Raw genomic sequence first — 128,964 nt, 5'->3', positions numbered from 1 at the left:
GCCTGACCCCTCCCAGAGTGCCTGCCTCCTCGGATCATCACCACGTGCCGGGTGAAGTTTGAGGGCCCATAAACCGTCAGCCCATTGCAATCCCTAAATATACTCTGCATTATTTCAGTCCTTTGAAATAATTCAAGCTTTCCTAATGGCTCAATACATATTCTTTCTGTTATATGTTCCTTGGGCTCTTGAATATGTATCAGTGGGAATGCAATGTTCCATGTGTATCAGTCAGATCAGGCTTGTCACTCATGTAATTCAGATTCCGGTAGCCACGTTGAATAAAAGCAGAAGTAGGTGAAATTACCTGTAATATATTTTATTTTAACACACCCCAAATATTATCATTTCCGTGTGTCATCAACATGATAAAACCTAATGAAATAGTTCACGTTCTTTTTTTCACGCTAAGTCTTTAAAATCCAGTGTGTGTTTCATGCCTGCAGTGTATCTGATTGTAGAGCAGCCACATTTCAGGTACTTCATGGCTGCAGGTGACTACATACCAGGGGGCCCAGTTCCACGAGAGATGTGTCTTTAACGTCTCCCACTGGGATTATGAACTCGGCTGTTACTCCTTTTCTATTTCTGTTGGTTTTTATGTATTGATATTTTGAAGTTATGTTATTAGGTACATTCAAATTTAGAATCCTCATCTTCTTGCTAGACTGAACTTGTATCAGTATGAGATGCTTCTTTTTATCGCTAGAAATGCTTCTTTTTTAGAGACTATTTGACAGTGATATTGCCACATCGGTTTTCTGTCCTTGTTGGCCTGGGTATCTTTTAGGTTCACCTGTCTAAAAGATATTCCATCTTAACATGTAGCTCTGTGAATAGTGTGTAGTTTTCATTGGAATCAGTTTGACACTTTATCTTTTAATGAGAGTATTTGCTCTGTTTATAATGTTGATATTCAGTGTGTAGACACCATGTTGCTGTGTGTTTTCTGTTTGTCCCACCTAGTCTGTGTTCTTTGCTCTTGCCTTCTTTTAGAAGTTTGAAATGTTTCTCTAGTTCTGTGCTCCTCTGTCAGATTGTTGGGTGCACATTCAGAGACACAGCGTGTGTTTTACATTGAAGTCTAACTTAGTACTTTTACTGCCTCCCTGACACGACTGTTCCTCCTTGTCACTGTTACACTTTGAACTGTTAGATATATATTTGGCGTTAACATCATTGTTTTGTAAAGTTTGTATTTACCCTCACAGTTACCTCATTGTTGGTCTTTACTTGTTTTTTATATTTCCATCAGAGACTACTTTTTTTTTTCCCCAAAGCACTGCCTTAATATTTTTTTAGTGCATGTGTGTGGGTGATGAGTTGTCTCATTTCCATTTGCCCTAAAAGTCTTGATTTTGCTTTCATTTTCAAAGAGTGTTTTTCTTGGGTATAGAATTCCAGGTTGGTGGTTATTTGTTTTTCAGCATTTTACAGATGCCAGTCCATTATTTTCTGACTTCCTTGTTCTTGGAAAGTCAGCTCTCAGTGTTGCTGTGCCATTAAAAGCCACACCATTTTTCCTCTGAGCGCTTGAACATGTTCTTCTAGCCTTAGGCACCCACAGAGCTGCTGAAACCAATGGGTGATTTTCATTTTTGAGTCAGCGGTCTGAGTCTTGAACCAAATCTTGCCACTGTCCCTGTCAGCCAGTTCAGTCGCTCAGTATCTGCCCCGTTGCGACCCCATGGACTGCAGCACACCAGGCTTCTCTGTCCATCACCAACTCCGGAGTTTGCTCAGGCTCATGACCATCAAGTCGGTGATGCCATCCAACCATCTCATCCTCTGTTGTCCCCTTCTCCTCCTGCCCTCAGCCTTCCCCAGCATCAGGTTCTTTTCCAATGAGTCAGTTCTTCGCATCAGGTGGCCAAAGTATTGGAGCTTCGGCATCAGTCTTTGCAGTGAATATTCAGGTCTGATTTGCTTTAGGAGTGACTTGTTGGCTCTCCTGGCAGTCCAAGGGGCTCTCAAGAGTCTTCTCCAACTCCCCAGTTCAGAAGCATCGATTCTTCGGCATTCAGCCTTCTTCATGGGGCAACTCTTACGTCCATACATGACTACTGGAAAAACCATAGCTTTGACTCAGTGAACCTTTGTCGGCAAAGTAATGTCTCTGCTTTTTAATATGCTGTCTAGGTTTGTCATAGGTTTCCTTCCAAGAAGCAAGCATCTCTTAATTTCACCATCTGCAGTAATTTTGGAGCCCAAGAAAATAAAGTCTGTCACTGTTTCCATTGTTTCTCCATTTATTTGCCATGAAGTGATGGGGCCGGATGCCATGATTTTCATTTTTTGAATGTTGAGTTTTATGCCAGCTTTTTCACTCTCCTCTTTCACTTTCATTAAGAGGCTCTTTAGTTTCAACCCCTGGAGGCATTTCTTATTCCCCTTTCTGTCTTTTCTCCACCATGAGAGTCCCCATTTATACTTTTTAACAACATAGTTTAACAAGGGGCTCCTTCAATATATTCTATCCTTTTTTTCTCTCTCTCTTATATATATTTTTACCTGACCAATCCTTCAGTTCACTGATCCTCTCTTCAGCTACGTCCAATTTGATGTTAATCCCAGAGACTGAGTTCTTAATTTCAGTCACTGTTATTGTAAAGTTCTAGAGTTGGTTTTGATTCTCAGAAATTTTTCCTTTTGTCAAGTATATTTTTGAACAGGTGACATTTGCATCTGATACCTCTAGCACACCTCTGATATGCTGATATACATCTGATACCTCTGGATCTGGTTCAGCTCTTTTTCTCTTGGTCCTGTTTGTTGTTACACCCTTTTTTGCTTCTTTGGTTGCATGTTGGACATTATGTTTGGAAAACCCTAGAGGTTCTGAGTGATGCTGCCTTCTCCAGAGTTTCCTCTGACACACACGTCCAGTGGGAACAGAGCTGTCTGTTCACTTAGGGCCTGAGGGACCTGAGGCTGGGGAGGGGGCGGTGTCCTTGTAAGCTCAGTCTCAGCAGCCTTCACCCACCTTCCACCACCACCCCAGGGAGGAGCTTTCCAGCGTCTCGGTCTGGAAGCCTGGGTTGCCCCATAGGGCGCCCCCCTTCTCGGCAGGTCCTGAAGTGGGGGGCTGCCCCCATCCGCGAGGCTGTGTAACAGAAGGGCCCGCCTGTGGGCACTTTTTCAGTGTTGCAACCCCAAGGCAAAGACCAAGACCAGGAAGAACTTGGCCTCGGCCCAAGTCCTGGAAGCAGAGTGGCCTGAGGTGAGAGCAGCCGGGGGCTGGGCCCGTCAGATTGGGCCTCACCCAGTGAAGCGTTGGGGTTGTGTTTCATTTTGTTAGCATGGTTGTGGGCCCTGCCGGCCAGGGCGCTTTGGCCTTAGTGGGCAGGATGGACCCCAGCAGGATTACCTTGTAAGAGGTTGTGCAGGTGCCACGTGGAGGATGGGCGGGGGGCCCCACAAGAAGGGAAACACTGGCTGGAGGAGTCACTGGGGCACGTGGACTAAGCTGTAAAGTCAGTCCTTGAAGCAGAAAGGCTAAGCCCCTTAACGTCTCCCTTCTTCCAAAGAAAGGATACACTGGCTGGAGGAGTCTCTGGGCATGAGGATCGAGCTAGAGAGTCAGTCCTTGAAGCAGAAAGCCTAAGCCTGTTAATGTCTCCCATCTTACAAACCACAGACCAGTGTGTCCAGTATTTTAATGATGGGTACCTACTGCTTACATGTATGACATACACCCTCATAGCTACACATGTCTACTACATGCCTCTTACAAGTGCTGGGCACTGTTCTGGGTGCTGGACACTCAGTATGTAGTAGGGGATACGTAGCCCAGGATTTTTTTATTTCTGCAAAGAAAAATAGAACGAAAGATTCCATGTGGTTCAGTTTGAGAAAGTTCACCATGTGGAGGGCCCCATGTGCACGCAAATTGTGGTAAAATACATATAACATAAATTTAACATTTTAACCACTTGATTGAATGACTGGGTGGCTTCAGTGGAGTCAGGCTAACAGATGGCCCTGAGGTGCCATCCGCCTTTCTCCCAGAGGAACACTCCAAAGCTTGGTGGCCCTGTAGACCTTCCCTTTATTTTTCACTCTCCCCAGTGGCTCTAGGTCATTGGTCTGTGTGTCATTTAAGAATCTCTTTATCCACTTTGTTGTTAGGTTTATGTTTTGGAAAGCTTCTCAGACGTCCCTGGGTCTTGAGAAGGCAGGCTTGGATTCCAGGTTCTCCCTTGCCACGTGCCTGCCAGGTCGAGGTGGAGGCCGAAGGCTGGTCTGAGTTGTGGTGGTCTGTGTGGTCGTGGGGTCAGTGGACCGCCTCTTCTGTGGAGGGGCAAGGAGATCCTTTGTGTGGAGCCTGGAGAGACTTGACAGGGTCAGTCTTCACAGTCTCGCTCTCATTTTTAATTTATGTTTGCATTTAGTTTCTCATTTAACTGTTTTCTAGGAGTTTCCAACTGCTACTGAAGAACTAAAAATATGCAGGGAGCAGCTTCTTGAAAGATTAAGAAGAAATCACTGAGCTTAGAGTGGAAAGAAGCAATACCAGGGTCAGTAAGGGGATTCTCAAGTGTTGACATTTGCCCCACGGGGGGTCACCACTGGCCTCTGTTTTGGTGTCTTTAAACTCTGTCTGATTTTCAAGCCATTTTTCACACCTTCCCACTGAGCAGACCAGGGTGGATCAGTTCGGGATTCTCATACCTTGCTTCAAATTTATGATGAGAGCTAATGTAATTTTAGAACATTTGAGGGGGGAGTTCTCTTAACTTACATTTTTGTCCATGCTACACTTTGTGTGGGATCTTAGTTCCCTGATCAGGGATTAAACCCAATGACCCCTGCAGAAGTGTGGAGTCTTAACTACTGGGCCCCTGGGAAAGTCCACTCTAACTTTAGCTTGAACTGGCGGGATTCCGATGTACCTTAGCATGCTTTCCGCTATAGGGTGAGTCTGAGAGGAGTTATTGGCCCTGAATCAAGCATGAGGTTGATGGTGCTCCTTTGGCCCTGCCCTGCAGCTGCTGCTGGAGCACCTGGAGTGCCTGGTTTCCTGGTATGTGCCGTCCCTCCAGATGACGGTGGGCAAGCAGCAGGCGCAGCTGCTGCTGGAGCTCCTGGAGTGCCTGGTTTCCTGGTATGTGCCGTCCCTCCAGATGACGGTGGGCAAGCAGCAGGTGCAAGCAGCAGCAAGCTAGCCAGCATTACCAGCGACGTGGAGGTGCTCAGGGCACCAAAATTGCTGTTTGAGCACCACAAGACCCTGGACGAGAAGGTACCAGCCACCCAACCGTCCTGGATTTGTACACTTGCTGTCTTGTTAGGTGGATGATGCATGTATTTATGTAACTACTTGACTTTTGAGCTTCTTGAATTCTTGTATATATATTTTTTTCTGTAAGAAGTCAGTTTTATATAGTTAAAAAGCATAGCCTGTGTACATGCTCAGTCATGTCCAAATCTTTGTGACGCTGTGGACTGTAGCCCACCACGCTCCTCTCTTCATGGGGCTTCCCAGGCGTGAATACTGGAGTGGGTGTCCATCTTCCACTCCAGGCAATCTTCCCGACCCAGAGATCGAACCTGCCCTCTTGTATTGGCAAGCGGATTCTTTACCACTGAGCCACCTGGGAAACCCCCAGTTAAAAAGTATTCGTTGGCATGAATGTCTCAAGATTTATTATATTCTGTATATCAACTTGCAGTTAAAAACTGGGTAATAGAATTAATTTAGGATAACATTTTGTTCTCTCAAATTTAGAATTTAAAGCTGTTAACAAGCAGATTCTCTTGACGTTAAGATCAATGAGAGACATTAAAGGTATTCTGTGACAGTATCTATGTATTAGGGTGAGTATACACTAAGAAGTGTACTAACGTATATACACACATCAATACAAGGTGACTTGGCCCCTTTTATTTGAGTTGAGAGCGTGATTACAAGTAGCACTCGAAAGGTGTAGTTTGTTAGAAGAAGAATTAGGTGCCACACATAAAGAGGTAAGTTTGATCAGTCTTTGTGTAATTTCCGTGAAGGGTTTGTCATTTGAATCCTTTGATTTTAAAAAAGAATGAAAGCTGTAGTGGTGGGCATCAGATGTTTTTTATCGTTCTGATTGAGAACCTGCCCACCTGGGTTATTTTAATGACTAGTAAACTAGACTTGTGGCTCAGAGCTGCAGGATCTCTTAAGTACCCCCTTTGTCCAGCAGAAGACAAATTCTGACTCTAATCACCTGGTGGTATTCGGGATGGATAGCATCACCATGTATTTTCTTTATATGTTGCATTTTCAGTTTAGACTTGAATATTTCCAGGTGTTTTGCTGTCTTTACTTATTTCTTGACTCTAATTCAACTTTTTGGTTTTAGCAGATGATTCTTAAAGAGGAGAATAACCAGGAAAAGATACTAACGCACAGGGTGCTAGATGTAAATCATGAGCAAGAAAACATGCCAAGCGCCAATGGAAAGGCAAGTCCTTGGTCTCACCCTCTGTCTGGTTCTTGTCTTACCATCCAGTCTGTGTGGGGCTGTCGGGACCTCTCACCAACATACCATGTAGGTCTGAGTGGCTGTGAGGGTCTTGTGAGCTCCCAGAGCGCAGAAGGCAGTTTTGACCTCACCGATTGCCCAGAAGTGCTGTGGTCCCTCCCTCTCAAAACAAGGCTGTCTAAGGCTTCCTTTCCCCCTTAGAGACCCTCTAAGCCACGAGGAGGACCTGGCTAAGGTGATCAACCTCCAGGAAGTCATTGACAAGCAGGAGCAGAGCCAGATGGAGGAGCGCCTGGCAGCCCTCTTTGCCCATGTGACAGAGCTGAAGGAGGACCTGGACACGGCCAGGAAGGACCTCCTCAAGTCCGAGGACGTGAACAGGAAACTGCAGCAGGATGTTCACGAAGTAAGTGACGGCAGCTGTGTCTGTTGTCCTGAGGTGGACTGTGGGTCCCTTGTTCCCCGGTGATCTCAGCCTTGGCATGGCTGCGTGAGCAAGAGCAGAGCTCTGGCGAGACCGCAACTGGCTGCCTCCCCGCCTCTGCGTTGAGATCTCTGGGGTAGAAGAGGCCTGGTCCAGGCAGTCCGTTGGCAGTGAACCAACATTAGGGCAGCCCTAGCGCTGTGCTGCACCCTGGGTGTGGACTCCTCATTTCTACAAGTTCTAGGGTGCCCAGTGTGTTCCTTTTCTAAAAATTCATTCATCCATTCATTCATTTCTTGGCGTATAGTTGCTTTACACTGCTGTGTCAATTTCTGCTGTACAGCAAAGTGAATCAGTCATCTATCTATCTATCTATCTACGTATCTCCCTCTCTTTTAGATTTCCTGCCCATTTACTTCACCACAGAGCACTGAGTAGATTTCCCTGTGCTATGCACTAGGTCCTTACTCGTTGACTTTATGTGTAGTATCGGTGCTGTATATATGTCAACCTGAGTCTCCCGGTTCATCCTCCCCCACCCCCACCCCCACCCCTCTGCAACTCCCTGTCAAATGTGTTCCTGATGATGCTGAAATTTCCTTCTGATTCACTCAGGCGAGTCTGGTGACGTCTGTGGAGCCCGTTCTCTCGGAGAGATGGGAGCATGCTGTGTGGGCTCTGCTGAGGCAGCTTGCCTGGCCATCTTCTCGAGTTTTCTGAGGTTCCGCTCCTTGAAGGGATGTGTGACAGTGATACCGGCGGCCAGACAAGTCAAGTGGCATTTGCTCACCCTCAGATCCTCAGGCCCGAGCTGTGTGACCATGTGGAATCATGATGTTTCTGGCGGTCGTGTCTGCGGGTGTCATGATTTATGAGAAACTACCTAACGGTCACTGTGAAAACAGAAGAGTGCTGGGGGTTCAGGCCTCTTCCTGTGAGCCTCGCCTCTCCTCTGTGCACAGACAGACAGCGCCCACCCTGCCCACCCCTCCCCCGTGAGACCATCTCAGAGAGAACCCCTCCAACATGTGGTACAGCAAGTGTCCTTGTTTAGTAGCTTGGTGTGAGTAATTCTGTGTGAGAACTCAAAACAGAAATATTTGCACAGGTTTGTATAAGCTATTCACACTACTCTTTGGCAACAGGAGATTAGGTGGCAGAGTTTAATACATACAGAATTCTGGGAAAAGCGTTTTTAAGACCTTTCACTTTTAATGTTAGGACTTTGCCCACATTGGTTACTTAATGACCAGGGAGGGACCTGAAATGGATTTTGAACTGGCGCACAGGAGTTGTACCAGCAGCAAGTTCTGGTCCTGGTTTGAGCGTTTCATACATATGGTGTAACTCTGCTTTAGAAGAACTAGGCTTGAGAAATCTGCGCCCAGTTGTGTTACACTTTGATCTGCTTGCCTCATTCACAAGCCAGGTGATTCCTCCCACCGTAGTCAAGGACAAGTCATGTCTCAGTCTCCATTCACGTAAAAAAGACTACAGGTTATTAACCTTCTGCGACTCTTAAGAAATAGCACTGTCACAGTCTGTCAGGCCCCTCAAATGAATACGCTCAAATATCAACTGGTCGCCCCCCCCCCCCCCAGCTCCAAACCTCTGCCTGTGCTTTTGAGTGTTGTCAATCCTGTGACTACCACTCCGTGGTACCATGTTTGACCCTAAGGAACAATGTTTGTCTCTTCTGTCTCGCTGGCCACGAAGCTACAGGCTCCTTGAGGTGCGACCATGAGCAACACCCAGTCATACTGTCCACACACCAGACAGGCCCTTGTCACACTCGACAGCGCTGAGGGGAGCTGCTTGGGGGAGCGGCCTACCCATGGTGGAAGGGAGCCCCTCGTAGCCTCGTCTGGTCCAGTTCGGCTCTCAGGGTTTCCAGGCTGCTCCTATGAAACAGCAAATGACACAGCCTGCACTGCTTGCTTTCTGGATGTAAAATGACTTGCACCAAAATGTGCAGAACAGGTTACAGGAGTAGTTATCAACTCCGAATATTTTCATTGTGAGAAAATATTCTCTAAGTGTCCCATAGCAAATAGAAGCACTCAGAACAATAGTAAACCCTATAAACCATAATGAATAAGAAGTTCCATCTCAGGTGTAGAAAAGCTTCTGGAGGAAACACGGCAAGCCATTAACAATGATGAAGTCTGTAGAGAGAAGCTGGACTTGGGACGGGGGTTCGGGTAGGGGGGCAGGACTCACTCTATTGCCCTCACTCCTCTCATTGCTTTAAACTGTATCCATGGAGCTCACCTGCATTCCTGGGCATTCCTGACATTCATTCCTCTACACCCCCCTTCTTCACGGGGTAAAACAAGTCAAACGGGCCAAGTTTCTGAGTCACTTGACTCAACCTGGCAGCTCTGTGCTGTCGGCCACAGCAGTCACTCGCCTCGTGCAGCCCCTGAGCACGTGAGACAGGCTGGTGCAAACCTCGATGTGGAAATCACACAGGATTTCAAGACTCGCAGTGAAAAAAGGACGTCAAATAGCCTGTTGGTTTTTAAGAAAGTTTAGATTGCATATGTGGCTCATATTATCTTTCTAACGGACAGCACAGTCCACGTGAAAGGCTCACACTTTGTCTCAGCTTTCGGGTGAACCCAGAAAGGACTACTCAGAATTCTGAACCACACACAAACAGAATTTAGCCACACACTCTAAATCCATCTACAATGCAAACACATTCAGTGTTCAAAGCCAGAAATGCTATACGTGTTACAGCAGTGGATTAGCCATAAGGAAAATGTAACTCGACATCTGCTAAGCATCTTTAGTGACTGGAACAACGAACCCAGCTCAATTCAGCTCTTAGCAAATTTCTAAACGATTTAGAGATTTATGTAGCTTGTTGTTTTGCATTTCTTCTAATTGCTTTTTAGCATTTTCAGCTTCCCATAGGAGAGAATTCTGAAAAAGATACAAACAGCTTTAGTGTCCATTCTTAACGGACATTGCATGGACTGTGGGATGGCTACTCTTCTGTCTGAAAGCATAAAGCACCTCGGGATGAGTGGCGGACCTTGCGCCCAGAGTGAAGTGCCAGCACGAGGCTGGATGACAACTTTTAACATCAACTTGTACGCAGACAATCTCCTCCTTCCCCGACTGATCTTCTAGATACAAGGAGGCCAGGTCCCGGGAGAAGTGAAACTGCTTATAGCTTTTTGCAGTTCAGTGGTCACTCAGGAAACTGGCGCAGGTTTCACATGCCAAATTCAAACCTGAGACAAAACTATCCCACCTCAGGGCCAGCCCACAGGTCAGGGTGAAGTGAGGGGACCACACTGTGTGGTCTCTAGTGAGGTGTGTGTTTCATCTTGGGTTTTGTGGGGGGAAAACATGCCACAGAACTTGTAGTCACCATTGGTCTCTCTCAGACAATCGTTGCCCAAACGCCAACCTCAGGGAAGGTTCTGGGCCTTGTCTTTAGGGCACTGGTGCAGCTGGGACAGGTTTTCACCGAACCTGAACCAGAGTGTTGCCCACTGAGCTGCTCTGGTGGAGGTTCTCAGCCATTTTTCAAAGCAAATGAAAAGAGAGAAGGCTGGAGTTGGAATACGAGAATACTTGCTTTTAGTTGATTCAGTCTTTTCTATCACTTTATGTAAAAGATCCTGAACTAAACTTATTGATTTGACTGTGTCAGGCCTTAGCTTAGCTGCGTCATGCGGGATTCCTTTGTCGCGGTTGCCACGTGGTCTGTGGGATCTTAGCTCCCCAACCAGCCATTGAACCTGCGTCCCTGACCTTGCAAGGCAGACTCTCAGTCACTGGACTGCCAGCAAAGCCCCAGAAATAAACTTCTAAGAAAGAAACGAAAGGGTGAGGGTGGACCTAGAAGAAAGTTCTAGCATGGTGGCTGGTAACACTGGGGCCATCAGTGGATCCGGCTCTCTGATGCTTTCTGTAAAGGTTGCAGGCACACATCTATGTCTGTTCCTTTACACACTGCCTGTGGATGCTGTCACGCTTATTCACTAGCATGAAATGCTGCTACTCAATTATTCATACCAGTAAAGACATTCACTCCGGGGCCCTCTATGGAAAGAGTTTTCCAACTGCTATCCTGGAGATTTCCCACACACAGACCAGGCCAGACCAGGCCAGGCCAGGCCAGATGTGCCTCTTTCTAAAGAGGCCGTGGGGCTGGCTCACCTTATCCTCCAAAGCTGCCATTCTCTCCTTCAGATGAAGCTGAAGCTTCTCATCTGATTCGGATAGAAGCTTATCCACGGTATCTGATAAGTGTTTATTGTGCTCTTCATTTTTAATCTCTGCATCGCCCAAAACAGGAAAAACACAAACTCATAAGCTTCAAGAGCAAATATGGTCTTTCTTTTAAAACACCAGGGAGCCGTGACGTGAGCGGCCTATGTCCTGGTTCCCGAGGCGGTCCCCTCCCATGGCCACCTCTGGTGGGCTCTTAAGCATCACCAGAGCAGACAGGCAGGTGCAGAGGGAGGCAGGGACTTCACTTGTCAAAGGTCACTCCCAATGCTTCTCTTTGGCAGAGCACCTGGTGGACCTTACTGTCACCAGACATTACTCGTCGCAGGGGCTTGGGGAGCAAGCAGATTTACACTCAGAAACAAACAGAATTTAAAGGGGATCAGCTTACACACATGTTGGTGGAGGAATTTCCCAGTATACAAACAGAAGCTTGAGTCTGGATTAAGGGGGTAAAATGAATTCAATTTATAAAGCAAAAGGTGAGAAAATTCATTTTGGAAAAAAAGCCAGTGGAGATAGGCTTTCACATATTTTTCTTTACATGCAACATCACTTGAATTCTTTGAAATAATTGCTGTTGTTCAGTTGCTCAGTCATGTCTGACCCTTTGTGACCCCATGGACTGCAGCACGCCAGGCTTCCCTGTCCTTCACTATTTCCCAGAAGTTGCTCAAACTCATGTCCATCGAGTCAGTGATGCCATCCAACCATCTCGTCCTCTGTCGCACCTTCTCCTCCTGCCTTCGCTCTTTCCCAGCATCAGGATCTTTTCCAAGGAGTGTGTTCTTCACATCAGGTGCCCAAGTATTGAATCTGCAGCTTCAGCATCAGTCCTTCCAATGAATATTCAGGACTGATTTCCTTTAGGATTCATTGGTTTGATTGCCATACAGTCCAGGGGACTCTCAACAGTCTTTTCCAACACCTCAGTTGAAAAGCATCAATTCTTTGATGCTCAGCCTTCTTCACGGTCCAACTCTCACATCCATACATGACTACTGGAAAATCCGTTTCTTTAAGTAGGTGGACCTTTGATGGCAAAATAATGATCTTAGTTTCTTTTTTAATGTTCAGTTTAAAGCCATCTTTTTCACTCTTTTTCACCTTCATCAAGAGGCTCTTCATCAAGGTCCTCGTGGCTTTCTGCCATAAGGGTGGTGTTATCTGCATATCTGAGGTTAATGATATTTCTCCTGATCATCTTGATTCTAGCTTTTTCTTCATCCAGTCCAGCATTTCTCATGATGTACTCTGGATGTAAGTTAAATAAGGAGGACGATAATATACAGCCTTGACTTACTCCTTTCCTGATTTTGAACCCGTCTGTTGTTCCATATCCAGTTCTATCTGTTGCTTCTTGACCTGCATACAAATTTCTTAGGAGGCAGGTCAGGTGGTCTGGTATTCCCATCTCTTGATGAATTTTCCACAGTTTTTTTGTGATACACACAGTCAAAGGCTCTGGTGTAGTCAATTAAGCAGAAGTATGTGCTTTTCTGTAAGTCTCTTGCTTTTTCAATGACCCAACGTATGTTGGAAATTTGATCTCTGATTCCTCTGCCTTTTCTAAATCCAGCTTGAACATCTGGAAGTTCATAGTTCACATACTACTGAAACCTGCCTTGGAGAATTTTGAGCATTACTTTGCTACCGTGTGAGATGAATGCAATTGTGCAGTAGTTTGAGCATTCTTTGTCATTGCCTTTCTTTGGGATTGGAATGAAAACGGACCTTTTCCAGTCCGGTGGCCACTGCTGAGTTTTCCAAATTTGTTGGCATATTGAGTTCAGCACTTTCACAGCATCATCTTTCAGGATTTGAAATAGCTCAACTGGAATTCCATCACCTCCACTAGCTTTGTTTGTAGTGATGCTTCCTAAGGCCCACTTGACTTCACACTCCAGGATGTCTGGCTCTAGGTGAGTGATCACACCATCGTGAATATCTTGGTTGTGAAGATCTTTTTTGTACAGTTCTTCTGTGTATTCTTGCCACCTCTTCTTAATATCTTCTTCTTTTGTTAGGTCTATACCATGTCTGTCCTTTACTGTGCTATCTTTGCAGGAAAAGTTCCCTTGGTGTCTCTAATTTTCTTGGAGAGATCTCTAGTCTTTCCCATTCTATTGCTTTCCTCTATTTCTTTGGATTGATCACTGAGGAAGGCTTTCTTATCTCTCCTTGCTATTCTTTGGAACTCTGCATTCAAATGGGTATATCTTTCCTTTTCTCTTTGCCTTTCGCTTCTCTTCTTTTCACAGCTATTTGTGTGGCCTCCTCAGAAAACCATTTTGCCTTTTTTGCATTTCTTTTTTTGGGGGGATGGTCTTGATGATCGTTTCCTGTACAATGTCACCAACTTCCACCCATAATTCTTCAGGCATTCTATCAGATTTATTCCCTTGAATCTCTTTTATCACTTCCACTACATAACTGTAAGGGATTTGATTTAGGTCATACCTGAATTGTCTAGTGGTTTTCCCGACTTTCTTCAATAGAAGTCTGAATTTAGCAATAAAGAGTTCACGATCTGAGCCACAGTCAGCTTCCGGTCTTGTTTTTGCTGACTGTATAGAGCTTCTCTATCTTTGGCTGCAAAGAGTATAATCTGTCTGATTGTGGTGTTGACCATCTGGTGATGTCCATGTGTAGAGTCTTCTCCTGTGTTGTTGGAAGAGGGTGTTTGCTATGACCAGCGTGTTCTCCTGGCAAAACTCTATTAGTCTATGCCCTGCTTCATTCTGTACTCCAAGGCTAAATTTGCTGTTACTCCAGCTATTTCTTGACAAATTAAGGTGCGTGAGTGTAAAGTCACTTCATTCGTGTCCCACTCTGTGCGACCCTATGTGCTGTAGCCTGCCAGGCTCCTCTATCCATGGTATTCTCCAGGCAAGAACAATGGAGTGGATTGCCATGCCCTCCTCCAGGGGATCTTCCTGACCCTCATAGTGGCACCTGTGAAGCTGCACAAATTAGGGGGGGGGGTCATATGTATTTTCATTTTGTAATCTATGGCTTTGTACTATTAAAAGACTCTTAGTTCTTGGAGGATCTCTTCAGTATTGAAATGTTGCTGTGATGAGCTGTGACAGATGCCAGGATTCTTGGCCTCTGGAGGAAAGGAATTCGATCCAGGGCCAGTGATGAGGCTTGATTGCTCAGAGCTTTTTATATATAAAGTTTTATATATATAAAGTTTATATATATATATATAAAGCTTTTTATATATATAAAGTTATAAATAAAGTTTTATTAAAGTATAAAGGAGATAGAGAAAGCTTCTGATGTATGTTGGGAGCCACCATGAGAGATCCCAACCATGACAAACGTCATGTGGAGAGGACCTGACAGACAAAGGCGAAACAGGACTCAAGGGATTCCCTGGATCTGCTCCAGCATCTACCCCAAAACTAAAATCTGTCTGTCTACTGTTTATTATATTATGCTTTTCACCAACTTTTTTGACATTTACAGGGGGCTATCCCTGACCACCTTTTTCTGAAACAAATCAACTTAAGGCTCTAGTTACTAAGTCTCCTGGGCTTGAAAGGAACATTTTTACTTTAACCCCTCTGTTACTATTTTAGCTTGTTTGGCAGGTTTATCCACATTCTTACAACTAATGCACATGATTGTTCACAACACCCCAAGCATAACCTTCGAGGGATAAAAAAGCTTTATTAAAATAATACTGCATTGTTGAGCCAATGTTTGCTGCTGAGTTTCCTTGTCCTTTACCCAATGTGCGCCTGGGAGTACATTAACAAAAATAGTTGGTATGCAAGAAAAACAAGCAGTAGCCTTGGCATTAGCAACAGAAAACCCTTGAGTTGGTAAGTTCTTTCTTTGTTGTAACCCACTGTGCCTTTGTTCCATAAGAATGTATCTCTGTTTCTTGAGGGGGACTGCAGACTAAAAAGATAAAGGGAAAACAGGTTTTCTGGGCGACCAACCTTTATCACAAAAGAGTTACAAAATGTTAACAGGCCACAGGGCCAGAAGATGGTGTGCACAACATAAGACCCTTGTTTATAAAAAGCTATGCAAAAAATGTCCTGCTTTTGATAAGGGTGAAACTGATGTAATGTTGAGCTGACTCGATATAACTCTGTATCTTTCACTTCTGGAAATGTGTAACTTAGGGTATAAAAGCTCCTTTTGAAAATAAAGCTACAGACCCGGCTTCATCAGAGCTTGGTCTCCCTGTGTCATTTTTTTTTTTTTCCTTTTCACTCTTTTTTTCTCTCTGTTCTTTTTTTAGGATGACTACTTAAAACACAGGGGCTCTCTGTTCACTTTTTGCCTGGGCTTCTAAGACTCTATCGGGAAGGCGCCCTGCGTCTTCACCAGGGAGAGGGCGTCCTGCGTCCTAACCCCATCTGAGAGGGCGCCTGCAGACTCCGTGAACAGAACAAGTTCTGTGTTAAGAACTTTATTGGCTTTCTGTGTAAACCAAGGAAGATTAAGCCTATTTTTTTCCCCTTTTATCTCTCTTCTTTACTTTCTCCATTTGCCGACACCGTTCTCCTGAGAGAATCCCTGGATCCAACTGGGGCTGGACCCCGCAAAGTGGTACCCGAAACAGGGTCCCGAAGGTAAGTCTCCCCCATTGTACAGTTTTTCGGACGGCTAGGACCCCACTCAGGATGCCGCAGACCCCCCTGCATAAAATAGGTAGAGTAAAAAACAGTGGGAAGTAAAAATCTTTTTGACGAAGAGGTAAAAAAGATAATTTTCTGATACGGGTAACAGTGAGTCAAAAGAATGACAACTCTTTATAGGAGTAATCTTACAACTGTTAAACAAAAGAGGAATTAAGTTTAAGAAAGCTAATGTTCAATCGTTTTTACATTTGTACAAGAGCAATGTCCTTGGTTTCCAGAAGAGGGCACTGTTAACCTAGATATCTGGGAAAAGGTAGGGAAGCCCCTAAAAACTTACTACACTTTACATGGCCCAGAAAAGGTCCCCACTGACACCTTTTCTCTATGAAATATGATTAGAGACGCTTTAGATCCTGCTCATGAATCTGGTTAATCCACTACATTAATTGCCAACGTGATTTAGTAATAAAATATATAAATAATTTACATTAATTTATTAAAATGTATTGTTATTATTTTGTAATTAAATAATATAATTTTAATATTAATAAGTGTTTATGAATCTAATAATATATAAATGTATTACATTTATTAAATAATGCTATTATTACATTATTATATATATTCATTATACTTATGTATATACATATACATTATATATGATTAATATTTAATAATAGCTATGAATTACATTGTAATCATTTACATTACATACATCATATTACAAAAATTTATTGTAAATACTTATATTTACAGTATATTACTTTAATTAAAATGTACAATTATATAAATACATATATTTATTTATGACAATGCATAAATAATTATAAATTATTAATAAAAGCAATTCATTAATTGTTTATAATTAATATACTTCACCTCAAGATGAAAAAGATTTAAAAGAGGCAGCAGCCCGATACCATTCTAATAAAGATTGGTCTTTTTAAGCTAAAAATGCTCCTAAGAGCTTAAGAGACACATCCCCAATCAGACCATCCATAAGATTCAGTCACCAAACAGTTAAAAGATCTCCGGAACAGGGAAAGAGAAACATGGGCCAAAAAGGGTTCCTGTAGATGCTTTTGCTCTGTGGAATGTGATTAGAAATGTCCTGGACCCCCGTCATGAGGCTGTTAGAGAGCCTGTGGCGGAGGCTATGGCGGTGGATGGTGGTGGGTCTCCACTTTCTGCGCAGATCATATTTTTCTGCCATTGATGAAGAAAAGGAGGGAGACTGTGCTTTACCTCCTGAGAAAGGAGGGGGCTTACAGGGCACTGCAGCTGGGTGCCCTGGCGAGCCCCCTGCCCCTCTGCGCAAACCTTTAAAAACTTATCCACCACTTTCTGATTTAAGGCGATCGCCGCCGCCTCCGTTTGCACCTCCCAGGGCCCTCCCAATCTCTGAATCGGGAGGCACCTAACAAGTCAAGAGTCTTCGGAATAGTGTTTTATGTAGTGGTATCCGAGCCAATGACGAAACTTGTAACAGTAGTGGCCTGGATTCTTCAAAAAAAAAGATAATAATCCTGCCTTTAAAAATCTGTCTTATCTCCTGGTAGGCCTTATCACACCTCATCACTGGACCTGGCTTTTTCCCCTCAGGCTTTCCTAGGTATTCTTGCTCATTTTTCATGTGAAACTTAGAATCAGTTTATCCTGAAAATCAGTCTGAATGGCTGTTAATTAGGATTGCATTAGATGTTAGACTAACGAGAAGTGACATTTATATGACATTCAATCTGATCATTAAGAACACTGCGTGTCTTCACAATGACCCAAGTGCTTGCATGTGTGTAGTTTCCTCCAGATGGTGTTGAAGTTTCCTTTATGTTCCCTCTGGAAACACTGGGCATCTATACTGGAGATGCGGCATGAACGCAGCAGACACAAATTCCTGCCCTTGGACTTTTGGCTACCTGAGGTCATGAAGATATTCCCCTATGTCATCTACCGGTTTTTCTTTCCTTTCCACTTAGGTTCACTATTCACTGGGAACTGACTTTGGTTGGATCGATTTTATTCCATCTAGATGGGCAGTTAATTAAGCAGCATTTACTTTAAATCTACTTGCCTGCTCACTGGTACTGAGTCAGTGAGTGAATGAATGAAAGTCACTTAGTCGTGTCTGACTCTTTTCAACCACCTGGACTGTACACTCCATGGAATTCTCTAGGCCAGAATACTGGAGTGGGTAGCCTATCCCTTCTCTAGCGGATCTTCCCAAGCCAGGAATCGAACTGGGGTCTCCTACATGGCATGCAGATTCTTGACCATCTGAGCTATCAGGGAAGTCACTGGTACCAGTAGTGTAGTAAAGCAAGTACTCGTGTATGGGCAGAACTAGATATGTCTCAAAGACAGAATCAACTTTGTTTTCTTCAATTCATGTCTGGAGCTGGTGGAAGGAAGGAGCCAAGAATGGAACCGTTGTTTGGGCCGGAGAAACAGTAAGCAGTGACTACTAGGGGGGGAGGGGTGGGGGGGCACCTGCAGGAACAGAGTAGAGGCAGAAAGTCATGGCTGTGGCCCTGCTGATACTGAGGCAGATCTTAGACTTCAGAATGAAGATGGGAGGTAGGCAGGTGGAGATGAAAGTATCAAGTTATATCTCTGAGCACCATTCCCTTTACAAAATTAGTTCTCTGAAAGCAAAAAAGTATTAAGATCCTCCATGTAGTCAAAAATCTGTGTACACTTTACAGTCAGCCCTCTATAACCTCGGTTTAATGTCTGTGGATTCAAAAACCATGGGACATGCCATAGATATATTTATTGAAAAAAATACAGGTGTAAGTGGACCTGTGCAGTTCAAATCTGTGTTGTTTGAGGGGTAACTGTGTTTGTAAAGCATTTTGCTTATCCATTGCCCATGGATGAACGTTTGGGTTGCATCTCCCTTTTGTCTGTTGTGAATGGTGCTGGTATGAATATTCGTGTACAAGTGTCTGTTGGAGTCCCTACTGGCAATTCTTTGGGGTTTAGACCTAGAGTAGTTTTGTTTCAGGAAGGAGGACCCCTTCCGGGGCCCGAAACTGGGCTCTTGTCTAACACTCAGAAATGAATTGTCCAAGGAGACACATGTGCTGACAAAGCAAGAGATTTTATTGGGAAAGGGCACCCGGGTGGAGAGCAGTAGGGTAAGGGAACCCAGGAGAACTGCTCTGCCGCGTGGCTCGCAGTCTTGGGGTTTATGGTGATGGGATTAGTTTCTGGGTGGTCTTTGGCCAATCATTCTAATTCAGAGTCTTTCCTGGTGGCACACGCATCGCTCAGCCAAGATGGATGCTAGCGAGAGGGATTCTGGCAAGTGGACGGACACACGGTGTCTCCTTTTAACCCTTCCCGAACTCTTCCTGTTGGTGGTGGCTTATTAGTTTCGTATTCCTTATCAGGATCTCCTGTCATAAAACAACTCATGCAAATTGTTACTATGGTGCCTGGCCAGGGTGGGCAGTTTCAATTAGTGTGCTTCCCCTAACAGTTTTGCCAGCTCATAGGTCAATTTTAACTTTTTGAGGAATGTGTGAACTTTTTTCCACAGTGGCCACATCATCTTCCATTCTCCCCAGCAAGATACAGGGTTCCTGTGTCTCCACGTTCTCCCACCACTTGTTAATCCTGTGCACTCTTGTCATATTCTGTTGTTTCTGATCTTTACATTGAAGCTATCTTAGATGTGAGATAGTTTCTCATTGTGGTTTTAACTTGCATTTCTCTAGTGACAAATCATGTTAAGTATCATTTCATGACCTTAGTATAATCCACATGCAGTAAAATTTAAGGGTATAGTTTTATGATTTCTGACAGATAAATACACCCATGTACAGCCACCACAAGCAAGATACAGAATGTTTCCATCACCACAAATCTTCTCTTGTCCTTTTCCCAACCATTTTGATCAACACCAGGCAGCCAATGATTTGCTGGTTTTGAGAGATTAGATCTATTGTCTAGGATTTCATAAAAACCGGATCATGGGTTTGCATTTGTGTCAGACTTCTTTTGTTTGGCATAATAGGTTTTCTGTTGTTGCTTTTTGTTTGTTTTTAAATTTCCTTAATTTATTTCTAATAACCATCAGGACTTTTCCTGAAAAGGAAATGTCCCCATTTTTTACAACATTTATCAGAAATATATGGATACTATTTTATTTTTTATGCTGTCTGTGGCATTCGTAATTTTTCATTTTTTTTTTTTAAATTTGGCTATGCTGGGTCTCAGTTGCAGTTTGTGGGATACAGTTCCCTGACTATGAATCAAATCTGGGCTCCCTGCTTTGGGAGTGCAGAGTTGTAGCACCAGGACCACCTATTTGTTTTCTCTCTTTTTTAAATTGTGTTATAGTCATTTTACAATGTTACATTATTCTCTGCTGTACAATGAAGTAAATCATTTATATGTGCATATATATCTGCTCCCCTTTGAGCTTCCCACCCACCCCCTCATTCCTCTTCTTTAGGTCAATGGAGAGCACCAAGCTGAGCTCCGTATATTAGACAGCTGCTCTCCACTAGCTGTCTGGTTAAAGACCTGAGGATTATTAGAAATAAAGGAAATTTAAAAACAAACAAAAGCAACAACAGGAAACGTACATCCTAGCAGGGCATGCATGTCCCTGCTGGCCTCTCACTTTGCCCCTCCTCCCTCCCCTGCTGCGTCATCGAGGTCCTTCTCTGTGTCTGTGCCTCTATGTGGGCTCTGGAGATAAGAGCCTCAGCACCATTTTCCATATACGCTGTGCTTAGCTGCTCAATCCTGTTCATTCTGTTGCCTGCAAGGCTCCTCTGCCAAAGGGGATTCTCCACACAAGGATACTAGAGTGGGTTGCCATGCCCTTTTCCAGGGTGTCTTCCCAAACCAGGGATCAAACTCAGGTTTCCCACACTGCAGGCAGATTCTTTACTCTCTGAGCCACAAGGGAAGCCCAACAATAGTGGAACGGGTAGCTTATCCTTTCTTAGGGGATATTGCCAACCCAGGAATTGAACCAGGGTCTCTGGCATTACAGGAAGATTCTTTACCAGCTGAGCTACTATGGAAGCCTATAGATAGACAGATAAACGTATAAATTCATATATATGAATATATATATATGTGTGTGTGTATATATATATATATATATATATATATATATATATGAAGATACAATATATGTTTTTGTTTTTCTGTCTCATTTCACTTTATGACTGACCGTCCATCCACATTTCTTCAGAGGACCCACTTTCATTCCTTTAATGCCTACATAATATTACACTGTATATATGTAGCACTCTCCCTTACCCATTTCGCAGTTGCTGGACATTTAGGTTGATTCCATGTCCTGCTGCTGCTAAGTCACTTCAGTCGTGTCTGATTCTGTGCAACCCCATAGACGGCAGCCCACCAGGTTCCCCCGTCTCTGGGATTCTCCAGGCAAGAATACTGAAGTGGGTTCCCATTTCCTTCTCCAATGCATGAAAGTGAAAAGTGAAAGTGAACTCACTCAGTCCTGTCTGGCTCTTCCTGTCCCCATGGACTGTAATCTACCAGGCTCCTGCATCCATGGGATTTTCCAGGCAAGAGTACTGGAGTGGGCTGCCATTTCCTTCTCCAGATTTCATGTCCTAGTTATTGTAAATAGGGCTGCAATGAACATGAGCGTGCATATGTCTTTTTGAATTATGGCAGTCTCAGCAAACCCAGTGGGATTACTGGGTGGTATGGTAGTTCTCTTTTCAGTTTTTTAAGGAACCTACATACTGCCCCCCAAAGTGGCTATGTCAATTTACATTCCCACCAACAATTCATGGGGTCACAAAGAGTCGGACATGACTGAGCGACTGAACTGAACTGAACTGAATAGTGATAGAATAGTGAGTGATGTTGAGATGCTGTTGTGTTTGGTATTCCATCCTATGACTTATTTATACAATGAGTAAGTACATTTGAATAGATTCTGATTGACCCTTTGCACTACATAAAGTGACAGGCTTCGACAAATGCATATTGACAGGTATCCATCCTAAACGATCACTTCCAATTCCCCACTCCGTGATCTGCTTATCATCTATGTAGCTTTACCTTTCCAAGAATGTCACAATGGGGTCATACTGGGTGCAGCCTTTTCAACTGGATTCTTTCACTTAGCCATGTGCATCTAAGGTTTATCCCTTTCAAGGGTTGATGTTTCATTCCTTTCCACTGTTGAGTGTTATTCCTTTGCATGTATATAGGAGGAAAATAAATTTCCCTCTCCCCTTCCAGGTTCTTGGTTGAGCCCTCCTTCTCCATCATTAAACACAAATTATCAGGAGAAAGAACTTTAATGAACATGTATACCTTTTGCATAGAGAGGAGATGCCAAAGAAAACTGAGTCCTCCCTGAAATGACCAAAGACTTCACCATAAATAGCTCTTCAACCCCAAACAGAAGAAAGACCTTGAGGGGAAGGCAGAGGCCATTTATGGCAGGTTATCATGCAAAGCACAGTAAACAAACAGATGATTGTTTGCAGATTTAAGTCCTGACTTCTTCACTGGTAAGTGTTCCTTCCTTGAGATGTAATTATTCCTCTCCTAGGTTCAAAGGGGGACACCCTTACAAATGGAGATTTCTCTCATAAATGTAAATGTACCTCACAAAAGGGTAACCTCAGTCTTCCCTGGTGAGCTAGCTGCTAAAAATCTGCCTGCTAATGCGGTGGACACAGGTTCTATCCCTGATCCAGGAGTATCCCACATGCCTCAGAGCAGCTGAGCTCATGCACCACAACTACTGAGCCAGCGCTCTAGAGCTGGGGAGCCACAACTACTACATGCAGGCACCACAACTACTGAAGCCTGCACACCTAGAGCACATGCTCTGCAACAAGAGCAGAACTAGCTCTCCACAACCAGAGAAAGCCCTCTCAAAGCAACGAAGACACAGCATGGCCATAAAGAAATGAACACATTTAAAAAAAAAATAGGGGGCAACCTCTACTCAGATTCTTTTATTATTATTATTATTTTAAATTAAACTAAACTAACTCATGTCAGACATAATTCGGGGTGGTGTGTTCTGGTCCCCTTGATATCTGTGTACACCAATTTGCTTGCACATTCATCTACTGAAAGATATCCTGATTTCTTCAAGTTTGTAGCCATTGTGAATAGAACTGCTGTGCAAAACTGCATCCTCGTTTGCATTTGGATGTACAATTTCAGAGCAACTGCGTAAATACTGAAAGCATGATTGTTGGATCCCAAGGTGAAACCTGTTGAGCTTTGGGGAAAACTACCAGACTGTCTCTCATGGGGGCTGTACATGCATTCCACCAGCAATGAGGAATTGCTGTTGTTCCTCACCCTCCAGCAATTAGTATTATCTTATATTTGGAGTTTAGCAGTCCTAAGAGGTGTGGTGTGATAGATCACGATTTTAATTTGTAATTCCCCGATTGTACATGATGGTGAGCCTGTGTGCTGTTTATTTTTAACAACTAAGGAAATTCTGACATGTGTTGCAAATTGAGTAAAGTTTGAAGTCATATGCCAAGTGAAACAAGCTAAACAGTAATGGACAAATAATCTATGATTCCACTGTGAGATGTCCAGATAAGTCCACTGCAAACACAAAGTAGAATAAGGCTGCCAGGGGATAAGGGGAGTTGGACCTGTTGGACTTGAACAAGGGCCAGTGACCGTGCACGATGATGGTGGTGGTCAGTCAGTCAGTCAGTCAGTTCAGTCGCTCAGTCGAATCTGACTCTGCGACCCCATGAATCACAGCACACCAGGCCTCCCTGTCCATCACCGACTCCTGGAGTTTACCCAAAGCATGTCCATTGAGTCAGTGATGCCATCTAACCATCTCACCCTCTGTGGTCCCCTTTTCCTCCAGCCTTCAATCTTTCCCAACATCAGGGTCTTTTCAAATGAGTCAGCTCTTCGCATCAGGTGGCCAAAATGTTGGAGTTTCAGCTTCCACATCAGTCCTTCCAATGAACACCCAGGACTGATTTCCTTTAGGGTGGACTGGTTGGATCTCCTTGTAGTCCAAGGGACACTCAAGAGTCTTCTCCAACACCACAGTTCAAAAGCATCAGTTTTTCTGCGCTCAGCATGAGACACAGGACACAGCCAGCAGTAACACCTTCTCACACAGATTTCCAGTCAGTGCCTGTCAACCTTCTACACCCTTGGTTTCTCTCCTTTGGGTCTGAGAGCTCAAGGCCTCATGAAATTGAGGTGTTCTCCTTCTCAGAAAATGGAACCTAGCACACAGCCCCATGCCTCATTCTGCCAGCCAAGGCTATCAGCTCCTCTTACTGAAGCGCCATGTGTCACACGTGTCCTATAGAAATCCTCAAATTAACAACAATGCCAACAAGAAGACCTAGGGTGGGGGAGGGCTGAGCTTAATGAAATTATCACCAGATGCACCAGACTGCCAGCTGCTAAGGTATGTGGCATCAACTTCCCACTGGCCTGACATCTTGGAGGTCATGCCCTCAAACTGGTGACAAGACACCTATGAGGGACACTCTGGCAACATGATCAGCAGGTAGTGAGACCTGCAGGGAAAAGTGGAAGTGGACAGAAGGTGGATCCTGCAGCAAGAGCAGGTTCTCCGAGTTGCTGTGCTTGGCATGTGCTACGCTTAGTTGCTCAGTCATGTCTGACTCTTTGCGACCCCATGAACTGTAGCCCTCCATGCTCCTCTATCCATGGGGATTCTCCAGGCAAGAATACTGGAGTAGGGGATCTTCCCAACCCAGGGATCGAACCCACGTCTCCTGCATTGTAGGCAGATTCTTTTACCGTCCAAGCCTTCCCAGAAGAGAGATTGTAAATGGAACTGAGTAAAGGTCAGGTTATTTGACCAGAGACCAAGCCCTTGGCCTCTGAAGGCTCTTGAATTTTCATTTGCTTTGCTCTCACTACTGTTTCTTGACTTTCCAAGAACTTCAGAAGGTTAGGGGGTAGGGAGAGGAAAGCAGTGAATCATCAAGGAGAATTGTAGTCCTACAACTAAACTATGATCCTAAGATATTGTCTTATATCTTATATAAGACTTATATAAAAAGACTTCCACCTCCACGAACCCAACTCAGGAGATATTCAGAGTTTGAATGTTGCCAAAGAAATTTTCATTTCCTTCTTTCATATTGCATAATGCATCCTCCTTAATTTTCAGTCTCTAAAATCTAAATTAATGGGGACATCTGCTTCTAGCAAATGCATTCAGTGTTGTCTTGCCACCACCAGTATGCAATCATAAAACCAAAAGAAGAAAAAGAGGAGTAAAAAGGACAACACGGCACAGCTTCCAGAAACCAGACCCTTTCCCAAACCACCCCCTTTCCACACCCATCTTGCTTCTTCCCATGTGTCGCAATCTGCTGTCATAATTCAACTGCAAATACACGTGTGTGCTCAGTCATTTCAGGCATGCCCGACTCAGTGCATCCCTATGGACTGTAGCCCACCAGGATTCTCTGTCCATGGGATTCTCCATGCAACAATACTGGAGTGGGTTGTCTTGCCCTCCTCCAGGCGATCTTCCTGACCTAGGGATCAAACTTTTATCCCTAGTCTTCGGTGTGTCCTAAATTGGCAGATGGGTTCTATACCACCAGAGTCACCTGGGAAGCACCCTGCTACAAATATACTTAACAGGAAATGCACTCCAGGCCTGTTTGGTCTCTCGTCAATCAAAAACCACCAAGATTTGGTCAGAACTGAAAAATTCAAACAATAAAATCTTTGTAAAGACAAACTACACTCAAGGAATATGTATGCCCCCGACCAGTTCAGCCACAAACGACTCCAAAGGGGAGAGTCTAACTCTTTCTGGGGAGAGGGGTGCCCCACTCCCAGCCCGATGGTCGTTAGGTCCCCCAGCATGGCTTTTGCTCTAGGCCAAAGCTGTCCAGTGAAGTGTACTATGGACTACAAACTCAAGCTCCGTATAATACCTTAAATTTTCTAGTAGCCACATTTAAAAACATAAAGAAGCAGATGAAATTAATTTTCAAATTATATTTTAATCCAGTAAACAAAAAGTATTATCATTTCAACATGTGATCAATATGTCACAAGTCATGGCTGGCGTGCAGGTAAGTCTGACCTTATTTTGATGACTAAATACATTCCTTTCTAAGACAAAGCGCCACTCCTAGGATGGGAAGCTAAAATGGGAACCCCTTTACCTTGGGAGTAAGCCTGTCAGGTAAAACACAAGACATCTAGTTAAATTTGGTTCTCAGTGAATAATTTTTTAGTATAAGTACATCCCAAGTATTGCAGGAGATGGACTTCTACTAAAAAAAGAAAAAAAAAGTTTTCATTGTTTCCCAAAAATTCAAATTTAACTGGGATTCGTGTATTTCTGTTTGGTAAATCCAGCCACCTAAAAAGCATGATTAGAACGGATTCCTTCTTTAGCTAAAAGAGAGTACATCAGTGGTGAGTGAACACAGCTCTCTCCCATCAGGGCCAGAGTTAACGATCACGGGAGGATGACGTGTCATCAGGTGGCCAGTAGGGTTCAGAAGTGCAAACGTGCGTCTTCCTTGGCCCAGCACAGACCACAAGGTACTGGCAACCCCACAAAAGACGAGGCGATAAAGGCAGAGGAGATGAAGGCAGAGGGAGAAAACATGGCCAGTTCAGGAAGCAGCAGAAGGTGATGGTGCCCAGGAGGTCACAGGCCAGCCTGCTGGGGAGCCTCACAATTCAAGGTGTGAAGCGCTCTTCCCAGGGTTCAGTGGTGATCACACCTGCAGGAAGGTGCACAGCTAAGCAGTAGGGGGTCACTGAAGCCCAGTGGCTACTCTGCTCCACCCTTGTTTCTTTTCCATGAAGTTTACAAAATATCTGTACATCCTGTACTCCCATGAACCTTGTACAAGACCTTGATCTTAATGCAGCATCTGCACCTTTCCAACCTGCTGTAGGATTTTCTTTACCAATCAAATTGTTCTTTATTTTTACTTTATGTACTAAGAACTCTCACAATGGGTGACGAGAGAGAAGTATTGTGTCCGACTTATTAGATATTCCTTAGTATCTTCCAAGTGAGAGTGGTGAAACATGCCCCCCAAATTCCTAAAATTCCTCAGAATTGCAGAACAGTAGTGCCTGGTTAAAGCTAAGGGGCACGGTGGGCCCAGAACCTTGGGGGAGATGTGTTTCAGGTTAATTTAGGATTGAGCATGTGTATGGCTTGGAGGAATGATTCAGAGCATCTCATACAGTAGATCAGGGTGGACCTTAAGAAACTCCAGTTTTAACCACTTCCCAGGTGATGCTAACACGGCTGGTCCAGTGATGACACTTTGAGAACCACTGACTTACACAAGGAGACAGCTTCCACAGAAACTGAAACGGCACTTTTTGAGACACTTACTCTATTTTATTCTGAGAGCTTCCTCACATGGAAAACCCAGATGCCAACTTGAAAATTAGCAGAGTAGCTCTTCCACAACTAAGGTTGTAAAGAAAAAACAATATGGAGATGCATTGGAAGGGAGAGATAGAGTCTAGTCAGGACCCATACTCCTGATGGGTGACCCAGAATTAGGAGGGGACATTACCAACTTGGTATCTTCCCTGGGAGGACATGCTGAGCACCTGAGCCCTGGTGACCTGAATGAGGAAGACAAGCCCCCATATCTTGATTTGAAACCAGCAGAGCTATGTCTGGGAGAGAGCTGGGGGCTGTGGTAAGCCAAGACCCCATGCTTAGTAGGTTAGTGCCAAACTTACTGACGCTGAATGTTGTCGGTAATGATGCTCAATGTAGCCACAGGTCACATGGGAAAGAGAATTATATACTAATTTTAGGACACGTGCCAAAGGGGCAAGGATTTCTTGAAACTTTATCCAGGGATGAAATCACTTGACATTTAAAAAAATCCTCCCTGTACCCAGCTGTCCCAGTGCTAGAAGGAGACTTTTCTGACATTCCTCACTTACCTTGCTAGCACTGCTTGCCCTGCTATGTCTCTGTGTTCCCTGTGGAACAGACATATCCAGCCCAGCCACGTCCACAACGCTCCTCCAAAATGGCTTTGCCCTCAAGGGCCTGGATTCCCACACAATCGCCTCCTTTCCTACCATTCACGGTGGGTGGACTCAGCCGTGACTTGCATCCCCTCAAGGTGAGTCCCACTCCAGGTCAGCTCCAGCCAGAAGTACACCTGCAACTGTTGAGGTGGGGCTTACATTCAGCTGCACTGGGGGCCAGCCAGACCCACCAGCATGCCCAAAGCAAATGCAGGTCCATCTAACAGAACACCAAACTCAGCCTACACAGGAGACACCCTGGATTTCCTGTCTCTGGTGACCTGGGGGAGCTGTTCCTTTGGGCCGCCTAGGAGACACTCTACAAACATCCACTTATTCAACATGGAGACATAGTTCATCTACCTAATATTAATGCATAGAAACAAAAAGGCAAAATAAAGAGACAAAGAATCTATGCTAAATGAACAGCTAAGACATAAACTCAGAAAAAGAACTAAACAAGATGGAGATAAATAATCTACATCAAATGACTGCAAAGTAAGGGTCATAAAGATATTTACTGGGTCTTCCCTGCTGGTTCATTTGTTAAGATTTTCCGGACAATGTAGGCAACAAGGGTTCAACCCGTGGTCTGGGAACTAAGATCCCAGGCTGCGGGGCAAGTAAAGCTGCATGTCACAGCTGTTGAACTCATGTACCCTAGAGCCTGTGCTCCACAAGAGAAGACAGAACGATGGGAAGCCCACGCACCAAAACTGAGTGCAGCCCCCACTCTATGCAACTAGAGAAAGCCAATGACACAGCAAGCCCCAGTGGACCCATTAAATAAACGAATAAAAGATATTGACTTCTATCAGGGGAAGCATGAAAGAACAGAGTGAGAACTCCACAAAGAGGCAATAAGTATAAAAAAGAACTGATTATAATGGAAGAATACAATAACTGACACGAAAAATACAGCAGATGAGTCAAGAGATTGGATGACTCAGAGGACAGATCAGTAAGCTGACACACAGAGCAGTGCCGGTGCACTGGGCTGACCCAGAGGGAGGGGGCGGGGCCTCAGGACGGGGAGCACATGTGCACCCGTGGCGGATTCATGTCAATGTACGGCAGAACCACTACCGTACTGTAAAGTAATTAGCCTCCAATTAAAATAAATATTTATATTTTAAAAAAAGACAAAGAAATACAGAGTAGTGGAAATCACCCGATCTGAGCACCAAAAAGAAGAAAAGAAGCCAAAAAATTGAGGATAGTTTAAGGCCATTTGGTGGATATCAAACATACTAACATTCACATTATAGGAATTCAAGGAGAAGAGAGAAAGATAAACTCTCCCTTGAAGAAACAATGACTGAAAATTTCCCTATATTGTTGAAGGAAACACACCCAGGTCCAAGAAGCACAGAGAGTCCAACACAGGGTAAACCAAAGGAGAAACATGCCAAGACATATACTGATCAAACTAAGAAAAACTTAGCAAAAAGAGAAAATAGTAAAAGCAGAAAGGGAAAAGCAACAAATAACAAGGGAATCCCCATAAGTTTAACAGCTGATCTTTCTGAAGAAACGCTGCAGGCCAGAAGGGTGTGGCATGATATACTTAAAGTTATGAAAGGGAAAAACTTACCAGCAAGACTACTCCAACCAGCTACGACCTCACTCAGATTCAAAGAACTCAGTACCTTTACAAATAAGCAAAAGTTAAAAAATTCAGCACCACCAAAGTAGCTTTACAACAAATATTAAAGGATGCTCTCTAGGCAGGAAATAGAAGGGAGTGAATAGACATGGAAAAAAAACAGAATAATAAAGTAAATAATAGTATCATGCATAGCAATAATTACCTTACCTATAAATGGATAAAATGGTCCAACTGAAACACAGACTGGCTGAATGGAAACAAAAACAAGCCCCATATAAATGGTGTCCATAATACATCCACCTCAGACCTAGGGACACACACGGACTAAAACGGAGGGCCTGGAAAAAAGGTATTCCATGCAAATGGAAATCAAAAGAAAGCTGGAGTAGCAATTCTCATCTCAGATAAAATAGACTTTTAAATAAAGACTATTACAAGAGACAAGGAAAGACACTACATAATGATAAAGAGATCGATCCAGGAAGAGGATAGTGCAATAATAATACACACACATCCAACACAGGAGCACCTAAATACGTAAGACAAATACAAATAACCATAAAACAGGGAATCGACAGTAAGAAAATAATACTAGGGGACTTTACCACCCCACTTATACCAATGGACAGATCATCCACAAAGAAAATTAATATAGAAACATAAGCCTTAAATCACACATTAGACTAGATGGACCTTATTGATATCTTTAGCATATTCCATCACCAAACAGCAGAATACATTTTTTTTTTCTCAAGTGCACATGAAACACTCTCTGGAATGGATCACATCTTGGGTCACAAATCAAGCCTTGCAAAATTTAAGAAACTGAAATCACAGCAAGCATCTTTTCTGATCACACTGATACATGATTAGGGATCATTTATAGGAAAATTTGTAAAAAACACAAACACATGGAGAAATCAAACAGGTCACTGAAGAAATCAAAGAGGAAATTTAAAAATACCTAAAAACAAATGGCAATGAATAAATGACAACCCAAAACCTATGTGATGCAATAAATCAATGCTAAGAGGGAAGTTTATAGCAATACAAGAAGCCTACCTCAAGAAATGAAAAGAACATCAAATAAACAACCTAATCTAACACCTAAAGAACCTAGAAAAAGAGGAAAATGGCCACAAAACCTCCAAAGTTAGCAGAAGGAAAGAAATCATAAAGATCAGAGCAGAAATAAATGGAAATGAAGGAAACACGAGCAAAGATGAATAAAACAATAAGATACTTCTTGGAGAACATAAACAAACTTGACAAATCATTAGCCGGACTCATCAAGAAAAACAAGGAGAAGACTCAAAGCAACTTGAAATGAAAAAGGAGACGTTACAACAGACCACAAAGAAAGACAAAGGGTCATAAGAGACAATTAGAAATAACTGCATGACAAGAAAATGGATATCCTGGAACAAAAGGACAAATTCTTAGAAAAGTACAATCTTCTAAAGACTGAACCAGGAACAAATAGAAAATATGAATAAATCAAGCACAATAATTGAAATATTATTTAAATTAAAATAAATTAAATATTAATTTAAATAAATTAATTCAATAGTTAATTTAATCAATATAATAGATTACTTTATAATATTAATATAATACATAATTTAATATTTAATGATTAAATTAATTCAATAATTTAATTTAATAATTTCCATTATTAAATTAAAAAATATTCAATTATTCAAGGACAAAGGAATCGTCCCATTGGGACAATCTGGTATCCATGTGGGAAGGTAAGTTGGATCCCTACCTCACAAAACACCACCAAACCAATTAGACACATATTAAAAACCAACAATTGAAGGAAAAACTTTACAAAATTTGGAACAATTTTTGATGAGGGAATATCTTTTCTTTAAATTGAGGTATTGTTGATTTATAATAATTTGTTTGTTTAAGGTGTACAGCAAAGTGATTCAGTGATTCAGCCTCTCAGGTGCTTCCTTGGACAAAATGCATTCCCTTTGGGAGGTCCCTGGGCCATGCCCTCAGAACAGCTGCTGCTGCTAAGTTGCTTCAGTCATGTCGGACTCTGTGCGACCCCATAGACCCACCAGGCTCCCCTGTCACTGGGATTCTCCAGGCAAGAACACTGGAGTGGGTTGCCATTTCCTTCTCCAATGCATGAAAGAGAAAAGTGAAAGGGAAGTCGCTCAGTCCTGTCCGACTCTCTGCGACCCAATGGACTGCAGCCTACAAGGCTCCTCTGCCCATGGGACTTTCCAGGCAAGAGTACTGGAGTGGGTTGCCATTGCCTTCTCTGTCAGAACAGCTAAGAATCCTGAATAGGCAAAGCAGCAAGCATATGGTGGTGCTTGTGGGGGGTTTTTAGACTGAATAAATTATTCTAACAATATAAGAAACTGGAGAAGGCAATGGCACCCCACTCCAGTGTTCTTGCCTGGAGAATCCCAGGGACAGGGGAGCCTGGTGGGCTGCCGTCTATGGGGTCGCACAGAGTCAGACACGACTGAAGTGACTTGGCAGTAGAAGTGGTAGCAATACAAGAAACAAGTCCAGAGGTTAAGAGAGGATCTCCAAACCTACCTTCAAACAGGAGGTCTTGCTCCCTTGAATGTGGGTGTGTGAAACAGCGCTTGGGAAAGGAAGAGGTGTGTCATGAATATTTTGTCTGCAGAGGACAAAGCGGTGTGTAGAGAGGATGTGCAGGCACGTCCCAGGACACTGAGCACACGGACACATGGACTGGACTCTCAGTTCTGCTCTGGGGGCATCACACTCTCTCTACCCCGGACACAGGGTGAGCAGCTCGCACGTATCCTGGAGAGTATGGTCACATGACCTGGACCTGGCCAATCGGTGTGTTCCATCCTCCCTGGCCACCGTGAGTGGCTCAGGACTGGGGCGGTGACCAATCAGGGCCCAGGGCCAGGCCTCACACTGGAATCAAGGGAAGAGGAGGGCTGGTTTTGCCGGAAGGGGTGAGGCCGGGTGAGGTCAGGCTACAGCTGTGGGAGGGGAGTGAGTTCAGCCTGGGGCAGTTGGTGGCCTTCCTGCGCCCCGTTAGGGCAGAGCCGCCGGCCTGAGAAGGAGGGCGCTGCTGAGCCCGGGGGTTGAGAGCGCCGGTTCCTGCTGTGGTCCCGGAGCTCCCCTGAGACCGGAGGGAGGCCATCTGCCCGTGAGTCCTCTCCTGCTTGTCTGTCAGCTTGTTTGAACCACACTGGATTTTCTGTCCAGCTGGCTACGTGGAGACCCTGGAAATGCTCCTATGTGAATTTTGGCTGGCTTCAGGGAAGAAATGCCAGATGACACTGGGAGACTCCAGTTTAATCTGGGTTCAGGTCATGTCTCTTGAAAGTGAAGTGAAAGTCCCTCAGTCGTGTCTAACTCTTGGCAACCCCATGGGCTATACAGTCCATGGAATTCTGCAGGCCAGAATACTGGAGTGGGTAGCCTTTCCCTTCTCCAGGGGATCTTCCCAGTCCAGGGATTGAACCCAGGTTTCCTGCAATGCAGGAAGATTCTTTACCAGCTGAGCCCCAAGAGAAGTCCAAGAATACTGAAGTGGGTAGCCTGTCCCTTCTGTAGCGGCTCAGCGTTCCCAGCCCAGGAATCAAACCAGGGTCTCCTCATGGCAGGAGGATTCGTTACCAGCTGAGCTATCAGGGAAGCCCAGTATTTCTTAAGGCCAGCTATTCATTGATATCTCTTAAGGCCAGCTATTCATTGATATCTCTTAAGGCCAGCTATTCATTGATATCTCTTAAGGCCAGATATTAATTGTAGGATTAATTAATTGTAGACCCTAATTAGTCTTCATGGGATTAAGCTGGCAACCTGCTAAGGTAGCAATTGATGTCCTTTATCTAGAGGACAAAACGGGGGCTCACAGAAGTGGGTAACACAGCTACAGTAAGGAAGTGTGTACCTAGACAAACCCCCCAGATCTTCTGTTAGAACTCAGGGAAGCCATGTGGTGTGGCTTGTCCATGTGACGGGGGCTAAGGCACCCAGCCCACACTGGATACTGTGGGGACCTGACTTGGTAACTGCCTTCTGGCAGCTCTGAGACTCACAAAAGCAATTTGCACTGAAGAGAGGAGGGACACCTCTCTTCATCCCCCCCACCACACCCTCCGGGTACTCCCACACCCTGCCCCCTTTCTCTTTCTTTGTAAGGGAATAAGTGTCACGCTCATGTGACCACATTGGCTGTCCACTGTTCACGAGCTACCACCTGGAGCTGCTACCGGAGAGGCCAAGAGCCTTTGCCCCTGAGTACCTCTCTTTGCTTTGCACTGTGGGGGCCCTCCTCCACACCTGCACACCAGAGGCCGTTTCTGAGGCATGCAGGGACCCTCCTTCAGTTTGCAACAGGTTGCATCCATCGCTGTCCTTTCAGTGCTTCCCTTGACACTCAGCTCCTGAGCTCCTTTGTCTGCATTGCGGCCCACCTGGCTGCCACGGGAGGGACAGAGCTGACCATGAATCCAAAGCTCAGATCTGACAGGCAGGAATCTGTGTATAAAGGGCCTGATTAATCATGCTGTAGAGGCTGTAGTGGGCTCCAGGGATCCGTAACCAGGGCTTGGGCCAAAGTGACTCCACAGCTGTTTTAATGCCTGGGGAGGGTTCTGGCTACAGTGGGGGTGGGGTGAGTCTCCTGAGGTTCTGAAGGCCCACTGTGCAGGTTCATGGCACACAGAGAAGAGAAGGCGGAGTCCTTTCCTGGAGCTGGTGGGCTGCGGGCACAGCCATGGATGACCAGGAGTCTGCATCTCACTAGGGGCCGAGGCTGGCGCTGAGGGAATCCTCAGTGAGGATTTTTTTCCTTAAAAGCCATCCTAAGTGACTTCAGCTCCATTGCTTTTTTGCCAAAAACCTACAATGATCCCAAGAGCTTTGTACACTCCAAGGGTGGTGACTGGACGTGGAGCCCAGCACAGACCCAAGTCAGTCCTGCCCTGAGTCCCACGGGCCGGCCACACCCTCCCCCTTCCTTGGCCTGGCTTTCTTCTGCCAGGACCCCCAGAATGGTGGAAAGGCAAGTGTGGCCTCAAGCTGAGGGGCCCAGCCTGGGCTCCAAGCCCCTGGGGGTCCCCTTGGGAGGTCTGGTGGACCTAGTTCCCCCTGCCGTGGGGCAGCTCTCTCGCGGGGACTGTCGTGTTTCTTTGCTTTCTGTTGTGATGGGGCACCCCAGTTATCTCGGGGCGATGGGAAGTCTGTTGGTGTTACATGCTCCTGCCTTAGATGGGGAAACGTTATTGCTGCATTGACGCTGCTCACTCGATACTGGGTATCTGTTAAACACAAATGGCAAGGGGAACAGAGCAAAACAGAAAAAAAAAAATGGAGAGTTGCTGGGTTGCCTCAAGTCTCACCTGTGATTAAGAGTGTGTACAGCCTGCACGTGAACCCGGGTTCCCACACCTGCCAGCTACCAGGTGCCAGGCGCTGATTTTAGACCCCCAGCTTCACTAAGGAGTCATTGACAGATACAGTTTGTGTGTATTTCAAGTCTACATGGTGATGACTTGATGCCCATAGACGTCGTGGAATGATTGCCCCACATACGCATCGCCTCACATGATTAACTCTGTGTGTGTGTGTGCCTTTTATGTTATTCTTATTATCCATGAACACAATACAGATAGCTCTCCATTTTTTTAGATCTTATTTATCTTAGAAGTTTATAGTTTGCTGTATGTCTTGCACGTTTAATTAGATAACTTGATATTTTCAGTGCCATTATAAATTCCTAATAGAGATAGAATTGACTTTTCTATATTCCCTTGGTAAATCCACTTACTTCAAATCATTCTAATTGTATTTTTTTATGTATACACAATTATGTCTGCAAATAAGTTCTTTTTTTCCCCTTTGCAACTGTGATAACCCTTTCCTTTTTCTTGACTTATTGTATGGACTAGGATCTCCAGTACAGTGGTGAACAGAAGTAGTGAGAATAAGTATCCTTGTCTCTGTCCAATTATCAGAGGAAAAGCTTTCACTATTCCACCATCACACAGGATATTAGCTTCTTTGTAGATATTTTTATCAAAATATGTAAATTCTTCTCTGTTAGTTTACTAAGAGTTTTTTCTTAGTCATGAGCTAAAATTATTACATTAAAAATTCTTAAGTTTATCTTCTGCAGATTTTGAAACAGGTGATTTTTCTTTTATGTGGTGATTTAACTTTTAAAAATTTTGTGATTCTAAAACAACCCCAACCTGATCTCAATGTATTCTCCTTCAGTTGGACTTTATTTCTTAGTGTTTTATTTAGGATTATTTCATCTATACTCAGAGTCTGTAATTTTACTTTCTTGTACTTCTTCCTGGTTGGATTTAGTATCAAGGTTATGCTAGTCTTATAAAACAAGGTTGGAGAGTGTTCCTTGTTTACTGCAAGAATTCCTGTGAGATGACTGTTTTTCTTCCCTAGAATTTTGGAAGAGTTGATTGGCAAAACCGGTTGGTTTCATTGTGGGGAGGCTTTTAATTTCAGATGTAATTTTTTTATGCAAATAAAATTTTCTGATTTTGTATGTCTTCTTGGGTCTATTTCAGTAAAGCATTTCCCCCCTGCTAGGAATTTATTGAGATGAGCAGACTCTCCAATTAGTAAGTGAACTGTGGTTCATAATATCTTTCTTATCTGCAAGATGTGTTGTCTCCCCTTTCAAAAATCCTTGATGCTGGTGATTTGTGCTTTGTCTCTTTTTCTTAATAAGTCTTTCTAGGGGTTTATCAGTTTTATCATTCCTTTCAAAGTGCCAACTTTTGGCTTTCTTTTTAAAGAAACTTCATATTTGCTTTCTGTTTCCTTGTTTTCTGCTCTTTTTTTTTTTTTTTTCCCATCTGCCTTGTGTTTCATTCGCTATGGTGTTTTTTCTGGTTTCTTGGGAGAGAGGCTTAATTGATTTTTAGCCTTCCTTCTTTTCCAGTATACGTGTTTAAGGCTTTAAGTTACCCTCTAAACATAGTTCGCTGCATCCCACAAGTTTGAATAAGCCAGATTTTCATTATCTTTTAAGGAAAAGTATTTTCTAATTTTCATTGTGTTTTTAAAAATTATTAATCAGGAAATTCTTCAAGCAGTATGTCATTTAACTTCCGAATGTTTGGGGAGGTTTTTCTAGTGACCCTTTTTTGATTTCTAGCTTAATTCCATGAAGAGCCCTGTCTTCGTCTTTTTGGGCTACTGTTATAAATCCCGTAGACTAGCTGATAAACAACAGAAAGTTGTTTCTTGTAGGCCTGGAGGCTGGGGAGTCCCAAGCTCACCAGCAGGTGCCTCGTCTGGTGAGGCCTGTTTCCTGGTTCCTAGACTGCCTGCTTCTTCTCCCTGTTCTCGCAGCACAGGAGCCCATTCCCCCCTGGCCTGACCCCTCCCAGAGTGCCTGCCTCCTAGGATCATCACCACCTGCCGGGTGAAGTTTGAGGGCCCATAAACCGTCAGCCCGTTGCAGTCCCTAAGTATACCCTGCATTATTTCAGTCCTTTGAAATAATTTGAGCTTTCCTAATGGCCCAATATATATTCTTTTTGTTATATGTTCGTTGGGCTCTTGAAAATAATATGTATCAGTGGGATGCAATGTTCCATGTGTATCAGTCAGATCAGGCTTGTCACTCATGTAATTCAGATTCCAGTAGCCACATTGAGTAAAAGCAGAAGTAGGTGAAATTACCTGTATATATTTTATTTTAGCACACATAAAATATCATTTCAGTGTGTAATCAACATGATAAAACCTAATGAAATAGTTCACATTCTTTTTTTCATGCTAAGTCTTTAAAATCCAGTGTGTGTTTCAGGCTTGCAGCGCATCTCATTGTAGAGCCAGCTGCATTTCAGGTACTTCATGGCTGCAGGTGACTACATACCAGGGGGCCGTTCCACGAGAGATGTGTCTTTAACGTCTCCCACTGGGATTATGAACTCGGCTGTTACTCCTTTTCTATTTCTGTCAGTTTTTATGTATTGATATTTTGAGGTTATGTTAATTTAGAATCCTCATCTTCTTGCTAGACTGAACTTGTGTCAGTATGAGATGCCCCTTTTTATCACTAATAATGCTTCTTTCTTTAGAGACTATTTGACAGTGATATTGCCACATCAGTTTTCTGTCCTTGTTGGCCTAGGTATCTTTTAGGTTCACCTGTCTAAAAGATATTCCATCTTAACATGTAGCTCTGTGAATAGTGTACAGTTTTCATTGGAATCAGTTTGACACTTTATCTTTTAATGAGAGTATTTGCTCTGTTTATAATGTTGATATTCAGTGTGTAGACACCACGCTGCTGTGTGTTTTCTGTTTGTCCCACCTAGTCTGTGTTCTTTGCTCTTGCCTTCTTTTAAAGCTATGAAGTGTTTCTCTAGTTCTGTGCTCCTCTGTCAGGTTGTTAGGTGCGCATTTGCGGACACAGCGTGTGTTTTACACTCAAGACTAACTTAGTACTTTTACTGCCTCCCTGACTCGACTGTTTCCTCCTGTCACTGTTACACTTTGAACTGTTAGGTATATATTTGGCGTTAACATCATTGTTTTGTAGAGTTAATATTTACCCTCACAGTTACCTCGTTGTTGGTCTCTACTTGTTTTTTATATTTCCGTCAGAGACTACTTTTCTTTTTCCCAAAGCACTGCCTGAATTTTTTTTTTAGTGCATGTGTGTGGGTGATGAGTTGTCTCATTTCCATTTGCCCTAAAAGTCTCTATTTTGCTTTCACTTTCAAAGAGTATTTTTGTTGAGTATAGAATTCCAGGTTGGTGGTTATTTGTTTTTCAGCATTTTACAGATACCAGTCCATTATCTTCTGACTTCCTTGTTCTTGGAAAGTCAGCTCTCAGTGTTGCTGTGCCACTAAAGGCCACACCTTTTTTCCTCTGAGCGCTTGAACATGCTCTTCTTGCCTTAGGCACCTGCAGAGCTGCTGAAACCAATGTGTGGTTTCATCTTTGAGTCAGTGGTCTGATTCTTGAACCAACTCTTGCCACTGTCCCTGTCAGCCAGTTGAGTCGCTCAGTATCTGACCCATTGCGACCCCATGGACTGCAGCACACCAGGCTTCTCTGTCCATCACCAACTCCCCGAGCTTGCTCAGGCTCATGACCATCGAGTCATTGATGCCATCCAACCATCTCATCCTCTGTCGTCCCCTTCTCCTCCTGCCTTCAGTCTTCCCCAGCATCAGGTTCTTTTCCAATGAGTCAGTCCTTCACATCAGGTGGCCAAAGTATTGGAGCTTCGGCATCAGTCTTTGCAGTGAATATTCAGGTCTGATTTGCTTTAGGAGTGACTTGTTGGATCTCCTGGCAGTCCACGGGGCTCTCAAGAGTCTTCTCCAACTCCCCAGTTCAGAAGCATCGATTCTTTGGCGTTCAGCCTTCTTCATGGGCCAACTCTCACATCCATACATGACTACTGGAAAAACCATAGCTTTGACTAAATGACCTTTGTCGGCAAAATAATGTCTCTGCTTTTTAATATGCTGTCTAGGTTTGTCATAGCTTTCCTTCCAAGGAGCAAGCATCTTCTAATTTTACTGTCTACAGTAATTTTGGAGCCCCCAAAATAAAGTCTGTCACTGTTTCCATTGTTGCCCCATTTATTTGCCACGTAGTGATGGGGCCGGATGCCATGATCTTCATTTTTTTGAATGTTGAGTTTTGCCAGCTTTTTCACTCTCCTCTTTCACTTTCATCAAGAGGGTCTTTCGTTTCAACCCCTGGAGGCATTTCTTATTCCCCTTTCTCTTTTCTCCACCATGAGAGTCCCCATTTATACTTTTTAACAACGTAGTTTAACAAGGGGCTCCTTCACTATATTCTATCCTTTTTTTCTCTCTTATATATATTTTTTACCTGACCCATCTTTCAGTTCACTGATCATCTCTTCAGCTATGTCCAATGTGATGTTAAGGCCAGAGACTGAGTTCTTAAATTCAGTCACTGTTATTGTAAAGTTCGAGAGTCGGTTTTGATTCTCAGAAATTTTTCCTTTTGTCAAGTATATTTTTCAACAGGTGACATTTGCATCTGATACCTCTAGCATACCTCTGATATGCTGATATACATCTGATACCTCTGGATCTGGTTCAGTTTTTTTTTTCTCTTGGTCCTGTTTGTTGTTACACCCTCTTTTGGTTTTTTGATTGCATGTTGGACATTATGTTTGGAAAACCCTAGAGGTTCTGAGTGATGCTGTCTTCGCCAGAGTCTCCTCTGACACAGACCTCCAGTGGGGACAGAGCTGTCTGTTCACTCAGGGCCTGATGGACTTGAGGCTGGGGGTTCCTTGTAAGCTCAGTCTCAGCAGCCTTCACCCACCTTTCCCCCCGAGCCCAGGGAGGAGCTTTCCCGCGTCTCCATCTGGAAGCCTGGGCTGCCTCCCAGGGCCGCCCTCTTCTCAGCAGGTCCTAAAGCCCACCATCTGTCTCCTGAGCACCACGAGGTGACAGATAGTGCTCAACCAGTTTGGGCAGAGTGTTGGGTCCATTTTCTGACATCCGAACTGATTCACTAGGCCTGCACTCAAATTTTTGTCTTCCCAGCCCAAGGAACCGTCCAGAGCTGTGTTATCCAGTCCCCTCCGCTTGACTTTTTTCCTGCCTTTTCTTCGCAGAGTCAGCTTTGTTCAGATGGCCCGAGGGAAGGAGCGGGCCTCTCAGTCTTCAGCTCCCTCACTGGGCTTCCCTTTTGTTTGAAATCTTGGATTGTGGCTGCCTAAGGACCTCTTTTTAAACTGTGTTTAGCTTTTCTAGTTCTCGGTAGGCTGATCTACAAGCTGCTTGCATCTGTCACTGGAAGTGGGGACACCCTGGGTGTATTCTGTCATCTGAAGCCACATGTAACAGTCACAGTACTTGTATTGATCAACTTTGATACTGGGGAAAACAAGAACCAGGTGTCCTTGCTTAGTACCCACGGTTGTGTTTCTGGTCAGAATCCCCAGCTTGCCCGGGCTGTTTCAGTGCCACGTGAACTTGGGAAGGAGGTGGAGCAAGCAGCCCACACGGCCTGGACACAGAGGAGCCGGTCTCCCCTCTGCCCTTGCCCCTGCCGGCCCAGGGCAGGCCTTGCGATGACGGGCTGCTGGTGGTGGAGGCCAAGGCTGAGGAGGGAGGGGTTACGTGACCTGTATTCTGTGACATGGTCACATGTGGGTTTTCTATTTCAGTTTGGAAAAATGACTGCTTTTAGTCTTCCCTCCAGTTTCACTTTAAGGTGGAAAATGAAGATTTTATTCTTAAAGTTGAGCACAGTGATTTTACAGTCTTTTTGAAAGCAACAGTTGAGGTTTTAAAAACACAGCTCAGAGAACTCCAGTAGATAAAGCCAAAAAAAGAGAACGTGTTCAGGGTGAACTGCAGGCAGGACCCCAAACTGTACTCTGTCTCTCCCAGAGTGTGTAATTCGTGAGATGGGTGGATATAGGACCCCAAGCACCCTGGGGACCGAGGTCCTCAAATGACAGCAGAGGTCCAGGCTGAGCCAGGAGCAAGTGGCCTGTGCTCTGGCTAGTGGAGAGCCGCGAGGGTGGGAGTGGGGCCAGGGGAGGGGTGGGAGACTCGGGGGCGGAGGGTGGTGCAGCACCTGGTGGGCTCTGGGAGGCGCTGGCTGTCGCGGCTCGAGGCAGGGACACCCCTGAACCTCCACCTTGCAGCCCCCACGGGGCAGAGTCGTCTGACAGCCCAGGGTCGAAGTTAAAAGGGCGAGTTCACAGCAGGTTGAATGAACCCCTGTACCCACTGTGGGTTCATTTTAAGTGCCTGGAGCGAGGTTGGTCAAGCCCTTGCTGAGTTCGAGTGAGGGAGTCAGTCAGGGAGGACCAAGCTCAGGGTGAGAGTGAGGGGCAGCTAGCGTGGTGAGTCCTCCTCAGCCGGGTGGGTTCTGGGGATGCCCTTGAGTTCATGGGTGCCCTTTCAGTAGCCTCACTGGAGGCTTGTTTGGGGCTTAAAGGGGGGCAGAAGCCCACTTAGAAGATGTGCTCATTCCCAGGGGTGGTGGTTTCTGAAGGAGTTCATACTGGTCGGTTCGACTGTGACCCAGTACCTTGCAGGGTCATGTTTGACTGGGGGCCTGAGCCACGGGCACGGCCTTCCTTCTCCCGCACCCCACACTCACCTGTCGTCTTTTTGGCAGCCCGTCCCCCCTCTCTGCACCCTTGAAGGTGGGCCTGAGCCCAGCCCCCCTGTTACCACAGAGCCCCTTGTGACTGAGTGGGTTCCGGTTCCGGGCTCCTAGGAGACGTGCTGGAGGCAGAGCCTTCATGCCATTTCTCCTTGAGACAGTGGTGCTAGTGGTCATAGTGTGAGAGCAGCGGTCATAGTGTGGGAGCGGTGTGTGTGAGAGTGGTGTGTGAGAGCAGTGTGTGTGAGAGCGGTGGTCATAGTGTGAATAGCAGTGGTTGTAGTGTGAGATTGGTGGGTATCCTGCCGTGAAACAGCAGTTGCCCCCGAGTGGGGGGCTGCCCCCATCCGCGAGGATGGGTTGCAGCAGGGCCCACCTGTGGGCGCTTTTTCAGTGCTGCAACCCCAAGGCAAAGGCCAAGACAAGGAAGAACTTGGCCTCGGCCCAAGTCCTGTAAGGAGAATGGCCTGAGGGGATGTCAGGATGCATTTAACAGGAGGCTTCCTGTGTGCTGTTTTAGATCTGTCAGGAATTCTCTGCTCCTTATTAATTCCTGAATACTCAGGAATTAAGAGGAGAGGCAAGCCTCTCCCGCGGGCTGAAGAATCCAGGCATTTCCTTCATTAATTTTTCTATACAATGATAAGTACCCTCTTCCTTCTTGTGAACCATACGGTAAAAGTGACTGCTTACAACTCTCTCTCTCTTTAATATGGATCGCCTATGTTTTGTAAGTCTAGAATTTTAATTTTTATCTTTGCTGAGAATAACTACCTTGTAAGACAGTATATATTTCCACATCATGTTGATTAAAACACCTTTGTTCCATCAGAGCTCTGGTCCCCGTGTCTTTCTTTCTCTCTCTCTCTATCTCTTTTTCAGGCTGATCCCTTGGAGCTCTGCAAAGGCTCTCTGAGTTCACTTTCCTGCCCGGGCTTCTAAGACCCTCTCGAGAAGGCACTCTGTGTGTTCACTCCATTGAGAGGGCACCTGAGGCCTCCGTGAACAGAGCAAGTCCCGTGTCGGGGGCTTTATTGGCTTTCTGCATAAGCCAAGGACTATCAGCCTCTTTCTGTCCCTTACCTTCTTATCGTCAACTCCGGACCACCAAGTTCTGGTCCATTAAAGGACCTCAACAAGTGGCACCCAGAACAGGGACTTGGTACACGTAGGCAGATTCTTGGATGGAGTGACCGCAGGGCCTATTGAGGCCAGTAAGTACTAAGACATGGGTAAAAAGGCTGGAAAGCCCCATCACTTTTCTACTTTACTTCATCACTTATTTAAAGTTCAGGGATCTAAGGAAATGCATGCTGATTTTTTAGCTAGATTAGAAACTGCTATTTCCCGTAGTGTATTTGGAGAAGCCAAAAGGCAACTAGAGAAATTATTTGCTTTACAACTCTCTCTGTCTTTAATATGGATCGCCTATGTTTTGTAAGTCTGGAATTTTAATCTTTATCTTTGCTGAGAATAACTACCTTGTAAGACAGTATATATGCCCACACCATGTTGATTAAAACACCTTTAATTACTTGCAAATTACTTACATTATGTGATAATGCAAATCAGGGATGTCAAAAAGCTATAGCTCCAATTCGTGAGAAAGGGACTATTGATTATTTCAAGGCTTGTCGCAATCTAGGATTAGAAACTCAAAAGATGCAAATGGTAGCTGAAACAATAGCTGCTGCCTTAAGAAAGGGAAATAAAGGATGCTTTACATGTGGAAATAAGAACCATTTAAAAAGGGATGGCCCTAAGAAAGCTTAAAAAAAAAAGAAAAGAAAAATATATAAAGATAAAAGACCTCCAAAAATCTGCCCTCGCTACAGTAGAGGAATGCATTGGGCTAAAGATTGTAAGTCTAAATCTGGCATTGAAAGGAAACCTATTCCAGAAAACTGCAAGCAGGGACCCCCCACGTCCCCTTCAGCAAAAACCTGAGACAAATTCCATCTTTTACCTGAAACCCTCAACATCTGGCAGTGTTGCCATCGATATACCAGCTTTGGTTTTAGATACTATGAAGTTAACGAGCTCTACTTAAATTCAAATTCACGTGAACTGAAAAATATTAAATATATATAATTATTTAAATATGAATATAATTTAAATATAATTGTTTGCTAATCTAATTAAGACATGTCTTAAGTCATCAACATTATATAATACTTTTCTTATGCCTAGGTTTAAGGTAAACTAAATTTGTCAACAAAAAGGTAACTCTTTATATATATATATAGATAGATAGATAGATAGATAGATATATGTATGAGATAAAAACTTTTGGATAAACTGTTAAAAGTAATTATAGTTTTAATAGAATAATCTATTATTATAATCTGTTATTATAATCTAAAATAGTCTCTTAGGATTAGAATAACTTAAATTTCTAGAGTTGTACTAAAACTAAATAATAAAAGTTTATTAAACAGCTAGGTCATTTCCAAATAAAATAAGATTTTAAAACATTAATTACTAAACATTAAATTCCTCTTACAAAAAGTTTTTCTTACAGAAAAACTAAAGAGATTTTAAACTATTAATAAATATATTTTATAATGTATAATATATTGATATATATAAATATAAATATATTCACCAATCTATAAAATGCTAATATACAAGACACTTCATAGTTGCTAAGGAAAAGTGAGATATATGCTTTTAATAAAAAGATATAAGATATGACATACTGAGATATACATCCCACATTTTCCCTGGGGGCCACTTCTCATTTAACAAACAATACAATTATTAAAATAACTTGGAAGAATGACGAGCCTATTTGGACAGAGCAGTGGCCCCTCACGAAAGAGAAATTACAGGCAGCTAAGGAACTTATAGATGCACAACTAGAATTAAAACATATTGAAGAATCTTGTTCTCCTTGGAACTCTCCTATTTTTGTCATAAAAAAAAAAAAAAAATCTAACAAATGGCGTCTCCTAACAGACCTTAGAAAAGTTAGTGCATCTGTGAAACCTATGGGTGCATTGCAACCAGGACAAGATTGCTTTTTTAATATACCTTTACACCCTTTAGACCAATAGAGATTCGCTTTCTCTCTCTCTTCTCCTAATCATATTAGACCTCATGAACGGTACCAATAGACTGTACTGCCACAAGAGATGATGAATTCTCCCACCATGTGTCAGTACTACGTAGCCAAAACCCTTGAGCCTGTGAGAAAGCAATTTCCTAACTTTCTTGTTATTCACTATATGGATGATATATTGTTTTCGGCTCCATCTATCTTAAACACTGAACACATGTTTGATGTAGCTCAACTATGCTTTAAAAACTCTAGATTAATCATTGCCCCTGAAAAAATTCAAACCTCTACACCTTACTATTACTTGGGGTTTGTTGTTAATAGGCAACACATTACTCCCGAACTAACTCAGATCCGTGCTGATAAATTATCAACCTTAAATGATTTTCAAAAGCTCTTAGGTGATATTAATTGGATTAGACCTTCTTTAGGCATTGCTAATTATCAACTGAATAGTCTATTTAGTACTTTAAAAGGAGATCCTGATTTAAATAGTCCTCATTCACTTTCTCAAGAGGCACGAGAAGAACTCTGTTTGGTGCAAAATAAATTACAAAAACAATTTCTTACTCGCATCAAAATAGATTTACCTCTAGAATTGTTTATACTCCCCTCTAATTCTCCCACAGGACTTATTGCCCAACAAGAACACCCAGTAAAATGGATCTATACCCGTTTTATGGAAATAAAGTCACTTACACCCGACCTTGATTTAATTGCTCTAATCGTTATCAGTGGAAGAATTAGGACTAAAACTCTAATTGGCTCCGATCCTCATAAAATTGTAATACCTATCAATAAATACATATTACAGGTATTCCTTATAATCCACAGACACAAGACATAGTCAAAACAAACACATCACACACTAAAGTTACAAATAAAAAAAAATTTAAAAGGGGAATACACAGGTACACTACTGTCTTCCTTATCTAAAGCAGACTTTACTAGGTTCTAACATTTTCTAAACCTATAACTATTGTTACTACAGCTTTATTTGTTTTAAATTTTTTAACCTCTTCTTAAGATTCAACCCAAGGGGGCCCCCGGCATTCAAAATGGAGATGAAATAAGAACCCCAGGAAGAAGAAATTCCAATACGGGCCATGTCTGCTCCAAAAATCTCCAGAAAGCACCACCCTCGGCGGCATCACCCCGATGATCTCCTCACTTGGAGACAAATAAAAGCCCTACTAATCAAGCTGAAAATTTGGTCTCTCAACAAGGGTTGCCTCCGAGTCCTGAATACATTCTCCTGGCAATGCTCAGTCTTTTGGCCTGTGCCTCCCCCTGCTCAAGCTCAGACTAACACCCAACCCCCCTCTATTACAGGTGGTCGAATGGACAGAGAGAGGACCAATCATTTCAACTAATGACTCTATACATATGCTTTCTCCCCTAGTACATGAAAGGGCCTTCACACCCTGGGCAGGAAAGAAAACTAATTAATATTTCTTTAGGCTATGAAGTCCTTCCCTTGTGCATGGGCCCAGCAAAATTGTGCATAAACGTCAGCCGACAAATTTGGGCTGACAAACTTGGGCTTTCGTCCTGCCTCCAAAAGAAGACTTTCAGACACTGCTTGGATTATTTACTGCCCTTTCTTCGTCTGTAAACCATGTTTATACTACTGAAACTTTAGGGAAAGAGTTAGGGAAAGAACAAAGAACTTTATGCAAAGGGTTTACGTATAAAAACTTTACTTATACTCCCATTCCTTGGGACAAATGTCAAACCAAATCAAGAAAATCAATGTTTGTGGCTAATCATACAATTGTTGATTGGGGACCCCATGGTATGTGGTTATCTGACTGCTCAGATGATATTAACAACACTGTGTGTGATATGGAAGGTCACTGACACTATGATGGAACATTACTATGACAAACGACTTCTTGAGTGGCTTGACCATGGATTAGCCCCACCTCCTCCTAAGATCGTCCTCGATAAACAGAGTGGGTCTGAACAATGGGCCATTTGGAAACTTGCTGCGAGCATCAGAGCACCGAAGAACTTGGAACTTGGACCGGACATTTCATAGGGACCAGTCGTCATAGTAACTATTTCTTTTGCTACAGTCAGTCATATTTTATACAGGCCTGTGTCCCACTTCCTTTTGTTATAGCCGTAGAAAATTTACAATTTAATAAGACTTTTACGTTCTGTAACTTGTATTAATTGCAAACTGTATACTTGTATTAACTCCTCTATTTCTTTAAGCTTTTTGTGTTATTCCTGTTCACGTCAATCATAGTGCCTACAACTGGGAACAAATCAAATTTCATTTACAAAATATACGTGATAATGCCTCTCTGAATGTACAATTACTATAAAAGAAAATCTTTAAAACCTTTTCTAAAAATCTGCCCTCTTCCCCTAATTTGGAAACCTTAGCTGAACAAATTACCTGGGCTAGACCCACGAGGATGGTTTCAAAGTATTACCCACAGTATCGGGTCTGGAACTGTAGCTTTGGTGATTGTCTTGATAATTATATTTGTTGTTTACCATCGCCTTTCTATAAGGTTGGTTAATACTAACCAAACTCATTTGGTCAAGACCTTTTTTTTACAAATTTAATAAAATAGAGGGAATTGTCAGGAAGCATTTAACAAGAGGCTTCCTGTGTGCTGTTTTGGATCTGTCAGGAATTCTCTGCTCCTTATTAATTCCTGAAGAGGAGAGGCAAGCCTCTCCCGCGGGCTGAAGAATCCAGGCATTTCCTTCATTAGTTTTTCTATACAGTGATAAGTACCCTCTTCCTTCCTGTGAACCATATGGTAAAAGTGATTGTATACAACTCTCTCTCCCTTTAATATGGATCACCTATGTTTTGTAAGTCTGGAATTTTAATCTTTATCTTTGCTGAGAACAACTACCTTGTAAGACAGTCTATATGCCCACACCATGTTTGATTAAAACACCTTTGCTCCATCAGAGCTCTGGTCCCCGTGTATTTCTCTCTCTCTCTCTCTCTCTCTCTCTCTCTCTTTCAGGCTGATCCCTTGGAGAGCAGAGGCTCTCTTAGTTCACTTTCCTACCCGGGCTTCTAAGACCCTCTCGAGAAGGCGCTCTCCATCTTCACTCCATCGAGAGGGCACCTGAGGCCTCCGTGAACAGAGCAAGTCCCGTCTCAGGGGCTTTATTGGCTTTCTGCATAAATCAAGGAATATCAGCCTTTTTCTCTCCTTTACCTTCTTATCGTCGACTCTAGACCACCAGGTTCCAGTCCATTAAAGGACTTCAACAAGGTGAGAGCAGCCAGGGACTACGCCCATCGGATTGGCCCTCACCCAGTGAAGCATTGGGGTTGAGTTTCATTTTGTTAGCATAGTTGTGGGCCCTGCTGGCCAGGGCATTTTGGCCTTAGTGGGCAGGATCGACCCCAGCAGTTTACCTTGTAAGAGGTTGTGCAGGTGCCACGTAGAGGATGGGCGGGGGCCCCACAAGAAGGGAAACACTGGCTGGAGGAGTCACGGGGGCATGTGGACTGAGCTATCAAGTCAGTCCTTGAAGCAGAAAGGCTAAGCCCCTTAACGTCTCCCTTCTTCCAAGGAAAGAATACACTGGCTGGAGGAGTCTCTGGGGCATGAGGATCGAGCTAGAGAGTCAGTCCTTGAAGCAGAAAGGCTAAGCCCGTTAATGTCTCCCATCTTACAAACCACAGAGCAATGTGTCCAGTGTTTTAATGACGGGTACCTACTGCTTACGTGTATGACATACACCCTCATAGCTTCACATGTCTACTACATGCCTCTTACAAGTGCTGGGCACTGTTCTGGGTGCTGGACACCCAGTATGTAGTAGGGGATACGTAGCCCAGGATCTTTCTGTTTCTGCAAAGAAAAACAGAAGAACGAAAGACTCCTTGTGGTTCAGCTTGAGCAAGTTCACCACGTGGAGGGCCCTGCGTGCATGTAAATTGTGGTAAAATACATATAACATAAATTTTACATTTTAACCAGTTGACTGAATGACTGGGTGGCTTCAGTGGAGTCAGGCTAACAGATGGCCTTGGGGTGCCATCTGCCTTTGTCCCAGAGGAACACTCCAAAGCTTGGTGGCCTTGTAGACCTTCCCTTTATTCTTCACTCTCCCCAGTGGCTCTAGGTCATTGGTCTGTGTGTCATTTAAGAATCTCTTTATCCACTTTGTTGCTAGGTTTATGTTTTGGAAAGCTTCTCAGGCGTCCCTGGGTCTTGAGAAGGCAGGCTTGGATTCCGGGTTCTCCCCTGCTGCGTGCCTGCCAGGTCGAGGTGGAGGCCAAAGGCCAGTCTGAGTTGTGGTGGTCTGTGTGGTCTTGGGGTCAGTGGACCCCCTCTTCTCTGGAGGGGCAAGGAGATCCTCTGTGTGAAGCCTGGAGAGACTTGACAGGGTCAGTCTTCACAGTCTTGCTCTCTTTTTAATTTATGTTTGCATTTAGTTTCTCATTTAAGTGTTTTCTAGGAGTTTCCAACTCCTAGTGTAGAACTCAAAACATGCAGGGAGCAGCTTCTTAAAAGAGAAGGAGAAATTGCTGAACTGAAAGCAGAAAGAAGCAACACCAGGGTCAGCAGGGGGATTCTCACGTGTTGACATTTGCCCCACGTGGGTCACCGCTAGCCTCCGTGTTGCTGTCTTTAAACTCTTGTCTGATTTTCAAGTCATTTTTCACATCTTCCCACTGAGAAGACCAGGGTGGATCAGTTTGTGGTTCTCATACCTTACTTCAAATTTATGATGAGAGCTAATGTAATTTTAGTGCCTTTGAGAGGGGAGTTCTCAGCTTACATTTTTGTCCATGCTACACTTTGTGTGGGATCTTAGTTCCCCAATCAGGGATTAAAACCCATGACCCCTGCAGAAGGGTGGAGTCGTAACTACTGGGCCCCTGGGGAAGTCCACTCTTAACTTTAGACTGAACTGGCAGGATTCCAACGTGCCTTAGCATGTTTCCAGCTGTAGCGTGAGGCTGAAAGGAGCTGTCGGGCCTGAAGTCAAGCATGAGGTTGAAAGTGCCCCTTTGGCCCTGCCCTGCAGCTGCTGTTGGAGCACCTGGGGTTACTGGTTGCCCGGTACATTCCATCCTTCCGGATTACAGTGGGCAAGCGGCAGGCACAGTCCCCAGCTAACGTGACCAGCGAGGTGGAGGTGCTCAGGGCACTGAAACTGCTGTTTGAGCACCACAAGGCCCTGGACGAGAAGGTACCAGCCACCCATCCATCCTGGATTTGTACACTTAGTGCCTTGTTTTGACCTCACCGAGTGCCTGGAAGTGCTGTGTTCCTTCCCTCTCAAAACAGGGCTAAGGCTTCCTTTCCCCCTTAGGGACTCTCCTACGGCTCTCTAAGCCATGAGGAAGACCTGACTAAGGTGATTGCACTCAGGAAGTCATAGAAAAGCAGTCACAGGAGGAGAGCCAGTTGAAGGAGCGCCTGGCAGCCCTCTCTTTCCACGTTACAGATCTGGAGGAAGACCTGGACACGGCCAGGAAGGACCTCCTCAAGTCTAAGGACAGGAACACGAAACTGCAGTGGGACATCCGCGAAGTGAGTGACGGCGGTCGTGTCTGCCTGAGGTGGACTGTGGGTCCCTTCTTCTCCCGGTGATCTCAGCCTTGGGATGGCTGCGTGAGTAAGAGCAGAGCACTGCAGAGACCACAACTGGCTGCCTCCCCACCTCTGCGTCGAGCTCTCTGGGGTAGAAGAGGCCTGGTCCAGGCAGTCCGTTGGCAGTGGACCAACACGAGGGCAGCCCTGGCACTGTGCTGCACCCTGGGTGTGGACTCCTCCTTTCCACAAGTTCTAGGGGGCCCAGTGTGCTCCTTTTGTAAAAAGTCATTCATCCATTCATTCATTTCTTGGCGTATAGTGGCTTTACACTGCTATGCCAATTTCTGCTGTACAGCAAAGTGAATCAATCATCTATCTATCTATCTATCTATCTATCTATCTGCCTCTCTTTTAGATTTCCTGCCCATTTACTTCACCACAGAGCACTGAGTAGACTTCCCTGTGCTGTACACTAGGTCCTTACTCATGGACTTTATGTGTAGTATCAGTACTGTATATATGTCAACCCCAGTCTCCCAGTTCATCCCCGCCTCCACCTGCCTGTTGAATGCTGAAATTTCCTTCTGATTCCCTCAGACGAGTCTGGTGACATCTGTGGAGCCCGTTCTCTCAGAGAGATGGGAGCATGCTGTGTGGGCTCTGCTGAGGCAGCTTGCCTGGCCATCTTCTCTAGTTTTCTGAGGTTCCGCTCCTTGAAGGGATGTGTGCCAGTGATACCGGCGGTCAGACAAGTCGTGGCGTCTGCTCACCCTGGGATCCTCAGGCCCGAGCTGTGTGACCGTGTGGAATCATAATGTTTCTGGCGGTCGTGTCTGCGGGGGTCATGATTTATGAGAAACATCCCGGGGATGTGGCGCTGCTGGGGGAATCGTCCCCACTGCCAGCCAGCCAGCCAGCCAGCCACCCTGTCCTTCTGGTGGGGAAGTGTTGCCCCGCGCTGCCAGGGGGCAGTGGCTGGGGATGGAGAGTCAGGCGGGGTTGTGCTGGCGCGGCTGTTGGGAGCGTTGCCCGGAGCCCCGTGAGCAGCTGTGGGGCCGTCCGTTGGTGGGCGGCCTGCGGTGTCAGGCGCGCTCGCAAACCCTCCCAGAGCAGGGTCACTAACAGCATGTAAATTGTGGTAAAATACATATAACATAAATTTTACATTTTACCCAGTTGACTGAATGACTGGGTGGCTTCAGTGGAGTCAGGCTAACAGATGGCCTTGGGGTGCCATCTGCCTTTGTCCCAGAGGAACACTCCAAAGCTTGGTGGCCTTGTAGACCTTCCCTTTATTCTTCACTCTCCCCAGTGGCTCTAGGTCATTGGTCTGTGTGTCATTTAAGAATCTCTTTATCCACTTTGTTGCTAGGTTTATGTTTTGGAAAGCTTCTCAGGCGTCCCTGGGTCTTGAGAAGGCAGGCTTGGATTCCGGGTTCTCCCCTGCTGCGTGCCTGCCAGGTCGAGGTGGAGGCCAAAGGCCAGTCTGAGTTGTGGTGGTCTGTGTGGTCTTGGGGTCAGTGGACCCCCTCTTCTCTGGAGCGGCAAGGAGATCCTCTGTGTGAAGCCTGGAGAGACTTGACAGGGTCAGTCTTCACAGTCTTGCTCTCTTTTTAATTTATGTTTGCATTTAGTTTCTCATTTAAGTGTTTTCTAGGAGTTTCCAACTCCTAGTGTAGAACTCAAAACATGCAGGGAGCAGCTTCTTAAAAGAGAAGGAGAAATTGCTGAACTGAAAGCAGAAAGAAGCAACACCAGGGTCAGCAGGGGGATTCTCACGTGTTGACATTTGCCCCACGTGGGTCACCGCTAGCCTCCGTGTTGCTGTCTTTAAACTCTTGTCTGATTTTCAAGTCATTTTTCACATCTTCCCACTGAGAAGACCAGGGTGGATCAGTTTGTGGTTCTCATACCTTACTTCAAATTTATGATGAGAGCTAATGTAATTTTAGTGCCTTTGAGAGGGGAGTTCTCAGCTTACATTTTTGTCCATGCTACACTTTGTGTGGGATCTTAGTTCCCCAATCAGGGATTAAAACCCATGACCCCTGCAGAAGGGTGGAGTCGTAACTACTGGGCCCCTGGGGAAGTCCACTCTTAACTTTAGACTGAACTGGCAGGATTCCAACGTGCCTTAGCATGTTTCCAGCTGTAGCGTGAGGCTGAAAGGAGCTGTCGGGCCTGAAGTCAAGCATGAGGTTGAAAGTGCCCCTTTGGCCCTGCCCTGCAGCTGCTGTTGGAGCACCTGGGGTTACTGGTTGCCCGGTACATTCCATCCTTCCGGATTACAGTGGGCAAGCGGCAGGCACAGTCCCCAGCTAACGTGACCAGCGAGGTGGAGGTGCTCAGGGCACTGAAACTGCTGTTTGAGCACCACAAGGCCCTGGACGAGAAGGTACCAGCCACCCATCCATCCTGGATTTGTACACTTAGTGCCTTGTTTTGACCTCACCGAGTGCCTGGAAGTGCTGTGTTCCTTCCCTCTCAAAACAGGGCTAAGGCTTCCTTTCCCCCTTAGGGACTCTCCTACGGCTCTCTAAGCCATGAGGAAGACCTGACTAAGGTGATTGCACTCAGGAAGTCATAGAAAAGCAGTCACAGGAGGAGAGCCAGTTGAAGGAGCGCCTGGCAGCCCTCTCTTTCCACGTTACAGATCTGGAGGAAGACCTGGACACGGCCAGGAAGGACCTCCTCAAGTCTAAGGACAGGAACACGAAACTGCAGTGGGACATCCGCGAAGTGAGTGACGGCGGTCGTGTCTGCCTGAGGTGGACTGTGGGTCCCTTCTTCTCCCGGTGATCTCAGCCTTGGGATGGCTGCGTGAGTAAGAGCAGAGCACTGCAGAGACCACAACTGGCTGCCTCCCCACCTCTGCGTCGAGCTCTCTGGGGTAGAAGAGGCCTGGTCCAGGCAGTCCGTTGGCAGTGGACCAACACGAGGGCAGCCCTGGCACTGTGCTGCACCCTGGGTGTGGACTCCTCCTTTCCACAAGTTCTAGGGGGCCCAGTGTGCTCCTTTTGTAAAAAGTCATTCATCCATTCATTCATTTCTTGGCGTATAGTGGCTTTACACTGCTATGCCAATTTCTGCTGTACAGCAAAGTGAATCAATCATCTATCTATCTATCTATCTATCTATCTGCCTCTCTTTTAGATTTCCTGCCCATTTACTTCACCACAGAGCACTGAGTAGACTTCCCTGTGCTGTACACTAGGTCCTTACTCATGGACTTTATGTGTAGTATCAGTACTGTATATATGTCAACCCCAGTCTCCCAGTTCATCCCCGCCTCCACCTGCCTGTTGAATGCTGAAATTTCCTTCTGATTCCCTCAGACGAGTCTGGTGACATCTGTGGAGCCCGTTCTCTCAGAGAGATGGGAGCATGCTGTGTGGGCTCTGCTGAGGCAGCTTGCCTGGCCATCTTCTCTAGTTTTCTGAGGTTCCGCTCCTTGAAGGGATGTGTGCCAGTGATACCGGCGGTCAGACAAGTCGTGGCGTCTGCTCACCCTGGGATCCTCAGGCCCGAGCTGTGTGACCGTGTGGAATCATAATGTTTCTGGCGGTCGTGTCTGCGGGGGTCATGATTTATGAGAAACATCCCGGGGATGTGGCGCTGCTGGGGGAATCGTCCCCACTGCCAGCCAGCCAGCCAGCCAGCCACCCTGTCCTTCTGGTGGGGAAGTGTTGCCCCGCGCTGCCAGGGGGCAGTGGCTGGGGATGGAGAGTCAGGCGGGGTTGTGCTGGCGCGGCTGTTGGGAGCGTTGCCCGGAGCCCCGTGAGCAGCTGTGGGGCCGTCCGTTGGTGGGCGGCCTGCGGTGTCAGGCGCGCTCGCAAACCCTCCCAGAGCAGGGTCACTAACAGCATGTAAATTGTGGTAAAATACATATAACATAAATTTTACATTTTACCCAGTTGACTGAATGACTGGGTGGCTTCAGTGGAGTCAGGCTAACAGATGGCCTTGGGGTGCCATCTGCCTTTGTCCCAGAGGAACACTCCAAAGCTTGGTGGCCTTGTAGACCTTCCCTTTATTCTTCACTCTCCCCAGTGGCTCTAGGTCATTGGTCTGTGTGTCATTTAAGAATCTCTTTATCCACTTTGTTGCTAGGTTTATGTTTTGGAAAGCTTCTCAGGCGTCCCTGGGTCTTGAGAAGGCAGGCTTGGATTCCGGGTTCTCCCCTGCTGCGTGCCTGCCAGGTCGAGGTGGAGGCCAAAGGCCAGTCTGAGTTGTGGTGGTCTGTGTGGTCTTGGGGTCAGTGGACCCCCTCTTCTCTGGAGCGGCAAGGAGATCCTCTGTGTGAAGCCTGGAGAGACTTGACAGGGTCAGTCTTCACAGTCTTGCTCTCTTTTTAATTTATGTTTGCATTTAGTTTCTCATTTAAGTGTTTTCTAGGAGTTTCCAACTCCTAGTGTAGAACTCAAAACATGCAGGGAGCAGCTTCTTAAAAGAGAAGGAGAAATTGCTGAACTGAAAGCAGAAAGAAGCAACACCAGGGTCAGCAGGGGGATTCTCACGTGTTGACATTTGCCCCACGTGGGTCACCGCTAGCCTCCGTGTTGCTGTCTTTAAACTCTTGTCTGATTTTCAAGTCATTTTTCACATCTTCCCACTGAGAAGACCAGGGTGGATCAGTTTGTGGTTCTCATACCTTACTTCAAATTTATGATGAGAGCTAATGTAATTTTAGTGCCTTTGAGAGGGGAGTTCTCAGCTTACATTTTTGTCCATGCTACACTTTGTGTGGGATCTTAGTTCCCCAATCAGGGATTAAAACCCATGACCCCTGCAGAAGGGTGGAGTCGTAACTACTGGGCCCCTGGGGAAGTCCACTCTTAACTTTAGACTGAACTGGCAGGATTCCAACGTGCCTTAGCATGTTTCCAGCTGTAGCGTGAGGCTGAAAGGAGCTGTCGGGCCTGAAGTCAAGCATGAGGTTGAAAGTGCCCCTTTGGCCCTGCCCTGCAGCTGCTGTTGGAGCACCTGGGGTTACTGGTTGCCCGGTACATTCCATCCTTCCGGATTACAGTGGGCAAGCGGCAGGCACAGTCCCCAGCTAACGTGACCAGCGAGGTGGAGGTGCTCAGGGCACTGAAACTGCTGTTTGAGCACCACAAGGCCCTGGACGAGAAGGTACCAGCCACCCATCCATCCTGGATTTGTACACTTAGTGCCTTGTTTTGACCTCACCGAGTGCCTGGAAGTGCTGTGTTCCTTCCCTCTCAAAACAGGGCTAAGGCTTCCTTTCCCCCTTAGGGACTCTCCTACGGCTCTCTAAGCCATGAGGAAGACCTGACTAAGGTGATTGCACTCAGGAAGTCATAGAAAAGCAGTCACAGGAGGAGAGCCAGTTGAAGGAGCGCCTGGCAGCCCTCTCTTTCCACGTTACAGATCTGGAGGAAGACCTGGACACGGCCAGGAAGGACCTCCTCAAGTCTAAGGACAGGAACACGAAACTGCAGTGGGACATCCGCGAAGTGAGTGACGGCGGTCGTGTCTGCCTGAGGTGGACTGTGGGTCCCTTCTTCTCCCGGTGATCTCAGCCTTGGGATGGCTGCGTGAGTAAGAGCAGAGCACTGCAGAGACCACAACTGGCTGCCTCCCCACCTCTGCGTCGAGCTCTCTGGGGTAGAAGAGGCCTGGTCCAGGCAGTCCGTTGGCAGTGGACCAACACGAGGGCAGCCCTGGCACTGTGCTGCACCCTGGGTGTGGACTCCTCCTTTCCACAAGTTCTAGGGGGCCCAGTGTGCTCCTTTTGTAAAAAGTCATTCATCCATTCATTCATTTCTTGGCGTATAGTGGCTTTACACTGCTATGCCAATTTCTGCTGTACAGCAAAGTGAATCAATCATCTATCTATCTATCTATCTATCTATCTGCCTCTCTTTTAGATTTCCTGCCCATTTACTTCACCACAGAGCACTGAGTAGACTTCCCTGTGCTGTACACTAGGTCCTTACTCATGGACTTTATGTGTAGTATCAGTACTGTATATATGTCAACCCCAGTCTCCCAGTTCATCCCCGCCTCCACCTGCCTGTTGAATGCTGAAATTTCCTTCTGATTCCCTCAGACGAGTCTGGTGACATCTGTGGAGCCCGTTCTCTCAGAGAGATGGGAGCATGCTGTGTGGGCTCTGCTGAGGCAGCTTGCCTGGCCATCTTCTCTAGTTTTCTGAGGTTCCGCTCCTTGAAGGGATGTGTGCCAGTGATACCGGCGGTCAGACAAGTCGTGGCGTCTGCTCACCCTGGGATCCTCAGGCCCGAGCTGTGTGACCGTGTGGAATCATAATGTTTCTGGCGGTCGTGTCTGCGGGGGTCATGATTTATGAGAAACATCCCGGGGATGTGGCGCTGCTGGGGGAATCGTCCCCACTGCCAGCCAGCCAGCCAGCCAGCCACCCTGTCCTTCTGGTGGGGAAGTGTTGCCCCGCGCTGCCAGGGGGCAGTGGCTGGGGATGGAGAGTCAGGCGGGGTTGTGCTGGCGCGGCTGTTGGGAGCGTTGCCCGGAGCCCCGTGAGCAGCTGTGGGGCCGTCCGTTGGTGGGCGGCCTGCGGTGTCAGGCGCGCTCGCAAACCCTCCCAGAGCAGGGTCACTAACAGCATGTAAATTGTGGTAAAATACATATAACATAAATTTTACATTTTACCCAGTTGACTGAATGACTGGGTGGCTTCAGTGGAGTCAGGCTAACAGATGGCCTTGGGGTGCCATCTGCCTTTGTCCCAGAGGAACACTCCAAAGCTTGGTGGCCTTGTAGACCTTCCCTTTATTCTTCACTCTCCCCAGTGGCTCTAGGTCATTGGTCTGTGTGTCATTTAAGAATCTCTTTATCCACTTTGTTGCTAGGTTTATGTTTTGGAAAGCTTCTCAGGCGTCCCTGGGTCTTGAGAAGGCAGGCTTGGATTCCGGGTTCTCCCCTGCTGCGTGCCTGCCAGGTCGAGGTGGAGGCCAAAGGCCAGTCTGAGTTGTGGTGGTCTGTGTGGTCTTGGGGTCAGTGGACCCCCTCTTCTCTGGAGCGGCAAGGAGATCCTCTGTGTGAAGCCTGGAGAGACTTGACAGGGTCAGTCTTCACAGTCTTGCTCTCTTTTTAATTTATGTTTGCATTTAGTTTCTCATTTAAGTGTTTTCTAGGAGTTTCCAACTCCTAGTGTAGAACTCAAAACATGCAGGGAGCAGCTTCTTAAAAGAGAAGGAGAAATTGCTGAACTGAAAGCAGAAAGAAGCAACACCAGGGTCAGCAGGGGGATTCTCACGTGTTGACATTTGCCCCACGTGGGTCACCGCTAGCCTCCGTGTTGCTGTCTTTAAACTCTTGTCTGATTTTCAAGTCATTTTTCACATCTTCCCACTGAGAAGACCAGGGTGGATCAGTTTGTGGTTCTCATACCTTACTTCAAATTTATGATGAGAGCTAATGTAATTTTAGTGCCTTTGAGAGGGGAGTTCTCAGCTTACATTTTTGTCCATGCTACACTTTGTGTGGGATCTTAGTTCCCCAATCAGGGATTAAAACCCATGACCCCTGCAGAAGGGTGGAGTCGTAACTACTGGGCCCCTGGGGAAGTCCACTCTTAACTTTAGACTGAACTGGCAGGATTCCAACGTGCCTTAGCATGTTTCCAGCTGTAGCGTGAGGCTGAAAGGAGCTGTCGGGCCTGAAGTCAAGCATGAGGTTGAAAGTGCCCCTTTGGCCCTGCCCTGCAGCTGCTGTTGGAGCACCTGGGGTTACTGGTTGCCCGGTACATTCCATCCTTCCGGATTACAGTGGGCAAGCGGCAGGCACAGTCCCCAGCTAACGTGACCAGCGAGGTGGAGGTGCTCAGGGCACTGAAACTGCTGTTTGAGCACCACAAGGCCCTGGACGAGAAGGTACCAGCCACCCATCCATCCTGGATTTGTACACTTAGTGCCTTGTTTTGACCTCACCGAGTGCCTGGAAGTGCTGTGTTCCTTCCCTCTCAAAACAGGGCTAAGGCTTCCTTTCCCCCTTAGGGACTCTCCTACGGCTCTCTAAGCCATGAGGAAGACCTGACTAAGGTGATTGCACTCAGGAAGTCATAGAAAAGCAGTCACAGGAGGAGAGCCAGTTGAAGGAGCGCCTGGCAGCCCTCTCTTTCCACGTTACAGATCTGGAGGAAGACCTGGACACGGCCAGGAAGGACCTCCTCAAGTCTAAGGACAGGAACACGAAACTGCAGTGGGACATCCGCGAAGTGAGTGACGGCGGTCGTGTCTGCCTGAGGTGGACTGTGGGTCCCTTCTTCTCCCGGTGATCTCAGCCTTGGGATGGCTGCGTGAGTAAGAGCAGAGCACTGCAGAGACCACAACTGGCTGCCTCCCCACCTCTGCGTCGAGCTCTCTGGGGTAGAAGAGGCCTGGTCCAGGCAGTCCGTTGGCAGTGGACCAACACGAGGGCAGCCCTGGCACTGTGCTGCACCCTGGGTGTGGACTCCTCCTTTCCACAAGTTCTAGGGGGCCCAGTGTGCTCCTTTTGTAAAAAGTCATTCATCCATTCATTCATTTCTTGGCGTATAGTGGCTTTACACTGCTATGCCAATTTCTGCTGTACAGCAAAGTGAATCAATCATCTATCTATCTATCTATCTATCTATCTGCCTCTCTTTTAGATTTCCTGCCCATTTACTTCACCACAGAGCACTGAGTAGACTTCCCTGTGCTGTACACTAGGTCCTTACTCATGGACTTTATGTGTAGTATCAGTACTGTATATATGTCAACCCCAGTCTCCCAGTTCATCCCCGCCTCCACCTGCCTGTTGAATGCTGAAATTTCCTTCTGATTCCCTCAGACGAGTCTGGTGACATCTGTGGAGCCCGTTCTCTCAGAGAGATGGGAGCATGCTGTGTGGGCTCTGCTGAGGCAGCTTGCCTGGCCATCTTCTCTAGTTTTCTGAGGTTCCGCTCCTTGAAGGGATGTGTGCCAGTGATACCGGCGGTCAGACAAGTCGTGGCGTCTGCTCACCCTGGGATCCTCAGGCCCGAGCTGTGTGACCGTGTGGAATCATAATGTTTCTGGCGGTCGTGTCTGCGGGGGTCATGATTTATGAGAAACATCCCGGGGATGTGGCGCTGCTGGGGGAATCGTCCCCACTGCCAGCCAGCCAGCCAGCCAGCCACCCTGTCCTTCTGGTGGGGAAGTGTTGCCCCGCGCTGCCAGGGGGCAGTGGCTGGGGATGGAGAGTCAGGCGAGGTTGTGCTGGCGCGGCTGTTGGGAGCGTTGCCCGGAGCCCCGTGAGCAGCTGTGGGGCCGTCCGTTGGTGGGCGGCCTGCGGTGTCAGGCGCGCTCGCAAACCCTCCCAGAGCAGGGTCACTAACAGCATGTAAATTGTGGTAAAATACATATAACATAAATTTTACATTTTACCCAGTTGACTGAATGACTGGGTGGCTTCAGTGGAGTCAGGCTAACAGATGGCCTTGGGGTGCCATCTGCCTTTGTCCCAGAGGAACACTCCAAAGCTTGGTGGCCTTGTAGACCTTCCCTTTATTCTTCACTCTCCCCAGTGGCTCTAGGTCATTGGTCTGTGTGTCATTTAAGAATCTCTTTATCCACTTTGTTGCTAGGTTTATGTTTTGGAAAGCTTCTCAGGCGTCCCTGGGTCTTGAGAAGGCAGGCTTGGATTCCGGGTTCTCCCCTGCTGCGTGCCTGCCAGGTCGAGGTGGAGGCCAAAGGCCAGTCTGAGTTGTGGTGGTCTGTGTGGTCTTGGGGTCAGTGGACCCCCTCTTCTCTGGAGCGGCAAGGAGATCCTCTGTGTGAAGCCTGGAGAGACTTGACAGGGTCAGTCTTCACAGTCTTGCTCTCTTTTTAATTTATGTTTGCATTTAGTTTCTCATTTAAGTGTTTTCTAGGAGTTTCCAACTCCTAGTGTAGAACTCAAAACATGCAGGGAGCAGCTTCTTAAAAGAGAAGGAGAAATTGCTGAACTGAAAGCAGAAAGAAGCAACACCAGGGTCAGCAGGGGGATTCTCACGTGTTGACATTTGCCCCACGTGGGTCACCGCTAGCCTCCGTGTTGCTGTCTTTAAACTCTTGTCTGATTTTCAAGTCATTTTTCACATCTTCCCACTGAGAAGACCAGGGTGGATCAGTTTGTGGTTCTCATACCTTACTTCAAATTTATGATGAGAGCTAATGTAATTTTAGTGCCTTTGAGAGGGGAGTTCTCAGCTTACATTTTTGTCCATGCTACACTTTGTGTGGGATCTTAGTTCCCCAATCAGGGATTAAAACCCATGACCCCTGCAGAAGGGTGGAGTCGTAACTACTGGGCCCCTGGGGAAGTCCACTCTTAACTTTAGACTGAACTGGCAGGATTCCAACGTGCCTTAGCATGTTTCCAGCTGTAGCGTGAGGCTGAAAGGAGCTGTCGGGCCTGAAGTCAAGCATGAGGTTGAAAGTGCCCCTTTGGCCCTGCCCTGCAGCTGCTGTTGGAGCACCTGGGGTTACTGGTTGCCCGGTACATTCCATCCTTCCGGATTACAGTGGGCAAGCGGCAGGCACAGTCCCCAGCTAACGTGACCAGCGAGGTGGAGGTGCTCAGGGCACTGAAACTGCTGTTTGAGCACCACAAGGCCCTGGACGAGAAGGTACCAGCCACCCATCCATCCTGGATTTGTACACTTAGTGCCTTGTTTTGACCTCACCGAGTGCCTGGAAGTGCTGTGTTCCTTCCCTCTCAAAACAGGGCTAAGGCTTCCTTTCCCCCTTAGGGACTCTCCTACGGCTCTCTAAGCCATGAGGAAGACCTGACTAAGGTGATTGCACTCAGGAAGTCATAGAAAAGCAGTCACAGGAGGAGAGCCAGTTGAAGGAGCGCCTGGCAGCCCTCTCTTTCCACGTTACAGATCTGGAGGAAGACCTGGACACGGCCAGGAAGGACCTCCTCAAGTCTAAGGACAGGAACACGAAACTGCAGTGGGACATCCGCGAAGTGAGTGACGGCGGTCGTGTCTGCCTGAGGTGGACTGTGGGTCCCTTCTTCTCCCGGTGATCTCAGCCTTGGGATGGCTGCGTGAGTAAGAGCAGAGCACTGCAGAGACCACAACTGGCTGCCTCCCCACCTCTGCGTCGAGCTCTCTGGGGTAGAAGAGGCCTGGTCCAGGCAGTCCGTTGGCAGTGGACCAACACGAGGGCAGCCCTGGCACTGTGCTGCACCCTGGGTGTGGACTCCTCCTTTCCACAAGTTCTAGGGGGCCCAGTGTGCTCCTTTTGTAAAAAGTCATTCATCCATTCATTCATTTCTTGGCGTATAGTGGCTTTACACTGCTATGCCAATTTCTGCTGTACAGCAAAGTGAATCAATCATCTATCTATCTATCTATCTATCTGCCTCTCTTTTAGATTTCCTGCCCATTTACTTCACCACAGAGCACTGAGTAGACTTCCCTGTGCTGTACACTAGGTCCTTACTCATGGACTTTATGTGTAGTATCAGTACTGTATATATGTCAACCCCAGTCTCCCAGTTCATCCCCGCCTCCACCTGCCTGTTGAATGCTGAAATTTCCTTCTGATTCCCTCAGACGAGTCTGGTGACATCTGTGGAGCCCGTTCTCTCAGAGAGATGGGAGCATGCTGTGTGGGCTCTGCTGAGGCAGCTTGCCTGGCCATCTTCTCTAGTTTTCTGAGGTTCCGCTCCTTGAAGGGATGTGTGCCAGTGATACCGGCGGTCAGACAAGTCGTGGCGTCTGCTCACCCTGGGATCCTCAGGCCCGAGCTGTGTGACCGTGTGGAATCATAATGTTTCTGGCGGTCGTGTCTGCGGGGGTCATGATTTATGAGAAACATCCCGGGGATGTGGCGCTGCTGGGGGAATCGTCCCCACTGCCAGCCAGCCAGCCAGCCAGCCACCCTGTCCTTCTGGTGGGGAAGTGTTGCCCCGCGCTGCCAGGGGGCAGTGGCTGGGGATGGAGAGTCAGGCGGGGTTGTGCTGGCGCGGCTGTTGGGAGCGTTGCCCGGAGCCCCGTGAGCAGCTGTGGGGCCGTCCGTTGGTGGGCGGCCTGCGGTGTCAGGCGCGCTCGCAAACCCTCCCAGAGCAGGGTCACTAACAGCATGTAAATTGTGGTAAAATACATATAACATAAATTTTACATTTTACCCAGTTGACTGAATGACTGGGTGGCTTCAGTGGAGGCAGGCTAACAGATGGCCTTGGGGTGCCATCTGCCTTTGTCCCAGAGGAACACTCCAAAGCTTGGTGGCCTTGTAGACCTTCCCTTTATTCTTCACTCTCCCCAGTGGCTCTAGGTCATTGGTCTGTGTGTCATTTAAGAATCTCTTTATCCACTTTGTTGCTAGGTTTATGTTTTGGAAAGCTTCTCAGGCGTCCCTGGGTCTTGAGAAGGCAGGCTTGGATTCCGGGTTCTCCCCTGCTGCGTGCCTGCCAGGTCGAGGTGGAGGCCAAAGGCCAGTCTGAGTTGTGGTGGTCTGTGTGGTCTTGGGGTCAGTGGACCCCCTCTTCTCTGGAGGGGCAAGGAGATCCTCTGTGTGAAGCCTGGAGAGACTTGACAGGGTCAGTCTTCACAGTCTTGCTCTCTTTTTAATTTATGTTTGCATTTAGTTTCTCATTTAAGTGTTTTCTAGGAGTTTCCAACTCCTAGTGTAGAACTCAAAACATGCAGGGAGCAGCTTCTTAAAAGAGAAGGAGAAATTGCTGAACTGAAAGCAGAAAGAAGCAACACCAGGGTCAGCAGGGGGATTCTCACGTGTTGACATTTGCCCCACGTGGGTCACCGCTAGCCTCCGTGTTGCTGTCTTTAAACTCTTGTCTGATTTTCAAGTCATTTTTCACATCTTCCCACTGAGAAGACCAGGGTGGATCAGTTTGTGGTTCTCATACCTTACTTCAAATTTATGATGAGAGCTAATGTAATTTTAGTGCCTTTGAGAGGGGAGTTCTCAGCTTACATTTTTGTCCATGCTACACTTTGTGTGGGATCTTAGTTCCCCAATCAGGGATTAAAACCCATGACCCCTGCAGAAGGGTGGAGTCGTAACTACTGGGCCCCTGGGGAAGTCCACTCTTAACTTTAGACTGAACTGGCAGGATTCCAACGTGCCTTAGCATGTTTCCAGCTGTAGCGTGAGGCTGAAAGGAGCTGTCGGGCCTGAAGTCAAGCATGAGGTTGAAAGTGCCCCTTTGGCCCTGCCCTGCAGCTGCTGTTGGAGCACCTGGGGTTACTGGTTGCCCGGTACATTCCATCCTTCCGGATTACAGTGGGCAAGCGGCAGGCACAGTCCCCAGCTAACGTGACCAGCGAGGTGGAGGTGCTCAGGGCACTGAAACTGCTGTTTGAGCACCACAAGGCCCTGGACGAGAAGGTACCAGCCACCCATCCATCCTGGATTTGTACACTTAGTGCCTTGTTTTGACCTCACCGAGTGCCTGGAAGTGCTGTGTTCCTTCCCTCTCAAAACAGGGCTAAGGCTTCCTTTCCCCCTTAGGGACTCTCCTACGGCTCTCTAAGCCATGAGGAAGACCTGACTAAGGTGATTGCACTCAGGAAGTCATAGAAAAGCAGTCACAGGAGGAGAGCCAGTTGAAGGAGCGCCTGGCAGCCCTCTCTTTCCACGTTACAGATCTGGAGGAAGACCTGGACACGGCCAGGAAGGACCTCCTCAAGTCTAAGGACAGGAACACGAAACTGCAGTGGGACATCCGCGAAGTGAGTGACGGCGGTCGTGTCTGCCTGAGGTGGACTGTGGGTCCCTTCTTCTCCCGGTGATCTCAGCCTTGGGATGGCTGCGTGAGTAAGAGCAGAGCACTGCAGAGACCACAACTGGCTGCCTCCCCACCTCTGCGTCGAGCTCTCTGGGGTAGAAGAGGCCTGGTCCAGGCAGTCCGTTGGCAGTGGACCAACACGAGGGCAGCCCTGGCACTGTGCTGCACCCTGGGTGTGGACTCCTCCTTTCCACAAGTTCTAGGGGGCCCAGTGTGCTCCTTTTGTAAAAAGTCATTCATCCATTCATTCATTTCTTGGCGTATAGTGGCTTTACACTGCTATGCCAATTTCTGCTGTACAGCAAAGTGAATCAATCATCTATCTATCTATCTATCTATCTGCCTCTCTTTTAGATTTCCTGCCCATTTACTTCACCACAGAGCACTGAGTAGACTTCCCTGTGCTGTACACTAGGTCCTTACTCATGGACTTTATGTGTAGTATCAGTACTGTATATATGTCAACCCCAGTCTCCCAGTTCATCCCCGCCTCCACCTGCCTGTTGAATGCTGAAATTTCCTTCTGATTCCCTCAGACGAGTCTGGTGACATCTGTGGAGCCCGTTCTCTCAGAGAGATGGGAGCATGCTGTGTGGGCTCTGCTGAGGCAGCTTGCCTGGCCATCTTCTCTAGTTTTCTGAGGTTCCGCTCCTTGAAGGGATGTGTGCCAGTGATACCGGCGGTCAGACAAGTCGTGGCGTCTGCTCACCCTGGGATCCTCAGGCCCGAGCTGTGTGACCGTGTGGAATCATAATGTTTCTGGCGGTCGTGTCTGCGGGGGTCATGATTTATGAGAAACATCCCGGGGATGTGGCGCTGCTGGGGGAATCGTCCCCACTGCCAGCCAGCCAGCCAGCCAGCCACCCTGTCCTTCTGGTGGGGAAGTGTTGCCCCGCGCTGCCAGTGGGCAGTGGCTGGGGATGGAGAGTCAGGCGGGGTTGTGCTGGCGCGGCTGTTGGGAGCGTTGCCCGGAGCCCCGTGAGCAGCTGTGGGGCCGTCCGTTGGTGGGTGGCCTGCGGTGTCAGGCGCGCTCGCAAACCCTCCCAGAGCAGGGTCACTAACAGCCGCCAGGGGGCGCCCTTCGCCCGTGATATTCCTCTTCAGGCTTGGTTTCTCCTCTCCCCTGGCATCTCTGCTGTCCGTCCCAGGTTGGCCTTGTAGTCCGACCTTTCGTCTTCGGAAGCTCTGCCTCTAAGGAGGCTAAACGGTTCGAACTTTCCTCCCAGCTTAGGAAGGTAGAATGTGTGCCTCGCGCGTCCCGCACTTGGCGCTGCCTGCTGCCTGTGCTGGCTTGCCACAGGCAGTCCGAAGAGGGGGCGCAGCGGCCGTGGTTGCAGGGCCGGGGCAGAGGGAGTACGTCTCCTCTCACGAGCCGGTCACCAGCACCCTCCGTGATCCAGGCGTCACACACAAAGCCACACAGGCTGCGTGAGCAGGCACGCGGGCATGCCCCCCACGAGCCCGGGGCCCGTGGTCCGCACAGAGCATGGCCCACTTGCCGCCCGTACAGTCACAGCCCGCGTGCCGTCAGGACAGGGTCGTTGCGAGCGGAGCTGAAGCTGTTCTTGGCCAACAGGTGGGAGAGAGTCACGGCAGCATCGAGGATAGGCTGTACCAGATGGAGGCCCAACTGGAGGAGAAGAACAAGGAGCTGCAGCGGGTGCCTGTGCTGATGGGGAGGCAGCGTCTGGGCGGGAGATGAGGCTTGGGTGGGGGCCAGTGCTGCCTTTCTTCGCTGCTCCCGTCTCTGCCTCCAAGTGTGTGCCTGTGTGGCCCCATCTGCTGATCTGGGCACCCACCTCCTCGGGAGCAGGGCCAGAGGTGGTCGCCCATAGGCAGTGGGCAGGAGCCAGGGCTTCCCCACATTCAAAGAGGCTGCTTGTTGCTCTGACCAGTCAGTCCGGGGAGCTGCTTGGGATACAGGTGGACCTCACGACTGCCCCTCAGACAAACCTGGGGTGCCAGCCCGGGGCCCATGAAACTGAAGGCATGGCGCCCAGGTGTGGAGCCTGCTTGCCTCGGACGTGGCGCTGGAGTCCCACATGCCAAACCGCTGGTCCAGACACGGTGTGTGTGTAGGATGGCTGCCTCTAGACAGGAGAAGCGCAGTTGCGCTGCGACAGAAGGCGCGTCAGGAAAGGGTGATGGTGGAGGCTCGCGTCACCGAGTCCTGAGAGAGGTTTCCTGGAAAGGTTGGCCACACGGCGATACAGACCATTCAGGAAATGGAGTGGGGATCCCGGGTCCAGCCTCACATGTCAGTACTGTCCCCACTATGCCTGTGTTCTTGGGCCTGGACTGCAGAGCCTCAAAGATGGACTCCCAGGGGGCAATGGTTCTGACTCCCATAGTGAGCTCTGTGGTGAGGCGCCCTCCCGGCTTAGGCAGAGAGCTCAATGGCTCCCGATCAGGGGTGCTCTTCCTTACTTTCAGAACTGCTATTCAGAGGCTGTTGAGATCAGGATGCTGTTTATGACTAAGCCAATTCAAAGTCAACTTTTGTTTTGCTTTAAAAATCTTTGAATGCCAATGCCTTATTGTGGAAGCTGTGACAGGTTTTGTTTCCTTGGGCTCAAAAATCACTGCAGACGGTGACTGCAGCCATGAGATTAAAAAATGCTTGCTCCTTGGAAAGCCATGACAAGACATAGACAGCATATTGGAAAGTAGAGACATCACTTTGCCAACAAAGATCCATATAGTCAAAGCTATGGTTTTTCCAGTAGTCACGGATGGGTGTGAGAATTGGACCATAAAGAAGGCTGAGCCCTGAAGAACTGATGCTTTCGAATTGTGTTGCTGGAGAAGACCCTGTTCTAACAGAAAATAAACTGTTTTTAAATGTATTATAATGGAAAATTTCAAACAGGCACAAAAGTGGATGGAGTAGTATAATAAATACCCATGACCCGTCAATTAGTCTCAGCAATTTTTAACACAAAGCCCATCTCAAATAGATCATTCTTCTGTCTTCTCTCCATTTTTTTTTATACGGTAGGTTCTAAAACAGCTTTTTAAACCTTGAAATTGATGCTCATTTTATAAAACACAGCCTTGCCAACTTTGTTATTACTTTAAAAATTGCTTGAGGTAATTATTTCCAGTTTTTTAATATGAATTTTCATATTGGAAAAGACCCTGATGCTGGGAAAGATTGAAGGCAGGAAGAGAGTGGATGACAGAGGATGAGATGGTTGGACGGCATCACCAACTCAATGGACATGAGTTTGAGCAGATGCTTAGCAATAGTCGAGTTACATTTTCCTTATGGCTAATCCACTGCTGTAACACGTATAGCATTTCTGGTTTTGAACACTGAATGTGTTTGCATTATAGTTGGGTTTAGAGTGTGTGGCCATTATGTGTGGTTCAGAATTCTGAGTAGTCCTTTCTGGGATCACCCGAAAGCTGAGACAAAGCATGAGCCCTTCACGTGGACTGTGCTGTGCATCAGGAAGATAATACGAGCCACCTACACAATCTAAAATTTCCTAAAACCCATCGGGCTACTTGACATCCTTCTTTCACTGTGAGTCTTGAAATCTTCTGTGTGAATTCCACATCTAGTGTTGCACCAGCCTGTCTGACGTGCCCAGGGGCGGCACGAGGCGAGTGACTGCCATGGCCGACAGCACAGAGCTGCCAGGTTGAGTCGAGTGACTCGGAAACTTGGCCCGTTTGACTTGTTTTACCCCATGAGGAAGTGAAGTGGGCGTAGAGGAATGAATGTGAGGAATGCCCAGGAATGCAGGTGAGCTCCATGGAGACCGTTTAAAGCAATGAGAGGAGTGAGGGCAATAGAGTGAGTCGTGTCCCCCTGACCCGAACCCCCGCCTGAAGTCCAGCTTCTCTCTACAGACTTCGTCGTTGTTAATGGCTTGCCATGTTTCCTCCAGAGAAACCTTTTCTACACCTGAGATGGAACTTCCTCCTCATTATGGTTTATGGGTGAATATTGTTCTGAGTGTTTATATTTTCTAGGGACACCTAGAGAACATTTTCTCAGAATTAAAATGTTGGGAGTTGATACCTCCTCACGTAACCTGTTCTGCACATTTCGGTGCAAGTCATTTTGCATCCGGAAAGCAAGCGGTGCAGGCTGTGTCATTTGCTGTTTCGTAGGACCAGCTGATTCTAAACCTGGAAACCCTGAGAGCTGAAGTGGACCAGACGAGACTGCGAGGGGCTCCCTTCCACCACAGGTAGGCTGCTCCCCCGGGCAGCTCCCCTCAGCGCTGTCGAGTGTGACAAGGGCCTGTCTGGTGTGTGGACAGTATGACTGGGTGTTGCTCATGGTCGCACCTCAAGGAGCCTGTAGCTTTGTGGCCAGCGAGAGGGAAGAGACAAGCATCGTTCCTTAGGGTCAAACTTGGTACCATGGAGTGGTAGTCACAGGATTGAGAACACTCAAAACCACAGGCAGAGGTTTGGAAGTGTGGGGGCGATCAGTTGATATTTGGGCGTATTCATTTGAGGGGCCTGACAGACTGTGACACTGATGTTTCTGAAGAGTCGCAGAAGGTTAATGACCTGTAGTCATTTTTACATGAATGGAGACTGAGACATGACTTGCCGTTGACTGTGGTGGGAGGAATCACCTGGCTTGTGAATGAGGCGAGCAGATTACTGAGCATTCTGATTTTTTCTTACTTGTTGTTCTAGGGGCGATAATTCTTATTAAGTATTTAAATGTTTCTTTGGCTTCTTAATGGAAAATGGTCACAAGTGAGAGATAAACTTTAGCAAAGGTCATTAAGTGCTTAACTGGTGACATTCATTCATCTGTAGGAAACCGACTACTGCTTGAAGCCTGACTTAGGAGACAGTTTGGAGCCCATATGCATATTTCTGTGTTTGTGTGCTTAGGGGATCCTCGAAGTCCAGGGCCCCAACCCAGCTTTCTTCTAGAGTAAGGGGATATCATTTGAGACAAAGGCAGAGCCAGAAACTGGCAGGTGGAGTCCGAAACCACAGTGGGTGGAGTTCAAGGAGAGCCCGTGCCCTGCAGAACGGATAGGGGACATGGCCGGACTTGCTGGTAGAGCTCCCCCAAGGTGAGGGGCTGGTGCTGTCAGAAATGGGGAACCCCTGCTCCCGGGGTGGACAAGGTGAGTGTGAGGCGGACTGTGTAGACAGTGGAGAAAGAGGAGGTGGACATGCCCTCCTGCTCTTGGGGGTTTTTGGGTAAAGAGGAGGGCCTGGGTGCCAGGACCCGAGGCCTGGCATGGTTGGGGGGCTCAGATGGAGAAGCCTGGGGCCTGGTCACCAGTCCCCTGTGTGTCAGTGAGAGTGAGAGATGAGAAGAGGAAGCAATGGGCCACAGCGGCTGGTGCGAGGGAGGGGTGTCTCCAGGAGGCAGCTCTCGAGGGGTCATGGCAGTGACTTAGCAGCACAGGTGGGGCCTCGGAGTGGGGCTTGTGGGCACTGTGGGCTGGGTGGGGGGCACTATGCTGGCTCAGGAGAAAGGGAGTGGGGACTGAAAACCTGGCTCACAGGCAGGGCAGGCACGGCGTATTTGGTGGGACCTCCCAGAGGAATTGGTCACCTTGTCTCTGAAACCTTCTCCTGGAGATCAGAGCAGGCGCAGGCCGAAGAGGAGGTGGGGTGCCAAGGAGAAAGCAGAGCAGGTGCAGGCCCCGCCCTGGGACCTGAGGGTGGGTTCTGGGGCGACCCTGGACGCCCCATCCCAGACAGCCGATCCTGTCCTAGTCAGCTCCACACCCTCGCATCAGCGCTGCCTTCCCCACATACAGAAGTTTTCCAGCTGGTGGGGCTGAGCCCTCAGTGTATGTGGGGCAGTGGGCAGCCTGTTGCTGTTGGAGCCAGGAGGGCCCTCCCAGGGGCCCTTTTGCTGTGAAATTGCCGATCTTCCAAATGGACAGGCTCTGGCTCGACTGACAGAGTGAACTCTTTTCTTCTAACAGTGGTATTCTTTCCCGTGTGTTTCAGCCGACTGCCGGGGTCCAGCCCCGGTGGATCCAGGGAATTCGAAGCGGGGACGGCGTCAGCGAGGATCAGGAAACAACTGCTTAATTAAACTTTAATTAAGGATATAGAGTAATAGAATAAGGATAGCTCAGTGAGGAAATTCAGTGGAGAAAAGAGGCTGAAATAAGAATAGCTCAGTGAGGAAATTCAGTGGAGAAAAGAGGCTGAATAATTCAGCCAGAAGATGAGAGGAAAAACGACATGGGGAGACCAAGTTTTGGTGAACAAGGCCCGCACTTTATTTTCCAAAGTAGTTTTTATACCTTAAGTTATGCATAGAGGATAATGGGGGAAGGGGTAGAGTCATGCAGCAAGCCAGGCTTTCTTCCTGCAAACTTATCATATGCAAAAGCTTAGGTGATTTGCATCATCTTCTGGCCCGGAGGCCTGTTAACATTTTAAGACCCTTTCTTCAGAAGGCTTATTTTTCTCTAAAGGTGATTGGTCAGGAGCCACCCTCCAAAAGCATTAAAGTTGCATTCCTACAGAGCAAAGGTGTGGTGGGCTATAACAAGAAAAAGAATTAACTCAAGGGTCCCAGGTTACAAACATTAAAGCTACTACTTACACCAATTTTATTAATCAATACACTGCCAGGGACACAGCAGGTAAGGGATATGGAAACTTAGCAGCAAACATTGGCCCAACAAGTGAAAATCCCTTCACCAAATACAATTTCTAATCAATCTTGTAACTGCTCAAAGGAATCTGTGTTTAGACAGTTTAGAACATCTCATGCCTCTCACAGTTGGGAGGCTCTGAGCAATCACATGTGGCCGGAAAAACCTATTCAGGCAGGCTAGAGGATTTCCAAAGGAGTTTGTAGGTTGAAACACTGTCACACCCAGGAATTGTTAACTGGAGCTGTAAGCCAACTCTTTTTTCAGAGAGAGGTAGTGGGGGACAGCCCCCCGTAAAGTCAGAGGTGCAGGTGAAAGCACAAAGCAGAAAGTAGGCAGACTCTGGTTTTGGGGGGTAGATGCTCGAGAATTTCCAGGGGGACTCCTGAGGCTCGATCCCGCCTTTGTGTATGCCGAGCCTCCTTCCTCATGACCTTTGTCATGGGTGGAGCTCCTCACGCTGGCTCCCGGCAGTGATAGAATTCCAGTTGAGCTATTCCAGATCCTGAAAGATGATGCTGTGGAAAGTGCTGCACTCAATATGCAATATGCACTCAATATGCAATATGCCGGCTCCCGGCATCTCCCCCTTTTTTATTTCTTAAAACAGCCAGATGCAGCTCAGTCACAAGCTTCTGAATGTTCTGCCGAAGAATCCTGACAATACAAGGAAAAATGATTATGAGAAGATTAGACAGAATGTTTTTTTCCAGAAATAAAGTTATAGAAGGTGTGAAAAAAGTCATTAGCTGCTCCAGCGGCGGTAAAATCCAGTCGAGAGTGTTCCAGGGTCTGTATTTGATTATGAAGTTTCCCTAAGTCCAGGCCAATGTCAGAGCTGTTCCAAACACCTGAGATATGATTTTTTATTTTCTCCCATTCATAATCTGTCTCATTTACCTTTAAAGATGTCACACATATCCACCGCTAATCAGCGTGGCAAGACAAAGCCATTTTCACTTTTAAAGCCTGTAACTCAGTCCCAATATGCATTATTGCCTCTTTTAAGGCGTCTACTCTCATCTCTAATTTCCTATCTATAGCTTCCTGTGTTGCTAGAGTTAAAGAAACATTTTTAGACATGGTATCAACATATTGGGCAGTATGCACTTGTTGAGTCAATGATATTGCTGCTACTAAAGCTGCTATTAAAGCTGATATTCCTAAAATAAGTAGACCCACAAACTGTCACGATCGCATTAAATCCTGTAGTTGTTGTAATACAGCAAGATCAAAATTATCATATCAATAAGTGGTTACATCATAAGATAAGGTGGACGTTGTAATACTACAAAGGAGCAAACATTATATTGAGGGTTTAAACAAGATGAGAGCATGCATTGTTCACAAGTCACTACATTGGGTCCACCAGTGAAAGTCATATGTAGATTAAGTTTTCCAGAATCGTTGGTAAAGAGAAAAACATAAGAAGAGGGTAGACAAGCCAAAACAGAATAAGTAGAATTATTTTTTGGCTGGAGTTCGCGCTGCAGCAGCCCTGTCGGTCTCGCCGGGATCTCGATGTTTATCTTGCCTCCCCTTCTGGCGGGCTCCTCTTTTGTGATCGAAGCAGTGGGGGAACTGGATGTCTGGGGGACTGCAACATGGCGAATCAGCCTGTCCCGGATGTAAATTGGAGAATCTGCATCCTGTGGAAAAATACAAACACATCCTCGACCGCTAGTTAATAATGGGTCAGGACCCTTCCATTGTCCTGAGAGGAGGTCCTTCCATTTGACTAATGGTTTTGCATTTAATTGCTCCAGGCACCAATGACAAAGCACTGCAGTAGTTCCAGCCAGATCAGTATTTAGAATATTTATTATGAAAAGAGCATGTTGCAAGATTTGATGGGGAGAGCTATACTTAAACTCCCCTTCTTTTAATTTTTGAATTTGGATTTTTAATGTTTGATGTGCTCTTTCCACAATGGCTTGTCCCTGTGGATAATAAGGGATGCCTGTATTATGTTTAATTTGAAACTTTATACAAAATTCCTGAAAAGACTTAGAAGTGTAAGCAGGAGCACTGTCAGTTTTCAGAGCTTTTGGCAGGCCCAAATATGAAAAACAAGTAAAGAGATGTTGTATCACATCTTTAACTGCCTCTCCGGTACAAGCAGTTGCAATAATAACATAAGAAAAGGTATCTACAGTTACATGAACAAAGGACAGTTTTCCAAATGAAGAAACATGAGTTACATCCATTTGCCAGAGTTCGTTAGGTTTGAGACCATGAGGATTAACTCCCATAGGTAGACTATTAGAAACAGTAGGGCAGTGTAAGCAAGAACGCACAATCTCTCGAGCAGTCTCTCTGGGAACTTGGAATTGATACCTTAAGGCAGTAGCGTATTGATGATGAAGTGAGTGAGAGGCTCTGGCCTCCTCGATCACAGCAGCCACTGTATTTCTGGTTAACAAGTCAGCCAAATCATTAAAGGCATTTAAAGGGCCAGGCAATCCGGAATGAGCCCAAATGTGTCCAGTGAAAAATATTTTATTTCTTTTCCAAATTTGTTGTTGTAATTTAGTTAACAAATGAAATATGGTAGTTTTATTTTCAGGCAAAACCGCAGTTTCAATATGTGGAAACAACCTGACAATATACTGAGAATCAGAATAAAGGTTAAATTCCTCATCTGCAAACATAGCAAAAGCCTCTATGACTGCTGTTATTTCAGCTCTTTGAGCTGAAGTTTCCTGTGTTTCTAAAACCTTTTGGTGATTTTTAGTCACTATGGAAGCTTTACTATTTGCTAACCTGTCAGTAAAGGCTATCTGAGCATTTGGAATAGGAGACTGTTTACATCTGACAGGAAAGATAACTGGATGTCTGGATATAAAATTCAGCAAAACATGCGAAGGTAAATGATGCAGAATTTGACCATAATAATTTCCTACGGCAATCTGCCAGTCCTCATCAAACATTAGAAGAGCATCAAGTTGTTCTTTATTATATGGAATTACAATTTCTGATGGCTCTTTAACAAGTAATTTAATGTTCCGCTTTTTTCCTTTAGTATCAAAGTAGCTATCAATCCTGGATAAGAAGCCGCTACTTTTTTAGTTTGAGCGGGAAGATGGACCCACTCTAGGGGGCCGTTTTGCCATAAAACCAATTTTTTGTCTGGTTACCCAAATTACACCTATGGGGGTTTTATGGCAAAGGAATTGTCAAGCAGTTGTCAGTTTAATTTTTAAAATTTACGTTTTAACAACATAAATTTAGAGATATGTTAATTTAGGTCTAATGCTTAGTTTAGGTCTCTGTATAAATTTAAATAATAAATGTATAACCTCCTTATCTCATTTTAGTATACAGATATACCTAAATGCAAAATGTATTTATATAGTTTATACTTGTTGCCATATAATATATATAAATCGATATACTTGAATTAATCTTTATAATTAATATATTAATTAATATATATATTACAGCAATACAACACGTACACAGCTAATACCAACCAACACAAACCAATGTACTGCAATAATACATGTCACACATATATAATTATACAGTATATAGAACATATATCATCACAGCACATCAATCTATACCAATTAATATCAGCCACACACACACATTATATTACTGCAATATACATTTAATTATACAGTATATATATAATATGCATATATAGCATACATATTAATTTATATACAAATTAATTAAGTATAGATCTATAAATAGAATTAGGTATACCTTTATTATATTTTATTTATACCCATACCTAATTAGGCAAACTGTAATTATGCAAATATATTTATATTATGTATTTATAACAACATATAAAGTCTTGTTAATTGTACCTCCTGTTGATAACTAAGAAACTGAGAAAACTCCTTCTCTGAATATCTCTTATTTGAGATAGCATGTCCCTCCCCCATAGGGTAAAGGGGAGCGTAGGAACTACATAGGGTTGGAAAGCTCCACAGGTATCCTCAAACTGCCAATCTAACATTTTTGAACTTTTAACTACTGTGGGGGCTTGAGGGCAAATGAAACAAAATTTGACCCCTGAAATCTATCAGGGCAACTTGCCAATTATCACTATTTTGTAAAAGACTTGCAGTTGATCCTTATTGAGTGAAATGATTATATTTGCTACTTCTTTTCTAAAAAGTTCCACACTTTTTTCCTCTTTTTATAATTAATTGTGCCACCGAGCTGGGATAAGATAAAACTATTTTTCTTGGAGTCACTGGTAGATGGAACCAATGGGCCTTTTTGTCACAAGCACCTTGTAGGTGTATGTTTTGTGGCAAGAATAATTTAATCTCATCTTTTGGTAATATTAATCCTAATTAACTGATCATTTAAAGTCTCATCTACTTTAACAAGAGCCGATTCTGTCTCATTAGTCAACTTTCTCTTAGAACTGGAATTAGGATCGCTTTTTAAGCAATCAAACAAAGGCTTTAAATCTGCAGTAGTCAGTTTTAAATGTAGGCGTATCCAATTAATGTCCCCTAATAATTTTTGGAAATCATTTAAAGTTAGTAAACAATCTCTCCGCAGCTTCAAAGGGGCATTATCAGTTTTTAAAACTTTTGGCAGACCTAAATATGAGAAGCAAGTAAAGAGGTGTTGCACAACATCTTTATAAGTTTCTCCAGTTATCGTTTTGTAACCTAAATCTGGTCTATAGCTTTTTAGATAACAAGCAACCATTTAATCTTTGCTTGAATACTTCCAGCAACGGGGAACTCACTACTCTTCAAGGTTTTAAACTCTCCCTCACCTTTTTCTCTACAGCATTCCCACCCTGCATACCACTTTCTCTAATCCTACCAACTCATTTTCAGTAGTATGTGTTGGCCAGGAGCTGGGTCAGTCTTTCCCAGAAATGTTAAGAGACGTCTGTTCCTGTGTCTAATAGCCCTGACATTTTATTTTCTTGAATTAAAAGATCTTTTAAAGGCCTTGGAGCTGTAATTTCCTGCACCCAAAAGGCTAGATCACTAGATCTAAACGCTCTGTGGCTCTTAGCTTGAGAAGTCAAATTTTTTCCTGTCTGATAAGGTAAAAGCAAAAACTGTGTTATTCTTTGACCTTTATTAATTTGCACAGTTTTGGTAGGCGGCGAGATCAAAACTTTAATTTCTCCAATATAATCAGAATCTACCACACCATACACCACCAAAATTTCTTGAAAAGAAAGCCAGCTACGCCCTAGCACAAGTCCTACAATGCCCTCAGGCAGGGGCCCAGCCACTCCCATTGGAATCGGGGCATGTGAGGGGTTAATATTGTTGCTAAATCCCCTTAGCCTGGGTGAGACCCCCCTGAGGGGGTTTTCTCCAAGGAGCACGCTCTGCATATTGTGCACGCAATCTATTTTAAAAGCTCCACTGTTCAAAAACTTTTTATCTTCCTCAGGCTTAGGCAACACTTTGAGAGGCTTTGGGGGCAAAGTGGGGAACTCTTGAGCCCTGAAAGGCGCAAACGGAGGTGGCGGCGATGGCCTTAAATCAGAAAGTGGTGGATAAGTTTTTGTGTTTTTTTTTTTTAAAGGTTTGCGCAGAGCGGGAGGGAGCTCGCCAGGGCACAAAGCAGAAAGTAGGCAGACTCTGGTTTTGGGGGGTAGATGCTCGAGAATTTCCAGGGGGACTCCTGAGGCTCGATCCCGCCTTTGCGTATGCCGAGCCTCCTTCCTCATGACCTTTGTCATGGGTGGAGCTCCTCACGCTGGCTCCCGGCAGTGATAGAATTCCAGTTGAGCTATTCCAGATCCTGAAAGATGATGCTGTGGAAAGTGCTGCACTCAATATGCAATATGCACTCAATATGCAATATGCCGGCTCCCGGCAGCCGACCCTACTTGGGCAGTGCCCCAAACCTCAGATTCCCTGTGGCGGACAGGCCGGCAGACTCCTCGGGCAACAGGGCGCTGCTGCGGTGCCCCCCAGAAAGGCCAGCTGGCAGCGCTGCAGAACGAGCCATCCAAGGCAAGGACCCCGCCGCCCCCTTCCCATCCCTGGTGGGCACCTTGTGAGGCACCTGCCCCCTCACACTGTGGTCCTGAGGTGGGTTTGGAACAAAGCACTGATAGATCGCTTTACATTTCCCCATTTTCCTTTTTCTGGCTAAGAGTTTGCTTTTAAGGCATGCTTTTTTTTCTTAACCAATTTTGATAATTTGTGGCCTACTGTGAGGCTCAGCATGGTACTAATTAGCACAGTTTTGAAATCGTCCTACGAGTAAATGGATACACATATCCATCAGCTTATAGTGAGAAGAATTCTCATTGGAAGTTTAAGTGCCTTTATCTTTTCACCTCATTCATGGCATGTATTTGTTCATACATGTCTGTGTTTTGAGCTTCTATATTGTTGAACAGTTAGTTTGGGCCAGACATGGTCAGAAGTAGGACTCCAACAGTGAATTAAAAACTGTGTGTGTTCTTTATCCACTGCTATGTAATGGATCACGGCAAACTTAGTGACTTCCCAGGGAGCAGCTCACAGTCCACAGTGCCTGTGCATTGTAGCAGGCGGGCCTGGTTCAGGGCCTCCTGAGGGCACAGACAGCCTGGATGGCAGGCTTTCAGACTCACCTGGCTGCTGGGGACAGGCCCAGGTCCCTGCTGGGTGGACCTCTTCATGGCCTGGCTTTCCTTGGAACACCCTCTGAGAGCAAGATTGTGGGGTGTAGCCCGGGGCCTTTCGCTCCCCAGTCTCGAAGCCACACACCTTCACTTCTGTTTGCGAGAGTGAGCTGCAAAGTCCTGCCTCGCTCAGGGCCTGAGCAGGAGTCGCCCCTTCTGCCTCTTGAAAGGAGGAGGATGGAAGAATTTGTGGACCCCTTTTTAAACCCGCGCAGCCTGTTGAACAGTAATGAGCAGGGAAAGGAGACCAGAGTGCCTGAGTTGTCCAAGGAGGAGGGGACGATCGTGTGTAAACAGGGTGGCCAGTGAGGTGACACCAGGAGGGTGACCTTGAACCAGAGACCCGGAGGCAGGAAGAGAAGTAGCCACTCGGAGATAGAAAAAGGGTCATGTCAACCAGCGGGGACAAGGGAGAGAGCGGGCCGCATCAGGGAGGAGCCTGGGCTCAGGCCTGAGCAGCTCGAGGCCAGAGCCTGTTTCCTGAGGTGAGGAGGGCTGCCGGGGCGGGGAGCTAAGAGCCGGGCCTCAGCCCTGTTGAGGTGGACGAGCCCATGGGATGTCCAGGGGACGTGTCAGGAGAGCAGCTGAGTGTTCCGGCCTGCATCCGGGAGAGGACTCACTCAGCTCAGGGTGGACTGAGGTCATGGGCATACAGATGGCATTTAAAGGTACGAGCACGGTAAAGTCACCAGGCGGGTGCTGGTGGAGAGAGATGGGGTGCAAGGGTAGAGCCGTGGGGTGCCCCACATTCCAAGGTTGAGAAGGGGTGCAAGGGACTGAGGAATAACCCCAGGGAGGGTGGGGCCTGGAGCCCAGGGAGAGACATGCTGGGGCAGGCGTGGGGGAGGGCAACAGGGGAGGGGGGTTTGGTAACGTGGGTTCCTAGAGCCCCCAGGGAGCTGCCCTGCAGGGCGGGGCACACTGCCTGCTGGCAGAGACTTGGAGACTGGGTGGGGAGGGGGACCGTAGAGGCTGCTCCCAGGGAGCTTTCAGAGACCCGCAGTGGGCGCTGCAGGGAGCCCTGGACGAGGAATCTGCTGGTTCCCCTTGGTTGATCAGAAGGCAAGAGAAGGGAGAGGACGTGCTGACTGGGCTGATGGGGGTGAACTCATAGGCAGCTGGTTCTCTGGAGTGGAGCAGGAATGATGGCAGGTGGTCCTGGAGCCAGTGATGGGGTGGCCCCGCCCTGGGGCGGGGTCGTGATGAAGACAGGAGGCGAGGGTACTGGCCATAGGGGACAGGGAGCCAACAAGCCAGCACCTCAAGGCTGCCCTTCGGTTGCTTTGAGGTCATGTCTGGGAAAAGAAGACAGGACCTGGGTTGAGATTGTGGCAGGGGGGAGATTTGCAGAGAGAAGGGTGTGAGGTGTGAGAATAGGAGGCCAGCACGGGGCACTGTGGGCACTGCCCTGTGTGCCTCTGATGACAGAGCCGCCCTTGTGGTTCGAGGGGCCGTCCCCCAGAACAGCCCGAGGGCCTGTGCCCTGAGAGGAGAGCCACAGTGGGGCTGGCCCTCCCATCCCCTGGCTGCCCCTGCTCGATCCTGTCTGTGGGTGTTCAGACCAGCCTGGGAAACGGAGGATGGCACTCTCCAGTGAACAAGGACCAGTGATGACCACTGAAGGGGACCCAGCGGCTACCGAGCTGAAGGGTTCTTTTTTCCTATTTTCCTCCAGCCTGGCTGATGGAGGCATGGATGTATTTTTGTAATTTATGGTTTCTGTCTCTGACTCCATCAGCACACCCGTGTGAAAAACCTCATAGGATTGCCTGCCGTCCACGATGAGACCTGAGTGTCACCAGGCCATATAGGAACTGGATTCTTGCCCTGCCCGTTTCTTCAGTCCTGCTCGCTTAAGAGATGGCAGTATCTCATGAGCATGGCACATTTATCCACAGTCAGGGCTTCCATGTAAAATTGGGTTCAGTTCCTGATAGACTTGAGCTGCCCTGAATGTCGCTGACGAGACCTGGTCCTCTCGTGCCCAGGTGCAGACCCCAAAGGAGCAGGACTGGGAGCACACGCAGCAAGCCAGCGTGCTGGCCGACGTGGCCCAGGCGTTCAAGAGTGACGTGGGCATGTCTGACGGTGAGGGCGACAGGGTCACCCTCTTCAGCTTGGCCACTCAACTGTCACCCAGCGGGCAGGCCGATGCCAAGACTCTGACTGTGTTGCTTCAGGAGCAGCTGGACGCCATCAACGAAGAGATCTGGTGGGTGATCGCGAACTCAGGTCCCCAGAAACTCGGTTTCTCTGAGGAGCTGTCTTCTCCTAGGGACACCTGAGTGTTCCATAGTAAGAAACCTGACCTCAGGTCTGCTTCAAGAATTTTCAGTTTTGAGATGGCCCTTGATTACAGAGCTCGGTCAGCCGGGGCGTTCTGTCCACGGTGTGGTGTCAGAACTCTGTGGGGGGGGGCATTGTGGGGTGTCCCCCCTCAGCTCTGAGCCCCAAGGTAGGTGAGGTGCCGAGGCGGTGTCCCCTGCGGCCCATGCACCTTCCTGTGTCCCTCAGAGCCCCCCACGTTCTGCTGAAAAGCCACCTGGTGAAAGCTGAGGTTTTGGGGTTGGCAAATTCCCACTCAGATCTGCCTTTTCCTTTTTAACTTAATGTAGTATGAAGATTGGCTTGTTGTAAGACAGTGGTCCAAGGACATGTGTTTGAGTTTTTCTCATCTCATCAGTATATTTAAGATGTTTTCTTTAGACACCGTCTTGGCAGTTATAACAATTTTCAAAATGGGATAGAATCCAAAGGCCCGCCTGGTGGTAAGCAGGGGGCCTTGGGTCTGGGTGCAGCTGGGTGGCTGGGGGCCCCGAGACCGCCTGATGCCACACCCGCACAGCTATGCCCGTGTCCCGAGTCCATGTTCAGAGTGGCCGCAGGCCGGTGACCCTGCACAGGACCAGACAGAGCGGCTGCTCAGACTGTTCTCGTCACGTCAGCCCAGGCCAAGGTTCCCGTTTCTGTCGGCCGAGCGTGGGGGCTGGGGGAAAGGCAGGGGGTGAATGGGACAGCCAGCAAACGCAGGTGGTGCCCCTGCCCGTTTGACGCCGAGACACACAGCTTTGTGGGCCGTGTTTGAGCACAGATGAGCTCAGAAAGATGGTCTTTCCACGTTCCCGCAGGAAATATGGAACGGTTATATATTATTTTTATTTTACAGCAAGTTGTCGGGTAAAAGTGATTTTTCCTTATGCGACAAGTTGACTTGATGTAAATGGTCAATTCTGTCCTTCAAATTGTTATCAACAGTGAAAAACTTTCCAGATGTATGAGTAGAAGTGAAGCTGGAGAGTTTACTTCCTGTAAGAATCTTGTATTTTAATTTGAAAATCATTTTATTCGCATAATCGTATATTTAAACTGCTATATAAAAACATCCACCACACATTAGGGGAGAAGAGCAGAAACTGTGAATTCTAGGTTAATGCAGCACATTGACATGAATCCAGAAACTCACACAAAGCTGGTGGAGAACTTCATCGAGTGATGCATTTGTATATATACAACCTTAAAAAAAAAAATGATCAACTCAGCACTTCATCTGGTCTGGAGACTTGTGTTTAGAAACTGCAGCTTGTTTGTGAATTGCTGTTTTGATTATACAGAGTTCCTGATTCCCAGTGGAAAAGACTTGAGGCACTGACGTGCATCTCTGCCCTGAGAGCAGCGGAGGCAAGGGTTGTCAACTTGAGGTTTCTCTTCACAGGAAAGAGAGTTGCCACCGGGGCCCCTTCAGAATGTTAGAGTAAATAAGTGAAATCAAGCGTGAATGATCAGGGCCAGTTTGTAAGACTCAAGGCTAAGTTATTCTAAGTTTGAGAATATTCAAAAGAGGAAAGGTAGAACCTTTTGGCTGAGATGTTAATTGAGCAACTGTTTCTGGAATTTGCTAATCATGACACAGAATGCCAGCCCAAATTTATTGTCCAGACAGGTTCCTCTGCTGACAGAGGCAGGTGACGCCTTTTATTCTATTTTAGGTTGATCGAAGAAGAGAAGGAGAACACGGAGCAGCGGGCCGAGGAGACTGAGAGCAGGGAGGGCAGGGGGAGCTTAGGCAGCCTCCGTCGTTTTAAATCAGTGAGCTCCCTCAACCTGCTTCCCACCTCCTCGCATGCTGGCTCCTGCCCGCCCCTGCCCAAGCCCAGAAGGAGGCAGCAGAGCCTGGCGCAGGAGGGAGACCAGCTGGGCATCATGACTCTGGTATGTGACTGCCTCCTCCCTGCCGCATCCCTCCCCCAGCATGCTGTTTTTTTGTTTGTTTTTTGTTTTTTCTCTTTATACCCAGAAGAAAATCAGGTACATTTGCTACGCTCAGAGGTCTAAAAGTTTTTAAACTGCCTCGTCTTTAATCATTCCACAATGGCACAGCGACAAATTAGTCTTGATATTTGGACCACCACTTAGCACGTCATCATGAACTCAGCCAGAGCCTGCCTCTGTAACGTTGGGCCTGGCCTTGTGCAGGGCACAGCAGCTGCAGGGAAGTTTCTGTTCTCAGGGAGCAGACAGCTTCGTGAAAGTAACCATAGGCAGCTCTCATGGCATGGGAAAGCCGTGCAGCAGATTTTCCACTGGGGATGCCTGGCTACAGGGTGCAGGGCATGCGGTGGGAACAAAACCAAGAATCTACACTGGTCTGCTTGCTGATGAACCTGGCCATGCACTCCGGCCAGCTCTGCATGTGAAACCAGGTTAAAAGCCCAGGGCCCCAGGGCCCCAGGGAAGACATCGGGCTGCCTCATTTTTCCGAGTCTAAAACTGGGATGACGACCTAGGGCTTTTGGTGACAAAGTGTGCAGCCCTAAAGCACATGTTCCAGCTTTCTTGCGTGTTTAGCTTAGGTGTTGTGAGTGCATTGCTGTTTACCCCATGAAATCACGTGTACAACACTCTGCTTTGTAACTGGACTTGTATTGTCTCTGTTTTCTGTTACCACCCATTTCATGTTAGCTGCATTGTTAGTCAGCTTATAATTAAATTAACCGTGAATCATTTTAGAGGCCTGTGAAGTGGTAACTAGTCCATTTTGTGGTCTTTTGACACTGTTTTTATAATTTGCATCATTGGCTAATTAGTTGATATTTAAAATTCTTTGACGATTTCTCTGTGGTTTCATGCTTGATTTCTTTCCGAATATTTATGAAAAGAACAGTTCTGTATGTTTTCCTTGCTGTTGGAGTTCTCTGACAGTGTGTCTGCTTTCATCATTGGTTTTGATTTCCTGTCTCATCCTGTTGTCTGCTTAGTCGTCGTCAATCCAGACCCCTCCCCCCAGCCCCGGAGGCTGTTGTTTACCCATCCATCTCCCCTCCCCCGTCCCCCCACTGCCTGTGGTCATAGCCATGCTGTGGTCCACAGCGTGAGTCCCCTTAGTCGGGTTTGTGCTTTGTCCTCATGTCTCATTAAATGGTGTTTTTCCCCCATAGCAGTAATTTGAATTGGTGTATCACTATGCAGTTACAGGAGAAGGCAATGGCAACCCACTCCAGTACTCTTGCCTGGAAAATCCCATGGACGGAGGAACCTGGTAGGCTGCAGTCCATGGGGTCACACAGAGTCGGACAGGACTGAAGGGACTTAGCAGCAGCAGCATGCAGTTATAAGCATAATGTAGATGGATCCTAAACTACATATTATGTGTAATTCATAAATGAGATTGTGCTTACATAAAGAAATGATCCTCTTAAGTGTAGAATTAATGGACTTTTAGCTATGCAAATGACACCACCCTTATGGCAGAAAGTGAAGAGGAACTAGAAAGCCTCTTGATGAAAGTGAAAAAGGAGAGTGAAACAGTTGGCTTAAAGCTCACCATTCAGAAAACTAAGATCATGGCATCTGGTTCCATCACTTCATGGGAAATAGATGGGGAAACAGTGTCAGACTTCATTTTTGCGGGCTCCAAAATCACGGCAGATGGTGATTGCAGCCATGAAATTAAAAAGACGCTTACTCCTTGGAAGGAAAGTTAATGACCAATCAAGATAGGGTATTAAAAAGCAGAGACATTACTTTGCCAACAAAGGTCCATCTAGTCAAGGCTATGGTTTTTCCAGTGGTCATGTATGGATATGAAAGTTGGGATGTGAAGAAAGCCGAGTGCCGAAGAATTGATGCTTTTGAGCTGTGGTGTTGCAGAAGACTCTTGAGAGTGAGTCCCTTGGACTGCAGGGAGATGCAACCAGTCCATTCTAAAGGAGATCAGTCCTGGGTGTTGATTGGAAGGACCGATGCTAAAGCTGAAACTCCAGTACTTTGGCCACCTCAAGTGAAGAGTTGACTCATTGGAAAAGACTCTGATGCTGGGAGGGATTGGGGGAAGGAGGAGAAGGGGATGACAGAGGATGAGATGGCTGGATGGCATCACCGACTCGATGGACATGAGTTTGGTTGAACTCCGAGAGTTGGTGATGGACAGGGGGGCCTGGTGTGCTGCGATTCATGGGGTCACAAAGAGTCGGACACGACAGAGCGACTGAACTGAACTGAACTGACACAATATCCTTTCTGTGTTGGTGCTTGTATTTAAGACTGTAAATCTCATCAGCTTTTGCACAGTTAATGTCTCTATTAGACTCGTTAAAAAAGTATCTTCTATGGTTAATAAAATGTAAAGACTGCACCTGCTATTATGCTAGCTTTCATTCTTACGTATTTTCACAGGGAACTTGCTTTAATGAATTTATTGTGAGAAGTTTTAAATCAAATTCTATGTCAGGATTTTACATTAATGTCCAAGAGGTGGTTAGATTTGTTCAACGTTAAACTAGGTATTATGGTAACTTCCTCATCAGTTAAATTACTAATTTAAAGTATAACATGTTTTTGATTAAGAGAAACTAACTTATAGAGAGATTTGGCTGAGAATAGACACCTGTTAAGGCCCTTTGTTGTACAGAATGCTGTGCTTTAATAAATCATGATGTTGTAATAGAATGGTATCTTCCTGAGTAATAATTTATAGTGTTCCTCTAGTAAATCTTGAATAGCTTATTTAACTTCTGTGGTCAAAAAAAAATGTTCTGCTTCCAGTCACATTTCTCTAAATCTTCATGTCACTTACATGTTTGCCATCATTTTTGCTTTACTGTATTTGCCTCTATGGATTCTTGAAATTTTAGCTTCAAAGTCGCAATGAATCTGGTTTCTCTTCATTTCTTTGCATGCATCTGTCAGCCTAGTGATTTAAGGAAGCAGCGTCAAAAGGTAAACTATTTAGTAATTTAGCAGGCCTTTGTTTCTCTGTGAAGTATTGAAGAGTCCTTATCGTTTAACGTGAATGAACACTGTGTGGTTATGTCCTGGTGAATAATTGACGGTTTAATGGAAGTGATGAAACTCACCCACCACTTAAAATGTGCTGATGGTTCTGTTGGAAATTGGTCATTCGTTGGGACAATTGTAACAGTGTGCCTTTCTCCCACTTGTTGGCCTTCTGATCATCTCATGCTTGTTTATAATAGACATAGTATTATTTATTATTTTTAAAATGTTCTTTACTTATGTTTTTGGCCATGCTGCACAGCTTATGGGATCTTAGTTCCCCAACCAGGGATCAGACCAGTGTCCCGGCAGTGAAAGTGCCAAGTCTTAACCTCTGGACCACCATGGAATTTCCACTTAGTGTTTTCTTATAAGAAATGACTGAATCAGAGCCATAGATGTTAGATTTGTGGGAAGCCAATTTAATGATGGTGGGTAGCAGTGTGCAGGAGACTCTGTGTGCCGGGCACGTGCTTTCCGAGTCTGTCATCTCATCCCCAGGTGAGGTCCAGTCTACTGCTATCCCCATTCAGCAGACATAGACACTGAGGCTTAGGGAGGCCGGGCACCCTGCCCAGGCTCTCACACCCAGCAGCATGGTGCAGACTGGTCTGATCAGAGCCTGGACACTTAAACATGGTGCCATCCAGCCACCTTTCCTCCAGAGGCTCTCGTGTCCATCACGGCATCCCTGATGGAGGGAGCATCAGGAGGGAGCTCGCTGCCTCTCCCCTCGGGTCACTTGGATGAGCCCCTGTTGTTGGAGTCCAGTGCCCCAAGGGCTGGCCTTCCTTGTCCCTCTCCTGCTCCCAGCCCGCTGGCCGAGCACTCCTGGGCCTTCCCGCAGGACTGGGGTGGCTGTGCTCCAGTTCAGGCGGCTCAGTGCCCGGGAGCCCTTCTGCTGGGCACATCAGACCAGCGCCGTCCCCCTGGGGTTGGTGACCTGGGTGTGCCGCTCGCCTGCTCTGTGGCCTGCTTTGCCCTCCTGTTAAGTGGACACGGTGCTGCCCATCCTGGCCACGTGGGCACCAGTGGTGTGGCTCCCATCCTGGGGGAGGGCAGCCAGGCTGTGGACCCAGAGGCCTTCCTCAGGAGGAGGCCCGGGGGAAGGGGCTGGCCAAAGTCCCTGACTTTGAGGCAGGTGTTTGTCTCCACTGAGTCCATAGTCAACCCAGGTGTGTCACTTCCCTGCTCTGTTCGTTGCTGTTTTCTGATTTTTATAAATGCTTATTTTAACTTGAATTTGAGATTGATCCCTGTTCAGTTCCATGTGGAAAATTTCTAGCCTTTGTAGCCTTCTGTTGTCTGAGGGTTCTTGTTAGAGCTCAGGGGAGGGAGCCCAGTTTATCCAGCTGCTGTTAAACGAGTTCAGCTGCATTTTGCACTGTCACTTTGTTGTCACCAAGCTCCCGTGGGACTGCACAGGGTCCGTATTCTTTACAGAATCCCACGAAAAAGGCACAGGTTAGTTGGTTAAAACAGCACACTCATTGTTTATAAAAATACATGCCATGCATGTCTCCTAAAACCTCCCCTGGCTTAACCACACACCCAGATGTATGAGTGAGACCTGTCTGGACCCTGATGGGTTAATCTGTCCCCACACTGTTGCCACCACTGTCTTTCCTGTCCTCACACCCAGGACCAGCAGAAAAGCTGGGAGTCCAGGAGAGATCATCTCTCTTTTTGTTTTTTTTTTAATTCGTTTGTTTTTTAGCTAAAAGATAATTGCTTTACAGAATTTTCTTTTCTGTCAAACCTCAACATGAATCAGCCATAGGTACCCATATATCTCCTCCCTTTTGAACCTCCCACCCCTCTAGGGTGATACAAGATCATCTCTTAGTGAAGACCAGGGGGTGCTTTATGGAAACCACTGTGAGCGAATGACACTCGAACTGCCTGTAAGTACTTCAGTGGGGAGCCCCGAGTCTGTATGTTACCGAGAAATATGATCCAGGCACATGGTGTTGGCGTGGAGGGGTTAGGTACCTTTTCTGTGTTTCTCTTGTTGTCATGGGTTCCAGTAACCTGCATCATCACTACAAATGATCTTGGGTGGTGGCACAAACTGTGTCTTTTTCTCCTTCAAACAGAAAGGTCTGGACGGCTTTGCTGAGAGGTTTCGTACTCTAGCTGTGGTGCTTCTGAGCAGCGTCTGGCGATGAGCACAGTCCTGTCATCAGGGCAGTTCATGCCATGCAGGGTCCACGGTGCCAGGGTCACTCTGCTGTCCTGCCCGGCAGGGCCATCTGGTCGCTGGATTCCAGAGAGGGCCGAGCCCGGCTGCAGGGAGGCTCCCAACCAGGGTCTCTGCACTCAGTCAGATGCTCTCGCTGCCCCATAGCCCTGCTTCTCTTGAACAAGACAGTCCTTTAAGATGGCATTAAGCTAGAACAAGGGGGTTTTTTGTACTTGGGGGAAAGCATAGCTAATAGATTTTCAAATAAGTTTCTGGTTATAATGTAACGCCTGTGTGATTGCCATTTTCAAAACAGTCTATTGTTAGCCAATTTGACACTTACCTCACTCCCTCAGCTGCCAGCTTTACGGGAAGAGGTAGGAGATGACAAGACCGCCATCAAATGTGAAACCTCGACCCCCGCCTCGCCGCAGTCCCTTCGGCTGAGCCGCCTGCATACGGGGGCGCTGCACACAGCCACCCACGAGGACCTCAGGGACGCCCACAAGTAAGCGGCCTGTGTGCGCGTCGTCAGTTTCAGGAGCCCTGCGCCTCTTGTCTTGAAGGAGTTGCAAGGATGATTTTAAAGGAATACCATTGGGTTCAGTGCCTGTATTTAGTGGTGAACTTCAGGTGCTGGGGAAGAAGAGCTCAGTGACCTCAGTGATTTTAGAAAACGTCCTTCTCTACAGATTGACTCCTGTGGGAGCTTTCTTCCTGATCTTGGTAGAGGTCTGCCCGGCCCGGGGCACGTTCCTGACAGTGACGGCCCTGTGCCTCTCAGGTTCGCTCTTGAGTGTCCCTCCTGTTTCCTCAGGGGTCTCCTCTCAGGAGACTCCGTCCCCTCCTGTGACTGACACTGTCCTCATTGAGACCACCACCTAAGCTCCCGTCCTGAGCCAGGCAGCACTCGATGGACGACACATGTGGTCACTTGGCCAGCTGACCTGCATGGTGACCGTTGCTCTCCTGCCATGGCCGGGGACAGTCACCCTGCAGGAGGTGGGGGGAACTGCCCAGAGCAGGGGAGGTTGCCTTCTGCTGGAGCGTTTTCACCTGCTGAGCAGCGACCCTGATGGAGGGTCGGAGTGCCCTCTGCACCAGCTGGCCTGGAGTCAAGCCCTCCTCAGGGGAGAGCTCAAGGCAGAGAATCTCAACTTCCTGGGGTGGTTCTCTGTGTCTCGGAGCCTGCATTGCTCGTGTGGAGTGTGTTTGGTGAAGGAGACTCCACTGCCTGCTGCGAGGTTGAGGCGCGGGTGTTGCTGGGTGCCTGTTTCTATCAGTAGCTCTTGTGGAGGGCTGTGTGTTTGCACGAGGGTGCCAGTTAAAGGTCCTTTTCTCTCCCTAAAGCTCGACAGGCTCTCAGGACAACCCCGGGAACAACCCCAGCAGCAGTACCAGCAGGCAGGACTCGCTGCACAAAGCCCCAAAGAAAAAGGGCATCAATCAAGTCCTCCATCAGCTGCTTGTTTCGCAAGAAGGAAAAGGGCCAGCTGAACACCCCAACAAGGAGGCATTAGGACCAGGTGGGTGCTTCACCGTTCAGAGGGAGGAGGGCCTGCAGGCATCTCCCTTCTGTGTCTCCCCTGTTGTCCCCACGAGGCTCCAGTCACTCACGCTGGGAGTCCTCCTGGGAGCAGGAGCGGAAGAGGGGTCTGTCTTCTCAATGAGTCTGAGATGATCAGATGAGTTAACAAGTGGATGGATGGATTGATTAGTGAGTGGTGGATGAATGAACAGATGGCTGGCTGGCTGGGTGGATGGACGGAGCATGGAATGAATAAAGCAGATGATTGTACTCCAATGCTAGAAACATATTGTACGAAATTGATTGAATAGGAGCTGGGCAATGATTGTTTCCTCCTAACAGTGACACGTGTTTGGAAACTGCCTAAGTGCTCATCAGTGAGGGGTGAAGTACAATCTGTGGACACCCCAAAAGGAATAGCCCGCCCTCCTTCCTGCCACCTTCCCCATCCCAGGAGCTCATCAGGGGTTCTGCCCATGCCCCCACCCCACCCCACAGCCATACAGGTCCTCCTGGGGTCCCCTCATCACACAGGGTTATCACTAGGCCCTCATCTCACTTGGCTTCATCTTCTTGAAGACAGGATATGTTCCTGCCTCTTCAGCCACAAATTTGTTGAGTCTTATTTGTGCTGGGTGTGGGATTTACAGGGGTAAGTAAAGCAGATGTGATCTGGAGCACAGTTAAGTGACAAGAGAGAAAAAGGAGCAGGTTATTAAATGCGATCCCTATTATTAATATATACAACGCTGCGATGGATGGTGCATTGATTATATACCAGATGCTGTGTGTGCCCCTTCCCAAGCAGGTGTTGCCCCCTCACAATTTACAGAGGAGGACATGGTGAACGGTCACACGGTCAGGGAGTGGTGAGGGCAGGTTCACACCCACGCAGCGGGACCAGGCATTTTGCCAAACCACAGCCACCTCTCTGGTGGATGCCACCGGAATGAGATGGTTCTATGGCATGATGATTCAATGGACGTAAGTTGGAGCAAATTCCAGGAGATAGTGAAGGACAGGAAAGCCTGGAGTGCTGCAGTCCACAGAGTGGCAAAGAGGGGGACACACCTGAGTAGCTGAACTAAAACCTGAGTGTGTGCTAACTTGCTTCAGTCGTGACTGACTCTGAGACCCCAGGGACTGTAGACCAGTAGCTCCTCTGTCCATGGGATTCTCCAGGCGAGAATACTGGAGTGGGTTGCCATTTCCTTCTCCAGGGGATCTTCCCGACCCAGGGATCAAACCCCAGTCTCCTGCGGGCGGATGCCTTGCCATCGAAACCAGGACACTGCTAATTCCCTAGGCAAAATACAAAGAAAAGAGCTCATGTTCTACCAAGTGGAAAGATGATTTAAGAAACAGAAGGTGTCCTTTGTTGGTATCTTTGAATCTTTCTTTAGATTTCGTTGATTTTTACTATTAAGCGTACTTGAACAAGGCAAGAGAGAAACCCCAGAACTGAAAAGCAATTGACTTTTTTGAAAGAAACCTGTGCAGGTTAAGCACTCTTCGTTTTTGAGAGATGGTGAAATGCAAAATCTTGATTCAACACATATGACTTTGGTGAACTTTATTTCAAATCTCCATGATGAACCCCTAAGGCGTCCAGGAAGAAAGGAGTAGAGCGGGAGACAAAAAGAGCAACCTTTCCCCTTGGCGCCATCCCAACCAGCTGCTTAGTTCCTTCATCTCATGGACTACCATCTGGGCTTATCTGGTTTGTCTGATTCTTGTTTCGGGGCCCGTTTCTAGTCACAAGGCTGTCAACAGTGGGGGAGGGTGGGGGGTGGGGGAAGCCCTTCTTTCCATTCCACATGAGACCCAGTGGACAATCCAGGCCCTGGCCACTGCATAGAGCGTGCAGCAACAATATCAACGGTGATGCTGGTTAACAACGCATATTCCTGGAATCCAGTCCGTTGGCTACTGAGTGTGTGCGGTGGTGGTCTGGAACCTATACCTGGAAGCTTTCTTGATGATTGCAAATGACACCAAAGTCCGAGGACGATGGAAGATCTTCACGTTTCTGCAAGAGCCACACACCTCCAGAAGGAACCGCAAGACTTGCCTGACATGGTCAAGGTCTAAGTATTGGACTACATGTCGGAAGGTCTCCACCTTTGCTATGGAAGTCAAACGATCTTTCTTGGAAATGAAAATGGATCACACTGAACGTTCACATTCTTCTAGAGCATTTGAAAAGCCCTAAACTGTAGAAATCTGCTGTACGAGTTCCTTGAAAGCAAGAACCCATACTGATGGATATGTCTTAATGCCTTAGATTGTGCCTTGAATATAGCGTACACATGAACCCAGGAAAGGAAAGAATGGAATCGCCAAATACACAAAGAGATCAAAAGTGCCGAGCCAAGTGACACCTTGAGGCTTCCAAGAACTTTTCTGTCTTTCACACACTAAGTAAATCCTGAGCACCTACGATGAGCTGGGAGGCATGTAATAAGTTTCTGGAACTAGAAGGCGGAGAGAAGCAGACACAGAGTTCCTGCTTTCACTGAGACGAATCTAATGATACATCAGAGGCAGATCCTTGGAGAACTTGTCGAGGGGCCTCTACCCTCACCAAAACCTGGGTGTCAGGGAAGGCTTTTCAGAGTAACCATTGCGTTGAGGTCCATAGGTGGAACCTACGTAAACCAGGGTTGAGATGCAGGAAGAATTTCAGGCAGGGAAAACAGCATCCTGGAAGTCTAGGTGACCAGGGAAACTTAGGACGTTCAAGAAATGAAAATGCCCTATGGGATGGAAGCCAAAGAGTGCAGAGGGCATTCCAGGGAAAAGACATCCGAGAAGAACGTGAGGAGCAGGCATGAAGGGAATTGGTCGTATCTTCAATATGATGGGAAAATACAAGAGCCGTTGGAGCAGGATGGTGACAGAATTGCATCTGCATTTCCAAACGGTCATCTTGCTCCACGTCACTAATGATTGGAGAGACTCAACTCCAAACGCCAAGGAGGGACCACTTCGCCCGAGTCCGATTGGGCCTCATTGCAATGTCTGTCCATAGCAGATGCTGGAGAAGCTGTGGAGCAAAGGGAACTCTCCTCCACGCTGAGTAGGAATGGGAGTTGGTACAGCCGGGATGGAAAAGAGTATGGAGGTTCGCGAAGGAACTAAAAGTAGAAGTAGCCTATGGTTCAGCAGTCCCACTCCCAGGCATAGATCCACCCCCAGTACAAGCCAACAAGCCAGATGCCCCGTTTGGGCACATCGATCTGTGCGCGCGCTCGCATGCGCATGCGCGATCGCCTGCGAGGCTGGGGGTGGGGCGGGGGCTGGGGCTCTGGCTGGAGTCGGTGCAAGCCCCGGGATTGCCTGAGGCAAGCCAAAGGAGCCCCAGAGGGAGACGGGACGGCCGGTCGTCTGGTTTCCTGAAAGCCGAATGCGAATGCGGAGGGGCTCGCGGGCCGCGGGGAGGCAACCCAGGTCTGCAGCGGGAGTCGGGGCCCCGGCCACCCACTCACTCCCCCCGCCCCGGGAGGGGCTGGGGCTGCGGGGGTGGCGGGGGGGCGAGGGGGGTGTGGGTCCAAGAATTGGGACGCGGGGCGGGGGCTAAAGGACCTCTTCTGGTAGGCAAAAAAGCCTCCAGCACCCGGAATTCCCAGGTGGTCTCCCATCCAAGATAACTGAACAGGCCCGACCCTGCTTAGCTTCCGAGATCAGACGAGATCGGGCGCCTTCAGGCCGGTAGGGCCGGAGACGGGCGCGGTAGCCGCGGGGCGCCCTAAGAGCCTTGCGCTTCGCCTCCCTTTCGCTCTGACCTGCAGGTCGGGCCAACGGGCCGCCCCTCTCCTCGGGGGGCCGTGCTGTACTTGAGCCGCACGACCCGCGACCGCACTCCAGCCTGCTGACGCCGGCCCGGCCCCCGAACACCGCCAACACCAGACCAGCAACCGCCTGGCCGGGCCCGGGGGCCCGATGGGCTTCCAGGACCCCCCAGTGACCGGGAGGGCGTGCGTGCGTGCGCGCGGGGCCTGGGGGGTGGGCTGAGGGGTGCGGAGGTCTCGGCGCCCTCCCACCCCCGGCCACTCCAGACCCGGCCGCGCTGGCTGAGCGGGGCCTCCCCCCCCCATCCCCTTCGCTGCTCAGGGCCGCGCGACGCCGGAGCTGTCGGTCTTCGGGGCCCGCCGCCTCCCGATCCCCGCGGCCCGGGGGCCTCTGAACCTCCTGCGGGCCTAGGCTCAGCGAATCTTGAGCGCCCAACTTGCCCGGCACCTGCCCGCTGCCCAAACCCACCGGGAGCCACGGAGGCGCGGTCGACCGGAGCGCCTCAGCCCCGCCCCTTTGCCCTACCGAGGCGCCCCCCTTGTCCCCACGCCGCCCGCCAAGCACCCGACCTTCCTGAGAGAGCAGACGAACCACAGGCAGGCACACAGACAGACAGACACACACACACACACACACACACACAGGAGTGTGGTCTTTGGAAATACTTCTGTTCGTAGTTGCTGGGTTGAGCCCAACTCTTATAGGACCCATGGAGTGCGGCCCATCAGGCTCCTCTGTCCGTGGCATTTCCCAGGCGAGAATACTGGAGTGGGTTGCCATTACCTTCTCCAGGGGATCTTCCCGACCCAGGGATCAAACCCGAGTCTCCTGCGGGCGGATGCCTTGCCATCTGAACCAGCACATTGCGAATTCCCTAGGCAAAATACAAAGAAAAGAGCTCGTGTGCTACTAAGTGGAAAGATGATTGAAGAAACAGAAGGTGTCCTTTGTTGGTATCTTGGAATCTTTCTTTAGTTTTCGTTGATTTTTACTCTTAAGGCTACTTGAACAAGGCAAGAGAGAAACCCCAGAACTGAAAAGCAATTGACTTTTTTGAAAGAAACCTGTGCAGGTTAAGCACTCTTCGTTTTTGAGAGATGGTGAAATGCAAAATCTTGATTCAACACATATGACTTTGGTGAACCTTATTTCAAATCTCCATGATGAACCCCTAAGGCGTCCAGGAAGAAAGGAGTAGAGCGGGAGACAAAAAGAGCAACCTTTCCCCTTGGCGCCATCCCAACCAGCTGCTTAGTTCCTTCATCTCATGGACTACCATCTGGGCTTATCTGGTTTGTCTGATTCTTGTTTCGGGGCCCATTTCTAGTCACAAGGCTGTCAAGAGTGGGGGGTGGGGTGGGGGGTGGGGGAAGCCCTTCTTTCCATTCCACATGAGACCCAGTGGACAATCCAGGCCCTGGCCACTGCATAGAGCGTGCAGCAACAATATCAACGGTGATGCTGGTTAACAACGCATATTCCTGGAATCCACTCCGTTGGCTACTGAGTGTGTGCGGTGGTGGTCTGGAACCTATACCTGGAAGCTTTCTTGATGATTGCAAATGACACCAAAGTCCGAGGACGATGGAAGATCTTCACGTTTCTGCAAGAGCCACACACCTCCAGAAGGAACCGCAAGACTTGCCTGACATGGTCAAGGTCTAAGTATTGGACTACACGTCGGAAGGTCTCCACCTTTGCTATGGAAGTCAAACGATCTTTCTTGGAAATGAAAATGGATCACACTGAACGTTCACATTCTTCTAGAGCATTTGAAAAGCCCTAAACTGTAGAAATCTGCTGTACGAGTTCCTTGAAAGCAAGAACCCATACTGATGGATATGTCTTAATGCCTTAGATTGTGCCTTGAATATAGCGTACACATGAACCCAGGAAAGGAAAGAATGGAATCGCCAAATACACAAAGAGATCAAAAGTGCCGAGCCAAGTGACACCTTGAGGCTTCCAAGAACTTTTCTGTCTTTCACACACTAAGTAAATCCTGAGCACCTACGATGAGCTGGGAGGCATGTAATAAGTTTCTGGAACTAGAAGGCGGAGAGAAGCAGACACAGAGTTCCTGCTTTCACTGAGACGAATCTAATGATACATCACAGGCAGATCCTTGGAGAACTTGTCGAGGGGCCTCTACCCTCACCAAAACCTGGGTGTCAGGGAAGGCTTTTCAGAGTAACCATTGCGTTGAGGTCCATAGGTGGAACCTACGTAAACCAGGGTTGAGATGCAGGAAGAATTTCAGGCAGGGAAAACAGCATCCTGGAAGTCTAGGTGACCAGGGAAACTTAGGACGTTCAAGAAATGAAAATGCCCTATGGGATGGAAGCCAAAGAGTGCAGAGGGCATTCCAGGGAAAAGACATCCGAGAAGAACGTGAGGAGCAGGCATGAAGGGAATTGGTCGTATCTTCAATATGATGGGAAAATACAAGAGCCGTTGGAGCAGGATGGTGACAGAATTGCATCTGCATTTCCAAACGGTCATCTTGCTCCACGTCACTAATGATTGGAGAGACTCAACTCCAAACGCCAAGGAGGGACCACTTCGCCCGAGTCCGATTGGGCCTCATTGCAATGTCTGTCCATAGCAGATGCTGGAGAAGCTGTGGAGCAAAGGGAACTCTCCTCCACGCTGAGTAGGAATGGGAGTTGGTACAGCCGGGATGGAAAAGAGTATGGAGGTTCGCGAAGGAACTAAAAGTAGAAGTAGCCTATGGTTCAGCAGTCCCACTCCCAGGCATAGATCCACCCCCAGTACAAGCCAACAAGCTAGATGCCCCGTTTGGGCACATCGATCTGTGCGCGCGCTCGCATGCGCATGCGCGATCGCCTGCGAGGCTGGGGGTGGGGCGGGGGCTGGGGCTCTGGCTGGAGTCGGTGCAAGCCCCGGGATTGCCTGAGGCAAGCCAAAGGAGCCCCAGAGGGAGACGGGACGGCCGGTCGTCTGGTTTCCTGAAAGCCGAATGCGAATGCGGAGGGGCTCGCGGGCCGCGGGGAGGCAACCCAGGTCTGCAGCGGGAGTCGGGGCCCCGGCCACCCACTCACTCCCCCCGCCCCGGGAGGGGCTGGGGCTGCGGGGGTGGCGGGGGGGCGAGGGGGGTGTGGGTCCAAGAATTGGGACGCGGGGCGGGGGCTAAAGGACCTCTTCTGGTAGGCAAAAAAGCCTCCAGCACCCGGAATTCCCAGGTGGTCTCCCATCCAAGATAACTGAACAGGCCCGACCCTGCTTAGCTTCCGAGATCAGACGAGATCGGGCGCCTTCAGGCCGGTAGGGCCGGAGACGGGCGCGGTAGCCGCGGGGCGCCCTAAGAGCCTTGCGCTTCGCCTCCCTTTCGCTCTGACCTGCAGGTCGGGCCAACGGGCCGCCCCTCTCCTCGGGGGGCCGTGCTGTACTTGAGCCGCACGACCCGCGACCGCACTCCAGCCTGCTGACGCCGGCCCGGCCCCCGAACACCGCCAACACCAGACCAGCAACCGCCTGGCCGGGCCCGGGGGCCCGATGGGCTTCCAGGACCCCCCAGTGACCGGGAGGGCGTGCGTGCGTGCGCGCGGGGCCTGGGGGGTGGGCTGAGGGGTGCGGAGGTCTCGGCGCCCTCCCACCCCCGGCCACTCCAGACCCGGCCGCGCTGGCTGAGCGGGGCCTCCCCCCCCCATCCCCTTCGCTGCTCAGGGCCGCGCGACGCCGGAGCTGTCGGTCTTCGGGGCCCGCCGCCTCCCGATCCCCGCGGCCCGGGGGCCTCTGAACCTCCTGCGGGCCTAGGCTCAGCGAATCTTGAGCGCCCAACTTGCCCGGCACCTGCCCGCTGCCCAAACCCACCGGGAGCCACGGAGGCGCGGTCGACCGGAGCGCCTCAGCCCCGCCCCTTTGCCCTACCGAGGCGCCCCCCTTGTCCCCACGCCGCCCGCCAAGCACCCGACCTTCCTGAGAGAGCAGACGAACCACAGGCAGGCACACAGACAGACAGACACACACACACACACACACACACACAGGAGTGTGGTCTTTGGAAATACTTCTGTTCGTAGTTGCTGGGTTGAGCCCAACTCTTATAGGACCCATGGAGTGCGGCCCATCAGGCTCCTCTGTCCGTGGCATTTCCCAGGCGAGAATACTGGAGTGGGTTGCCATTACCTTCTCCAGGGGATCTTCCCGACCCAGGGATCAAACCCGAGTCTCCTGCGGGCGGATGCCTTGCCATCTGAACCAGCACATTGCGAATTCCCTAGGCAAAATACAAAGAAAAGAGCTCGTGTGCTACTAAGTGGAAAGATGATTGAAGAAACAGAAGGTGTCCTTTGTTGGTATCTTGGAATCTTTCTTTAGTTTTCGTTGATTTTTACTCTTAAGGCTACTTGAACAAGGCAAGAGAGAAACCCCAGAACTGAAAAGCAATTGACTTTTTTGAAAGAAACCTGTGCAGGTTAAGCACTCTTCGTTTTTGAGAGATGGTGAAATGCAAAATCTTGATTCAACACATATGACTTTGGTGAACCTTATTTCAAATCTCCATGATGAACCCCTAAGGCGTCCAGGAAGAAAGGAGTAGAGCGGGAGACAAAAAGAGCAACCTTTCCCCTTGGCGCCATCCCAACCAGCTGCTTAGTTCCTTCATCTCATGGACTACCATCTGGGCTTATCTGGTTTGTCTGATTCTTGTTTCGGGGCCCGTTTCTAGTCACAAGGCTGTCAAGAGTGGGGGGTGGGGTGGGGGGTGGGGGAAGCCCTTCTTTCCATTCCACATGAGACCCAGTGGACAATCCAGGCCCTGGCCACTGCATAGAGCGTGCAGCAACAATATCAACGGTGATGCTGGTTAACAACGCATATTCCTGGAATCCACTCCGTTGGCTACTGAGTGTGTGCGGTGGTGGTCTGGAACCTATACCTGGAAGCTTTCTTGATGATTGCAAATGACACCAAAGTCCGAGGACGATGGAAGATCTTCACGTTTCTGCAAGAGCCACACACCTCCAGAAGGAACCGCAAGACTTGCCTGACATGGTCAAGGTCTAAGTATTGGACTACACGTCGGAAGGTCTCCACCTTTGCTATGGAAGTCAAACGATCTTTCTTGGAAATGAAAATGGATCACACTGAACGTTCACATTCTTCTAGAGCATTTGAAAAGCCCTAAACTGTAGAAATCTGCTGTACGAGTTCCTTGAAAGCAAGAACCCATACTGATGGATATGTCTTAATGCCTTAGATTGTGCCTTGAATATAGCGTACACATGAACCCAGGAAAGGAAAGAATGGAATCGCCAAATACACAAAGAGATCAAAAGTGCCGAGCCAAGTGACACCTTGAGGCTTCCAAGAACTTTTCTGTCTTTCACACACTAAGTAAATCCTGAGCACCTACGATGAGCTGGGAGGCATGTAATAAGTTTCTGGAACTAGAAGGCGGAGAGAAGCAGACACAGAGTTCCTGCTTTCACTGAGACGAATCTAATGATACATCACAGGCAGATCCTTGGAGAACTTGTCGAGGGGCCTCTACCCTCACCAAAACCTGGGTGTCAGGGAAGGCTTTTCAGAGTAACCATTGCGTTGAGGTCCATAGGTGGAACCTACGTAAACCAGGGTTGAGATGCAGGAAGAATTTCAGGCAGGGAAAACAGCATCCTGGAAGTCTAGGTGACCAGGGAAACTTAGGACGTTCAAGAAATGAAAATGCCCTATGGGATGGAAGCCAAAGAGTGCAGAGGGCATTCCAGGGAAAAGACATCCGAGAAGAACGTGAGGAGCAGGCATGAAGGGAATTGGTCGTATCTTCAATATGATGGGAAAATACAAGAGCCGTTGGAGCAGGATGGTGACAGAATTGCATCTGCATTTCCAAACGGTCATCTTGCTCCACGTCACTAATGATTGGAGAGACTCAACTCCAAACGCCAAGGAGGGACCACTTCGCCCGAGTCCGATTGGGCCTCATTGCAATGTCTGTCCATAGCAGATGCTGGAGAAGCTGTGGAGCAAAGGGAACTCTCCTCCACGCTGAGTAGGAATGGGAGTTGGTACAGCCGGGATGGAAAAGAGTATGGAGGTTCGCGAAGGAACTAAAAGTAGAAGTAGCCTATGGTTCAGCAGTCCCACTCCCAGGCATAGATCCACCCCCAGTACAAGCCAACAAGCTAGATGCCCCGTTTGGGCACATCGATCTGTGCGCGCGCTCGCATGCGCATGCGCGATCGCCTGCGAGGCTGGGGGTGGGGCGGGGGCTGGGGCTCTGGCTGGAGTCGGTGCAAGCCCCGGGATTGCCTGAGGCAAGCCAAAGGAGCCCCAGAGGGAGACGGGACGGCCGGTCGTCTGGTTTCCTGAAAGCCGAATGCGAATGCGGAGGGGCTCGCGGGCCGCGGGGAGGCAACCCAGGTCTGCAGCGGGAGTCGGGGCCCCGGCCACCCACTCACTCCCCCCGCCCCGGGAGGGGCTGGGGCTGCGGGGGTGGCGGGGGGGCGAGGGGGGTGTGGGTCCAAGAATTGGGACGCGGGGCGGGGGCTAAAGGACCTCTTCTGGTAGGCAAAAAAGCCTCCAGCACCCGGAATTCCCAGGTGGTCTCCCATCCAAGATAACTGAACAGGCCCGACCCTGCTTAGCTTCCGAGATCAGACGAGATCGGGCGCCTTCAGGCCGGTAGGGCCGGAGACGGGCGCGGTAGCCGCGGGGCGCCCTAAGAGCCTTGCGCTTCGCCTCCCTTTCGCTCTGACCTGCAGGTCGGGCCAACGGGCCGCCCCTCTCCTCGGGGGGCCGTGCTGTACTTGAGCCGCACGACCCGCGACCGCACTCCAGCCTGCTGACGCCGGCCCGGCCCCCGAACACCGCCAACACCAGACCAGCAACCGCCTGGCCGGGCCCGGGGGCCCGATGGGCTTCCAGGACCCCCCAGTGACCGGGAGGGCGTGCGTGCGTGCGCGCGGGGCCTGGGGGGTGGGCTGAGGGGTGCGGAGGTCTCGGCGCCCTCCCACCCCCGGCCACTCCAGACCCGGCCGCGCTGGCTGAGCGGGGCCTCCCCCCCCCATCCCCTTCGCTGCTCAGGGCCGCGCGACGCCGGAGCTGTCGGTCTTCGGGGCCCGCCGCCTCCCGATCCCCGCGGCCCGGGGGCCTCTGAACCTCCTGCGGGCCTAGGCTCAGCGAATCTTGAGCGCCCAACTTGCCCGGCACCTGCCCGCTGCCCAAACCCACCGGGAGCCACGGAGGCGCGGTCGACCGGAGCGCCTCAGCCCCGCCCCTTTGCCCTACCGAGGCGCCCCCCTTGTCCCCACGCCGCCCGCCAAGCACCCGACCTTCCTGAGAGAGCAGACGAACCACAGGCAGGCACACAGACAGACAGACACACACACACACACACACACACACAGGAGTGTGGTCTTTGGAAATACTTCTGTTCGTAGTTGCTGGGTTGAGCCCAACTCTTATAGGACCCATGGAGTGCGGCCCATCAGGCTCCTCTGTCCGTGGCATTTCCCAGGCGAGAATACTGGAGTGGGTTGCCATTACCTTCTCCAGGGGATCTTCCCGACCCAGGGATCAAACCCGAGTCTCCTGCGGGCGGATGCCTTGCCATCTGAACCAGCACATTGCGAATTCCCTAGGCAAAATACAAAGAAAAGAGCTCGTGTGCTACTAAGTGGAAAGATGATTGAAGAAACAGAAGGTGTCCTTTGTTGGTATCTTGGAATCTTTCTTTAGTTTTCGTTGATTTTTACTCTTAAGGCTACTTGAACAAGGCAAGAGAGAAACCCCAGAACTGAAAAGCAATTGACTTTTTTGAAAGAAACCTGTGCAGGTTAAGCACTCTTCGTTTTTGAGAGATGGTGAAATGCAAAATCTTGATTCAACACATATGACTTTGGTGAACCTTATTTCAAATCTCCATGATGAACCCCTAAGGCGTCCAGGAAGAAAGGAGTAGAGCGGGAGACAAAAAGAGCAACCTTTCCCCTTGGCGCCATCCCAACCAGCTGCTTAGTTCCTTCATCTCATGGACTACCATCTGGGCTTATCTGGTTTGTCTGATTCTTGTTTCGGGGCCCGTTTCTAGTCACAAGGCTGTCAAGAGTGGGGGGTGGGGTGGGGGGTGGGGGAAGCCCTTCTTTCCATTCCACATGAGACCCAGTGGACAATCCAGGCCCTGGCCACTGCATAGAGCGTGCAGCAACAATATCAACGGTGATGCTGGTTAACAACGCATATTCCTGGAATCCACTCCGTTGGCTACTGAGTGTGTGCGGTGGTGGTCTGGAACCTATACCTGGAAGCTTTCTTGATGATTGCAAATGACACCAAAGTCCGAGGACGATGGAAGATCTTCACGTTTCTGCAAGAGCCACACACCTCCAGAAGGAACCGCAAGACTTGCCTGACATGGTCAAGGTCTAAGTATTGGACTACACGTCGGAAGGTCTCCACCTTTGCTATGGAAGTCAAACGATCTTTCTTGGAAATGAAAATGGATCACACTGAACGTTCACATTCTTCTAGAGCATTTGAAAAGCCCTAAACTGTAGAAATCTGCTGTACGAGTTCCTTGAAAGCAAGAACCCATACTGATGGATATGTCTTAATGCCTTAGATTGTGCCTTGAATATAGCGTACACATGAACCCAGGAAAGGAAAGAATGGAATCGCCAAATACACAAAGAGATCAAAAGTGCCGAGCCAAGTGACACCTTGAGGCTTCCAAGAACTTTTCTGTCTTTCACACACTAAGTAAATCCTGAGCACCTACGATGAGCTGGGAGGCATGTAATAAGTTTCTGGAACTAGAAGGCGGAGAGAAGCAGACACAGAGTTCCTGCTTTCACTGAGACGAATCTAATGATACATCACAGGCAGATCCTTTGAGAACTTGTCGAGGGGCCTCTACCCTCACCAAAACCTGGGTGTCAGGGAAGGCTTTTCAGAGTAACCATTGCGTTGAGGTCCATAGGTGGAACCTACGTAAACCAGGGTTGAGATGCAGGAAGAATTTCAGGCAGGGAAAACAGCATCCTGGAAGTCTAGGTGACCAGGGAAACTTAGGACGTTCAAGAAATGAAAATGCCCTATGGGATGGAAGCCAAAGAGTGCAGAGGGCATTCCAGGGAAAAGACATCCGAGAAGAACGTGAGGAGCAGGCATGAAGGGAATTGGTCGTATCTTCAATATGATGGGAAAATACAAGAGCCGTTGGAGCAGGATGGTGACAGAATTGCATCTGCATTTCCAAACGGTCATCTTGCTCCACGTCACTAATGATTGGAGAGACTCAACTCCAAACGCCAAGGAGGGACCACTTCGCCCGAGTCCGATTGGGCCTCATTGCAATGTCTGTCCATAGCAGATGCTGGAGAAGCTGTGGAGCAAAGGGAACTCTCCTCCACGCTGAGTAGGAATGGGAGTTGGTACAGCCGGGATGGAAAAGAGTATGGAGGTTCGCGAAGGAACTAAAAGTAGAAGTAGCCTATGGTTCAGCAGTCCCACTCCCAGGCATAGATCCACCCCCAGTACAAGCCAACAAGCTAGATGCCCCGTTTGGGCACATCGATCTGTGCGCGCGCTCGCATGCGCATGCGCGATCGCCTGCGAGGCTGGGGGTGGGGCGGGGGCTGGGGCTCTGGCTGGAGTCGGTGCAAGCCCCGGGATTGCCTGAGGCAAGCCAAAGGAGCCCCAGAGGGAGACGGGACGGCCGGTCGTCTGGTTTCCTGAAAGCCTAATGCGAATGCGGAGGGGCTCGCGGGCCGCGGGGAGGCAACCCAGGTCTGCAGCGGGAGTCGGGGCCCCGGCCACCCACTCACTCCCCCCGCCCCGGGAGGGGCTGGGGCTGCGGGGGTGGCGGGGGGGCGAGGGGGGTGTGGGTCCAAGAATTGGGACGCGGGGCGGGGGCTAAAGGACCTCTTCTGGTAGGCAAAAAAGCCTCCAGCACCCGGAATTCCCAGGTGGTCTCCCATCCAAGATAACTGAACAGGCCCGACCCTGCTTAGCTTCCGAGATCAGACGAGATCGGGCGCCTTCAGGCCGGTAGGGCCGGAGACGGGCGCGGTAGCCGCGGGGCGCCCTAAGAGCCTTGCGCTTCGCCTCCCTTTCGCTCTGACCTGCAGGTCGGGCCAACGGGCCGCCCCTCTCCTCGGGGGGCCGTGCTGTACTTGAGCCGCACGACCCGCGACCGCACTCCAGCCTGCTGACGCCGGCCCGGCCCCCGAACACCGCCAACACCAGACCAGCAACCGCCTGGCCGGGCCCGGGGGCCCGATGGGCTTCCAGGACCCCCCAGTGACCGGGAGGGCGTGCGTGCGTGCGCGCGGGGCCTGGGGGGTGGGCTGAGGGGTGCGGAGGTCTCGGCGCCCTCCCACCCCCGGCCACTCCAGACCCGGCCGCGCTGGCTGAGCGGGGCCTCCCCCCCCATCCCCTTCGCTGCTCAGGGCCGCGCGACCCCGGAGGTGTCGGTCTTCGGGGCCCGCCGCCTCCCGATCCCCGCGGCCCGGGGGCCTCTGAACCTCCTGCGGGCCTAGGCTCAGCGAATCTTGAGCGCCCAACTTGCCCGGCACCTGCCCGCTGCCCAAACCCACCGGGAGCCACGGAGGCGCGGTCGACCGGAGCGCCTCAGCCCCGCCCCTTTGCCCTACCGAGGCGCCCCCCTTGTCCCCACGCCGCCCGCCAAGCACCCGACCTTCCTGAGAGAGCAGACGAACCACAGGCAGGCACACAGACAGACAGACACACACACACACACACACACACACACACACACACACACACAAACACACGAGTGTGGTCTTTGGAAATACTTCTGTTCGTAGTTGCTGGGTTGAGCCCAACTCTTATAGGACCCATGGAGTGCGGCCCATCAGGCTCCTCTGTCCGTGGCATTTCCCAGGCGAGAATACTGGAGTGGGTTGCCATTACCTTCTCCAGGGGATCTTCCCGACCCAGGGATCAAACCCGAGTCTCCTGCGGGCGGATGCCTTGCCATCTGAACCAGCACATTGCGAATTCCCTAGGCAAAATACAAAGAAAAGAGCTCGTGTGCTACTAAGTGGAAAGATGATTGAAGAAACAGAAGGTGTCCTTTGTTGGTATCTTGGAATCTTTCTTTAGTTTTCGTTGATTTTTACTCTTAAGGCTACTTGAACAAGGCAAGAGAGAAACCCCAGAACTGAAAAGCAATTGACTTTTTTGAAAGAAACCTGTGCAGGTTAAGCACTCTTCGTTTTTGAGAGATGGTGAAACGCAAAATCTTGATTCAACACATATGACTTTGGTGAACTTTATTTCAAATCTCCATGATGAACCCCTAAGGCGTCCAGGAAGAAAGGAGTAGAGCGGGAGACAAAAAGAGCAACCTTTCCCCTTGGCGCCATCCCAACCAGCTGCTTAGTTCCTTCATCTCATGGACTACCATCTGGGCTTATCTGGTTTGTCTGATTCTTGTTTCGGGGCCCGTTTCTAGTCACAAGGCTGTCAAGAGTGGGGGGTGGGGTGGGGGGTGGGGGAAGCCCTTCTTTCCATTCCACATGAGACCCAGTGGACAATCCAGGCCCTGGCCACTGCATAGAGCGTGCAGCAACAATATCAACGGTGATGCTGGTTAACAACGCATATTCCTGGAATCCACTCCGTTGCCTACTGAGTGTGTGCGGTGGTGGTCTGGAACCTATACCTGGAAGCTTTCTTGATGATTGCAAATGACACCAAAGTCCGAGGACGATGGAAGATCTTCACGTTTCTGCAAGAGCCACACACCTCCAGAAGGAACCGCAAGACTTGCCTGACATGGTCAAGGTCTAAGTATTGGACTACACGTCGGAAGGTCTCCACCTTTGCTATGGAAGTCAAACGATCTTTCTTGGAAATGAAAATGGATCACACTGAACGTTCACATTCTTCTAGAGCATTTGAAAAGCCCTAAACTGTAGAAATCTGCTGTACGAGTTCCTTGAAAGCAAGAACCCATACTGATGGATATGTCTTAATGCCTTAGATTGTGCCTTGAATATAGCGTACACATGAACCCAGGAAAGGAAAGAATGGAATCGCCAAATATACAAAGAGATCAAAAGTGCCGAGCCAAGTGACACCTTGAGGCTTCCAAGAACTTTTCTGTCTTTCACACGCTAAGTAAATCCTGAGCACCTACGATGAGCTGGGAGGCATGTAATAAGTTTCTGGAACTAGAAGGCGGAGAGAAGCAGACACCGAGTTCCTGCTTTCACTGAGACGAATCTAATGATACATCACAGGCAGATCCTTTGAGAACTTGTCGAGGGGCCTCTACCCTCACCAAAACCTGGGTGTCAGGGAAGGCTTTTCAGAGTAACCATTGCGTTGAGGTCCATAGGTTGAACCTACGTAAACCAGGGTTGAGATGCAGGAAGAATTTCAGGCAGGGAAAACAGCATCCTGGAAGTCTAGGTGACCAGGGAAACTTAGGACGTTCAAGAAATGAAAATGCCCTATGGGATGGAAGCCAAAGAGTGCAGAGGGCATTCCAGGGAAAAGACATCCGAGAAGAACGTGAGGAGCAGGCATGAAGGGAATTGGTCGTATCTTCAATATGATGGGAAAATACAAGAGCCGTTGGAGCAGGATGGTGACAGAATTGCATCTGCATTTCCAAACGGTCATCTTGCTCCACGTCACTAATGATTGGAGAGACTCAACTCCGAACGCCAAGGAGGGACCACTTCGCCCGAGTCCGACTGGGCCTCATTGCAATGTCTGTCCATAGCAGATGCTGGAGAAGCTGTGGAGCAAAGGGAACTCTCCTCCACGCTGAGTAGGAATGGGAGTTGGTACAGCCGGGATGGAAAAGAGTATGGAGGTTCGCGAAGGAACTAAAAGTAGAAGTAGCCTATGGTTCAGCAGTCCCACTCCCAGGCATAGATCCACCCCCAGTCCAAGCCAACAAGCCAGATGCCCCGTTTGGGCACATCGATCTGTGCGCGCGCTCGCATGCGCATGCGCGATCGCCTGCGAGGCTGGGGGTGGGGCGGGGGCTGGGGCTCTGGCTGGAGTCGGTGCAAGCCCCGGGATTGCCTGAGGCAAGCCAAAGGAGCCCCAGAGGGAGACGGGACGGCCGGTCGTCTGGTTTCCTGAAAGCCGAAAGCGAAGGCGGAGGGGCTCGCGGGCCGCGGGGAGGCAACCCAGGTCTGCAGCGGGAGTCGGGGCCTCGGCCACCCACTCACTCCCCCCGCCCCGGGAGGGGCTGGGGCTGCGGGGGTGGCGGGGGGGCGAGGGGGGTGTGGGTCCAAGAATTGGGACGCGGGGCGGGGGCTAAAGGACCTCTTCTGGTAGGCAAAAAAGCCTCCAGCACCCGGAATTCCCAGGTGGTCTCCCATCCAAGATACTAAACAGGCCCGACCCTGCTTAGCTTCCGAGATCAGACGAGATCGGGCGCCTTCAGGCCGATAGGGCCGGAGACGGGCGCGGCCGCCGCGGGGCGCCCAAAGAGCCTTGTGCTTCGCCTCCCTTTCGCTCTGACCTGCAGGTCGGGCCAACGGGCCGCCCCTCTCCTCGGGGGGCCGTGCTGTACTTGAGCCGCACGACCCGCGACCGCACTCCAGCCTGCTGACGCCGGCCCGGCCCCCGAACACCGCCAACACCAGACCAGCAACCGCCTGGCCGGGCCCGGGGGCCCGATGGGCTTCCAGGACCCCCCAGTGACCGGGAGGGCGTGCGTGCGTGCGCGCGGGGCCTGGGGGGTGGGCTGAGGGGTGCGGAGGTCTCGGCGCCCTCCCACCCCCGGCCACTCCAGACCCGGCCGCGCTGGCTGAGCGGGGCCTCCCCCCCCATCCCCTTCGCTGCTCAGGGCCGCGCGACCCCGGAGGTGTCGGTCTTCGGGGCCCGCCGCCTCCCGATCCCCGCGGCCCGGGGGCCTCTGAACCTCCTGCGGGCCTAGGCGCAGCGAATCTTGAGCGCCCAACTTGCCCGGCACCTGCCCGCTGCCCAAACCCACCGGGAGCCACGGAGGCGCGGTCGACCGGAGCGCCTCAGCCCCGCCCCTTTGCCCTACCGAGGCGCCCCCCTTGTCCCCACGCCGCCCGCCAAGCACCCGACCTTCCTGAGAGAGCAGACGAACCACAGGCAGGCACACAGACAGACACACACACTCGCACTCACCCACGCCATGGAAGACAGCTGGCCTGAGCGAGCTCCTCAGCCAGAGCCATAGCACCTGGGAGAGGCCGGGGCCAGACCAAAGGCCCGGCGGACGGCTGTCGGGAGAGACAGAGGCAGAAATCCATGAAGCTTCCGAGACAGACTCCAAGATGGCGAGAGGGAGATACACACACACACACACACACACACACACACACACACACACACACGAGTGTGGTCTTTGGAAATTCTTCTCTTCGTAGTTGCTGGGTTGAGCCCAACTTTTATAGGCCCCATGGAGTGCGGCCCATCAGGCTCCTCTGTCCGTGGCATTTCCCAGGCGAGAATACTGGAGTGGGTTGCCATTTCCTCCTCCAGGGGATCTTCCCGACCCAGGGATCAAACCCGAGTCTCCTGCGGGCGGATGCCTTGCCATCTGAACCAGCACATTGCGAATTCCCTAGGCAAAATACAAAGAAAAGAGCTCGTGTGCTACTAAGTGGAAAGATGATTGAAGAAACAGAAGGTGTCCTTTGTTGGTATCTTGGAATCTTTCTTTAGTTTTCGTTGATTTTTACTCTTAAGGCTACTTGAACAAGGCAAGAGAGAAACCCCAGAACTGAAAAGCAATTGACTTTTTTGAAAGAAACCTGTGCAGGTTAAGCACTCTTCGTTTTTGAGAGATGGTGAAATGCAAAATCTTGTTTCAACACATATGACTTTGGTGAACTTTATTTCAAATCTCCATGATGAACCCCTAAGGCGTCCAGGAAGAAAGGAGTAGAGCGGGAGACAAAAAGAGCAACCTTTCCCCTTGGCGCCATCCCAACCAGCTGCTTAGTTCCTTCATCTCATGGACTACCATCTGGGCTTATCTGGTTTGTCTGATTCTTGTTTCGGGGCCCGTTTCTAGTCACAAGGCTGTCAACAGTGGGGGGTGGGGTGGGGTGGGGGGGAAGCCCTTCTTTCCATTCCACATGAGACCCAGTGGACAATCCAGGCCCTGGCCACTGCATAGAGCGTGCAGCAACAATATCAACGGTGATGCTGGTTAACAACGCATATTCCTGGAATCCACTCCGTTGGCTACTGAGTGTGTGCGGTGGTGGTCTGGAACCTATACCTGGAAGCTTTCTTGATGATTGCAAATGACACCAAAGTCCGAGGACGATGGAAGATCTTCACGTTTCTGCAAGAGCCACACACCTCCAGAAGGAACCGCAAGACTTGCCTGACATGGTCAAGGTCTAAGTATTGGACTACACGTCGGAAGGTCTCCACCTTTGCTATGGAAGTCAAACGATCTTTCTTGGAAATGAAAATGGATCACACTGAACGTTCACATTCTTCTAGAGCATTTGAAAAGCCCTAAACTGTAGAAATCTGCTGTACGAGTTCCTTGAAAGCAAGAACCCATACTGATGGATATGTCTTAATGCCTTAGATTGTGCCTTGAATATAGCGTACACATGAACCCAGGAAAGGAAAGAATGGAATCGCCAAATATACAAAGAGATCAAAAGTGCCGAGCCAAGTGACACCTTGAGGCTTCCAAGAACTTTTCTGTCTTTCACACGCTAAGTAAATCCTGAGCACCTACGATGAGCTGGGAGGCATGTAATAAGTTTCTGGAACTAGAAGGCGGAGAGAAGCAGACACAGAGTTCCTGCTTTCACTGAGACGAATCTAAAGATACATCACAGGCAGATCCTTGGAGAACTTGTCGAGGGGCCTCTACCCTCACCAAAACCTGGGTGTCAGGGAAGGCTTTTCAGAGTAACCATTGCGTTGAGGTCCATAGGTTGAACCTACGTAAACCAGGGTTGAGATGCAGGAAGAATTTCAGGCAGGGAAAACAGCATCCTGGAAGTCTAGGTGACCAGGGAAACTTAGGACGTTCAAGAAATGAAAATGCCCTATGGGATGGAAGCCAAAGAGTGCAGAGGGCATTCCAGGGAAAAGACATCCGAGAAGAACGTGAGGAGCAGGCATGAAGGGAATTGGTCGTATCTTCAATATGATGGGAAAATACAAGAGCCGTTGGAGCAGGATGGTGACAGAATTGCATCTGCATTTCCAAACGGTCATCTTGCTCCACGTCACTAATGATTGGAGAGACTCAACTCCGAACGCCAAGGAGGGACCACTTCGCCCGAGTCCGACTGGGCCTCATTGCAATGTCTGTCCATAGCAGATGCTGGAGAAGCTGTGGAGCAAAGGGAACTCTCCTCCACGCTGAGTAGGAATGGGAGTTGGTACAGCCGGGATGGAAAAGAGTATGGAGGTTCGCGAAGGAACTAAAAGTAGAAGTAGCCTATGGTTCAGCAGTCCCACTCCCAGGCATAGATCCACCCCCAGTCCAAGCCAACAAGCCAGATGCCCCGTTTGGGCACATCGATCTGTGCGCGCGCTCGCATGCGCATGCGCGATCGCCTGCGAGGCTGGGGGTGGGGCGGGGGCTGGGGCTCTGGCTGGAGTCGGTGCAAGCCCCGGGATTGCCTGAGGCAAGCCAAAGGAGCCCCAGAGGGAGACGGGACGGCCGGTCGTCTGGTTTCCTGAAAGCCGAAAGCGAAGGCGGAGGGGCTCGCGGGCCGCGGGGAGGCAACCCAGGTCTGCAGCGGGAGTCGGGGCCTCGGCCACCCACTCACTCCCCCCGCCCCGGGAGGGGCTGGGGCTGCGGGGGTGGCGGGGGGGCGAGGGGGGTGTGGGTCCAAGAATTGGGACGCGGGGCGGGGGCTAAAGGACCTCTTCTGGTAGGCAAAAAAGCCTCCAGCACCCGGAATTCCCAGGTGGTCTCCCATCCAAGATACTAAACAGGCCCGACCCTGCTTAGCTTCCGAGATCAGACGAGATCGGGCGCCTTCAGGCCGATAGGGCCGGAGACGGGCGCGGCCGCCGCGGGGCGCCCAAAGAGCCTTGTGCTTCGCCTCCCTTTCGCTCTGACCTGCAGGTCGGGCCAACGGGCCGCCCCTCTCCTCGGGGGGCCGTGCTGTACTTGAGCCGCACGACCCGCGACCGCACTCCAGCCTGCTGACGCCGGCCCGGCCCCCGAACACCGCCAACACCAGACCAGCAACCGCCTGGCCGGGCCCGGGGGCCCGATGGGCTTCCAGGACCCCCCAGTGACCGGGAGGGCGTGCGTGCGTGCGCGCGGGGCCTGGGGGGTGGGCTGAGGGGTGCGGAGGTCTCGGCGCCCTCCCACCCCCGGCCACTCCAGACCCGGCCGCGCTGGCTGAGCGGGGCCTCCCCCCCCATCCCCTTCGCTGCTCAGGGCCGCGCGACCCCGGAGGTGTCGGTCTTCGGGGCCCGCCGCCTCCCGATCCCCGCGGCCCGGGGGCCTCTGAACCTCCTGCGGGCCTAGGCGCAGCGAATCTTGAGCGCCCAACTTGCCCGGCACCTGCCCGCTGCCCAAACCCACCGGGAGCCACGGAGGCGCGGTCGACCGGAGCGCCTCAGCCCCGCCCCTTTGCCCTACCGAGGCGCCCCCCTTGTCCCCACGCCGCCCGCCAAGCACCCGACCTTCCTGAGAGAGCAGACGAACCACAGGCAGGCACACAGACAGACACACACACTCGCACTCACCCACGCCATGGAAGACAGCTGGCCTGAGCGAGCTCCTCAGCCAGAGCCATAGCACCTGGGAGAGGCCGGGGCCAGACCAAAGGCCCGGCGGACGGCTGTCGGGAGAGACAGAGGCAGAAATCCATGAAGCTTCCGAGACAGACTCCAAGATGGCGAGAGGGAGATACACACACACACACACACACACACACACACACACACACACACGAGTGTGGTCTTTGGAAATTCTTCTCTTCGTAGTTGCTGGGTTGAGCCCAACTTTTATAGGCCCCATGGAGTGCGGCCCATCAGGCTCCTCTGTCCGTGGCATTTCCCAGGCGAGAATACTGGAGTGGGTTGCCATTTCCTCCTCCAGGGGATCTTCCCGACCCAGGGATCAAACCCGAGTCTCCTGCGGGCGGATGCCTTGCCATCTGAACCAGCACATTGCGAATTCCCTAGGCAAAATACAAAGAAAAGAGCTCGTGTGCTACTAAGTGGAAAGATGATTGAAGAAACAGAAGGTGTCCTTTGTTGGTATCTTGGAATCTTTCTTTAGTTTTCGTTGATTTTTACTCTTAAGGCTACTTGAACAAGGCAAGAGAGAAACCCCAGAACTGAAAAGCAATTGACTTTTTTGAAAGAAACCTGTGCAGGTTAAGCACTCTTCGTTTTTGAGAGATGGTGAAATGCAAAATCTTGTTTCAACACATATGACTTTGGTGAACTTTATTTCAAATCTCCATGATGAACCCCTAAGGCGTCCAGGAAGAAAGGAGTAGAGCGGGAGACAAAAAGAGCAACCTTTCCCCTTGGCGCCATCCCAACCAGCTGCTTAGTTCCTTCATCTCATGGACTACCATCTGGGCTTATCTGGTTTGTCTGATTCTTGTTTCGGGGCCCGTTTCTAGTCACAAGGCTGTCAACAGTGGGGGGTGGGGTGGGGTGGGGGGGAAGCCCTTCTTTCCATTCCACATGAGACCCAGTGGACAATCCAGGCCCTGGCCACTGCATAGAGCGTGCAGCAACAATATCAACGGTGATGCTGGTTAACAACGCATATTCCTGGAATCCACTCCGTTGGCTACTGAGTGTGTGCGGTGGTGGTCTGGAACCTATACCTGGAAGCTTTCTTGATGATTGCAAATGACACCAAAGTCCGAGGACGATGGAAGATCTTCACGTTTCTGCAAGAGCCACACACCTCCAGAAGGAACCGCAAGACTTGCCTGACATGGTCAAGGTCTAAGTATTGGACTACACGTCGGAAGGTCTCCACCTTTGCTATGGAAGTCAAACGATCTTTCTTGGAAATGAAAATGGATCACACTGAACGTTCACATTCTTCTAGAGCATTTGAAAAGCCCTAAACTGTAGAAATCTGCTGTACGAGTTCCTTGAAAGCAAGAACCCATACTGATGGATATGTCTTAATGCCTTAGATTGTGCCTTGAATATAGCGTACACATGAACCCAGGAAAGGAAAGAATGGAATCGCCAAATATACAAAGAGATCAAAAGTGCCGAGCCAAGTGACACCTTGAGGCTTCCAAGAACTTTTCTGTCTTTCACACGCTAAGTAAATCCTGAGCACCTACGATGAGCTGGGAGGCATGTAATAAGTTTCTGGAACTAGAAGGCGGAGAGAAGCAGACACAGAGTTCCTGCTTTCACTGAGACGAATCTAAAGATACATCACAGGCAGATCCTTGGAGAACTTGTCGAGGGGCCTCTACCCTCACCAAAACCTGGGTGTCAGGGAAGGCTTTTCAGAGTAACCATTGCGTTGAGGTCCATAGGTTGAACCTACGTAAACCAGGGTTGAGATGCAGGAAGAATTTCAGGCAGGGAAAACAGCATCCTGGAAGTCTAGGTGACCAGGGAAACTTAGGACGTTCAAGAAATGAAAATGCCCTATGGGATGGAAGCCAAAGAGTGCAGAGGGCATTCCAGGGAAAAGACATCCGAGAAGAACGTGAGGAGCAGGCATGAAGGGAATTGGTCGTATCTTCAATATGATGGGAAAATACAAGAGCCGTTGGAGCAGGATGGTGACAGAATTGCATCTGCATTTCCAAACGGTCATCTTGCTCCACGTCACTAATGATTGGAGAGACTCAACTCCGAACGCCAAGGAGGGACCACTTCGCCCGAGTCCGACTGGGCCTCATTGCAATGTCTGTCCATAGCAGATGCTGGAGAAGCTGTGGAGCAAAGGGAACTCTCCTCCACGCTGAGTAGGAATGGGAGTTGGTACAGCCGGGATGGAAAAGAGTATGGAGGTTCGCGAAGGAACTAAAAGTAGAAGTAGCCTATGGTTCAGCAGTCCCACTCCCAGGCATAGATCCACCCCCAGTCCAAGCCAACAAGCCAGATGCCCCGTTTGGGCACATCGATCTGTGCGCGCGCTCGCATGCGCATGCGCGATCGCCTGCGAGGCTGGGGGTGGGGCGGGGGCTGGGGCTCTGGCTGGAGTCGGTGCAAGCCCCGGGATTGCCTGAGGCAAGCCAAAGGAGCCCCAGAGGGAGACGGGACGGCCGGTCGTCTGGTTTCCTGAAAGCCGAATGCGAAGGCGGAGGGGCTCGCGGGCCGCGGGGAGGCAACCCAGGTCTGCAGCGGGAGTCGGGGCCCCGGCCACCCACTCACTCCCCCCGCCCCGGGAGGGGCTGGGGCTGCGGGGGTGGCGGGGGGGCGAGGGGGGTGTGGGTCCAAGAATTGGGACGCGGGGCGGGGGCTAAAGGACCTCTTCTGGTAGGCAAAAAAGCCTCCAGCACCCGGAATTCCCAGGTGGTCTCCCATCCAAGATACTAAACAGGCCCGACCCTGCTTAGCTTCCGAGATCAGACGAGACCGGGCGCCTTCAGGCCGGTAGGGCCGGAGACGGACGCGGCCGCCGCGGGGCGCCCAAAGAGCCTTGCGCTTCGCCTCCCTTTCGCTCTGACCTGCAGGTCGGGCCAACGGGCCGCCCCTCTCCTCGGGGGGCCGTGCTGTACTTGAGCCGCACGACCCGCGACCGCACTCCAGCCTGCTGACGCCGGCCCGGCCCCCGAACACCGCCAACACCAGACCAGCAACCGCCTGGCCGGGCCCGGGGGCCCGATGGGCTTCCAGGACCCCCCAGTGACCGGGAGGGCGTGCGTGCGTGCGCGCGGGGCCTGGGGGGTGGGCTGAGGGGTGCGGAGGTCTCGGCGCCCTCCCACCCCCGGCCACTCCAGACCCGGCCGCGCTGGCTGAGCGGGGCCTCCCCCCCCTCCCATCCCGTTCGCTGCTCAGGGCCGCGCGACCCCGGAGGTGTCGGTCTTCGGGGCCCGCCGCCTCCCGATCCCCGCGGTCCGGGGGCCTCTGAACCTCCTGCGGGCCTAGGCGCAGCGAATCTTGAGCGCCCAACTTGCCCGGCACCTGCCCGCTGCCCAAACCCACCGGGAGCCACGGAGGCGCGGTCGACCGGAGCGCCTCAGCCCCGCCCCTTTGCCCTACCGAGGCGCCCCCCTTGTCCCCACGCCGCCCGCCAAGCACCCGACCTTCCTGAGAGAGCAGACGAACCACAGGCAGGCACACAGACAGACAGACACACACACACACACACACACACACACACACACACACACACACACAAACACACGAGTGTGGTCTTTGGAAATACTTCTGTTCGTAGTTGCTGGGTTGAGCCCAACTCTTATAGGACCCATGGAGTGCGGCCCATCAGGCTCCTCTGTCCGTGGCATTTCCCAGGCGAGAATACTGGAGTGGGTTGCCATTACCTTCTCCAGGGGATCTTCCCGACCCAGGGATCAAACCCGAGTCTCCTGCGGGCGGATGCCTTGCCATCTGAACCAGCACATTGCGAATTCCCTAGGCAAAATACAAAGAAAAGAGCTCGTGTGCTACTAAGTGGAAAGATGATTGAAGAAACAGAAGGTGTCCTTTGTTGGTATCTTGGAATCTTTCTTTAGTTTTCGTTGATTTTTACTCTTAAGGCTACTTGAACAAGGCAAGAGAGAAACCCCAGAACTGAAAAGCAATTGACTTTTTTGAAAGAAACCTGTGCAGGTTAAGCACTCTTCTTTTTTGAGAGATGGTGAAATGCAAAATCTTGATTCAACACATATGACTTTGGTGAACTTTATTTCAAATCTCCATGATGAACCCCTAAGGCGTCCAGGAAGAAAGGAGTAGAGCGGGAGACAAAAAGAGCAACCTTTCCCCTTGGTGCCATCCCAACCAACTGCTTAGTTCCTTCATCTCATGGACTACCATCTGGGCTTATCTGGTTTGTCTGATTCTTGTTTCGGGGCCCGTTTCTAGTCACAAGGCTGTCAAGAGTGGGGTGGATGTTTGGGAGTGGGGGGAAGCCCTTCTTTCCATTCCACATGAGACCCAGTGGACAATCCAGGCCCTTGCTACTGCATTGAGTGTGCAGCAGAAATATCAACGGTGATGCTGTTTAACAATGCACATTCCTGGAATCCACTCCTTTGGCTACTGACTGTGTGTGGTGGTGGTCTGGAACCTATATCTGGAAGCTTTCTTGATGATTGCAAATGACACCAAAGTCTGAGGACGATGGAAGATCTTCACATTTCTGCAAGAGCCACAAACCTCCAGAAGGAACCACAAGACTTGCTTGAAATGGTCAAGGTATAAGTATTGGACTAAAGGTTGGAAGGTCTCCACCTTTTCTATGGAAATCAAAATATCTTTCTTTGAAGTGAAAATGGATCATACTCAACGTTCACGTTCTTGTAGAGCTTTTGAGAAGCCCTAGATTGTAGAAATCTGCTGTACGAGTTCCTTGAAAGCAAGAACCTAAATTGTAGAAATCTGCTGTACGAGTTCCTTGAAAGCAATAACCTATATTTATGGATATGTCTTAGTGCCTTAGATTGTGCCTTGATTATAGTGTACACGTCAACCCAGGAAATAAAGAATTGAATCGCCAAATATACAAAGAGATCAAAAGTGCCGAGCCAAGTGACACCTTGACGCTTCCAAGAACTTTTCTGTCTTTCACACGCTAAGTAAATCCTGAGCACCTACGATGAGCTGGGAGGCATGTAATAAGTTTCTGGAACTAGAAGGCGGAGAGAAGAAGACACAGAGTTCCTGCTTTCACTGAGACGAATCTAATGATACATCACAGGCAGATCCTTTGAGAACTTATCGAGGGGCCTCTTGTCTCACCAAAACCTGGGTGTCAGGGAAGGCTTTTCAGAGTAACAATTGAGTTGAGGTCCATAGGTTGAACCTACGTAAACCAGGGTTAAGATGCAGGAAGAATTTCAGGCAGGGAAAATAGCATCTTGGAAGGCTATGCGACCAGGGAAACTTAGAACATTCAAGAAATGAAAATGCCCTATGGGATGGAAGCCAAAGAGTGCAGAGGGCATTCCAGTTAAAAGACATCAGAGACTAACGTGGGGAACAAGCATGAAGGGATGTGATCATATATTCAATATGATGGGAAAATACAAGAGCAGTTGGGGCAGGGAGATGATAGAATTTCTCTGCATTTCCAAAATGTCATCTTGCTCCATAACACTAATGTTTGGAGCGACTCAACTCCAAGTTACAAGGAGGGACCACTTCCACGAGTTCGAATAGTCCTCATTGCAAAGTCTGTCAATAACGAATGCTAGAGAAGATGTGGACCAAAGGGAACTCTACTCCACATGCAGATTGTGTGGGTGAATTCTCTAAGAAATTAAGGGAAGGAGTGCTACATCTTGTTTATTGTATTGTGTTTGGGGGGAACTATTTTGGAATTAGAGGAGCCCATTTCTCAGTATATGATTTCCAAACTAGGCAAGTATAATTACAGTCTGATAAGATGTAACTCAAATAACTTCTGAATGTTAATTGATTTTGAAAGAGGAAATAATCTTGCAAGAGAAATATAGACAAACAGGAAAAGCATAGTTGTCAATATATTAACCTAGAGATGCTACAAATATTGTTTAAGAAATATGAAAGTTTCATGGAGTATTTCACATGAAGGAATTATTTCCTCTTAAAAGTCAAAAGGGCTTCCCTGGTGGCTCAGAGGTTAAAGCATCTGCCTGCAATGCAGAAGACCTGGGTTTGATCCCTGAGTCAGAAAGATCCCCTGGAGAAGGAAATGGCAACCCACTCCAGTATTCTTGCCTGGAGAATCCCATGGATGGAGGAGCCTGGTGGGCTACAGTCCACTGGGTCGCGAAGAGTCAGATACTACTGAGCAACTTAACTAACTTAAAAGTCAAAAAGGATCATGAGTCCACTCATAAAAATGATTTGTTCTTCAGTTTTATCATGAATTACCTGACTAAAGGATGATTCTGTATTGTATTTTTCCTTCAAAATTATAGCACATTGTTCACTTTCCAGATTTTTATTTAATTGATATTTATTTAACATTGACTCTGTGCCAGCACTGCAAAACCCACCCACTCACCCTACACCAATTTTGTGACTTCATTAGAAACCACTTAATCAAGCAAATTCTATAGTTACCTCTATTTTACATCCTAAATTGGCACATTATATGTCGCCCTACTTAACACTATTAAGATTATCTCTTTTTAAAAAATTCTTGATAAATATAATTCCTGGCTTCCTCACAAAATAATTTAAATTATATAAAAACTGGAACTTTGTCTAATTTATCACTGTATTCTTAGCTCTTCGAGGAATATTAGTACTAGATATTCAAAAGACTCGTATTAAATGAAAATGATTTCAGTGGGTCTCAAAAGAACTTGTCTTTAAAAGGCATTGGTGCGGGGAGCTGCCCGTCAGAACGGGGTCCTTTGTCCGAAGGACACAGCTCTGGGAGCTGCCTCAGTCCTTGAGGGTTTGCTTGCAAACATAGCTCTCTGTCCCGCCACCCCAGAGATTAGGCGCCTATTTACTGCAGGCACCTGGAGTTCTGTGCAAACTTCTCACTCACAGAGAAATATTATCTGGTGTAAGAAATAATAACAGGGTGCCATTCCCATGCTCTCAAGATTTCTTGTGACTGTTTGTAAGATGTGTAGGTCAAACAAAGAAAATGTTAACTGTCTTGTCTTTCTCACGCTCTTCTGTATAAATGTGAGATGCTGAATAAAGTTGGTGTCAGACTGCGTCCCTTCGTGGAGACGTGTCTGAACCTCTCGACCCCATCTTTGTTGGAGATTTCTCTTGCTTTTGTTTCTTTTCTCAGCCCCGCTGTGCACGTTCTCGGGACCTGATCGACTTTGCCGTCTAGCACCGGCACATTGGTGCCATTTAAAGTAGATATTAGGTTTCCATTTTCTCATCAATGATTCGTTTCATTGGTTTTGTCATTTCAGATAACTTTCTTGAACATCAGATCATGGAAGATAGAAATAATGTTACTGAATTTATCCTCTTAGAACTTTCTATGGACAAGAAAGTCCAGATCCTCTGCTTTTTATTTTTCTTATTCTGTTACCTGGCTATTTGGTTGGGGAATTTGATCATTGTGACTTCTATTACATGCAGTCAGCTAATCACCCAGCCCATGTACTTCTTCCTTAACTGCCTTGCACTCTCAGATCTCTTCTACACCTCCACTGTGACACCCAAACTCATGACTGACTTACTGATGGAAAAAAGGCCATTTCCTATAAAAACTGCATGACACAGCTTTTCACCACCTACTTCTTTGGGGAGGGGGGAATGAGGTCTTCACCCTCACAGGGATGGCCTGTGACTGCTATGTGGTCATCAGCAAACCTCTCCACGACGCCATCACCATGAACAGGCAAAAACGTCACTCAATTCTCATAGCGTCGTGTGCAGGGGGACTTCTTCATTCTCTTGGTCTCTTTCTTCTTGCGATTGTTTCACCTTTCTGTGGCCCCAGTGAAATAGACCACTATTTCTGTGATGCATATCTTTTGTTGAAACTAGCCTGCACTGATACACACAAAATTGGCTTTTTTGTCATTGCCAATTCTGGCTTGATGGGACTGGTGCTCTTTGTGGTTTTGATGGCCTCCTACATTTTGATTCTGTATAATGTGTGCACATATTCTGCAGAAAGCCACCATAAAGCACTTTCCACCTGTAGTTCCCACATCACAGTCCGTGATCCTCTTTTTCACACCTGTCATCTTTGTTTACATTAGACCTGCCACAACATTACCAGAGGATAAAGTGTTTACGCTCTTCTACACAATTATTGTCCCCATGCTCAACCCGCTTATCTACACACTTAGAAACATGGAGATGAAAAATTCCATAAGAAGAGTTTGGTGCAATAAAAGGTTCTGGGAAAGGAGCTTAATGATCTGAAGGTCATTCATCTCTGACGCCAGTGACTGTCTTCTCATCACTCCCTCTGTTGCTGAGTCTCTCCTGCTAATGGGAAAATCAGTCAGAATGTGTAAAAGCCAAGCCTCCAACAACAGCTTGCCTTCAGTGTTTCCTTCTTTATTTTCCTCTCAATGCGTTTTCCTTGATTTCACTTTTCACTAATAATCCCCTTTGTTTAAAAAAAAAGAAAAGGAAACTTTTTACAGAGTAAAAACACACTGAAAAATCTGGAGGGAGAGTGATCCTGCCTGTATTGAAGGCTAAACCTGGGGGAGACTTCGCTCTCAAAATACTTGGCCTCAAGGTATAAAAGGTAATAATATGTTACAAGGTAAAAGACAGTTAAAGAATCCACCTGCTAATGCAGGAGACACATGTTCAATCCTTGGGCCAGGAAGATCCTCTGGAGAAGGAAATGGCTACCCACTCCAGTGTTTTTGCCTGGGAAATCCCATGGAGAGAGGAATCTGGTGGGCTACAGCCCATGGGGATGCAAAACAGCTGGACATGATTCAGCGACTAAACAAAAACAAAAAGGCAGTTATAGGAAAATAAGAACAATCACATACTGCAAACTCCTTTCAGAACTATATACCTAGCCTCGTATCCTACAACTCTAGATTTCTTTTAATCAAGTACCTAGAGATTTTTTTGTGTGTATTTGTGAACTGCTATTATTTTACTTAAGTGAAAAGAATATATAGATCTAAATACAACATAGTGTAAAGTCCAGCCTTATAGTCGACATGGCAAGTCTTACAGTCTGAAAAGCAAGTCACTGTGTGATCTGTTTGTGAAGTAACATTGTAAGTATTGGGGGAAATATATGTGTATATATATATATATATATATATATATATATATATACAAACTCATGCTATTTGAACTGGGTTTGACATTAAGTATACATGATCAAGGAATAAATAAACTACAACTGACTTTGCTACAAAAAAGAAGAAAATATAAATCCTTTAGTTCCTCAAAAAAGATGATTAATCTCAAAGTAAAAGACTTTCACTTACTATCTAAATTCAAGTGTAGAATAATCCTAAAATAATATTTGACAAAATATAGATCAGACTCAGTGATGGGAATATATATATATATATATATATTCTGCTGCTGTGCTTAGGTGTTTCTGACTCTGTGGCCACATGGACTGTAGCCCACCAGGCTTCTCTGTCCATGGGGATTCTCCAGACACAAATATCGGAGTGGGTTGCCATGTTCTCCTCCAGGGGATCTTCCCAAGCCAGGGACTGAACCCAGGTCTCCCACATTGCAGGCAGACTCTTTACCAACTGAGCCATCAGGGAAGCCCAAGTATACAGGAGTGGGTAGCCTATCTCTTCCCCAGGGGATTTTCCCGACCCAGGAATCAACCAGGGGTCTCCTGCATTGCAGGTGGATTCTTTACCAGTTGAGCTACCAGGGAAGTCTAATGTGTATACATCCATACCTATAGGATTTTCATGATTTTCTAGGGCAAAGTATACATTTTGTTTGAAATACATTTTTAAGATTGCTGCATTTTCTTATGAAAATGTGCATAGTTTTGGATATAAAATGTAACTATTAATAGTATAGATTTGTATTCTATATAATGAGTTAAACTATATTTAATACTATAGATTTATTTTAGGTAATAGGATATTTTCTAATGTTTCTCTCTCAAATAATGTAATATTTTGTAGAATTAATAGGACAGATGATGGATTTTAAAGAATCATATTATTACTATGTCATAAAAATGTTGTTAACTGTTCTCCACACAAAGATAGGCCATATTAATATTTGGCTATATTATGTGTGTGTCTCCTTCAGAATTTTCCACAGTTTATTGTGACTCACACAGTCAAAGGCTATGGCATAGTCAATAAAGCAGAAATAGACGTTTTTCTGGAACTCTCTTGCTTTTTCGATGATCCAGCAGGTGTTGGCAATTTGACCTCTGGTTCCTCTGTCTTTTCTAAAACCAGCTTGAACATCTGGAAGTTCTTGGTGCACGTATTGCTGAAGCCTGGCTTGGAGAATTTTGAGCATTACTTTACGAGCAACAAAGATCTGTCTAGTCAAAGCTATAGTTTTTCCAGCAGTCATGTATGGATGTGAGAGTTGGACTATAAAGAAAGCTGAGGGCCGAAGGATTGATGCTTTTGAACTGTGGTGTTGGAGAAGACTCTTGAGAGTCCCTTGGACTGCAAGGAGATCCAACCAGTCCATCCTAAAGGAGATCAGTCCTGGGTGTCCATTGGAAGGACTGATGTTGAAGCTAAAACTCCAACACTTTGGCCACCTGATGAGAAGAGCTGACGCATTTGAAAAGACCCTGATGCTTGGAAAGGTTGAGGGGAGGAGGAGAAGGGGACAACAGAGGATGAGATGGCTGGATGGCATCACGGACTCAATGGACATGGGTTTGGGTGGACTCCGGGAGTTGGTGACGGGACGGGGAGGCCTGGTGTGCTGCAGTACATGGGGTCTCAAAGAGTCAGACACGACTGAGGGCCTGAACTGAACTGAATATGTATGTGTCTTATTTTTGTACTTGCAAGATACTTTGCAAATATTATTTTGCATATTTTGCTGAATATTTAAATGTCAAAAAAGAATGGTGTTTCAGAATTGTAAATAATAATCTTAAGGAGGCAGAAGTTATCAAAGTAACTGAATGAATATGTTGTAAATAATGTAAATCAACCAAATCTTACTTAATTTCCCAATTGAATTATCTCCTCAAGTGGATCAGTTGTTTGGAGTTACATTTTCATAAAGATCATCCATTCGTCTTCCCAGATAGTTGCGAATATCTGGTAATAACTGATATTTTTCAATATCCCCATCTCTGTGTTTGCTTATAGTGTTTAACAGCCTTCCATAGAGACCTCAGCTCTGCCTTCATGTGTAAATTAAGCAGAAACCATAATCCATGACCTTCAGCCATGAACTACAGAGTTTAATACCAGATATTTTGGGTGAGGAATTTTTAAAAAAGATGCTTACAATATATGCCATTCTTATCTCTCCTGTTAATAAATACAAGTACTAGGAAATAAAGAGGCCAGAATATATTGCTTCATTTCACAGAGACATCATTCATACAAATCTCTCTCTCTCGGAATGAGGCTTAAAATAAGACATTATTCTGCCTGCCTCATTCAGTCTGGATTCATGAGCAGTTCAGGTTGTGGGGTGGTGGTTGCTTTTCGCTAGTAAATCACACTGTATGAGAAAACTCATATATTGAGTTTAATTCCTATTATGTGGGGATTTCTTATGTTATGTCAGTTCAGTTCAGTTCAGTCGCTCAGTCGTGTCCGACTCTTCGTGACCCCATGAATCGCAGCACGCCAGGCCTCCCTCTCCATCACCAACTCCTGGACTTCACTCAGACTCACGTCCATCGAGTCAGTGATGCCATCCAGCCATCTCATCCTCTGTCGTCCCCTTCTCCTCTTGCCCCCAATCCCTCCCAGCATCAGGGTCTTTTCCAAAGAGTCAACTCTTTGCATGAGGTGGCCAAAGTACTGGAGTTTCAGCTTCAGCATCATTCCTTCCAAAGAAATCCCAGGGCTGATCTCCTTCAGAATGGACTGGTTGCATCTCCTTGCAGTCCAAGGGACTCTCAGGAGTCTTCTCCAACACCACAGTTCAAAAGCATCAGTTCTTCGGTGCTCAGCCTTCTTCATGGTCCAACTCTCACATCCATACATGACTACAGGAAAACCATAGCCTTGACTAGACGGACCTTTGTTGGCAAAGTAATGTCTCTGCTTTTGAATATGCTATCTAGGTTGTTCATAACTTTTCTTCCAAGGAGTAAGCGTCTTTTAATTTCATGGCTGCAGTCACCATCTGCAGTGATTTTGGAGCCCCCCAAAATAAAGTCTGATACTGTTTCCACTATTTCCCCATCTAGTTCCCATGAAGCGATGGGACCAGATGCCGTGATCTTCGTTTTCTGTGTGTCGAGCTTTAAGCCGTTTTTCACTCTCCACTTTCACTTTCATCAAGAGGCTTTTGAGTTCCTCTTCACTTTCTGCCATAAGGGTGGTGTCATCTGCATATCTGAGGTTATTGATATTATCCCGGCAATCTTGATTCCAGCTTGTGTTTCTTCCAGTCCAGCGTTTCTCATGATGTATTCTGCATAGAAATTAAATAAGCAGGGTGACAATATACAGCCTTGACGTACTCCTTTTCCTATTTGGACCCAGTCTGTTTTCCCATGTCCAGTTCTAACTGTTGCTTCCTGACCTGCATACAGATTTCTTAAGAGGCAGGTCAGGTGTTCTGGTATTCCCATCTCTTTCAGAATTTTATACAGTTTATTGTGATCCATGCAGTCAAAGGCTTTGGCATCGTCAATAAAGCAGAAATAGATGTTTTTCTGGAACTCTCTTGCTTTTTCCATGATCCAGCAGATGTTGGCAATTTGATCTCTGGTTCCTCTGCCTTTTCTAAAACCAGCTTGAACATCTGGAAGTTCACGGTTCGTGTATTGCTGAAGCCTGGCTTGGAGAATTTTGAGCATTACTTTACTAGCATGTGAGATGAGTGCAATTGTGCGGTAGTCTGAGCATTCTTTCGCATTGCTTTCTTTGGGATTGGAATGAAAACTGACCTTTTCCAGTCCTGTGGCCACTGCTGAGTTTTCCAAATTTGCTGGCATATTGAGTGCAGCACTTTCACAGCATCATCTTTCAGGATTTGAAACAGCTCCTCTGGAATTCCATCACCTCCACTAGCTTTGTTCGTAGTGATGCTTTCTAAGGCCCACTTGACTTCACATTCCAGCATGTCTGGCTCTAGGTCAGTGATCACACCGTCGTGATTATCTGGGTCGTGAAGATCTTTTCTGCACAGTTCTTCTGTGTATTCTTGCCACCTCTTCTTAATATCTGCTGCTTCTGTTAGGTCCATACCATTTCTGTCCTTTACGAGCCCATCTTTGCATGAAATGTCCCCTTGGTATCTCTAATTTTCTTGAAGAGATCTCTAGTCTTTCCCATTCTGTTGTTTTCCTCTATTTCTTTGCATTGATCACTGAGGAAGGCTTGCTTATCTCTCCTTGCTGTTCTTTGGAACTCTGCATTCAGAGGCTTATATCTTTCCTTATCTCCTTTGCTTTTCACTTCTCTTCTTTTTCCAGCTAAGTCATACAGTGACTCACTTAGTGGCTCAGTCACACACTTGATAATGTAAGGAACAACACTTCTTGAAACAGGCAATATAGAAAACAATAGCAGTAATAGTAGAATCATAAGTAAGAAGTTAAGTCAAGAACTTCTAGTAGGTGTAGCCCAGTGACATCTCCATGTCATCTGACTTAGTTTGCTAAATGACTATAGCTTGCTGTTGATATCGTGGTTGTAGATCCTGAGCATCTGATCTTGATTCAAAGACTGGTTATTGAGATAAGCTTTAGAAACAAACTCAGAATGTCCTTTTTAACAACTTAATTAAACCTCTTAGCAATGTAACATAACCACAAGGAACTATCTAAGGAGTGCGTCTTAGTAAATACAGACCTTAACTTAAAAAACTGGAACTTAATATTCAGTGAAACATAATAGATGCCATAGGCCTGACATCAGTTAGGTGGATTTTTCTTTTAGAGCTCCCCAGTATACGTTGAGATTTCTGTATATGTCGGGAGACAGTCTTTTTATTTACCTGATAAGGCTGTTCAGAACCCAAGTGTCTCCAGCTTCTGGAGGGATGAGGCAGAGAGAAAAAAGGTATAATTTCACCCGTAGGAGTAAATCACTAGATTGTTTTAAATGACCAGTAACTCGAGGAGAAGTGCTTCTTTATATCTGAAAACACAGAGTAAAAATCAACAATATGTCAGACAAAAAGTCGTGAAAATTGCGGTCATATTTAGCAGTCTACTCCATCCCATGCAATTGATCCCTTTGTTCTGCTGTCCTTGCCCAGTGGCCAAGGACATCAGTGAAAGCAGTAGTCTCGAAGAAACTCATGAAGCTTTTGTGAATGTCTGTATGACCTGTCCAGCAAAGTGGGTGCCCTGATCACTGGAGATTGTGGAAAGCACCTTTTAACCATTTTTTCTATTCTGAGATATTAATTCTGAAGCCAGGAAAGGCATTATCAAATAAAAATGAGGTTTGTCAGGGAGCCAGGAAAAGCCAAGTGGCCACGTTGGACCTCTCATAGCCCCAACCCTTTGGTTTATGGCCATTTTTAATCCATTTTAAATTCCCTGAAGAGGCGTTAACTTTTGTAGAAGCAGAATGAGCTGTGTTCATATGTGCTGTAGTCTGTTATCAAAAGCCACATTCCAAGAAAACTTTGTTCTTTTAATCAGTGAGAGAAAACCAAATTCCAGTTTGGTAACAGCTTATATTCACTGGGAAACAATAGTTATTCACTTAGTCATAGTCACAATAAGACTTCAAAGGCAGTTTAATGTCTTAACAAACTTGTAGCATGCACAAAACTCTTCTTTCACTTGCAACACACCTTTTTGCACTTTCTGTATTCGTCACTTCATTTGTCCACTTAGAGGACAGCCACCTGTACGTTTAGACTTACTTTGCTTTTCCTTAATAGAATGTAATTCCATTCCTTATTACTTTTTATTAAAAACACACATCTTACTTTTCTTCAGAAACCATAACTTGTACTTTATATCATCATTCTGTCGATTGGTAAGGATAAATCACCCAAAGTTATATCATTTATAAAAGTATCTGCACAATGTCTCTGTTAATTAGATCAATAAACAAACATCAGTATCATGTATCAATACAATAATGATTATTTCCCAGTTCACACAAGCCTCAAATTCATTTACTTTAATTTCCTTGAATTTAGAATTGTTTGATTTGTAAGCACTTACTTCTCTTTAGGCCAATTAATTAGAGCTCATTGAACCACATAGCCTTTAGCAATTTTTTCCAAGGATGGAGACATACACCGAGACACACACAAATCTGGACAGACAGAAACCTCACAGTTTTCCACCTGAAATTTAAATTGTCTCTTTGTCCCTTTTATTTTCTTGGCTTGAGTTCCAGCTCATGGCTGGAGTCCCGGATCGAGTGGGCTGTGTATCTCAAGGACATGATAAGAGTTAACTCAGGTTTTTCCCCAGGCATGTTTCTGTTTCTCAGGCAGGATCAGAGCTCCCCAAAAGAGTATTTTCACAAGTCAAACTTTTAGTAATTACATGTGCAAAAGGAACCAGTTTTGCAATTTCAAAAAGATTCCATTTTACCTAGTTTTCTCCGGAGTCTAAAGAATACACATGGCCATTCAGGGTTCAAAATGTCATTTCTCCTTCATGTAGTCATAGCTTCATAGCTAAAATTTAAACCAGAGAGTGCTCAAATTGGCTCTGATGACAGGGGTAGACTGATCGAGAAGATGTCCCAGCAGGGATTATCTCTCTGGGCAGGTGAGGTCGTCTCTTAAAGCAAAGAAACCCCATATATAAGGGATTTTTAGGCCTTGAGGATCAAAATTATCCCAGTTTTTCAAGATATTATTCAAGGGGGGGTGGTGGTTCTGGACTGTTAAGCCCCATCTGTAAGAGAGAAAAAAGCAGTGCCCAGTGCCATGGCTTTTTTCTACCAGAGGTGTCTGCCCCTGCTCTAGACGGGGTTGGAGACTGATTTTCCACCTAAGCTTCCTTCCCTGGCCAGAGCTAACCTATCTCTTACAGGTGAAGGTGTCCTACTCCCACCCCCCTCATTCTACCACCCAGGCATGGTGGAGATGCACCAGGGTTAGACCTGATGGCATCCCAGATTGATGTCCAGGTCCTCACCATTAAAACCTTGGTTTGATTTCCCTTTTATTCCGGCACCACCTGGGGTGGAACAGAGTAGTTTTCCGGATGCTCGCCGAGCCAAGACCACTAGGGGAAGCACCCAACTTCTGTGTACCTGCGCACATTCCTCATAACAGTATAGGTGGCAAGTCATAAAGGGATGAACAGAAAACCCAAGACATCCTCCTGAGAGTGGCCACACGAGTCTATTTAATAACAAAGGAGGCGATGGAGGGCCCGCCTGCGAGGAAAAACTAATCCTTCATATGCATGGAGTGCCAACATCATCCTTTTGATTCCTGTCCCTCAGACTGTACAAAAAGAATACCTAAGGAGTTGAGACAAGAGCCACTGGAGGGCTTCGTCTGCTCTGCTAAGAGCTAGCGCTACTAAGGGAAGAAGCCCAATGCACTTTCAATCTGCCCAAATCTGGGGTGTCCCAATCTGTGTCCTCAGGAATCTCATGCTCACCAGCAATGCCTCAATCCATATAGTCCAGAGGCATAGCCACGACAAGAACTTGCCTGTGTGTCTGTGGGGTCAGGATGGTGATTTCCAGTCTGAGAGATGTCCCTGGAGCTAGAGCTCCAGCTCGCTCCCTAAAGTGCTCCTGTCTGCAGTGTCCTGTAAAACTTGGAATGGGGGCCTTGCTAGAAAAGCACAATAACAGCATGGATTGCAAGTCCCTTGAAAGTCTACAATCCGGCACACGAGGTTAATAACTTTAATTCCCCAAGCAGATATGAAATGGTTAGAGGGACCAGGAAAAGCTGACTGGGGAAAAGAAGTTCAGTCCACATGCTTCTGATTTAGTAAAGTAGCTGCTGCTGCTGCTGCTGCTGCTGCTAAGTTGCTTCAGTCGTGTCCGACTCTGTGAGACCCCAGAGTTGGCAGCCCACCAGGCTCCCCCGCCCCTGGGATTCTCCAGGCAAGAGTACTGTAGTGGATTGCCCTTTCCTTCTCCAATGCAGGAAAGTAAAAAGGGAAAGTGAAGTCACTCAGTCGTGTCCAACTCTTAGCGACCCCATGGACTGCAGCCTACCAGGCTCCTCCGCCCATGGGATTTTCCAGGCAAGAGTACTGGAGTGGGGTGCCATTGCCTTCTCCGTAGTAAAGTAGAGACCACAGTAAACGAGCAAAAGAATCTCAACTCCGAGTGTTCTTACCTTGTCTTGAAGATCTTGGACAAGCCCCCAAGATGATAACCTAGCAGTCAACGGTGACCGATGCCACTGGATTCATGGTGTCTGAAGAAGAAGATATTACTCTGGGGCCAAAGACAGTCTCAGTCACTCAGAGCTTTGTGTATATTTTATTTAAAGTGAAGGTGACAGAAAAAGCTTCTGACACAGACATCAGAAGGGGCTCACTAATTTAAGTGGGGCCATATATACGTCTCAACTAGCCTCTGAGAATAGACAAAAAACATCTCAAGGATGTGAGCGTTTTGCCCAGACCCTTTCCTATAGCATACATCCAAAGCTCAAAAAGAGGAATGTCCTTGAACCTGAGATACTGCTCCCTACAATGCCTACTTGTCTTAGGCCAAAGAATGTGAAAAAGCAAGCAAGCTTGCCTCCTCCTTAAAGGGGCTTTAGGCTTGGACTCTTTATCAACCTGCTGGGACAGGTAAGTATACAGTTAAAATCAGAAAACTCTAATGTTGTAATGGTGGTGAGTAAAGCATTTGTATAACATACCACTGATAACTCATATAAGTATATCACTTATAAATTCAGTATGAAGGTCAAAAGATAAAATATCAAAGTAATGATAACTACAAAATGAAATAATGGAACCATGTTTGAAGAATTAGATGACAGTATGATACTAAGTCAACAAACAGAGAGACCCAATGAAGAGCTACAAATTATTTTTTTTTAAGGAAACTAACATAAATTCTGGATTTGAAAACGAAAATAATTGAAATGAAAAATTGATAGGTTCAATAGCACATATGAGATGCTGGCAGAAATAATCCATAAACTTGAAGATGAATTCATAGAAATCAATGTAAAAATAAAGAGAAAAAAATGTTGAGGGAAAATGATCTAAGGCATCCATTCATTACACCATCGAGTATGGAAGGAGAGAGACTCTCAGAAAGCAGGGAGAGAAAGGGGAGGGAGTAAAATTACTTGTAGACGGAATGGCTGACCGGCAGGTCAGAGCGAAAGGGAGGCACAGCGCAGGGCTCTTAGGGCGCCCCGCGGCAGCCGCGTCCCTCTCCGGCCTTATGGGCCTGAAGGCGCCCGATCTCGTCCGATCTGGGAAGCTAAGCAGGGTCGGGCCTGGTTCTTACTTGGATGGGAGACTGCCTGGGAATACCGGGTGCTGTAGGCTCTTTGCCTTCCCTCTCCTTTAGCCCCCGCCCCCAAGTCCCAACTCTTGGGCTCCCGCACCCCAACCCCTCCTGGGGGTGGGTGGCCAGGGCACCGACTCCCGCTGCAGACCTGGGGTGCCTCCGCGCGGCCCGCGAGCCCCTCCACATTTGGCTTCCAGGAAACCAGACGACCGTCCCGCGGGTCTCCGTCTGGGGCTCCCTTGGCGTGCCTCAGGCAATCCCCGGGAGGCTGCACCAGCTCCAGCCCCAGCCCCAGCCCCAGCCCCAGCCCCAGCCCTACCCCCAGCCCCACCCCCACCCCCCATCCTCGCAGGCGAACGCCCGAGCTTGCGCGCATCTGCGTGCACACACAGATATATGTGCACAGACGGTGCATGTATCTTGTTCAGTTATACTTTTGGTGGATATGTGCCTGGGAGTGGGACTGCTGAATCATATGGTACTTCTAGGTTTAGTTCCTTCAGGAACCTCCATACTCTTTTCCATAGTGGCTCTACCAACTCACATTCCTACTAACGGTGGAGGCGAGTTCCCTTTTCTCCACATCCTCTCCAGCATTTGTTATCTACAGACTTTTCCATGAGGATCATTCTGACTAATGTGAAGTGGTACCTCGTTGTAGTTTGGAGTTGAGTCTGTCCAATCATGACTGATGTGGAGCAAGATGACCTTTTTAAAATGCAGATGCAGTTCTATCACCTCCCTGCTCCAACTGCTCTTGTATTTTCCCATCATAGTGAAGATATGACCAAATCCCTTCATTGCTTGGTCCCCACTTTCTTCTCTGATTTCTTTTCACTGGAATGCCCTCTGCACTCTTTTGGTTCCATCCCATAGGGCATTTTTCATTTCTTGAATGTACTAAGGTTCCCTTGTCACGTAGCCTTCCAAGATGCTATTTTACCTGCCTGAAATTCTTCCTGCATCTCAACCCTGGTTTACGTTGGTTCAACCTATGGATCTCAACTCAATTATTAGTCTGAAAAGCCTTCTCTGACATCCAGTTTTTGGTGAGGGAAGAGGCTCCTATAGAAGTTCTCAAA

At 48.0% G+C, this 128,964-nt stretch overlaps 2 protein-coding genes, 3 long non-coding RNA genes and 7 pseudogenes across 7 annotated transcripts; 4 read left to right on the top strand and 8 right to left on the bottom strand.

The window, feature by feature from the left end:
* Nucleotides 1-6,735: 6,735 nt before the first annotated feature.
* On the top strand, nucleotides 6,736-8,387 carry LOC129633215 (liprin-alpha-1-like). The gene is made up of 2 exons (XM_055555056.1): nucleotides 6,736-6,867; nucleotides 7,501-8,387. The coding sequence occupies exons 1-2, from the start codon at nucleotides 6,742-6,744 to the stop codon at nucleotides 7,603-7,605; spliced, it is 231 nt and encodes a 76-aa protein (XP_055411031.1). The 5' UTR covers nucleotides 6,736-6,741; the 3' UTR covers nucleotides 7,606-8,387.
* Nucleotides 8,388-25,890: 17,503 nt separating this feature from the next.
* On the bottom strand, nucleotides 25,891-32,150 carry LOC129633156 (uncharacterized). Of its 2 annotated transcripts, XR_008704929.1 has the most exons (5): nucleotides 31,942-32,150; nucleotides 29,362-29,416; nucleotides 27,819-27,907; nucleotides 27,109-27,186; nucleotides 25,891-26,479 (listed from the first exon to the last, which is right to left on the bottom strand). It is a non-coding gene; the product is annotated as an uncharacterized LOC129633156 (long non-coding RNA). The 2 variants fall into 2 exon arrangements; XR_008704930.1 differs by lacking the exon at nucleotides 27,109-27,186 and having other exon boundaries at nucleotides 25,894-26,479.
* Nucleotides 32,151-32,439: 289 nt separating this feature from the next.
* LOC129632929 (uncharacterized) lies at nucleotides 32,440-47,491 on the top strand. Its single transcript, XR_008704759.1, has 2 exons — nucleotides 32,440-32,533; nucleotides 45,887-47,491. It is a non-coding gene; the product is annotated as an uncharacterized LOC129632929 (long non-coding RNA).
* Nucleotides 47,492-49,428: 1,937 nt separating this feature from the next.
* LOC129632928 (uncharacterized) lies at nucleotides 49,429-63,644 on the top strand. Of its 2 annotated transcripts, XR_008704758.1 has the most exons (12): nucleotides 49,429-49,738; nucleotides 49,997-50,082; nucleotides 52,316-52,480; nucleotides 52,739-52,824; nucleotides 55,054-55,218; nucleotides 55,477-55,562; nucleotides 57,792-57,956; nucleotides 58,215-58,300; nucleotides 60,530-60,694; nucleotides 60,953-61,038; nucleotides 63,264-63,428; nucleotides 63,552-63,644. It is a non-coding gene; the product is annotated as an uncharacterized LOC129632928 (long non-coding RNA). The 2 variants fall into 2 exon arrangements; XR_008704757.1 differs by lacking the exon at nucleotides 63,552-63,644 and having other exon boundaries at nucleotides 63,264-63,530.
* Nucleotides 63,645-75,905: 12,261 nt separating this feature from the next.
* Nucleotides 75,906-89,277, top strand: LOC129633348 (liprin-alpha-1-like). Its single transcript, XM_055555280.1, has 7 exons — nucleotides 75,906-75,923; nucleotides 76,355-76,471; nucleotides 79,041-79,264; nucleotides 81,039-81,261; nucleotides 86,148-86,228; nucleotides 86,863-87,014; nucleotides 87,857-89,277. Exons 1-7 carry the CDS (start codon nucleotides 75,906-75,908, stop codon nucleotides 88,185-88,187), a joined length of 1,146 nt encoding a protein of 381 aa, XP_055411255.1. The 3' UTR covers nucleotides 88,188-89,277.
* A 2,361-nt stretch (nucleotides 89,278-91,638) lies between these two features.
* LOC129633450 (uncharacterized) lies at nucleotides 91,639-91,759 on the bottom strand (annotated as a pseudogene).
* Nucleotides 91,760-95,004: 3,245 nt separating this feature from the next.
* Nucleotides 95,005-95,125, bottom strand: LOC129633447 (uncharacterized; annotated as a pseudogene).
* A 3,245-nt stretch (nucleotides 95,126-98,370) lies between these two features.
* LOC129633446 (uncharacterized) lies at nucleotides 98,371-98,491 on the bottom strand (annotated as a pseudogene).
* Nucleotides 98,492-101,736: 3,245 nt separating this feature from the next.
* On the bottom strand, nucleotides 101,737-101,857 carry LOC129633445 (uncharacterized; annotated as a pseudogene).
* Nucleotides 101,858-105,123: 3,266 nt separating this feature from the next.
* On the bottom strand, nucleotides 105,124-105,243 carry LOC129633397 (uncharacterized; annotated as a pseudogene).
* Nucleotides 105,244-108,684: 3,441 nt separating this feature from the next.
* Nucleotides 108,685-108,804, bottom strand: LOC129633396 (uncharacterized; annotated as a pseudogene).
* A 3,439-nt stretch (nucleotides 108,805-112,243) lies between these two features.
* Nucleotides 112,244-112,363, bottom strand: LOC129633554 (uncharacterized; annotated as a pseudogene).
* Nucleotides 112,364-128,964: the final 16,601 nt, after the last annotated feature.

Source organism: Bubalus kerabau, chromosome 18, assembly GCF_029407905.1.
Source record: "Bubalus kerabau isolate K-KA32 ecotype Philippines breed swamp buffalo chromosome 18, PCC_UOA_SB_1v2, whole genome shotgun sequence".
NCBI classification, from domain to species: Eukaryota; Metazoa; Chordata; class Mammalia; order Artiodactyla; family Bovidae; genus Bubalus; species Bubalus kerabau.
Note: the sequence above shows the minus strand (reverse complement) of the source record. Positions and strands in the feature narration are given on the sequence as shown.

Coding starts and splice junctions, on each gene's coding strand:
- LOC129633215 (XM_055555056.1), top strand. CDS start 6,742: ATGGAGGAGCGCCTGGCAGCCCTCTTTGCCCATGTGACAGAGCTGAAG. Junction 6,868..7,500: donor TGCAGCAGGATGTTCACGAA/GTAAGTGACGGC, acceptor TGATTCACTCAG/GCGAGTCTGGTGACGTCTGT.
- LOC129633348 (XM_055555280.1), top strand. Junction 76,472..79,040: donor CCTCACACTGTGGTCCTGAG/GTGGGTTTGGAA, acceptor TCTCGTGCCCAG/GTGCAGACCCCAAAGGAGCA. Junction 87,015..87,856: donor GACCTCAGGGACGCCCACAA/GTAAGCGGCCTG, acceptor CTCTCCCTAAAG/CTCGACAGGCTCTCAGGACA.